At 32.6% G+C, this 143503-nt stretch overlaps 9 protein-coding genes, 1 long non-coding RNA gene and 1 other non-coding gene across 16 annotated transcripts; 7 read left to right on the top strand and 4 right to left on the bottom strand.

Moving 5' to 3' along the window:
* Positions 1-8892: 8892 nt before the first annotated feature.
* LOC126656726 (uncharacterized) lies at positions 8893-10224 on the bottom strand. Its single transcript, XM_050351330.1, has one exon. The coding sequence runs from the start codon at positions 10222-10224 to the stop codon at positions 8893-8895; it is 1332 nt and encodes a 443-aa protein (XP_050207287.1).
* Positions 10225-21480: 11256 nt separating this feature from the next.
* LOC126655790 (uncharacterized) lies at positions 21481-24177 on the top strand. 2 transcript variants are annotated; one of them, XM_050350090.1, is made up of 3 exons: positions 21481-21938; positions 22487-23238; positions 23313-24177. In XM_050350090.1, exons 1-3 carry the CDS (start codon positions 21651-21653, stop codon positions 23761-23763), a joined length of 1491 nt encoding a protein of 496 aa, XP_050206047.1. In that variant the 5' UTR covers positions 21481-21650; the 3' UTR covers positions 23764-24177. The 2 variants fall into 2 exon arrangements, with proteins under 2 accessions (XP_050206047.1, XP_050206048.1); XM_050350091.1 differs by having other exon boundaries at positions 23327-23547.
* A 1781-nt stretch (positions 24178-25958) lies between these two features.
* LOC126655789 (uncharacterized) lies at positions 25959-42592 on the bottom strand. Its single transcript, XM_050350089.1, has 4 exons — positions 42202-42592; positions 28365-28550; positions 26128-28062; positions 25959-26051 (listed from the first exon to the last, which is right to left on the bottom strand). The coding sequence occupies exon 3, from the start codon at positions 28039-28041 to the stop codon at positions 26356-26358; it is 1686 nt and encodes a 561-aa protein (XP_050206046.1). The 5' UTR covers positions 28042-28062; positions 28365-28550; positions 42202-42592; the 3' UTR covers positions 25959-26051; positions 26128-26355.
* A 1567-nt stretch (positions 42593-44159) lies between these two features.
* Positions 44160-44244, top strand: TRNAM-CAU (transfer RNA methionine (anticodon CAU)). The gene is given in 2 exon segments: positions 44160-44197; positions 44209-44244. It is a non-coding gene; the product is annotated as a tRNA-Met (tRNA).
* Positions 44245-55327: 11083 nt separating this feature from the next.
* LOC126656615 (uncharacterized) lies at positions 55328-57041 on the top strand. Its single transcript, XM_050351217.2, has one exon. The coding sequence runs from the start codon at positions 55498-55500 to the stop codon at positions 56824-56826; it is 1329 nt and encodes a 442-aa protein (XP_050207174.1). The 5' UTR covers positions 55328-55497; the 3' UTR covers positions 56827-57041.
* A 2558-nt stretch (positions 57042-59599) lies between these two features.
* Positions 59600-66536, bottom strand: LOC126655988 (very-long-chain aldehyde decarbonylase CER1-like). The gene is made up of 9 exons (XM_056103601.1): positions 66410-66536; positions 65893-66116; positions 64002-64234; positions 62979-63198; positions 61183-61561; positions 60861-60968; positions 60409-60609; positions 59953-60027; positions 59600-59851 (listed from the first exon to the last, which is right to left on the bottom strand). The coding sequence occupies exons 1-9, from the start codon at positions 66467-66469 to the stop codon at positions 59615-59617; spliced, it is 1737 nt and encodes a 578-aa protein (XP_055959576.1). The 5' UTR covers positions 66470-66536; the 3' UTR covers positions 59600-59614.
* A 7262-nt stretch (positions 66537-73798) lies between these two features.
* Positions 73799-84669, bottom strand: LOC126655987 (very-long-chain aldehyde decarbonylase CER1-like). Of its 2 annotated transcripts, XM_050350416.2 has the most exons (10): positions 84534-84668; positions 84023-84246; positions 80808-81040; positions 79575-79794; positions 77945-78323; positions 77617-77728; positions 76968-77164; positions 76002-76085; positions 75411-75584; positions 73799-74234 (listed from the first exon to the last, which is right to left on the bottom strand). In XM_050350416.2, the coding sequence occupies exons 1-10, from the start codon at positions 84591-84593 to the stop codon at positions 74070-74072; spliced, it is 1848 nt and encodes a 615-aa protein (XP_050206373.1). In that variant the 5' UTR covers positions 84594-84668; the 3' UTR covers positions 73799-74069. The 2 variants fall into 2 exon arrangements, with proteins under 2 accessions (XP_050206373.1, XP_050206374.1); XM_050350417.2 differs by lacking the exon at positions 76968-77164 and having other exon boundaries at positions 77621-77728; positions 84534-84669.
* A 27128-nt stretch (positions 84670-111797) lies between these two features.
* Positions 111798-116693, top strand: LOC126656115 (uncharacterized). Its single transcript, XM_050350600.2, has 4 exons — positions 111798-111948; positions 112484-113521; positions 114449-115319; positions 116295-116693. Exons 2-4 carry the CDS (start codon positions 112553-112555, stop codon positions 116339-116341), a joined length of 1887 nt encoding a protein of 628 aa, XP_050206557.1. The 5' UTR covers positions 111798-111948; positions 112484-112552; the 3' UTR covers positions 116342-116693.
* A 1722-nt stretch (positions 116694-118415) lies between these two features.
* LOC126656725 (uncharacterized) lies at positions 118416-119512 on the top strand. The gene is made up of 2 exons (XM_050351329.1): positions 118416-118589; positions 118913-119512. The coding sequence occupies exons 1-2, from the start codon at positions 118416-118418 to the stop codon at positions 119510-119512; spliced, it is 774 nt and encodes a 257-aa protein (XP_050207286.1).
* Positions 119513-127639: 8127 nt separating this feature from the next.
* On the top strand, positions 127640-128477 carry LOC126654755 (uncharacterized). The gene has a single exon (XM_050348731.2). The coding sequence runs from the start codon at positions 127744-127746 to the stop codon at positions 128350-128352; it is 609 nt and encodes a 202-aa protein (XP_050204688.1). The 5' UTR covers positions 127640-127743; the 3' UTR covers positions 128353-128477.
* A 1031-nt stretch (positions 128478-129508) lies between these two features.
* LOC126654756 (uncharacterized) lies at positions 129509-132556 on the top strand. Of its 4 annotated transcripts, none has more exons than XR_007632686.2 (8): positions 129509-129686; positions 129793-129838; positions 130623-130664; positions 130966-131025; positions 131111-131171; positions 131531-131619; positions 131986-132175; positions 132319-132556. It is a non-coding gene; the product is annotated as an uncharacterized LOC126654756 (long non-coding RNA). The 4 variants fall into 4 exon arrangements; XR_007632685.2 differs by having other exon boundaries at positions 129510-129686; positions 130627-130664; XR_007632688.2 differs by having other exon boundaries at positions 129512-129686; positions 130627-130664; positions 132039-132175.
* The last annotated feature ends 10947 nt before the right edge of the window (positions 132557-143503 follow it).

The following is a 143503-nucleotide window of genomic DNA, read 5'->3' as shown; positions in this document are numbered from 1 at the left end:
ATTCTCTCTCTCTCTCTCTCTCTCTCTCTCTCTCTCTCTCTCTCTCTCTCTCTCTCTCTCTCTCTCTCTCTCTCTCTCTCCCCCTCCGCCGCACATCGCTTTCTTCCATCTCGTTGCCCGCATTTTCCGGTAGATTTCTCGTCGTATTTTAAGTTGCGTTTTTTTCGTTGAATTTCTCATCACCGCGATTCTTCCATTGATTTTCTCGTCACTGCGTTTCTTCCGATGAATTTTTCAATATCGTTTTTAGATTTTTTATAATATTTAAATTTTTTGTGATTACTTGGATTTGTATAAAGAAATTATTGTACACTATTATTTTTTTATTTATTAAATTCTTTTATTGTGCCTATAATTACTTTGTTTTATCTTTTTCATAGATTTGTTCGTATACCAGAGAAAGAGTTCAAGTCTACATGGATGATCTAATTATAAAAAGAAAAAAAGATGAGAACTATGCCAAACACCTAGAGGAAACTTTCAAGATCCTAGGGATGAAGCTAAACCCTGACAAATGCGCGTTTGGAGCGAAAGGAGGAAGATTCCTTGGATTCATGATATCCCAAAGAGGAATCGAGGACAACCCTGAAAAGATCAAAGCAATGATGGATATGAAGCCGCCAATTAGCATAAACGAGATCCAAGAGCTCAATGGGCGAATCACCGCCCTCGGAAGATTTATGTCATGTTCTGTCCAAAGATGTCTACCATTTTTCAAAGCCTTTAAAGGCTCTCAAAAATTTCAAGTGGAATGAAGAATGTCAAGAGGCATACGAAGAATTGAAAAAGTTTTTTAACTTCCCCGCCACTTTTAAGTCGGCCATTGCCAGGAAATACTCTATACTTGTACATCTGTGTGAGAAAAGAGACAATCAAAACAGAAAAAACAATTTACTACATCAGTCGCGTGCTGAAAAGAGCCGAAACGAGATATCTCGAGATAGAAAAAAATGACGCTAGCTGTCGTATTCACGGCGAAAAAGCTAAAGTACTACTTCCAAAGCCACACCGTGGTTGTGAAGACAAATCAGTTGTTGTAAAAGGCGTTATAAAGACCATAAACCTCTACACGACTCATCCATTCGTCGGTCCAATTAAGTGAGCATGGCATCCGCTAAAAACCTAAACAAATGCTTAAGGAACAACTTCGTAGCATAAATAACTCGAGGGGAACAAGAAACCAAATCCAGATCTCCTCTGGGAATTACATGTGGATGGAACTCAATTGAAAAAGGGGCAGCAGTAAGAGTCATTCTGAAAGGTCTCGAAAAAATTAAAATCGAATACAAAGTACATGTTAAGTTTAAGACAAGCAATAACGTTGCCGAATACGAAGCTCTAATTGCGGGACTCGGCCTAGAATTGTAGGTAAAAACAAAAAGTCCTTAAAATCCATAGCGATTCACAGCTAGTGGTAAATCAAGTCAAGGGCGAATATCAAGCCAAAGAGGCAGGAATAAATAAATATCTGGCGGAAGTAAAAAAGATGCTCTAAAACCTAGAAGAACAAAGAGGATAGTGGGAGATTTGCCAAACCCCACGAGGGGAAAATATTGAGGCAGACGCCATAGCCAAGTCCGCCTTCGAAATCGAGGATATTTTCAGCAAAATGAAGCTAAAAGAAACCTTGGAAAATCCTAGTATTGATGAAGTGGAAGTAATGGCGATTGATGAAGCCGAAAATTGAATGATTGCAATAATAAAATACTTGGAAAATGAGGAATTACCCCAAGACGACACTGAAGCCATCTGAATCATTCGAAAATCGGCCAATTACTCATACTACGACAAGGTTCTTTACCGAACCTTGCTAACCCATCCATGGGCAAAATGCATGTCGACTGAAAATGGACGACCGATCTTGAAATAAATCCACGATGGAATATGTGGAGCTAACGAAGTATCTTGCACAATAACAAGAAAAACAATGCTACAAGGCTGCTACTAATCAACGATAAAAGAAGAAGCCAAAGCACTGGTGAAAAATGCGACAAATATCAAAGACATGACAACATCAGTCATAGACCAGCCACACAATAAGACTCCTTGAGAAATCCTTGGCCATTTTCTATGTGGGGGATGGACATAATATGACCCTTCCCAATGAGAAAAACCCAGAAAAAGTTCCTCATTGTCGCAATCGATCACTTTATAAAGTGAGCCGAAGTGGAGGTAGACTATAACAGCAGCAAAAATAGAGGAATTCTTCAAAACCGAGGTCATATGCAAATTTGGCATACCACATATGCTGGTTATAGATAATGGCAAACAATTTGACTGCGAACGATTTAAAAAGTTTTGCGCAGATCTAATGATTAATTTGAAATTCACATCGGTGGCACACCCTCAAACTAACAGAATTGTAGAAGTTACTAACTGAACCTTGGTACAAGAAATCAAGCGAAGGCTAGATGAAGTAAAAGGGAATTGGGTAAATGAACTTTATGGTGTATTATGGGCCTATAGAACTACGCCAAGAAAAGGAACTAAGGAAACACCCGTTAAGCTCGCCTATGGCACTAAAGCTGTGATACTAGTGGAAATTAGAATGCCGAGTGTAAGAGTAAATTACTTGGAAGAATAAAAAAATCAAGCCAAAATAGAGGAGAGAAAAAACTAAGCCGGAATAAGAGCCGAAACCTACAAAAAACAGGCCGCACGCTATCACAGTAAAGAAGTAAACCCAAAGGAATTCCAAGTGGGCGATCTAGTACTAAGGAACGCCGAAATCGAAATAGGAAACGCTGGAGTAAAATATTTGCAACCGAACTGGGAAGGGCCTTACTTAATTGAAGGACCATCTGTAAAAGGAGCCTATAAGCTGAAAACTTTGGGAGGATCTCTCGTCTCAAGATATTGGAACGTTGACCGTTTGAGAAAATACTACCAGTAGATATGAAAGATAATTTTTGTACCTTGTACGCATTTTATCGATAAAAATGAAAGTTGCTCTACAAACACATAAGCTTAATAAAGCCAAAACAAAAAGTGTCCCAAAAAACAGACAGACTCGCTAGAGTCCCAAAAAACAAACAGACTCGCTAGAGTCCCAGAAGCAAATAGACTCGCCTAAGTTTCAAAAAGCAAAAAACTGCGGTAGAAATTAACCTCCTCCTGTTTAAATTGACTCTTAAACGTAATGAATTATTATTTTAAGAACATAGAACTTTTGGGGATATTAAACTCTCTAGGTCACTAAGGTTACCTCGAATTACATAATGATCACTAAACTTTATTTTGTTACAAAATGGTCACTGAATTATACCTTTTGTTACAAATGGATGTCACCCATATAAAATGCAACATTTTTGCTTACGTGGCAAGCTATTATTACAAAAAGGGACATAGTTCAGTGATCTTTTTATAATAAAAAATATGACTCAGTGACGTTTTTATAATTCATGAAAAGTTCAGTGTTCTTTTTGTAACAACTTTAGTGTGAAAACGATGCGTTTTATATGGGTGACATCCCTTTGTAATTAAAGGTATAGTTCAGTGACCATTTTGTAACAAAATAAAATTGAGTGATCATTATGTAATTCGTGGTAACCCTAATGACCTAGAAAGTTTAATATCCGAACTTTTGGATTTTGTTGCTAGCTCTCGGTAATTTATGAGTATGAGAAGTTGAAGGAGTCAAGAAATAATAGACAAAAATATAGTGATGTTTGAGTAGCTCTTTTGTTCCGTCTTTATAAGAGTAGGCTCGCACTTAATGGTATCTAAGTCTTGTGAGTAGATTTTTACAATATCCTCGATTGTTTTGAAAACAAAAAATTGAGGATAAAGTAGAAAATTTTAAAAATTTCAAGAGCCAAAACTGATTTTTAGCAAATTATACTGAAAGATCTTGAAATTTAAAAGTTTGAGGACTGAAGTCTAAAAAATTAAAATATATAAGAACTTAACGGAAATTTGACAATGAATAAATGGGCTGAAAAAAGAATCAGGGACTTCAAAGAGACCATGCTAAAACCTAAGGGACACTAAGTGAAATTTACCCCATATTTTGCTTTTATCTCAAATAATACATTTTAAGCAATTATGTGAGGCGATGATTTACCATAATATAGAAATCAAATAAACCTATAGAATTTTGCCTATCAAAAATGACTTTAAAAAGAGAAGCTATGCAATTTTGGACCCATATGAAATAAAAGCAACATAATTACTTGTATTCATGGCATGTGTTCAACTTATTATAGAAATCAGATTTGATTACTAAACCCTTTTAAAACAACATGATTTGATTAGATTTTAGAAAAAAATATTCAAAATTATTGGATTTCCCACATTATAAGCTAATAATGCAAAAGAGAATTAATGCATGGCCTAATATAAATTTGCAAATCATTTCCTTTGTTAACCATTAACTTGCCATCAATTAATCCAGGATTTGCTAGATGCTCGTCACATGTACACATTTTATAATGCGCATTTATCAGTTAAAACTTTTTTTTTTGTAAGCCCATCCGGTTTCCAAGGCTTTGTCCTGACTAATCCGGATCCGACCCGCGTCGCGCACCTGGCATGGTGGGTGAGTCTGCCAGTGGGAATTTTCTGCATTCACAAGGACTCGAACCCGAGACCTTACTTAAGCGATATCAAGCCGCTTACCACTTGAACCAACTCCCATTGGTTCAGTTAAAACTTTTATGATTAGAGATACTGAAAAATTTGTCGATCAAATTAAGCCAAATAAACTACATCATAAAGTTTTGAGTAAAATTGAGTTCGATTTTGATTAGAGCTATTGAAAAGTTTGTTTACTTTATTTTTTTTGAGAGGAAAGATTGAACTTTATTGATTAGACAAACGAAATAACAAGTTCATTGACAGGGAAAGGAACATTCCCGTCAGAAATACAATCTTTTCCGATAAAAATACCCCACTTAGCTAAGGCGTGTGCAACCTGGTTACACTGTCGTTTAACGTGTCTGAACAGCACGTTACGAGATCTCGCCACCTCTAAGCAATCATCTACTATCAGTTGAATAGGGTCTATTGCACAAGCAGGGTGCTCCAATCTGTGAATAACATTGGACGCATCTGATTCGCATATCAGCCGGTCACAAGAAATCGTTGCAGCTACCTGAACTCCAAAAAGCACAGCTTGAGTCTCAGCATTTTCCACCTCAGTAATTCCATGTAACATCTTCACTCCCCAGCGAAGAACAGTACCTGAAGAGTTCCTGCAGACCGCGCTAACAACCGACGAGTGGTTTCTAGCAGAAATAGCTGCATCTGTATTTATCTTAATCACATTTTCCGGAGGGGGTTCCCACCGCAGTTGAGTTGCGGGCTGGAGAGAATGAGAGATCCGGTCAGAAGCTGAATCGTTGCAGTGCATGGGGATGATACATCTGAACAACATCTCAGCTGGCCTTCGAGGGTTACCAAAGACGAGATTATTTCGGTCTAACCATATCGTCCACAAACTCATAATGAAGAAACGAACCTCCTCTTCCTTAAGGGAACTGAACATCTGTGACAGCCATTCCCCCATATCATTAGAGCTAAACCTATCAGCCCGAATATTCAGTGGGGACAGCAACCAAAGCCCACGAACTTCCTCGCAATCCTTCAACGCATGTAACTGAGATTCCTCCCGTTCACCACACCTCGGACACATTTTGGACAACTCAGGGATTCGTCTCGCAAGCTTGGCGTTGCATGGAAGAGCTTCGTGCAATATTCTCCATAGAAAATGGCGAACCTTTGGCTGAACGGAGCATCGCCAGATCTTGGACCACAAATTGTGACCTGTCGAACTAGATGAAGAGGTAGCTACATTCCTGTTCACAATTTTACAGGCTTGGTAGTATCCTGTTTTAACAGAATAAAAGCCATGTTTATTGAAGCACCAATATAACTTATCCGGAGGTAAATTCCTATTGATAGGGATTTTAAGGATATTTGAGACGTCACATGGCTGAAAGCATTCTTGAAGTTTATCAGCGTTCCAGGAACCTTGGGCGTTCAGGAAAGAACTCACTTTACAGCCCTCCGAGACATTCACAACGCCAACCGGTTTCATGAAACTAGACGAAGAAATCCAATTATCCCCAACAACGTCAATTGACTCACCATTCCCTACTCTCCAAGCAAGCCCAGAGTCTAATACTTGCTTCCCCTCCATAATACTCTTCCACAAGAAGCTCGATCCACGTCTCTCCTTTGCCTGCAGAAAATCGAAGTTCGGATGGTACTTCGCCTTGAAGACTCTAGCACAAAGAGACTGCGGGTTTTGAATAAATTTCCAGGCTTGCTTTGCGAGCATCGCAAGATTGAATGCACGAAGGTTTCGAAAACCTAGACCACCCTCCTTTTTTGGCTTACATATTACGTTCCAACCAACCCAAGATATCTTTTTCTGATCGTCCGTACCGCTCCAGAAAAATTTGGAAATAATACTCCGCATATCATTACAAAATGATATCGGAAGGGCAAAACAACTCATTATGTAGGTGGGGATCGATTGAGCAATCGATTTGATGAGTACTTCCCTACCCGCTTTAGACAAGAACCTCTCTTTCCAACCCATAATTCTTTTATGAAGACGATCCCGCAAGAAAGCAAATATAGGTTTTTTTGAGCGACCAATCAACGTAGGCATTCCGAGGTATTTTTTGAAACAACCCACCACCCGATAGTTCAATACCCCGTGCAGTGCTCTTTTATTCTCCGGAGAGACGCCTGAACTGAAAAGCATTTCCGACTTATCTGAATTAATCATCTGACCGGAAGCCAACTCATAGGATCGAATGATATCCCTCAAGGCTTGCCCTTCCCTAGTCGTGGCTCGAATGAACAAAACACTGTCATCCGCGAAAAGAAGATGACTAATGCGAGGTCCGCCTCGACAAACTCTACCCCCCGAAATGGCTTTGTCGTGGATTCCTCTCCTAATAAGCGATGAAAAACCCTCTGAACAAAGTATAAAAAGATACGGCGAGAGGGGGTCACCTTGACGAAGCCCCCGCTGAGGGTATATAAGACCAAATGGCGAGCCATTAATCAAAAAGGTGAAGGACACAGACGAAATACATGCCATAATGAGTTTAATAAAGTGAATAGGGAACCCCATTTTCTCCATAACCCGCTCAATGAAACTCCACTCCACTCTGTCATATGCTTTGCTCATATCCAGTTTCAGCGCAACCGAGCCAGCTTTCCCCTGAAAGCGCTTAGCCATAGAATGAAAAACTTCAAATGCAATCATAGCATTGTCAGTTATTAATCTGCCCGGGACAAAGGCGCTTTGCGATTCGTCGATGAGGTCTGAGAGTACGCATTTAAGCCTGTTTGCAATAACTTTCGCCATGATCTTATAGATAACATTGCAAAGGCTAATAGGGCGGAGATCTTTCATAGTTTCAGGGGCAGCTACCTTTGGAATCAACGTTAGAAAAGTATGATTGACCCTGCAAGGCATAATTCCAGTAGAGAGAAATTCGAGAACACAGGAAATTACATCACGCCCAATAATGTGCCAATAAGAATTGTAAAATAGGGCCGGCATGCCATCAGGACCTGGCGCCTTAAGCGATCCCATTTGCTTCAACGCCGAAATAATCTCATCTTCTCGAAACGGACGTTGGAGATCAACAATCTGCTCGGCTGTTAAGACCGAATCAACGCACTCGATAACCCTTTCCTGCTCTGTGGGATTCGAAGAAGTAAACAGCTCCTTATAATATGACTCTATGACTGAATTAACAGCCATCCCATGCTTCCATTCTCCATTCTCGTCACGAATCCGCTGTATAAAATTGTTTTTCTTACGATTTGACGCTTTGTTGTGAAAGAACTTAGTGTTGCGATCCCCCTCTCGTAACCAATCCGCTCGGGAACGTTGTTTCCACATAATCTCCTCCTTAGCCAAAATATCATCCAGCTCAGCTGAAGTATCAGCCATCCGACCTCTGTCCTTAGCATAATCGCCACTGTTTTGCAAAAGCAGCAGTTCGGCCAGCTTCTCTTTTTTCTGTTTATTAACATAACCAAAATTGGAGTAGGCCCAAGATTTCAAATTAGCCCCACAAGCTGCCAATCGATCCATAAACTCAGCCTGCTCCCGTGCAACCCCGTTCCAAACTGAACCAACAACCCCATCAAACTGATCGTGGGTCATCCACATTTGCTCGAAACGGAAAATTTTGGCTCGTCTATTATTCTCTTGAACAGAAGGCAGGCCCGATGTGCTCAGAAGGATAGGGCAATGGTCCGATTTGTAGCGAGAGAGGTGTGACACAAGCCATCCCGGGTAGTCTTCCTGCCATTTCAGACTAGCCAAAAATCTGTCTAGTCTAATCTGAATGAGATTATCATTGCTTCGCCCGTTGGACCACGTGAATGTTCCTCCGGAATGACCCAAATCCTCTAACCCACAAACATCCATAGCTTCTCTGAATCTTTCCATTTCCCGCTGATCGCTATCTCGACCACCATCTTTTTCCTCCTGAGATAGATGGAGATTAAAATCTCCAAACAAGAGTAAGGATTGCGGAGAGGCACTACAAAATTGTTTAATAAGATCACAGGTCCGATTCTTATTCTGCGTTTCAGGCCATCCGTAAATACCCACGCCTTTCCAAGAGACATTAGCAGGCCCATCATTTACCATGAATGCAACATGATTAGTAGAAGAGTCTACGGTTGTGACATCCAGGTTTTTCCTCCAAAACAAAGCTAACCCTCCCTTTCTACCAACCGAATCAACAATAAAAAAATTAAAGGCATCAAAATTTCTAAAAAGACTACTAAATTCACTTTTAACTAACTTCGTTTCAATTAAGAAGAAAATGTCAGGGGAATTATTCTTAACAAATAATTTAAGCGCCCGCACCGTCCAAGGATTCCCCAATCCTTGGAGGTTCCAACTAAAAATTTTCATTGCATCCGGCGGGACTGAACGTCAGTCTCCGCCGATATCTCAATATTGTCGAACCGTTCTGACAACCCATCTCTAACTTTCTTTGAGAAAAGGTTATCAGAATCCTCTCCTTGGAGTAAACTCCGATTTCTTTTTGACATGCCTTTCTTGCTGGAGCTGCCAACCTCCGATTTTCCACCCATTCTACTAGTTTTAATCCGGGTCCAAGACCCCTCTTTCACCCCTTTTGCAGCCGGCTTCACATTGCCAACCAAATCAGGTAAATTAACCCCTGTGTTAGATGTGGTATTGGACTGAATTTGGTGAATGCATACATCCACAAGACCATCTAGCTGACCCCTTGTTTCTTCAGCCAACACATCTTGATTAATTGCGCTAGTAATCTCATGCAATTCTGCTTCTTCATGCAAACCTGCGTCATTCTGATGTACCAGTTCACCATCTCTGATCGCTACCCCAACTCCTGTTTTTGGGTTGAGATTCAGCACCCTTCTTGTCCCTGTGAAACTTCCACTATTCCCTGGGGACCCCGATCCAGGTATACCCTCTCCAACCCTGTTCTTCATGTTATAACCTAATTTGTTACCCATTAAGTTGCGTTTACGGGGGGTAGCTCGTAACGTTGGTCCATAGGGCCACTCAGACACCTCCGTTTCCTCCGGCTTCTCCTCACAGTCAGCTACCAAGTGATCCAGCAAGCCACACCAATAACAAAAGTTTTGAATTCTTTCGTATTTGAATGGGATCCAACATATATCTCCGAGCGGATTAATGACTTTCGTACCTCTAATGATCGGTTTTGATACGTCTAACTGAACCCTGACTCTCTCGTAGCGATTACTATCTCCCTTATCTCCATCCACCTCAAGAACTCTCCCCGCTTTTGTCCCAATCTTACTAATAGCAGCTTTGCCCCTGCAGTTCATGGGAAGGTTATAAATTCTAACCCAGACCTGACAGAGTTTTAAAATCATGTTGTTAGGCTGCATATTACCCGACATAGGTTCAAGCAATATCAATTGCTTATCAAAATTCCATGGACCATCAGCCATAATTCTGCACCTATCGTTCTTGGAAAAAAATTCACAAACAAAAAGTTCATCCCCAACATCTCTGATAATAACACCTTTCGTAAGTTTCCATGCGCTCAGCATCGCGTTCTTAAGATGGTTCAGATTATAAGGTTTTCTTGTCAACAACTTTCCAACCAGACTTAACTCCGCTTTCTCTTCCGCATAATCATCAACAACATCCTCAAGAGTTATGGTAATCTGCTCATCCTCGGTTAGGCGTAACTGGGAACATGCTTCGGCTAACCCTTCATCCATCTTCCTTTCACCCAGCAATTGTAAAGTATGTCTAAATCCAACACAAACGCACACAAGAGGCGTCCAGGAATCGAGAAACCGATAGAAAATCTTCAGAAAACGAAGAAAAAACCCTAACCCTAGAAAACCTAGAGTAGAGAGAGAAAACTCCACGTGAGACGGGAGAGATTTTGTTAACCAATTATTCTATAGTTTGTTTACTTTATTAGTTGTTTTAAAATATAATTCTTACTTCCATAGTGTTTGTACTTTATTTTTTTATTTTTCCTACAATAATATTAGAAGGAAAAAGTATTTTGCAGAACTTAAGAATCAAAACAGTGCTTATGATACTGAATAGTTTTACTACCAAAATATTCATGTCATGTTTTTGCAAAATCTGATATAATGATGATGGTATCGAATTTAATCAAATCAAATTAACTTTTTTTTATTTTTAATCAAATCAATTAAAATTTATAATTTAGTATGAACTTGTTTGCACTGACCCAAAAAGAGCTCATATGGGCTAATTCAGGTTTTTTGAGCCCAAAAGCCATCAACTATCCTTTTGTTCCTATCTTAGCTTAATAGTTATTTTTTTTAGTCATTATCTTATTTTTAGTCATTATCTTAATTATTTAATTTAGTATTATCTAAATAAGAGATTGTATCTCACTAGACTAGGTTTTCTATTTTAGGGTTTGTCCCCTATAAATAGCTAGCTTTAGGTTTGTATTAACCACAACTCAAATCAATCAAACAAATACAACTTCAAAGCCCTGTGCTTTTCTATCCTCAACCCCCGCGGTTGTTAACTTAGGAGTAGGAGTAGTTCAAACAATAATCTCGCCTGGGTTTCTTAACCTCCAGATTAATGTTTTAATTTAGATAAGTCAAACCCTGTTCAACTTTTCGAACCGAACCGGTTAAAGCATCGATCCACACAGTACCCATCTATAAATTCAAAGATTCGAGTTTGGAAATATTTTCCTGCGAACAGAACTATTAATTTAATAATAAAATCGATGGATGCCCATCCCAAAATATTGCCCACTAGATAGCAGTATTTTAAAAATCGAATCGACGGACGTACTATACCGATTTCTAATTCAACAGATTTAATAAATTATACCTAAAGATAAATTTTAAACATGGGTTAGGGTCTAACGGTTCAACCGCCAGTTCAAGCCGGACAATCATCGGTTCAAGCCGGTCAATCACCGGTTCTACCGCAGGTTCATCCAATTCTGCTCGGTTGAACTGAACTTTTGAATTTTAGTGTAAATAGAACTAGGCAGCTGGTTGATTTTGGTTCAACCAGTCGGTGCATCCATATTTTTAAATCATGGCTAATTAGTCTAGTGGGTTAGTGGAGAAGTAGGAAATTTTGTGCTTGCGATTTTTAGTCATAACACTCTTAAAAATACAAATAGTAGAAAATTGACCGAGTTTCGAAATTTTAGAATAGATCAGATTAGGTAGTTGATTAATTCTGATTCGACTAGTATAACCGGCCGGTCCAATTCGACTTCTAAATCACAACTAGACCGTCTAGTGGGTTAGTAAGAAAAGTATTGATTAGGAAAATTTAAATATTTGTGATTACAATATTTAGAAATAACACTCTTGGAAATACAATACTAGTAAAGAATTTGAAAAGGGCCTTGACATTGAGAAAGTGCAATAGAGACAAAGGGGCTGAGTGGGGCCTCATGTGTTTCTATAATGATGCTTGCTCTCTCTTCATCATGCCAATTTCCCTTATTGGCCCATAAAAATGGAATCATGGCAAATGAGTCAGCTTATATGAGAGCACATCATTCTTAGGTCCCACTCTATCTCCCTTGAGTTTAGGTCCTAATTTTCTAATGGTTGACAAAATAGCATAAATCGATTTTTAGCACCTATATTGTTTTTTCATGTGCTTTCGTATTGCTTTTAAAATAAGTTCAATACCACCATATTATAGTATAAAGTTTTACGTATTTTTTTTGTTTTAAGCACAAACTATAATTTGTCTCATTTATTAGCATAATCTTTTTAAACTATTCATTCTATAACCGTCATACATTTTATATAAAAATGATATCGTTTTTGGCTTCATGGATGATCAAAATGATGTCGTTTTAAACATTTATATGCCAAATAATGAAAGATTGTTCTATTAGCAATGTGACATTTTGTAGTTATGTGCTTAAATTGAAAAAAACGCGAAAATTTGTAGTATATGATGATATTAATCTTTTAAAATAAATATCTATTAATTATCGAAATAATTTCAATAATACTAGTTGATATTTTTTATTATAAAATAATGTCTGACTGTTTAAAAAACTGCAAAAATGATGCTACAGTTATATCGTGAATTATTTTTGCCGTTATCGGCCATCATCACCACCATTAAAACTTCCTTAAAAAGAGGTGCAGTTAAAAAATTAAATCCACAAAAATTTATATTTGTTTTCAATTTATTTTCGATTAATTTTGAATATTATAATTTACTAAAATGATGATGACAATAGCATTTTTGGCTTTGATTAGCAGTATCTATTAGCTTTGATTAGTAGCATTATTTTTGTTGGCTCTAATTTGTAAGTTTAATCATGAAGTTCAATCAATTTTTAAGAAATCATTTTAAGAAAATGTCAGCGATGGTAGCAAAGTAGAAACATCAACAACAGAAGTGGAAGAGCCGGCGTTAGGGTCTCTAGAAGAGGCGGCAATGAGTTAACTATGGTAGAGGCGGTGGCCACTATGAGGCGGTAAATGGATGGGTTTAGATGGTTATGAATGGGGTTAATATGGATAGAGTTATAAATAGGTAATATATCTTTTTATGACCTGTTTTAATTTTATATGAGTACTCATACCCTTATAATTCTATCTAACCCTAACCTCTCCACTAACCCATTTTTATATGTACAATGTTAAAATATTCATTTTTAAAAATTTAAATTTTATTAAATTTTAATTATATATTTTGTAGGAATTAATAAATTTTAGAGAGAAATTTTTAAAGATATTATGACAATTTTCCAAAAAAATAAATAAATTCCAACAAAAAAGTTTTCCGAAATTTTTTTCTTGGAATAAAATATTTTCCGAAAAAAGAATTCGAAAAAACAATTTTCCAAAAAACAATTTCTAGGAAAAACATTCTCTAAAAAAAATCTGAACAAATTATATTCTGGAAAAAATATTTAACAGAAAAAATTTATTTTATGGAAAAAAAAATTCTGGAAAATTTCTTTTCGGAAAAAAAAAATTAATACGACTTTAGAACATTGTTTTTAAAATTTAAAGTTTATTTGATATTTTAAAAAATTCAAATACTTTCAAATTGAAATGTCATTTAACCCAAAATTTGTCTACTGACTTATTATGGATAGAGTATGGGTACCCATGTCAAACCCTTTTATTATCCTTATCTTAATGGGTTGAAAGATTTTCATTTATTTATTACCCATTTAACAAATAACTATCCTTTTATGACTCATATCTTTTATATAATAGGTGGGTATGGGTGGTTATAGGTGGGTAAATGGGTATGGATGAAATTACCACTTTTGATTATGGTGGGATAATATACGAAATGTGATTTTCTAAGCATGTCATAAATGATTGTGAATGTAATAGACGATTTTGCGTTTACGATCAATGGTTCAAATTAGGGGGACAATCATATGGGTTTTGTAATTTTTTTTTTGAAATTCTTTTTATGTGAATGATTTGATGTAATTTTGAAGATACTTTTGAGCTACTGCTTCGCGAAAAACATTCTTCGACGAACTCATATAAAAAATAAAAAATATACAGTAAGGGGAGCTTATTATGTGTGTCAACAATTACTTCTATCTCACCATTAAGGTTGTCCTTTCTTGATTTCTATATTCGATCACACAAAAAATATATAGAAGATTGATGTGATGTTTATTGAGTTAATAAACTCTGATTCTCATTAAAAAGAATTATGACATACAAAGCTAGTATTTATACTAGTTACATTTGGAAGCTTAACACACAAGTTAAACATATACAGCTCATACTAACAGACTACAACTAACTAACTCCACCTCATCAATCCATGATATTCAGCAATACTCTAATGAGAAGAAGCCACATGTATTGTGGCAGGGTTTGAAAGAACAGAAGGAGGTGAGGATGGTAATTGTGTAGGTTGGTTTTGAATAAATGATACAGGTGTAGTAACAACATCATGATCAATATAAGAATCAGTTGCATTAAAATTTGAATTATGAACTAAATGAACAAGTTGATCAATGATTTGTATTGAAATTTGTTTAAAAGGAAATATGTTTTCATAAAACTTTACATGTCTGGAAATGAAAATGCATTTTGTTTGTAAATTGTAAAGTTTAAAACCTTTGATATAAGAGGGATATCCAATGAATACACATTGAATAGCTCTCGAATCAAATTTTGATCTTAAATCAGAAATAGTGGATAAACAGCCAAAGGTTTTTAGATTATCAAACTTTGGTGGATTTTGATAGAGTATTTCAAAGGGAGTTTTGTTATCAAGAAGAGGGGAAGGTATTTTATTTATAAGATGTAATGCATGAGTAACAAACTCAGACCAGAATGTAACTGGTAAATTGAACTGAAATTTCATAGATCTAGCCACATTCATGATGTGCTGGTGTTTCCTTTCAACTATACTATTCTGTTGTGGGGTATAAACACAAATCTTTTGGTGAATAATACTATATGTTTGATAAAAGACAGACATATTGAACTCCAAACCATTATTTGATCTCACACACTTAACTTGTACTCCAAATTGAGTATTAACAAAAACAATGAACTGCTGTAGAAAGGATTGAACCTCTGATTTGGATTTTAACAAAGATATCCAGGTAAACCTGCTTTTACCGTCTACAATAGAGACAAAATACCTATGACCATTATGAGAAACAGTTTTGGATGGTCCTCATATATCTACACTGATTACATCAAAAATGTTTTTGACAATTGTGTCACTAGTTGGAAAAGGCAACTTTCTTTGTTTAGCTAAGTGACATATTTCACAATGATCATTAACAGGTAAAGTACTGTTTGGATTAGAAGCTTGTAGCAACTTGAGTCTTCGAGTAGATGGATGTCCAAGTCTGAAGTGCCACATCTGAGAAGAATCAATAGGGGTTTTGAAGGTAGATGCAGCCATTTTTGTGGTTGCAGTGAATGGCTTGACTAAGTGATATAGTCCTTGTATTTTCTTAGCTAAACCAATCATCCTCGAGGTATGGAGATCCTGGATAAAGCAATTATTATAATGTAAGAGAACATAATATCTCTGAGAATTTGTTAACTGGCTAGTGGAAATAAGGTTGAATGAAAACTGAGGTATGTGTAAGGCTTTAGTAAGAATGAAAGAAAAGGAGAGGTGTACTGTTCCAATGTGTTCAACTGGGATTTTTTGACCATTTGGCAAATGCACAAAAACGTTGAAAACTCTTTTATAATTCAAAAAAAAATTTAAAGAACAAATTATATGATTGGTGGCTCCAGAGTCCACAATCCAAGTGTCTTTATGCAAATGAGAATATACTGAGCATGAGGAAGAGACTTTACCTTGATCATTTTGAACTGGATTAAAAGAAGTAGAATTGGTGTTAACATTAGATTGACTGTTGGCTTTCACGGAGAAATTCACTTGCTGCATTAATGCTGCATATTCCTCTGAGGTCATATGAATCATATTATCCTGCCCTTGTCCATGCTCATTATCTGCAATTCTCAGATTCTCCACATTTTGTGCTATTGTGCCCATCATAGTGTTATCTGACTTAATTAACTTGATTAGCATAGCTCTGGATTTGTTTTCCTTTAGACTTAAAGCCTGGTGGATAACCATGATTTTTATAGCAATTATCCACAGTATGGTTCGTCATACCACAGTAAGTACATTTGAGACCCTGTGTTCCTTGGTTGTAGAATTTCTTCTGTCCAAGATTGTATGCCTTCTTCTGATTACCAGCATCAAAAGTCATAGTGCTATTACCTGCAGCAAACTGACGTTTTGGCAACAATATATTCCCCATTTGTTTTTTGGCATAGAATACATTTGGTTCGATCATAGTAGCTGTAATATCCTGTATTTTTCCGCCATGGTTTTGTTGTGTTTCCGACTTAGTTTCGTATTATTAACGGTGTACTTAGCAAGTGTGAAACTTTAATTAGGGTTGGAGCTGTATCTTGTATGTGTCACATGTTTCGTGTGAGTTTTCACTAGCGATTTGATTTGTATCCGGATTATAATCGAGGTTGTGTTCGTGTGCCTTCTGAATCTGACATGTTTTGACAAAACATCCGTATCTCCCAATTTCACCGTTGGATCGGGCTCATTTTTGGATATGCTGTGAACGACAAAAAGTTGACCGTTAGATCAAAATTTGGGAGGCATCGGAGCAGTGTGCGAACGCACACGCAGAGTGCACGAACGTGCACTGTCCTTACGCGTTTTTTTTCAACTCTCTCTATATATATAATTCTGCTGCACGTTTTGCTCTTCTTCTAAACCTAATTTTCCCTAAACCCTAGCCGTCTCATCACCTTAAAACGCTATGAAAACTCTCATCCAAATCCTTCCCTTTCGCTTTGCGATTCCGGTAAGAGTTTAACGTCTTTTCCTTTGATATTCGTTACTTATCGTTTTCAGTTCGTGACTTGTCTTATGTTCGTTCTAGCATTGTCTAAGGCCATGTTTATCGTCCCAATCACTCATATCATCCCTGAAATCATCAGCTTTGTTATCTATGATCTGTACGTCAAATTCTTTGTTCTTATATTGTTGGAATCTTTGGGATATGCTTCTTGTTGTTATATTAATTATAGTATTGATTTGGTCTCTTTTGTCTTTGATCTTTAATAATTTATTGAAGTTTGTTAATATAGTTTGGAGTTGCTGTAAAGAATTTTTTGTCAAAATTCAAATTGATAACGATGACAGTGGGTGCAATTTGTTCTTTTAAATTGTTGAGCTTTTTCTTTATCATGGTGTTGGGTTTGTTAGGATCTTGTTAGATTGGTTTGTTATAGAATTATGAAGGTTGTTAGTTGAAAGTTTGATGGTTGGGAGTTTGAATTTCATGGTTTCTGTAATGAAGCTTTTGTTATGAGAATTGGATTCGGCAATGGTAATGAGTTGGCGGGGTTGTTTGTTTCAAATTGATGAGTTGGGCAAAAAGGTCAACTTGGCTTTTCATAAAATTGGTTTTTTGATAATTAATCCATTAAGTTAAATGTTAATTAATAACCTTTGTTTATTATTTGATTTTTATTTAACTTTGGTTTTGTTTCGATTTATAAATTGGTAAATTGAAAACGACATATATTTTATAACTTAAATTTATATAATTACTCGGGTAATTATATTTGATTTTAATATCAATTTGGCATGACATTTTGGCTAATTTATAATTTAGCCCCTAAACTTTCTAAAAGCTTATTCGAGGATAACTTTTAGATTTTTGTTTGATTTATAATTTAGTAAATTTAAAATGAGTAATTAAATTTGATTTCAAATATCAAATTGGCTAAATCCTCTGAGGTTTTTTTAAACTTATTTAAGCAAGTTTTGGTTTGTAACTTGGGTTACTTGAACTTTAAGCTATTGAGTTCCGTTATAATTTTGATTACTATTTTATCAAAATTGTTTTTATAATTATAAACTATGGTTTATAATTGGATATAAAGATATTTATTTTATCAAAGTTATTTTCGGGATTATAAACTCTGGTTTATAATTTGATAAAATAATTGGGTCAAGCTAGACTTGGGTCGCCCGACATGTGAGGTTAGTTTGGTGGTTATCGGTGACTCGGCTAACCCATTATTTTGAAAATTGGATCGCTTTATTATTTAATGTTATTTAAGTAATATTTTTCGAATTGGATTTTAAAGCGGGGACTCAATATGCTTGACTTGTTATGACTTAATTATCTGAGTATTGTGTTTACTCTAATTGGCTTTACCTTGACGTGTTGTTTGTGCTAGTCCTATGTGGTGTCTAGTACTCTCTAGAGTTAGGGTCCGTTTTAATAATGATTTATGTTTGTTTAGACTCGTCGAGCTTTCATGCTTTTGAGGGGAACCGAGTTTAGGTTGCTTGCCAGGAGTTATCACGTGGATTAGCAAGCTGTGAGTTTGTACTTACTATTTACCGCTTTATTAACTAAATTGTTATTTTAATATTAAATATATATACTGTACGTATATTGCGAGCTGTTTTTATATTATGACTCTTAGTTGGAACATGCTACCTAATGGGTATCATTAGGACTGCGTGCGCACCGGTAATGATCTGGGTAAGGTATATATGGAAATGTGGTAACTCGGTGTGAGCATAGCTCTCGGGACCAAATAGAGTAACTCGGTGTAGCACAGCTCTCGGGACTCTGAATATAGTAAAAGTGTAGTCAGTGGTAACTCGGTGTAGCTCAGCTCTCGGGACCAGGCCTGTTGGATTATGTTTATCATTTAGAATTATGGATTAGGGTTCCAACTATTATTCGTAATATCGTTATTAAATGTTTTAAATAGTTTTAAACGTTTTCCACTTGATAAATGTAAATAGTGGTATAAACTCATCTCAGTATATCTGACTCCGTTGTTTTCCCAATTTTTCCCAGGGTTATGATCTGAGCGAGTCAACTGCTCTCCGATTCTTTATTTTCTCGGAGGTTTTACTTTATTTTATAAAGTTTATTAAACTGATTTTATTCTTAGACTGCAGTAGTTGACTATACGTCTTTATTTTATTACAGTTGTTTGTCGAATTAGTCCGACTGGATCTATTGCTTTGGCATGTTTATATTGTTTACTCTGTTTGCTTTTATGCCATATTGGAGACTCGTAGTTGAACGAGTATTTATAATATCAATTATTGAATATTATAACTGCTAGAATTGGGCTGAAGTCTCGGTTGCCCCTGAGCATTGGTTTTCTTGCAGGTTTATTATAATTGTATGTTAACCGAAAGGCTAGCTACGGGTTTTGGTACTACATTACCCATACCCTAGCGTCGGTCACGATTCATGAAAATGGGTCGTGACAATAGCAACAGGAATACCAAACTGTCTTTCATATTGTATTGCCATTGAAAAAACTCCGTTAATCTTAGGCAAAGGTTCCATCATCAGGATCTGAGACTTGATTGTAATAAAGTTCTCATTTGATCCCTTCAAGAATCTGATGACATAATTACATTCTATGTAATCTTAAATAGTTACCAATGCACCACATTGACACTGTGGGTTGCATTTGCAGTGGGGAGTGGGTCTCAAATTTGACAATCCATTCCATAGTTCCATAAGGTGAGTATAATATTAATTCAACAACAAATAATGTGTTCTGTTTAAAAGTATATAATTCTTCCCGAATATCAGAAATTCTATAAGCATCACTTTCGGAAAATCGAGACTGTAGATCAAGGCATGCTTCCAAGGCACTGTCAATCCATTCAATGCTTTTATGAATTGCCGGACTCACTGAGTTGTAAATCCATGATAATACCAGATTGTTGCATCTCTCCCAAACATTAAACATAGAGTTGTCTCTGCTTGGTACAGCAAATGTTCCATCAATGAAACATTTCTTATTCTTCGCAATTAATGCCATTTTCATGCCTCTTGACCAAGAGTGATAGTTTGTTCCATTAGTATAGGTGAAACCAAGGAGATTGATGTGTTCTCACTTGGATGAACATAGTACGGACTAGAAGGACTCTCCTCCTATCTCCATACATTAGTTGTGTTAGTAGCAGCCATTGAAATGCTGGTTTTGATCTATCAAATCTTGTTGAAATCTATGATTGTACTATCGCAAGATAGAGAAATGTGAGAAGATTAAGAATCTGTAATTTATTTGCGGAAATATGAAAAGAATAGAGAGAAAGAATATGTTTGGCAGTTAAGAAAGTGATGAGAAAAGAAGAGAAAATTGACAGTTACTGCCGAGAAAAAGAACAAAAATGCTCTGATACCATATTGAGTTAATAAACTCGGATTCTCATTAAAAAGAATTATGAAGTACTAAGCTAGTATTTATACTAGTTACATTTGGAAGCTTAACACACAAGCTAAACATGTACAACTCATACTAACAGACTACAGCTAACTAACTCTAACTCGTCAATTCATGATATTCAGCAATACTCCAATGAGAAGAAGCTACGTGTGTAGAGGAGTAGAAGATGAAATATATATGTAATAATGTTTAAGGTTAAACATTTTTTTTGGCGGATTTTTCATACTGTCATTATGTGGTTCTAGGTCCTTTGACATAAATGTGTTTTGTGCAACTTATTTTGTTTAAGGTGTTGAGATAAGAAAAACAATCTCTAATACATGTCCTTATGAAGTGTGCTTGGGTTCAAGGGTTGTGGATATCTTCTCCACTCGGGCACTGAGTGAAGTATGTGGATGATTCTAAAACTCAATTAGGCTCTATTGTTCAGCCAGTTATACCTAAAAAGGATGTTGTCACCCTCTTTATTATGTTTAATGATAAATTTGGTTCTCAAGAAATCAGTTAGTCTATGAATAAAAAGCGGAGAAACTCGGTGAAATGTTGCGTCGATGTATGGTATTCTTGGCGAGAGAATGAGATACATTATTACGACAAACTAATGAATATTTGCCATATTGGAAACTGAATTCGGAAAGCTATTTTTTGGTGAAAAACTTCTGATTTGTAAAACTAAATTTGGTAACTGATTTTGCTAGTTTTAAAAGTTTGTGATAGTTCATGATTATTTTTGCAATGAATCCTTATTTTTACGACAAATTAATGAATATTTACCATATTGAAATATAAAATTGTTACTTTTTATTATAAAATATATGTAACTTGATTTATAAAAACGTCGAGACTTAAATAACAATTTTCCCCTCAACTTGAAAACACTAGGCAATTAGAATATAAATTAATTTTATGAAAAAATAAGTCTTAAATTTGGTGGTTATGGTCAATTAACTTCATTCTTTCAATTTGCTTTCTCAACTTTTAAGCTAATTGCCCTTTTAAATTGCCAATTTATTCCATAACTTATAAGCTAATTTTTAAAAATATAATTAATCAACTATAATCACCAACTTCAGACTGATTTGCCCATAAAATTAGTAAATATACTAATTATCCATTGCTTAAATCAAAACGTTGGAGAACACCATTACTATCAAAGTACAAATTTATACCAAATTTGCACCTTGGGTAGATTTTTTTTTAATAAATACATTTAAGACAACAAAAGTAAAATCCATAGTCACCCAATCAAAGACTTCAAATTTAAACCATCGCCAAATCACCAAACCTCACCCGTAAAACCTAAAAAACACAGAGTCCATTCCCCATCCAAGTCAACGTCACTTACAACCTCCCCAGTTCTCGGAACTAAAACAATCAACACAGACAGGATCTTCAAAATGAAACAAGAAACACTGACATTAGTTCTAGTAAATCTAGCAGGAATCATGGAAAAAGCTGACGAATCATTACTTCCAGGAGTTTATAACGAAGTGGGTGCTGCTTTACATATTGACCCAACTGGTCTTGGTTCACTAACTCTCTTTAGATCCATTGTTCAAACTCTGTGCTACCCATTAGCTGCTTATCTCGCTTCCCACCATAATCGAGCCCATGTTATTGCTGTTGGAGCTTTTCTCTGGGCTGCTGCCACTTTTCTTGTTGCTGTTTCTTCTACATTTTTGCAGGTTTTTCTCTTGTTTTTTTGGTCCATTTTGTTTGTTATGAAATTTATTGCAATACCCAGGTTGTAGATTCTTGTGGAGTTTATGTCTAAGCTGTTAAAAATTTACCATTTTTGGGTTATTTTTATGGTTTATTTGACTGCTTTATATGCTAATTCATGCTTGACCAATTATGGAGTGATTTACAACACTTTGTCTGAATTGCATAAAGGATTGGATCCCTATTTCAGATCGTAAATGTAGAGTTTCGGAATTTCTGAAGTCTTTTCGTAAACGAAATGTAGGACTTGATAAGTTTCCGTGCAAGATGGTTGGCTTTAAGAAGTTTTAAAGCAAGTGTTAAAGATTTACTTTTCTGTCTATATAAAATGCATATTTTTTTATGAGTAAGCATTTAAAATGTATGAGTTTACAATTTTAATAGATTGTTGTATGATCATTAAAGCAAAAAATAGTTACAATTGCATCTAGAATCTGCAGTGTTTTTCATTTTTTGGGTTCTATCTCCTGTATAGGTATCGCTGACAATGCTATCGCATTCGGTTAATTAGGTGGCGGTATCAAGAGGTTTAAATGGGATTGGACTAGCTATAGTTCTTCCTGCAATTCAGTCTCTTGTTGCTGATTCTACCGATGAAACCAATCGTGGTACGGCATTTGGATGGTTGCATCTAACTAGCAATCTCGGGTCGATTCTTGGAGGATTATGTTCTGTTCTTATAGCTTCAAAATCATTCATGGGTATCTCTGGCTGGAGAGTTTCTTTCCATTTGGTTGGACTACTAAGTGTAGTAGTTGGTATTCTGGTTCGACTATTCGCCAACGATCCATGTTTTTCTGATACGGATAAAAGATCGAAGGACCAAACCAACCTTCAGTCTTTTGTATCAGAAATGAAGGATTTGATCAAAGAAGCGAAAATGATTTTAAAGATACCATCTTTTCAAATACTCATAGCTCAAGGTGTGTCTGGATCATTTCCTTGGTTTGCTTTGTCATTTACAGCAATGTGGTTAGAACTTGTTGGCTTCTCTCATGAGAAAACTGCATTCCTCTTAACTCTTTTTCAAATTGGTAGTTCTATTGGCGGCCTATTCGGAGGAATGATGGGAGACATTCTTGCTAAACGCTTTCCGAATTCTGGCAGGATAAGCCTATCGCAGATTAGCTCTGGCTCGGCTATTCCTTTAGCTGCAATTCTGTTGTTGGTGTTGCCTGATGATCCGTCCTCAGCAGTTTCGCATGGTCTGGTGTTGTTCATCATGGGACTATGCATATCTTGGAATGGTGCCGCAACGAACAAGTAAGTATTTCATTTCAATTGTACCCGAATTGAAGAAATTGAGATTTCTGATGTTTTTCTAATGTGATGTACAGTCCAATATTTGCAGAAATAGTTCCAGAAAAGTCTCGAACAAGTATCTACGCATTGGATCGATCATTGGAATCGGTACTGGCTTCATTTGCTCCTCCTATAGTTGGAATTTTGGCTCAGCATGTTTATGGTTATAAAACTCCCAAAGCCTCATCAGAAACTATGAAAGTTGAAACAGATAGAGACAATGCTGCATCTCTTGCCAAGGCGCTTTATACAGCAATCGGCGTTCCGATGGCAATATGTTGTTCCATCTATTCTTTCCTTTACTGCACATATCCGAGAGACCGAGAGCGGGCGAGAATGAACGCCTTGATAGAGTCGGAGATGCAACAACTCGAGGCAGATTCGTCTATTCCGAGAGAAGAACATTCCTCGCTGCACATTTCGGAATTGAAAGAGGTTGAGATGGATGATAATGATGAAAAAGCTCTTCTTTCTCATCAGTTATGACATTTTCACATTTAGTAGGCTGATGAACTTGTCATGTAAAAGCACGGAAACATAAACGCTGAAACGGAAAATAGGCGAAACCATATGGTTTACACTACAACAAAACAGCTCTATGGGGGCGGTATTTTTTGCTTGTAGGGGCGGTTTTAACCGCCCCTACAGGTGATAGGTCCGTTTCGGGAGCCGCCCTTAAAACGCCGTTTTCCCGGGCGCCACTACAAAACAGGGACGGTTTTAACAACTGCCGGGGTAACTTTAAATTATAGGGGCGGGTTATAGGGGCGGTTTTAATCGCCCCTATTTACTTGCATGTGTAGGGGCGGTTTTAGAACCGCCCCAAACCATTTTTTAATATTGACATATCATTTATTTAGGTGCGGTTATAACCGCCCCAAAAGCATTTTTTTATAGTTATATTTCAACTGCCCCAAACGTTTTTTTGTTCTGATATATAAATTCTATTTAAATGACCAATAATTTTGATTACACCAATTATATACTACTTGAATAAACATATTTATAGATTAAAATGCTTTTCATTGAAATTGATAACCAAAATTTTCATAAATCATTCTAAACAATAATCCACTAATATGTCTTTCATTAAAACTAATAACCAAAATTCCAAAAATGATTCTCAACATTGTAATCAGTGCACTTCAAAATCAATCTTGTAAAAGAAAGCACAATGCTTGGTAATGGTATGATGCCCCTGAAATGAAAGGAGAAGTTGCCAACTAACTTGAAGAATGACCGTCCTACAAATATCAAATAAAATATATACTAATCAAAATCATAAATTCTATCAAAAAATTAATATGCACAGTATTTCAAACATACAATATCGGATAAAAGCACAAATTATTTCTTAACTGATAGGACGAACAGCTAGTGTAATCAAAGAAACTAGAGAACTACAAAAGTATAATCTGATGTTTTCATTATATAGCAGTCATTATTATCACGCAACATTTGACAACATATTATCACAAGATCACTCACAGAACTGCAGAATTTCAAACTGCAATTGCAAAATTTGACAACATATTATCATAGATGCTGCACAATAATTCATAATGCAAAGACAAGAAGCAAATACCTACTGATTCTCAGTTCTCAAAAATTATGCATCAACAATAGATTTATTTTCAGTTCATAAATGAGAAAGGAAAAAGATACAAAAAGAGAGGACAAATGAGAGGGATCTAGCTGATTCTCAGTTCTCTAAACATGTCATGTCAGAAACCATTCAAATTCTGCTAAACCACTTAAAGTATATATGTAATATGTAAATAATACCTGAGCTGTAGGCATCCATTGTTGTTCCGGAAATTGCCTTTTGATAAATGCAGATAAAGCCTCCACGGTTTTGGACATATTTTTGACTTGTTCCTTGAGATCTTTAACCTCTTCCGATTCACTTGAGTTTGTAGTATTGCGCCATTTTTCTCCAATATTATACCTAGTCGATCCAAAATACCTTGTAGGAGTGATTCCAGAACCCATACCACGTACTCTCCCATGATGCTCCGGACCCGTTAGTTCTTGAAAGATTTCTTCATTTATTTGTGCTAGATTCGTGCTAGAACCTTCACTACGTTCTGCTTGAAGAGTCTTAGCTTTCTCCTAATATATTTGCAACAAAAACAACTCAATAGTTAGTCTTTTACCAATAGAGAAAATGATATAAAAAATAAATCTGAAAATCAAATGAGAAAAAGAAAAAATCTGTATATTTATAAATCGCTCTGAAACTCCATTTTTATACAGAATATAAGACTGCTCTTCATGAGAGTATCTTGATCAAGATTCAAACACCAGTTCTTGATCATTATGAGAAAACAAGAACCTGTTTTACTAACTAAGATTCATTTTGTCTGTTCCTACTTACTTTTGTCTGTTCTTACTTACTTTTGGCCACCTAAATCAGACTAATCAGACCCATATCATTTGCTATTGTCATCAACATATCATTTGAAATAACAGACTAATTTCAAAAATAACGCAGTAATAGAAAGAAGTACGTACCATAAGCTCTTTGCTATTGTCATCAACATATGTGCCATCCTTCTTTCTATGGGTCGTTTCAAAAAAAGTAAGTCGATCAGGGGCCACTCCACTTTGTATTTCCTAAAAATACAAAAAATTTGTTAGAGAATTAAATTAAAATTTCATCGGTGTAAATACATAATTACCATTTCTTTTCTAAGTCTTGCATAACTTTTTCTTCCAGTAGTTTGCTTGTTTTTCTTCTTATTTGCATTGGCAGTATTTATCTGGCTCAATTTCTACAAAAAAAATAAATCAGTTATACAAATTATCATTTATAATAAACAATCACATAACATATGGCTAAATACAAACCTGACTTCTCTCAGTGTACCATCCATTGACCAAAATACGCCATTGAGTTATTTCAACCCCTTTCGGAACATTTGTTTTGACTTGTTCCTTAGGTTTATCTCGGCTGTAATACTGTAACTTCAGATCAGATTTGTAATCCCTCCATTTTTTACCGACTGATTCAAGAACCCAACTTTTTGTCTCGGGAGGAATCAAGAATTTCTCCTATCGCATCAAATAATATTCAGTTCAAGGAGTTTGCTTTTTTCTTTTCCCTTTCTTAGATTTGGACTGCTTTCCTAATTGCTCTAAACCAAATTGAAGATCATCTAATTGGTTTAAAACATCACCACTTGTAGCTCGTACAGGTGCCATGCCTAATTCTTGGGTTCCATCAAAAAGATGTTCCTTGAAGCGAAATGAATGATCATGTGGTAACCACCGGCGATGACCCATATAGCAATGTTTTCCACCCTTATATAACCATCTTGAATTTGTGAATTCAGCACAACATGGACAAGCAAACCTCCCTTTAGTACTCCAGCCTGATAAATAAGCATAAGCAGGGAAGTCATTAATAGTCCACATTAATGCACCTCTTAAGTTAAAAGTTTCACCCCCAAAAGCGTCGTAGGTTTCTACACCTTCCCATAACAGTTTCAGCTCTTCGATCAGAGGTTGCAAGTAGACATCAATGTCATTTCCAGGACCCTTTTTCCCTGGGATGATCATTGATAAAATAAAAGATGATTGCTTCATGCAAATCCAGGGTGACATGTTATATGGAATCAACATGACAGGCCAAGTACTATAATTAGTACTCATTGTTCTGAAAGGATTGAACCCGTCACTAGAAAGACCAAATCTAACATTTCGTGGATCGGACGAGAAATTTGGAAATTGGGCATCAAATGCTCTCCAAGCTTCCCCATCTGCAGGATGTCTGAGCATCCCATCTTTTATGCGACCCACAGCATGCCACCTCATGTCAGTCGAAGTCTTCTTTGAAATAAACAATCTTTGCAGCCTTGGTATTAATGGAAAGTAACGCAAAACTTTGACGGGCTTCTTTCTCTTAGCAACAGGCTTATTCACTGAATTATCATTGGAATTCACTTGCTCGTTCTTATTAACTACCCATCTTGATGTGCCACATTTACTGCAAACTTCATCACTTGATTTCTCACCCCAAAACAACATACAGTCATTTTCACAAGCATCGATCTTTTTATAATCAAGACCTAATGTTGTAATAATCTTCTTAGACTCATAATAAGTTTTAGGCAGTAAGGCACCCTCTGGAAGCAAATCAAGTAGAAACTCCAAGAGCATACTAACGGATTTCTCCGTCCATCCATTAAGATATTTCATGTGGTATATATGTAAAATGCAAGACAATTTAGAAAATGTCTTACACCCTGGATATACTTCTTTGTCAACATCGTCTAGTAGCTTCTGAAATTCACTAGACACCCCTGTGGTGGATACTCCTGGTTGTTCTATGTCTATCCCTACATTTTCGGAATCCACCTCCTCATCAACATCTAATGCTATGTTATCATTCACTTGCCTAACCACACCTATAGCATCACGCAATAACCCTACTATGTCATCAGGCTTTCGTAGATTTGGTTGCGCTTGGACATATTCTAATCCTCGTGAACTAGTACTTTCCGGAAAAGTGGATGATGTTGAAGCATTATTAGAGGATTCTCCATGACAAATCCATTTAGTATACCCCGGTAAAAACCCATCACACCTTAAATGCACTCTAGTTTCTTCCTTAGTTTGTAGATAGCGATTCACGCAACATCTACATGGACATAATATCTTCCCATCATGAGATGCATTACAAAATGCAAATTGAAGAAATTGTTCAACTCCGACTTTATATTCATCACTATTCCATGACTTAACCATCCAAGTTTTGTCCATTTTAAGATTTCCAATGTAAATCTAGCAATTTGAAAAAAAATATGAATGAAATAATAAATTAAGAATCTTATTTGAAATGAAAATGGTAAGCAGACAAATAGTCGTTCTGTCATTAAGGTTATAACAAAGATTATTGGACAAAGTAACATGAAGCTGTTATTCAGTTGTTTTCAAATTGGAGAATGCAGATAAGAAATTTCATGATAATTTGATTAAACAAACCATATATAAAGCTACAAAGATATAATTCAGATTATTTAGAAGTATGACACATTAAACACGCTAAAAATTAACATAAAAAGAATGAGGAATAAAGAACTTACCTAGAAGCAGGGAGCAGATTAGAAAAACGCTAGAACCAAAACAGACCAAGAAAAAGAGAGGAGAGTCCGAGATTTGTCCCAAAATTGAGCATACCCTGTTCCCAACAGCTAGGTGAGTTCCATCAAGCCTGTAGGTGATGTTTATACTCTCCCCACTAAGCTCTGTCTGCTGAGCAAATTTCCCACCTGCAGAAAACAAAAAGAGACTAATTTATCTTGTTTTTGTTTTATGAAAAATAATTGCACCATGAATAAAGACAATAGAGAAAAAAAGAGTTCCATGAAAGTATGCTCTGAAGTTCTTAAAGCTAGATGCTACACTTTACTCTTACACAATCTTACATGAATGAGCTTGTTTGTGACACTATTGAAAGTAATGGGAGAAGCAGAGTTGACATTAAAGATTAAACTTACATGTATGCTGTTGGTAAAAATACGCAAGCGTACGTATGCCAACTTGTAATACAGACTATGAAGTCCGGATATCGTACCCACAGAGAAAGCTCTAAAGACAACCAGTTAAGGAACTCGATTCGAATAGCCGAAAAGATAATTTTGTTTGTTGTGTAATTAAAAGACAAAAATTAACAATTGTAATTTAAAGTAACTAAAGCTGTAATTCAAACGGTGTTTTAATAATAATGGAAGAGGCAGGGATTATTAATCTTCGTTATGCTGTTTACTTGATTTGGGTTATGGATTGTATTGTTCTGATGAGGTTCGAACTAATCTAAAGCACCTAAAATTCTCTCTCGAGCAATTACAGGCAAAAACATTAAACTCACTAATACTAGATTAATTATTCACTCTCGCGCAATGATTAACCTATGTATAAATCAATTTAACGGTTGTTAAGCAAATTCAAGGAACCCGCACTCGTTAATTCACTCTCGCACAATTAACTCCTGCGTTCTTAATTATATTGTTCTATTCCAATTTTACTCTCTCGAGCTAAAACTAAAACAAAAGGCGTAGACTAAGTGATCAGTTTAGGCTAAGCGTTAAGCACAATAATTAAAACCCATTAAGAACAACAACCCATAAATTCAATTCAATTAGACAAGCATAATTACGATTAATAATCCCCAACGAAGGGTTTAGCTAGACATAACAATGAAATAACTAAAATCAATAATTGAAAGATTCATTCTACGATTTAATAAAATACTGAATATAAAATTAATATCAATCGTACCTTGTTCGAAGAAAGCTAACAGTAATCGAAAATAAGAAATAATGAAGAACTCAATAAAATCGATAATCCAACAAAATACTAATGAATAAAGAAGACTAAGGTTGCTAATCTATGTTCTAATCTCCGAAAAACAAAGTCGCGAACCCCGATACAATGATTAAGAAGTGTATTTATACTAGGGTTTCTTCTAATCTTCGAGCTTTGTGAAATTCCCAAAATACCCAGGTCTTTACGCGTCAATCGGGGGCCAAAACGTCATTTTCTGGGGTAGCAGTCGAAGGGGGCCCGACGTGCAGGAGCCAAGGGCACGTCGTGCCCTTCTTAATTCCACACCGCACGACGTGCACAGAAAGACCGCACGTCGTGCGGTTTCTTTTTCCAAAGGCACGTCGTGCCTTTCACCGTGCTGCTGACGTGCAAAACTCCTGGAACTTCAGGGGTGCCGTGCACTCAACGTGCACAAGGGTGCACGACGTGCACCTTTTACTTTTGTCCCGAAACTCGTCGTTTCTCGCTCCAAACGCTTCCCGGCTCCCTCGTAAGTCCATAATCGCTCTAATAAGCTCCGAAATCATCCGTTTTCATGCATATACCTGAAATGCTTGGACATAACAATAAGAACCACTAATAACATGAATTCGACATTAAATACGCATTAAAAAGACCTGAAAGTACCTAGACAATAGGAGTATTTCTACTCCTATCAAACATCCTCACACTTACCTTTTGATTGTCCTCAATCAAATAAAGAACAAAACCACATTACCAATCATCAACTTTGTCAAAATCCCAAAATTAAAGCACTTTCACAACCCCCTAAATAATGAATCAATCAAAAAGGACCTTTGAACTGAACAACAACCGAGAGAATAACATCAAATAACAAATCCTAGTGCCAAATCATGAAGCAATAACACCGAGACTACACAGATACACTTATTAAACATGATTTCAAAATCACATTGATCCTAAAGGCAATTCAATCAATTCAAAACCAACAACGAAATTTGAGCAAATGAGCAAAATCACAGGTCTGTATAATGAAATCACCAAGTAACTCCTCACAAGGTCGTCTCTCGCACACAAGTGTATAAGGTATAACAATTAAGCTCTCACATCAATACATGCAATCTAGCCATAAGCTTGCCTATAGTCCACAATTCCACTACTAAGTTAAGTCAAGCAATCTGAATCCAAATGGACTTTTTCGGGTTGTAATGGGGTCTAGGTTAGGGTGTGAAAAAGGTAAATAACATGGTGAAAATTGACTCGACAAACCAACAAACATGAACTAGAAACTAAACAAATAAACACTTTCAGCTCTTTCTCTATTTCAATCTCTTTTACTTTACTTTTCATGCCTTGAGCTCTTGTTTTCAGATTTACATCTTTTTTACGCTCAGCTTCTCTATTTTTATTTCTTTTTCTTTTGCTTTTCAAGCTTTCTTTTATTTTTCTCTCTTTTCCTGAATTTCAAAAGGCAACATTAATCATAACAAACAAGAGATAATCAATCTAATATCGTGAGCTGAGGATGTTAGACATCCTCACACTAGTCTCCTGTACATCCATCAATTTGTCAAGTCAAAATAAGGTGGAAAAGAGGAAGATAAGAAAGGGTAAAGTGTGTCACATGTGTGTAAAATAACAAAAATACGGCTAAGGCTCAAATGGGTTAAACTAAGGGAATGGGTAGGCTATTTAAAGTGGTCTAAAGAATGGGTTATCCTAATCGCCATTTATCACTTTCAAATTATTCAACCTACAATGCAATTTTACTGTGGACGCCAGGCAAGTTCTAGAAAATTAGCATGTATCGACTCACACCACAATAAAATGAGACATAAAAAGTATGCTCGATAAGGCTCAAAAATCTCACAAAGTTGGGTAAACACAAGGTGATTTATCATACAAACATGTTTAATTGCTCAAAATTTCAGAATTTACATTAATGTTCCTGTCAAGATTTCCATGCCAGAATTCACAATATTCAGAAGAAAGAACATGTTTTTCAGAGTGCAACTTTTCACCTCAGTCTTATTAATTCATGCTGGCTAACTAAGCAAATGTTATTTAACTGTCATTCTCACAATGTTGTTCACACACAAAGACAATAATTAACCAACTCATTAAATAGGGGGAACGAAAACACTAAAATTCTAGCATTTCTGACAAAGCATCAATCATGGCATAAGCGATACAATGACACAACAACACGGTAAGTAAAAGTAGTAACGCATCCAATATGTCCTAGCATAAAACACCCCACGGGTTCACCACAACAAGTAAACAAACAGACTCCTAAAACATTCCTAAAACATCCTACAGACAAAGATAAAAGAGAAAAATAAGTTTTCTCCCTACCCTCACACTGACTGATGCATTGTCCCCAATGCATCTAAACTGAACAAAACACACATAAAACAGAAAAGTACGATAAAAACATAAACAAAAAAAATAAAAAGGGAAAAGAAAACAGAACACTCTAGTAGTCCTCCGGCTCTGGTGATGGCGAATAGACAGGTGAAGGATAGTCACCCTGCGGGTGTGTAGCCCGCATGTGGGCTCTCTGCATGCGATGATGGTCCCGCTGCTCTCTAATCATCCGCCTTTGTCTAGCCTCCATGCGGCGCTGTCTGTCCTCTATGCGCTGTCTCCAATCAGTCTCAGAAGGTGGCTGTAACGGCTCCTCAAAAACCGGAGGATCCTCAGTAGCCTCAGTACCCTGTGCATTCTCTTGAACATGCTCTGTCTGCTGTCCCTCTGCACTCTCATCCTGATCAGCTTCCGCTTCTGGCTGTTCAACTGGTCCATACTTCTTCACCCATCCTGTCCTCTTATAAAAGGGAATAATTTCATTGTTGGCATCCACCACATTACACTTCTTCAAGTAGTCCATGTCAATGTATTTCAGTTTGGGCTGCTGTAGTGCTTCCCACTCCTCCTCTGTAGAATATGCCTGAAAACACTCAGCAAGAGCACTCACAATCAACCCCATACCCAGTGGACTCGCAGCCCGCTGCTGCTGCATCTTCAGAATCATCTCCAAAATGCGGTAAGCCATGTTGATCTTCAAGGTATCATCATCAGGATGCAGCAATGCATAAATCACAATCAAATCATTATGGCCAACCTTGTTGGCCTCATCAATTCCGCAAATATTGTACTTGTACCACTTGAAAGCTAGCAGTACAGACACATCCTTGATCAAATTTGCCTTGGAATCCTTCTGAAAAACAGGCTCGCCAGACAGCTCTCGCCACATCTGATCCCTCTGATACTCTGGTGGAATAATGCGTATACCACCACTGCGCATCTCACAATTGGTTCTCAACCACCTCATATCAAACGAGTGTCGGACCCCTCGCAGACGGAAACTATACTCAGATTCCACATTTTCCTTCCGCTTCAACGTGGTGAAGAACTCTCTGGTCAGCTCTGTGTAAGTGTGATGTGAAGTCGCACCAAACCACTGTAAACCCCAACGCCTCAAATGACTGTCAAAAGCCTCCTGCAAATTCAACTTAGCAAGAGTAGGACCATCTATATTTTTACAGCCTATCACTCTCCGCTTACGGATCACCTCATATCTGTCACCTTCCTCCAGTGAATAAATAGGAAAGGGACATTCATACCTCGCAGCCAAGTTTGGCCGCTGTCTGCTACTCGAGGGTGCTCTAACCGGTGGAGGAATCCTATCTGCAGCCGTTGTCCGTGAGCGTCCCCTGCGGAGTGGTGCCACTGATGGTTCAGGAGAACTCTGAGTTCTCACAATGCTCGAATCCTCATCCTCGGTATCGTGTTCCCCAAAATTCGGATTTTTGGACCTAAATGTCATGATTAGTGCAATTTAGTATGAACCCTTGAAGATTTGGAGTGCAAATCTGTTTTGAAGATAGTTTAGGTATAGGGAATGTTGGATTTTTGAAGAGTTTGAGGTGAAAAGAGTGAATTTGGGTAGGGTGTATGTTGGGGAATTTTCGGAATTGGGTTGGGAGAAAAGGGTTTTGTTTTGATTTTTTAGATTTTGGAACAGATGGTGCAAAATCGTGCTTTAAAGGCCTGCCACACCGATCGGCGCACGACGTGCGCTGGCTTCCTGCACGTCGTGCGGACGCACGTCGTGCGCTGTCCTGCCGCACGTCGTGCGGCGTCAAAATTTCCCCTGGGCAATTTTCTTTTTGCTCCTGGACCTGCAGATTAACACAAAAATACCCGGATCAATCTGAACTAACAAAAATTAAACACGAAAACATGAAATAGACAACTCAAAATAAACACAATTGAAATTAAAAAAAAAAAAAAAAAAAAAAAATTAAATCTAACTAATGCACAAAATAAATCCCAAATGCAATAAAACATAAATTATTCGGACTTGTTATCCAAATAACACTTGTTTTAGGTCGCTAGCGTTGACCGTGTAGTACCTGACTCAGTTTGGAGCGTCGAGAGTGTAGCACTCTCGTCCTTCATCCGTCAACGGACCTAAGTACGGCTTGCACCGCTGTCCATTTACTTTGAAAGTCTCTCCACTTGCATTTTCGAGCTCAATTGCTCCATGCTCAGCTACATGGCGCACCTTGAAAGGTCCGCTCCATCTCGACTTAAGCTTGCCAGGGAATAGACGCAAGCGAGAGTTGTACAGTAGCACATGACTGCCTTCTGTAAACTGCTTAGGCACGATATGAGCATCGTGCCATTTCTTGGTCTTTTCCTTGTACAACTTGGCATTCTCATATGCCGACAAGCGAAACTCATCAAGTTCATTCAGTTGCAGGAGGCGCTTCTGCTTCGAGAGTCGAGGGTCAAAATTTAACTCTTTGATGGCCCAATATGCGCGATGCTCTAGCTCCAAAGGTAAGTGACAAGCTTTCCCATAGACCAGTCTGTAAGGTGACATACCAGTTGGCGTTTTGAATGCCGTCCGATATGCCCACAACGCATCATCCAATTTCTGAGACCAGTCTTTGCGCGAGCTATTCACTGTCTTTTCAAGAATGCGCTTCAACTCTCTATTGGACACTTCAACCTGTCCACTAGTCTGAGGGTGGTATGGAGTCGCCACTCTGTGATAAACATGGTATTTCCTCATCAGGGCGGAAAATTGCTGATTACAAAAGTGTGACCCTCCATCACTGATGATCGCCCGTGGCACACCAAATCTATTGATCAACTTCTTCAGGAACTTCAGGACTACTTTTCCATCATTAGTGGGCAGAGCAGCTGCTTCCACCCATTTCGACACATAGTCGACGCACACCAAGATGTATAAATTCCCACACGACACAGGGAATGGTCCCATGAAGTCTATACCCCAGACATCAAAAATCTCAACCTCCTGAATAGAGGAAAGAGGCATCTCATCACGCCTTGAGATATTGCCAGTGCGCTGGCATCTGTCGCAGTGCTGCACAAAATCTCTCACATCCCTGTGCAGTGTAGGCCAGTAGAACCCACTCTCTAGGACTCGTGCTGCTGTCCTACCCGAAGCATAGTGACCCCCATAATCTGAAGAATGGCACTGAGTCATAATGGCCAACATTTCTTCCTCTGCAACACATCTCCGGATCATCTCATCTGCACACACTCGAAATAGATATGGCTCATCCCACAGATAGCGCTTAACATCAGAGAGGAACTTCTTACGCTGGTGACTGCTCATGTCAGGAGGCATAATGTCAGCTGATAGATAGTTGGCGAAGTCTGCATACCATGGATTCATCGTCTCCTTAATGAGCATGAGAGCCTCATCAGGAAACCTTTCGTTGATGACTTCGCCTTCTATCACTGGCTCGGGAACCTCTAACCGCGACAAGTGGTCTGCTACCACATTCTCCGTGCCCTTCTTGTCTCTGATCTCCAGATCAAACTCTTGCAGGAGCAAGACCCACCGAATCAACCTAGGCTTTGCATCTTGCTTGGCAAAAAGGTATCGCAGCGCAGCATGATCAGTATAAATGATAACCTTTGAGCCAAGTAGATACTGCCTAAATTTATCCAGTGAAAACACTACCGCTAGCATTTCCTTCTCCGTGGTAGTGTAGTTCAGCTGAGCTCCTGTTAAAGTGCGACTCGCATAATAGATGACATGCAGCTTCTTGTCCTTCCTCTGCCCCAGAATGCTTCCCAGCGCCTGATCGCTCGCATCGCACATGATCTCAAAGGGCAGATCCCAATCCGGACTAGAGATGACTGGGGCAGTGACCAGTGCTTCCTTTAACCTGAGAAAAGAAGCTAAACAGGCATCAGTAAACAAAAAGGGCGCGTCCTTGACAAGTAAGGTAGTCAAAGGACGCGCTATGGAAGAAAAATCCTTGATGAACCTGCGATAAAAACCTGCGTGCCCGAGGAAGGCACGGACTCCCTTCACTGTGATTGGAGGTGGAAGCTTCTCAATCACCTCTGTCTTTGCCCTGTCAACCTCGATACCCTCTCTGGATATCTTGTGCCCCAAAACAATGCCCTCCTCAACCATGAAGTGGCATTTTTCCCAGTTCAGCACTAGATTTGTCTCCTCGCATCTCTGCAGGACCCGGTCTAAATTACGAAGACAACACTCGAAGGAGTCTCCAAAGACTGAAAAATCGTCCATGAATACTTCCATGATGTCTTCGATCATATCATTAAAGATCGAAGTCATGCACCTCTGAAACGTAGCAGGCGCATTGCAAAGACCGAACGGCATGCGGCGGTAGGCGAAAGTGCCATATGGACAAGTAAAGGTAGTCTTCTCTTGGTCCTCTGGGAAGATAATGATCTGATTGTACCCAGAGTAACCATCCAAAAAACAGTAAAATGCATGTCCTGCCACTCGCTCTAGCATCTGATCAATAAAAGGAAGCGGGAAGTGATCCTTCCTAGTTTCGGCATTCAGCTTCCTGTAGTCAATGCACACTCGCCACCCAGTAACCGTGCGAGTAGAAATCTGTTCCCCTTTCTCATTCTCTACAACTGTCATCCCGCCTTTCTTCGGCACACACTGAATTGGGCTCACCCATGAACTATCAGAAATGGGATAGATGATGCCCGCATCAAGTAGCTTCACAATCTCCTTGTGAACCACCTCTTTCATGTTAGGGTTCAGCCGTCTCTGTCTCTGCGCAGATGCCTTAGACTCATCCTCCAAATGAATCTGATGCATCACTACTGAAGGGCTGATCCCCCTGATATCTGAAATCTGCCACCCAATAGCCAAGATACGTCCCTTGACTACCTCAATGACTCTCTGCTCTTGCTTCTTGGTGAGCTTGTTGCTGACGATAATGGGCAAAGTGCCATCCGCTCCCAAGAAGGCATATCGTAAGTGTGCAGGCAAAGTCTTGAGCTCCACTTTTGGTGGCTTCTCAGAGGAGGGAGGAGTGATGTGCTTGCTTTTCAACAGTGGTTCGAGGACTGGTTCCTCTAAGTACTCCTCCCTTTCATTCGGCATAGACTGCAGGATGGCATTGGTTTCTGCCAGTTGTTCTTCCACTAACTCATCCACCATGTCTACCCGCATGCATTCACCTCCAGAATTGGGATGGCGTGTGATCTTTCTCATGTCGAACTCAACTCTCTCATCCCCAATTCTCAGAGTCAGCTTTCCATCATGAACATCGATAAGAGCTCTGCCAGTGTTCATGAATGGTCGCCCCAATATCATCGGGCACTCCTTGTCCGCTGCGTAGTCAAGGACAACAAAATCCACAGGGAATATGAATTTGTTGACCTTCACTAGGACATCCTCCACAATCCCATGTGGCTTTTTCAGAGAGTGATCCGCTAGCTGCAACATCATCGGCGTAGCCTGTACCTGTTGATCACCAAACATACTACGAAAAAGGGATAAGGGCATCAAATTAATACTAGCACCTAAATCGCAAAGGCAATTAACAGACTGCATGTTACCGATAGTACAAGGGATAGTGAAACTTCCTGGATCCTTAAGCTTGGTCGGTAGACTGCTCAATATGATTGAGCTGCAGTTTTCTGTCATCGGTACTGGTCCCTCTGCATCCCAACTCCGCTTGTTGGTGATGATCTCCTTGAGAAACTTTGCATAGTGCGGCATCTCTCTCAATGCGTCTGCCAGACTGATGTTAATCTGTAGCTTCTTGAAAGTTTCAAGAAATTTGTGAAACTTCCAAGTGTCCTGCGGCTTCTTCACTCTGTGTGGGAATGGCACCTTTGGCACAAAAGGAGGTGGTGGAGGTGGTTTAGCAACTACCTTTTCAGGCTCGCCACCCTCACACTGTTCCTTTTCCGCCTCAACTGTAGCACGTCCTGCATATGGATCATCCAGTGCTTTCCCACTTCTCAACTCAATAGCCTTGAGATGCTCTCTGGGGTTTTCCTCAGTAGTGGATGGTAAACCCCCCTGACTTCTGCTTTGCAGTGCTTTAGCCATCTGCTGATTCTGCACCTCAAGGTTATGAATTGTAGCAGCATGATTTTTGAATGTTTGTTGCGTCTCGGCATCCTTCTTCATCATCATCTCCATCAATTTATCAAACTTGCTGTGGAGAGACTCGCCTTGCTCTCTTTGTTGGAAGCCAGGAGGATGCTGCGGTCGGTTATTCTGATGTTGGAAATTCCCTTGATTCTGAAAGTTCCCTTGATTCTGGTAGTTGCCCTGATTGTGTTGTGGCCTCTGTCCGCCCTGAAAGCTCGGACCTGCCTGATTGTTGGCATTACCCCCATTGTCCTTCCATGAGAAATTCGGGTGATTCCTCCATCCTGGGTTGTAAGTTGAAGCGTATGGATCATTGCCCTGTCTTTGCCCTCCCACAAAATTAACTTGTTCATTGTTAGGCTGACCCCATACAGAACATTCATTCGACATATGACCATGCTCCCCACATACCTCGCAGTTACTCTGAATGGCAGCTACACTGTTAATATTAACTCCTGCAGCCTGCCGTGTAAGAAAATCCACTTGATTTTGCAATGCTGCAGTCTTCGATTTTAAAGCCTCCATTGCAGACTCAGCAGTAACTGACATAACTCCTCTCTGCGCAGGTGCCTTCGCCCTTTCAGATGGCCAAAAACAGCCATTTACTGCCATCTCATCTAACAGATCGAATGCTTCATCCGCCGTTTTTCTCATCAGAGACCCTCCTGCGCCTGCGTCAATCGTGCTTCTCCCCAATTCAGTTGCTCCATTGTAAAAGGTTTGGATCAGATTCTCCCGAGTGATGTTATGATGCGGAACTTGCCTCTGCATCTCCTTATAGCGCTCCCACGCTTCATGAACTGATTCCCCATCAAGTTGCTGATAGAGCATAATATCCCTGGTCAGCTTTGCAGTCTTTGCCATGGAGAAATACTTGTGCAAGAACGCTTTCGCCAGATCGGACCAAGTATTAATGCCTGCGCTAGGTAGAGCGTGAAGCCATTGTTTTGCCTTATCCCTCAGAGAAAATGGGAACAGGCGAAGCCATACCTCGTCGTCAGTCATGTTGTTCATCTTGAATGTGCTACATACTTCCAAGAAGTTTGCAAGATGTGCGTTAGGATCTTCCCTAGGCAGCCCATAGAACTGGCAGTTATCCTTCAACAGCTGAATGACACTCGTCTTGATCTCATAATGGGTAGTCGGCACAGGATGTGCAAAATAGCCATGGGTGTTGTTTCCCACATTTGGCTGAAATATTTCCATCAGTGTTTTCACTCGAGGCCCTTCATTATTCTGTCCTTGAGCATTCTGCGGATTCTGCTGATTTTGATTCTGCGGGATCACTCGATTATCACCCGCATTGTTGAATCCAGGAGGAGCATCGTTTTCGTTCTCCATGTTGAGATTCCTTTGAGTTGAGTGTGTTGCTTTTCTGACACTTCGCTCAAAGGTAGTGAGGTCTTGTTGAAACGGTTCTAACGGTAGTCCTTTGCGTCGTGTATTATGCATACACTAAGAGAAGGGTACCTGAAACAACAAAATCAACAAACCCCACGCGTAAAACAAGAAAAATAAAGACTAAAACAAGCCAAGCAATCCCAACTTAGTTGTTAAAGAAAAACTTTCCCCGGCAACGGCGCCAAAAACTTGTTGGTAAAAATACGCAAGCGTACGTATGCCAACTTGTAATACAGACTATGAAGTCCGGATATCGTACCCACAGAGAAAGCTCTAAAGACAACCAGTTAAGGAACTCGATTCGAATAGCCGAAAAGATAATTTTGTTTGTTGTGTAATTAAAAGACAAAAATTAACAATTGTAATTTAAAGTAACTAAAGCTGTAATTCAAACGGTGTTTTAATAATAATGGAAGAGGCAGGGATTATTAATCTTCGTTATGCTGTTTACTTGATTTGGGTTATGGATTGTATTGTTCTGATGAGGTTCGAACTAATCTAAAGCACCTAAAATTCTCTCTCGAGCAATTACAGGCAAAAACATTAAACTCACTAATACTAGATTAATTATTCACTCTCGCGCAATGATTAACCTATGTATAAATCAATTTAACGGTTGTTAAGCAAATTCAAGGAACCCGCACTCGTTAATTCACTCTCGCACAATTAACTCCTGCGTTCTTAATTATATTGTTCTATTCCAATTTTACTCTCTCGAGCTAAAACTAAAACAAAAGGCGTAGACTAAGTGATCAGTTTAGGCTAAGCGTTAAGCACAATAATTAAAACCCATTAAGTACAAAAACCCATAAATTCAATTCAATTAGACAAGCATAATTACGATTAATAATCCCCAACGAAGGGTTTAGCTAGACATAACAATGAAATAACTAAAATCAATAATTGAAAGATTCATTCTACGATTTAATAAAATACTGAATATAAAATTAATATCAATCGTACCTTGTTCGAAGAAAGCTAACAGTAATCGAAAATAAGAAATAATGAAGAACTCAATAAAATCGATAATCCAACAAAATACTAATGAATAAAGAAGACTAAGGTTGCTAATCTATGTTCTAATCTCCGAAAAACAAAGTCGCGAACCCCGATACAATGATTAAGAAGTGTATTTATACTAGGGTTTCTTCTAATCTTCGAGCTTTGTGAAATTCCCAAAATACCCAGGTCTTTACGCGTCAATCGGGGGCCAAAACGTCATTTTCTGGGGTAGCAGTCGAAGGGGGCACGACGTGCAGGAGCCAAGGGCACGTCGTGCCCTTCTTAATTCCACACCGCACGACGTGCACAGAAAGACCGCACGTCGTGCGGTTTCTTTTTCCAAAGGCACGTCGTGCCTTTCACCGTGCTGCTGACGTGCAAAACTCCTGGAACTTCAGGGGTGCCGTGCACTCAACGTGCACAAGGGTGCACGACGTGCACCTTTTACTTTTGTCCCGAAACTCGTCGTTTCTCGCTCCAAACGCTTCCCGGCTCCCTCGTAAGTCCATAATCGCTCTAATAAGCTCCGAAATCATCCGTTTTCATGCATATACCTGAAATGCTTGGACATAACAATAAGAACCACTAATAACATGAATTCGACATTAAATACGCATTAAAAAGACCTGAAAGTACCTAGACAATAGGAGTATTTCTACTCCTATCATATGCTACATTTTATAACACTTCAGCTATCCATATCAAGAAGAAACACTAAACAAAAGAAGTAGAACCAAACCTAAAATTAAGTTTCTAACATTTTTAGCAATTAGAATAAAAAGAAAATAAATATGCAATAAAAATCAATAAAAACACAAAACTTGCAGCAGCTTTTAAAAGGGTTTGATTAATGCAGTGTGAGCAACAGAAATTCTGAAAATAAATATGCAAAATAATACAACTTACAGAGCAAAAAGAAAATAAAATTTCTGTAAGTTTTCTGGAGAAACAAACACAAAATTAAGGAGATGTGAAAGAAGGGATGTAAAAATAGGACCAGTTGGTGGTTTGATGTTATTCTGTCGTTTTGTCTTTCTTAGAAAGGTGGCATTTCCTTTATGCTTGTTCATTTACTGACATATTTTACTTCTACCAATTTCTAAGATCTAATGCTTATAAGAAAGTCATCCTATTCATCTTTATGGTACAAGCCTGACACAATGTTCAATATACTCAAGTCATATATAGTCTAATAACCAATAGACAATGTGTAGTCCAATTACTAATTAAATTCACAAAAACAACTCTATTAAGCAAAAGAAAACACATATATTAACACCACTACACAACTTCTGAATCAATTTTGGGACATACATGTGCAGATAATAATAGCTTCACACAAATAACACATTATTATAGCTAAATGTAGCCAAGGTTTCACACAAATAACACCTATTGCTCTTATACAATCTTACATCAGCTTTAGAAAAGAACCATAACTCAACAAAATTAATTTATTTATTTAATCAGATTAAAACTAGCAAATCAACGAATGACGATAATTCAACAAATTATTAGGACTAATTAGCAATCAAAACATGATGATACTTCAACCTGTAACTTGAAAATAGAAGAATGATTAATCTTCTTCAACACATTTACAAAGCACAAATTCAAATAGAACTAAAATCAAGATCACTAAACAGGTAATAAGCAAAAAACAAAAGACAAATTCATAATGATTAATCTTCTTCAACATTCTGAAAGAGTTCTTAAAACCCTCAATCACATTAACAACCTTATTTTTCTTAACCCTCTAATGGAAACAACAACAATAATTAACATACCCAAATAAGAAATGTACTAACCTGCGTTAACAAAACCCTAGCAAAAACAAACACCAGTCACCTTCTTCACAGCAAATATTGCAGTGATAATAAACCAGCAATAAACATCGATAATCCAGGTTCGCAAGGATGAGAGGCCGACGATTCCTAAGAGAGCGACTCAGCTGCTCGAGTGAAGTGAACAAATCAAAAATCTAAAAACCTAAGTGAAGTGAGAGATTTAGCTACTTGTTATAAAGGATTATAAGATCATCGATAATCCAGGTCCGCCATTGGAGTCAAGTGAATCAGCTGCTAGGTCACCCCCATTGCTACTGTGTTTGAGTTGAGAGAACGAGAGGACGACGAAAAAGAAGAGAGAGAAGAATTAAAAAAAATTATTTCTATTAGGGTTAGGTCTTTTTTAAAATTCCGCCCCACGGAACGGCTTAGTTTTTAAATGATAAAATATAGGGGCTTTTTATAGAACCGCCCCTACGAAACCGCCCCTGTATCTCTGTTTTGTTGTAGTGTTACCAGAGTAAATTATAAATATAAAATTTTGAAGAGTTCAAAATATTTCTAAAAACAGAAACGATTAAAGCACGAAAAGTTTTTGTTTAACATAGTTGATTGCCATTTTTTTTCTTATTTTCTAATACTCCAGCAATGGATTTAGGAATTTTTTATTTTTTTAGGAAATGTATTGCATCATTGCATTTATTTTTAACTCGGATGTCTGACATTTTTAGAACATAAGAAATATTGCTTATTTTCATACTGGATAGATTTTATTTTAAGGTATGTGGTATAGAATTTGATTTTTTATAATTTCTATTTAGTTAATTAAGTATTTAAGTATAAAATAAGATGTGTATTATTTACTTATAGTTAAGCGGAAAATTAATAAATATAATGTGATGAATTATAATTCCTAAATACACAACTACAACTTATACACAAATCTTTGCTCAAAACTCAATACTGACTTTAGCATCGGAGAGTTAATCGGACAACTACCGTCCGGTTAGTCTTTACCATGTTTTGCATGTCATATAACCGGATCAGAAGACAGACTCTGTCAATTAGAATTAGGAGAGTTTTCTAATAGTTAAAGTAAAGAATGTATGTAGATAATTTTAATCTACACGTAAGTGTTAGTTATTGATTAGGATTGTAAAATATTTTTAATTTAAATTTTATAAATTATGTAGAAGGTATTTTTGTCCATAAAACGGAAGTGTTCTCCGCTAATACACTTTTATATATGTTATAAATTGTTTTTCAAAATATAAACACTCAATTATCACTAAAATAATTAAATATTATATTTACCATCATTAATTATAGTAGAATGCATTGAAATAAAAATAAAAATTATTAAATGTACAATTTACTCATAATTTTTTTTATCGAGTATCCCTTTTGATATCGTTGGATTCGTAGACTCGATTGACCAACATCCAAATTTGACAGAAGGATTAAATCGTTAATAAAAATAAAAATAAGAGACCAATATTATTTGATTTTTAAATATGAGGTATTAAAATAAGAATTATAATAAATGTGGAGGTCTTATAGTAATTTGATCATTATTTTATAATTGCTCCAAAAATCACAAACTTTCGCGTGTTTTTGGTATTTGACACGAACTTTAATTTTGGCATATAAAAACACGAACTATCAATTTTTTGCATATATAACACGAGCATCGTTTTTGATATAAAACGACACCGTTTTTGACCTAAAACGGCAACGTTTTATACCTAAAACGACACCGTTTTTCACCTAAAACGGAAACTTGATCATATATGCAAAAAAATGGATAGTTCGTGTATTTATATTCCAAAATTAAAAGTTCGTGTCAAATACCAAAAACACGCGAAAGTTGGTGATTTTTTTTGTACATTTAACCCTTATTTTATCGTTGTCTAGCAACTTACCAAGGATCAGGAACATAATTAGATAAAATAAAGATTAAAATGAATCACAACACGAAAGGGGTGGTGGCGCAGTTGGCTAGCGCGTAGGTCTCATAGCTTCTGAGTTATCCTGAGGTCGAGAGTTCGAGCCTCTCTCACCCCAATTTTATTTTTTGTATCTTTTTAAAATCCTAATTAAAACAGTGACGCAATTCTGATGAGAAGAGTTGAAACAACACCGACACTAATTATAACAGCCATATCAATATCACCGCCAGCAAACCATTATTCCATGCTCTTTTGCATCGTAAACAAAAAACACTATTTCATTTAAAATTAATTATTATTATTTTTATGAGTTTAGATTCGATTCTTTTTTAATTTTAAAAATGTCATTTTTCTCCTCATATTTTATTTATCTTTAATTGAAACTCCATTTATAAAGGGATCCAAAAAAAAGTTATATAATTATGAAAATTAAGGGGTAAATAATAAAATTGAAAACAATTTAATCACTATTATGTCCATAAATTTATATTTTAATTTATTATTATAAAAAATTAATTTTATTCATTTAATTTTTAAGCATAACAATATTTTAGTTGCTTCATGAATCTAAAAAAGAAAATATGCACAATAATTGGGTGTTGAAGAAGACGAGGGAAGCATTTAGGCACATGGAAAGGGGCCCAAATATTGAAAGTAACTTTATTTTGATTGAAAGAAAGTAGTGTTATTTGATTTAGTGCATGACTTTTAGCATCCCATTTCACATTTGCTTCATGTGCATACCTTCACGAGTGATTATTTTACGTAATTGCTTGTAATATTATTTATACAATAAATTAATAAAATATTTAAAATATTCAATTTAACTATACAAGTGATTTTAGTGTATTTTTTAAACTTTTAATTTTTTTGTATAAGTAATATAATACAATATTACAATATTACATATGTTGAAGAGTATGAAAAAATGATTAGTTTTATTCTGAAATTTCCCTAAAATTCTGCAGAGATTCTAAAGAGTATTTTGAACAAAAAAATCTAAGCAGAGTTCCTAGCTTATTGCGAATGTGACTTGATTTTTTTGATTATTTTAGTACATTAAGATTCATGGAACTCTGTTTTTATTGAACAAAAGCACAAACAATCACCCAATACATTATTGCCTCTAAACTTTGTATATAAATAATATTAGCTCTAGATTTTGAAGTGTGTTTTTTTGCCGGAATGATAAGATTTTCATTGGAAATCAACTATGAAAGTCTCGAATCAAGCCAAACCAATTGGGCTAGATAATTATTTCAAAATAAAGGATCTCTAAGGGTTTTGTTGACTACAATGTCAGCCACCCAATGACAATTTCTTTTAACGAAATTAAACTTCCTATAACCATGCTTACCATAAAAAAACCTACTGTCTTAAATGATAACCTCACAATCCATTTACAGAGGAGAAGTGAAATTCATAACCTCGATAATGGCCTTAGCATCGCCTTCAAATAGACTGAAAATATTGAACTACGTGGCTCTAGACATTAAACAAAATACGACTTCTGAAGCAAGGATTGGAAGCCGTCACATCAAAAGCACTATTTGTCTATAAAGGGAAAATATCAACGAAGTCATTCAAAACTGAGTGAGTCTACATAATTGTTTAAGAAAATTAATAAAAACCATATCGCATGTAATATATTTATTATGCAGCCAGACAACTGATCCAGATAAAACCCTAATCCTCAATTTCCTAATAGACAAACTATAATATGAATCAAAATACACACTCCATAGTTTAATACATAATATATACCATAACAATGTTATTGAATCACAATTCTGTATTCGATATATGGACCGTGAACCATGTTATGGACGCCTCAGGGTTACACGTTAAGTCTAGGTCGTGACCTATCCATCGTCATTTGACTTATTCTTAACTCTATATTAATCACATGCTTATTCTAATATATCAGTATTGGTGATCACGCAGCCCTATTACCACTCGGTAGGAAGCTTGTTCCAATGGATTTATATCAGTTTCAAATCAATACATGCAGATGCAGTGCATTTTAAATAACATTTGTAGTTTTAAAACATTACATCATCAATACTCGAAAGTGAAATGCAAACTCACAAAAACGATATTCCCAAAAACAAAACTTGCAAATTCCACAATACACGTTACTCGTCTGGTCTGGTAGTTCGCTGGTCCGTCGGATCTAGTTAGAATTCAATTGTTAAACACAATTCAAAATAAAAATTCTAATTTTAAAGAGTAGACTTTATAAAGAAAACATAACATATACACTAATCCCGACTTAGAACAGATTGTTCTCGGTTTAAACTTATAGTCCTCTTTCCATTGACCACTTTGATTAATCCATAGTTTAATTAAAATGTCACATCGTTTTAATACCGACTATCTTTATATGTCTATGTTCTTTTTGACCTTTTGAACTCCCTAGTTCAAATTTAAAAGTTCGTTGCATCAACAATCGAGGGTACTACTCGAAACGGGACGAAAACGTCCAAACACAGTCAAGACGGTGTCGTTGTGCATTGATTTAGGGAATTTTTAATATGCTAGCATATTAAAATTGCTAATACTCCGTTTTGATTTTAATATGCTAGCATTGATTTTGTGTTCTTTTTTTAATTATTGTTTCCCACATGAAATAGTTAAGCATCATGAGCCAAAACACAGCCACCGACACACAACATTTGGGGTATGAATTTGAAGTAATAAATTCAGCAGAATCTCAAGGCTTCTGATGTAGCAACATTTAACAATATATGCCTCTTTAACAATTGTTTTAGCAAATCTCATTTAGTTTCATGTTCCCACCTCGGGAAACTGATTTAAAATATGTTTTTCACTTAAGACTTTGACGAATCTCAATAAAGTTTCAACCAATGTTCTTAAATTAAATTAGATAGCAGATCGAACCGATTTTATCAAGAGTTTATAGTTTGATTAGTTTAACCGGATTAACTCAAATTTTTTAATTTAAATAATTAATATAATTTTAATAATTGTAAATTATTAAAATTAAGAAATATAAAATATTATAAATAAAAATAATTATTAAATTTTATGATTTGAAAAATAATTATAAATAATTACTATTTAGTTAAAAATTAGAATATAATGTGTGAGAGAGTGTGTATTTGAATCTCATATTCTAAGAAATTCAAAAAAATTTGGAGGCACTAGCACGAGCGAAATGGTTGAAAATTATAATGTTTGAATGAGAGTAAAACGACTTAAAATCCCAGGAGTGTGTGTGAGATAGAAAGAAATTCAACAAAAAATTCCATAGATATTTATAGTTAATAAGAAAATTAAATTTTAAAATCATATTATATTTAATTAGTTGTTTTCTATCAAAATTATCATATTGTGTTAAATCTAATTTACTCATAGATATTCACATTGTTTCTCTCGTGTCATCAATGAACGTTAGTATAAGTTTTTCCATTCAAACGTAATTATTATTTATGTCTTACTTTTTTTGAATTGTTTATAAATTTAATGAATTTGACAACAATAATATGATATAAAACTTTTATTTTATTGAATTCATATAAAATAAAACATTCAGAAACCAATTTCAGTAGTTATTGAAGTTGCAATCAATAAAAGTAAAATAATTATTTTTTATTATTTAAACTTTACAATAGTAAGTTTAAAATAAAATATAAAAATGTTACATATTAAATATGTATATATAAGATAAGAAAAATATTCAGTTTCCTATATTTAAAATATATGCAGATTAAGAAGATATTTCTCAATGTCTATAAAATTCTTCCTCTTTTAAAAATATATTACATGACGCACACTTTAAAAAAATTACAAAATTTAGCAAAATGTATAAACATTTAATTTTCTCTAAGTACAATAATTAAAAGTAAATATATTTTTATTTTGTTAATTATATTTTTTCTTTTTAGGAAAAAGAATTAATAATAATTTTTATTTAGTTTATTAATACTAAAATGATGAATTAAATTGTTAAAGTAAGGCAAATTTATCCTAAGATCTCTGTATTTTTCATTTTTCAATACTCTATTTTTGTACATTTTTGTTTCTCTACTTGGTTTTTTATTTTTAATAATAATTTATGAACTCTTATTTTTTTTATTTGGTCATATATTTTTAAAAATATTTTTATTTGGTCCCTATATCAATGGAGAGTGCATTGCACTTCCGCATTTATGTTAATAAAATGATTTTATAAATTTGTTTTTAAAAATACAGAGACGAAGTAAAATAATAATAAAAGATATAAATACTTTAAGATAAGTTTTGTCTTAAAATAATTTAATTTTAAACAGCTTGCCTCTTTATTATAAATGAAAGGAGTCAGTATAATTTTTTTTGATACTATTTCCAATTATGTATCATTTTAAAGTGTTTGCAACCATTAGAATTCATTTTATTATAAAAAGATTGACAGGATTTTTTTTATTTTAGATAGACCTATTTTAAGTTAGTTGTTAGCGTCTAGCGGAAGTTACCTATAATTGTATTTTTAAAACGCGTAAAATGTAAATCGGAGGTGAGAGATGCGGAAAAAAAAAATAGAGAACTCCTAATCGTTGCGAAAAAGAAATGAGTAAAATTCAGGCATTAGCTACACTTGAATACTCTTTTGTATTTCTACTATAGTTTCTATTTACGTAGTTACTTATATAAAATGATTAGATTCAATTTGAGATATTTATTTTTGAAATTCTTTTGGAAGTTCAGTATAAGAATCCATTCCGTAATATGTGATTGTTTCTAAAGAATATTCACGGTCCCATGATCGGACGAAGCAGCTTAGCAGTGCCGAAGCAGCTTAGCAGTGCCGAAGCAGCCATGATTGTGGGACCTCCAACCTAGGATTCCCAAATTTTGGGTCCCACATATATCAAGATTTTATATAATTTCTTCAATTTTTCTGTCCGACGGTGATCTAAATTTCATTATTAATAATAAAAAGGGAAAAGGGTCATTCATGCCCCTAAAATTTAGGGTTTGGATCAAGTAAGCCTCAACGTCCGAAAAGGTTCATCCATGCCCCCAACGTTTATAAAAATAGACAATCAAGCCCCTCAGTTTAATGCTGTTTCATTGCTCCTAAAACTCCGTTAGTGTGGTCCTACGTGGCAAAGATAAAAGGATCATTTGTGCTCCTAAGGTTTGGATTCGGGATCAAATGAGCCCTTAATGTTTGAAAAAGGTTCACTTATGCCCCCAACGTTTGAAAAGGTTCACTTATGCCCTCAACATTTGAAAAATGAACAGTTAGGCCATCAGTTTAACACTGCCTCATTGCTTCCCATTCGTTAGTGTAATCCTACGTGGCTAATTTTTACCGTTAAATTTTTCTCTATGGTGACGGTCTTTCTCCCAGCAACAATACTTCGTCGTTGCAAATTAATTTTATTACATGACCGAGCTAAACCGATAAACTATCCTTCTCCAACAATCGAATAAAGAATTCTTTTCATTAATCGGTATCTTATTTGATGAAACTTGCAATGTCAGACGGAAAAAAAAAATGGTTGGTGAGGTTGAAGGAGGCAGTGCATGAGATGGAACACCAAATAAAAAAGAATATAATTTTTACCTTTTAGTTAATTTTTTTTATATAATTGTTGGATTTCTAATTTTTGGAGAAATGTAATTGTCGAATCGAAACACATGAAGAAGATGAATAAACTGATTTTTTATGAATTACATTTCATTATTAATTATGTTTAATCGTTTTCAATGATATCAGATAATTATTACCTATTAAATGTTCGATGTCGGTTGTCTATGGTTCGATTAATGGAAAACACTAAAAATTAGACATGTAGGATCACACTAATAGAGTTTGGGAAGTAATGATACAGTGTTAAACTGGAGGGCCTAATTGTTCATTTTTTTCAAACGTTGAGGGCATAAGTGAACCTTTTCAAACGTTAGGGGCATAAATGATTCTTTTTCAAATGTTGAGGGCTCATTTGATCCCGGACCCAAACCTTAGGGACATAAATGATCTTTTTGTCTCTACCACGTAGGATCATACTAACGGAGTCTTAGGAGCAACGGAACAACGTTAAACCGAGGGGCCTCATTGTCCATTTTTACAAACGTTAGAGGCATGGGTGAACTTTTCCGGACGTTGAGGGCTTATTTGATCCAGACCCCAGATCTTAGGGGCATGAATGACCATTTTCCCTAATAAAAATGTATCTTTTTACAGTTTGTTAGTTTGAAAGACCTACAAATTGAAAAAATAATGAACGAAGAATCACTTTACCCCTCAAACTTGGCACAAAGTATCAAAAACGTCCAAATTAGCAAAATAAGATCACTTTTACCCTGAACTTGTCAAAACTGGTACAAAACCCCCCTTCCCCACTCTCACCCAAGAGAGTGAGATACACTCTCCGGTTTTGATGGTGGTTTTTAATAAAAAAAAGTTTAAAATGGTCCTTATTATTTTTAAACATTTTAAATTAATACCTAATAATTTAAAGAAAATAAAAATTAATCCCTATAATTTAAAACTTTATATAACAAATTAAACCACAAATTTCATATATACAACAAATTAACCCTCAAATTTATATTTTTAATAAAAAAATTATTTTTTTTTAAATTTGTTTTAGAAAATTTATAGACCTAGGGGTCTGTTCTTCTTCCTCAAGAACAGACCCCATGGATTTGTTCTGAAGAACAGACGCCAAGACCCTGTGTCTGTTATAAAGAACAGACGACGGCAGTCTGTTCTTCGAAGAACAGACGACGGGGAGCTGCTGCTCCTCCGATTTATAAATTAATAAGGATTTAATGCTAAAAAGTAAATAAATATAGGGATACAAATTTATATTTTTCCAATAAAATCTCAATAAGTAGAATTATTTCGACTCATGAAAGTCAAATATTTTGGTCAACTTATCGCCATCTTGTCTCTCCATTCACACTATTTTGTCAACCTAAAGTAGTATGATGGATACATATAGTCCACCGGATAATTAAAAAAAACTTATTTTATAAGACAATAATTTAAAAAGTATATGAACACAAAATATCATAATAAAAATTAACTTTTTAATTTAATAAAAACAAATATCTTTGAAGAATACTCTTTTCGGGATATAATATTTGCCATATTTGACTATTTCACATAAATTAAAAAACTAATAAATATATCTTAATTTATATGTATTTTTATTAAATTGTCCATATTAATTAACACTAGTTTTATGTTTAACTATTTTTTAATTTTATTAAATTATTTATTATTATAAATAAATTTAAAAAAATAGCAGTTAATATTTTCTTAAAACTCTAGTGTGGCAAATATTATGGATCAAAAACAATTCTCAAAAGCGACAAATATTATACATCGAAAAAAATGTATGTTAACACAATTCAAATTAGTCACTCTAAATTAGTCAGATTTTATTTAAAAAGCCCTTATCTCTTTTTATCTCAAACTCCTTTCAATCTCAAAATTTTCTTCCTGTGCACATTTCATGGGAAGAGATTTTTTTGGCCATTTTTGGCAAAATTCACCTCCCCAGCCTTTAAATTATTCTGTTTTTAATAAATAAATAGTATGCATTTATTTATGTTTTAGCTTTTTTATTCTCTTCTGCTATATGGTATCATCTACCTTATATATATATATTTTTATTCATCCTAAATAGGTTGTTTTTCTTCAAATACAAAGCTTTATAAGGTATTTATTCTTGGTTTTTACATGAGATCTTAATATTTATACGAGTTTATGCATTCTTCGAAACCGCTTGAACAAGTGTGCCGGTAAATTTTTCGAGGAGTAGAAGATACCCGCATACATTGATGAAAACAATTAACTAAGCAACAAAAGATTTAACACTAACCAATCAAATAACAACTAAAAGCAATATTTCGGGGAGTAGATGATACCCATGGACATTGAAGAAAAAGGCTCTTCCCGTCCATTTAGTCGACTTAAACGAGTTTAATCAAATAGTTAAAAGCGTCTAGAAGCTGCTAAATCATGCCAAAACACAAAACTCAAGTAAGTGGGTCAAATAGTTTCATGACAAGCAGTTTGTGTGTTTTGCCTATGTTATAAGTGAATTAATTCATTGGCAATCATATAACAATCTAGAATACTCCTACCCTTCAAAAAAGTGTGTAGACTTTCTGAAACATTAAGAGAGAGTAAAGGAGATAAACGTAACAACAAAGCTTTAGATAAAAGGTTGTATAAACAATTCTCCAAGTTAATAGGACGGAAATTCTTGGTATTAAAAGAACCAGTCACCTTAGTAATCAACACCATGAATGAAGAATTAATTCCCTTTAGTAAAGAACACTACTGGAAAACAATAGATTAGCGACGGATATTGGCGACGGACACCAAATGCGTCGCTAATCATCAACATTTGTGACAGATTTGGCGACGGACATAGTATCCGTCGCAAAATGAAGCTAGCGACTGAAATCCATCCCTAGTCCATCACAAACTTAGCGGGAACATGGAGGGAAAGAATGGCGCTAGTTTTTTAGTGAAATTTAGCGACATATTTTGAGATCCGACGAAGTTATTATCTAATCCAATTAACTAAATTAAACAATAAACTAATAAAATTGTTATCTAATCTAAATTATGTTAAATACATAAATAAACTAATTAGCTTATTAACAATTAAACAACTTATAATATAATCATCAAATTAACCTAATTTAATCAACTAATAATTATAAAAATAATTAACAAGCTACTTTATTCAACTAATTAAACAATTAAATAAATTTACTTTTTACATAATTAAATAACTTATTAACTAAAAAATTTAAGTGTACATAAAAAATATTCAAATATCAAACTAACAATTAATCTAATTTAAATTAACAAATATTAAATAACTCTTTAAAAAAATATAATTTTACTAAAATCAATATATTTTATTATAACAATTCAACCTAATTCTAATATAATGTTTAAAACATAAAATTAACCATTACATTAACCTAAAACACAAAATTAACCCGAAGACTAAAATAACCTAATTTATAATTAACCTATAATTAATATAATAATTAACTTAAACATTATAATTTAACTTAATGAATCATCAAATTAATGAAAATGTCCCTAAAATTTAACAAAAAAGGTAGCGGAGCGGAGGCAGCGGAACTAGCAGAGGCTGTTTTTAAATTAATTTAATTTATATTAGTTTATATTTATAACTAAAATTATATATAAAAAAATAAAAACAAACAACTTACCTCGTCGGCGTAGCAGTACCGAACGACGGAAGAACTGCAGTTGGCAGCGGGGATGGAGAGGAAGGAAAACAGCGGCGGAGAGGGGGGAAGGGAAAATGGCGGGGGGGGGGGGGGGAGGGAAAATGGCGGAGGAGGGGGGGGGGGGGGGGAAGGGAAACGGCGGAGAGGTTAAGAGAAAGAAGAAAACGGCGGGAAAGAGGTCCAGAGAAAAAGGTAGGGCTGGTTAGTCAATAACTTAATCTCACCTTTAGCGACGGACAATTCAATTCGTCGCTAAAGGCGAGATTAAGTTAAACGGGGGAAAAATCCAATGACTTCAAAAGAATTGAACAAAGAGTCGTATGAGGTGAAAATCTCATGTACGGTTCTGTAAAGTGGCAGTAAGGATGATTTATCTGTCAACTTTTCCACTATCACGGCTATATAGTTAGCGACGGATTGTCCAATCCATCGCAAAAATTCATCGCTAACTAAATAGCTAAAACGCACCCTTTAACTAAATTTGTCCATTAGCGACGAATATTTTAATTCGTTGCAAATTTGATCCGAAAAATTTTGGCGCCTGGTATTCCCTCCAATTTAATATCCTCTAACATAAAGAAATAATATATTTAATATAAAATGAGAGTGTAAAATTAAAATTGTAAATAATAATTATTAATTTGTTTAAATAATAAATGTAGAACATTTTTCGAGTTAGATTAATTACAACAGAAAAAATATATTTAAATGTTGTAATTCTTTTTACCTACACTAAAATCATATTTTGTTCATAGTAGATGTTGAAAGAAAGAAAATCTACACTCTAATTGATTTAATTTCATGATATGAACTCATATGGTGAATTTTCTTTTAATATTAATAGAAGAAAGAATAATGACAAATAAATGACCAATGAAGTTATTCTTCCATACCTATTTTTACTATCACAAGTTAAAGATGTGATTGGACTATAATATAATTTTGTCCTATATAATAATATAAATGATTAATACTAATAAATTAACAAAACATTATTAGCATATATATTGAATAAAAGATCCATTCGGTTCATAAATTTATAATTCGAGATCATATATCCTACTCTCTATTAATTTGATCAACTAAAGATAATATTTTATGGGGTTAATACATTATAAAATCATAACTTTTACAACAACTTTTAAAAATAAATAAACTTCAAAACGTGTCAATCACAGGAACTACATTTTATTTATTTTTCAATTTCATTATGAACATATTTTTCGGTAAAAATTTGCTGAATTGGACACCCTATGGAGATGTCACGTGTCATGCCACGTCAGCAAAAATATCACTAAAAATCGCCGATGTTATTTTTAAAAATAAATGAAAGGTGTGATTGACACGTTTTAAATTTCATGTTATTCTTGAAATTTGGTGCAAAGGTCATGATTTTATTATATAATTAATTTTATTATATATTTTTAGAATAATTAAGTACGGTTGCACAATATGAACCATTTCATGACTCGAAAAGATCCAATTTATTCTTAATTAACTTCAAAATTAATATTACTCCCTCCGTCCCACTCTAATTGATAAAATATGAAGTTTTTGGTGTCCCATTCCAATTAACAAAACTAACATAACTATAATTTTATTCTTTAATTTTTCATCTTTACCCTCATTTAAAACCATGTCTTTTATGTAAAATTATGAGTATTTAATGAAAATTTGACTAATATACTAATAGCATTAATTAGCTCCACTATCAATATAAGGGTATATAAATAATTTTCTATATCATTTATTAGTTTGTCTTGGTTATTGAAATATAGTTATTTTGTCAATTAGAGTGAGACGGAGGGAGTATTATTTATAATTAACCTAAAAATAATATTGTCATTAACTAGTCAATATGACTGAAAATGAGTTATTTAATCTCGAGTTATAAATTTAACCAATTAATCCTTTGCTCATATATTATTGCGAGAAAGCATTAAAAAACCGCGTTATTTATTATAAGCCCTACTTGCTCCATGTGACCCATCTCATCTCATCTTCTCTACTACTTTCTCATTCAAAAACTCCATTCTTTCATGCTCTCTCCCACTCTCTAAATTTAACAAAGATTTGATTGGATCCAACATTTATAAATCCCTCTAATCAAGCTCCACATTTCATAAAAATGGCTCCACTATCCTCTTCAAGTAAGCTACTCTTGCTGTATCTTGTCTTATTTCTGCTTAGTTTTCTTCTTTTTTCCTCTGCTTCTTCAGATTCTTCCTCTCTTCAAAGCAAACATTTTCTAGGTTCAAGGAGATTCTTAGAAGTAAATGAAGAAGATGAAGTCCAATCACCATCACCCAAGAAGAAAATTTCCAATCTTTTAACTACCAAGAACCAAACCAAGCTTACCAAACCCAATCTTTCTGCTAAAAACCAAACCATCAAGCTTATTAAGGATACTAATTCATTACTCAAGACCAACAAAACCAAACTTTCTTCAAACTCAACCAAATTTGAACTCAAAAAACTCAACTCTACTTCTCATCAGCTTATCAAAAAGCTTAACTCCACTTCGAAATCTAATAACTCAGCCAGCAAATCCATCAAGAAAATGTCAGATCTACTCAAATCACCCTCACCCAGCAACAAAACAACCAAACCAATCTCCAACAAAGATACCCTAATCCTTAAAAACACTCAATTGTCTGAATCTCAAACCAAGAACCAGAAAACCAATGAGAAAAAACCCGATACCAATACGAAAACGCCACCGAAATCAACGAAACGGATTGATCCCGACATGGAAGATGACTTGGTAGCTGAGTTTAGGGATCTCCCATCGAAATTCCAGCAATCTTTAATACCTGATCTTGAGAGAATCTCAATAACTTCTCAAAAATACCTTACAAAAGCTAACAAAGAAATGACCAGAGGCTTTAAACCAATAGTTGGTACTAAATATGCATCCATTACAGCCACTGTTGTGTCCTTTGCTTTCATTACAATCCCACTTCTTTTAGTTTCTTTAGTATTTAACAGAATCAAAGCCTATTTTTCTGTCCAAAAGATTGTCATTTTTATCCAAGTTTACCTCTCAATTTACTTCTCAATACTGTGTGTTTCTTCACTGGTTACTGGGCTTGAGCCATTGAAGTTTTTCTATGCTACTTCACAGTCTACTTATGTTTGTTTAATGGTTTTGCAAACTTTAGGGTATGTTTTGTATCTTTTGTTGCTTTTGATGTATTTTATTCTTGTTTTCTCTACTGAATCTGGGCTGGGCTCTAAGTTGTTGGGCTTGGGCCAGATTGTTGTGGGCTTTGCTGTTGGGCTTCATTTCTACGTGGCGGTTTTCCATAGGGTGGTTTTGCATCAACCTCCTAAGACTAATTGGAAGGTTCATGGGATTTATGCCACTTGTTTTCTTGTGATTTGTTTGCTTTCTAAATTTGATAGGAGAAAGAAAGCTTACTTGGAAGAGGGTGGTGAAGAAGGGAAAAAGAATTAGTGTAATTTTTGTTTTTTTTTTTGTTTTTTGGACGGAATTTACCATAATGCCATTGGCAAAGGAACAATGGTTGATTATTTTAGAATCCAGGAAAGCTTAGTAGAGAATTTTTTTTTTTCAAGTGTATTCAAATTTATAGTCATTGTATGTCATCAAGATTAAAAATATGGAAAATTACAAAAATAAAATAAAATAGTAATGTTCTATATTCTCTACTTTTTATCTTAATTATTTTTCATGTAATTAGAGAAAGAAAAAATTCACATGTGAACCTCTAATTTATGAGATTGTTTTACCTACATTAATTTCATAAATCCCAATTCACAATTTACTTTAAAAGTAATGTATCATAAATAAATATAGACAAATAATTTCTCTTTCTAGAATAAGTAATTAATCATTTTAACTTTCATACTAACCAAAACATTAGTGGTATTTGCAAATAAAGTCTTATTTTGCACCTCTTTTAGATAGTTAAATATGTTTTTAAATTTGGCATTCCATATTGTGGTTTTTTTGATTTAAAAATATTTTTCTTCATCAAACAATATAATTTGTTTAACCGTTTTTTATAGATAAATGACACCAAATAATATCGTTGAACTGTAAAATATAGAAATTAAAAGATTGGAATATAAAGTGTCCAATTTTAAAAGATGTATTTTAAATAGTTAAAAAGGTAAAAGTTAGTACTTTTTTATACAAACACTCTTTATTTCTATATAGGGTTACTTCCATATAAAATCACTATCTTTACATGTTTTTTCATTTTAATCACGTCCTTTAAAAAGTGGCAAATAAAATCATAGCCTTTCATTTTTTTGCAAATCTATCACGAATGTGAAAATCCGGTGTACGTTTGTTAACTCGACAACTGGAATCAATAAAATAATAGTAAGAAGAATGTATTTTGTGTGTTAATAGGGCATTATTCATATTAAAATATTTATTTGTGAGGAAAAAAACATCAAATTTTACTCATCGGTGATAAATTTGTAAAAAAATGAAAGGTGGTGATTTTATTTAACACTTTTTAAAGGATGTGATTAAAATAAAAAAACGTATAAAGATGGTGATTTTAAAAGATGTATTTTAAATAGTTAAAAAGATAAAAGTTAGTACTTTTTTATACAAACACTCTTTACTGAGAGAGAGAGAGAGAGAGAGAGAGAGAGAGAGAGAGAGAGAGAGAGAGAGAGAGAGAGAGAGAGAGAGAGAGAGAGAGAGAGAGAGAGAGAGAGAGAGAGAGAGAGAGAGAGAGAGAGAGAGAGAGAGAGAGAGAGAGAGAGAGAGAGAGAGAGAGATCTTGACTAAATTTTGCTGGAAGACCAAATTAAATGCATATAAAATTAAAATTTGAAACATATATTAGGAGAAATTCTTAAATAGACTCAGTCCAACACGTCATTCATAGACTAAATCTATCACATTATAACACGTCATTAAAATAATGGCACTATCGTAATATTACTATTCAAAAGTATAAATAAGTAATAAACAAAATTACGATTGTGCTATTATTTTAATGGTGCAAATAAACTAGTTCACAGATGACGTGGTAGACTAAGTCTATCTAAGAATCTCTTCATATATTAGATTATTACTTAAACATCAATAAAAGCTCAATGTCTATATATATAAATATGAATAATTTTTTGGAGGGCTAAACAAATATTAAATAAATTATTTAATTTTGTTGGGGGACCAAATTAACATTTAGTATTTTTAAATTTTTAAAGGGGCCATGTCCTTATGAAGATCCGCCACTATATATATGGATGTATTTTTTAATAGTTTGTTGGATGTTAATGTTAAAAAAACATAACTACTGATCTGATGGAACATTAATTATATATTTTAGGGTTAGGGAAGTCATGTCGGTGGAGGGTTATGTAGGCAAAACTAATATTTTCAAATAAGAAATTAGAATACAAAGATTGAAAATGAAGACTAGTGAGAATGTTACATTATCTTTCAGCATTAGATGCAAGCCGTGGTTTTCCATCTGTAGTTGCAAGTAGCTTTCATAACAAATGAGTGTTTAGTACATGTTAGTGACTCTCAAAATTATGTTAACTTTAATTCATTTTAATTTCGACTTTTAAAATAATTTTTACTTACAGTTTTCTATTGGTCTTTCCTCTTCTATGGTAATTTTTTTATTCAATAACAAAATAGTTCTTAATTCTTTAAAAAATAGATATTTACATATTAAATCCCAACGTTTAGCGTTTCTAGCGATTTAATCCTAACGTTTAAAAACGTTACAAAACAAATGCTAACCCTTTTTTTTTTCATTTTGTAGCTCAAATCTGTTTTTCGACAATTTTATATGTACGTGACAGACCGAAGTGCCTCGTCAGATATATATATATTGACGTATTAAATTCCAATATTTTACACTTTTGCACTATGTACCCCAAAAATAATTAAATTGATAACTTATTTCGAAAAGATTAATCGCGACCTGAGTACTGTTCGAAACCGCGACCTCACTTAAGTCAGGAGAGCGCCTTATCAACTCATTTGCGCCTTAGGGTTTCACATTAATGTTTTTAAATGGTGCAAATAAATTTCCACTCTTGAAAAAAAAAATCACAAAAATAACTAAAAACACAAAAAGTTAAGTGGCTTTGTAAACTTTAATTTTTTTTTTTAGCTTTGTTAGCATTCTGATGATAAGAAAATAGATAAATACACTCATTTATAAAAAATTTAAAAGTTAAAATGCTGAAATGAAAATCAAAATTCAGACACCAAAATAGAAAACTTAAAACAAACACTAATGTTATAATTTATCCTTAATAAAATAATAAAACCAATTAGGAAATAACAAATGTAGTTCACTAACCTCACAGGAATCCAAATTCTGAAGAGAATGAGGAGTTAGCATGGCTGGTGTGACATGGTAGAAACAGTCTTTGCGAACTCTTTTAGGAGGAAACTGTGTGAAAGGTATAAACAATGTTCCTTTAGGAGCCTTTAATTGTTCATTTTCGGTTACATCATCTCCGATCAACCATATCTGCAACATATTAGATGCTCGCATTACATGCCTTTAATTGTTCATTTTTATTATTATCAATGAAAATTTTAACATTTGAAAAAAACAAAGCAGAATTATACCTTTTGCTCATATTGTTTTGATATGTCCACAAGTTCAGTTTGAAGTCTATGTTCCTCTTCATTTAACACAACAATCTACTAAGCAGAACACTTGATTAGTTTTATCCAAAATAAAAACCTTCTTATTTTCTAGAAACTGTACAAAAATCCTTTAAATTCTTTACAAAAAGCACATAGGTCCTTCTAGTTATTTTCTTATTATTTGGGCCTTTAACATTTTTAAATGATGTACAAAACCCCATGCTTGTATAAAACCCATAGAAAATTACTAACAACATGAGGAGCTAAGTGGCAAAGAAATAAATCAAAATGCATGGTCTCTGTGAATATTTTTTTGAAAAATTTAAACGGTTTTTTTGCACCGTTTAAAAAGGCTTAAATAGTAAAAAAAATATAACTAAAAAGATTTTGTACTTTTAGTTAATTATTGTTGGTCAAAAGAAGATTAATATGCACCTGGATGCCCTTGTTGCATAAAGCAGAAGCAACCGCTTTTGCAACTTTGGTTAATTTGCCTCCGATGAGTATTTGGGCGGTGCCTTTGGGAATACTATTGATGACAACAGCTGCAGCTAAGCTACTCCCATCCACCAATTTTAGCTTCAGCTTTGGATGTTTTTCCACAAACACTTCTCCATATCTATTCAGTTCTTCTCCCTACACTACCAAGCAAGTCATTTAAAGAAGGACTGGAAAATTCGTAAATATTAGAAAAAAAAAATTATAAATTTTAGTGATTAAAGCTTTAAAATGACACAATATACATTTGAGAATGAAAGAGGGGAAAACGCTTGTTAGAGGAATTGAATCCACGATCTTGTTAGAGGAATTGCTAATGCTTATACCATTTGAGTTACAACGCTATAACACTTGCCGTCAATTTATAAAGAAAATATATGTATACTTGCCTGATTTAGAAGCCCAAAGCTCAGCACTTTACAGCCCATTGCATCTGCTTCCAGTATAGCTTCTTCAATATATCGGTTGTTAACTCTGCTTTCCCGTTTTCGTAAGTACTACAAAATCAAATGAGATATTATTTATTTGTTAAATTTGTGTATATACAATATAATAATAACACATTTTATATAAGTATTCACTACTACGAATACTATAAGTGGCGTTAAGAATATTTACCGTTAAAAATATTAAAATTATTACATAAATGTATATTTATTAAATTGACATATTGCTGCTAATAAAACTTATATGAATGTGAAATTAAATAACCTGTGTTTTGTATCTTGGAATGATCCAAGTTTGTGATACAACATTGTTGAGGATGTTCCTCTCGGAGACGAAGACGCGGCCAAAGAAGCTTGCTAATACCATAAATAAGTAAGTAAACGGGCTCAAAATGGCGACATAGCTTGGAGTACAAGTTAACGGCCTCGAAGCGAAGGATGCAAACCCTAGCCGGAGATGGTAAATGGAGGCAGGAGTTGTGAAGTGGGTTAAATGAACAAGAGTTGGGAATTCTTGAGGCTTTTCAAGTGAAGTTTCATACAAAGAGTCGCTTGATTTGTCAATAGTATCGTAGATGTAGTCATAAAATGGCATGAATAATGAATAATTAGTCCGAAATTGTGTGTGATGCAGTGAATGATACCTGTTCACAACATTTACATTATACATGTGTTAGTGTGGATCTTAATGGTTTTATTTGTTGAAAGTAGTAACTAACGTTATTTAAAAATGACAATTCTAAAATGCTTTGGAGAAGAATTCTTATATCGGAGAGAAGCAACGTTTTCTTTTCAATGCAGCTGAAAGATTGGCTGGAGATGAATTTGTTGGGTACTTTCAACGGCAATGGAAAAAACGATTGGGTTTGCCTTTTCGGAGTTACATTGTGGAGTATTTGGAACTGGAGGAACCGAGTGATTTTTGACGAAAGCATTGTCCCGATTGCTACAGTTCTAAATGAGATTCAGAATAAGATGCAGTATATTTTAGTGGCGATGGATAGCAGGAAGAATCAAGGAGCTGTGCAAAGAGAGTATATGAACGTCTCTATTGGTTGGAGTTATCCGCCTACGGGATGGATCAAGATAAATACGGACGGCTCTTTTAATCACTCTAGTGGTGTTGCTAAAGCTGGAGGTCTAGCAAGGGATGAGACAGGTAAATGGCTTGGGAGTTTTGCGTTGTGTTGTGGAGTTGACTCTGTTATTGGGGCCGAGTTTAGAGGCGTTTATTATGGTCTGCTTCTAGGATGGAAGCTGGGAGCTGCTAAGGTGGTTTTGGAAGTCGATAACAAGCAGGTTGTGGAGAAGATCATTTCGGGTTCGGATGAAGCAGCGGGCTATTCTAATCTGCTTGCTGCCATAAAGGATCTGTTAAAAAGGAACTGGAAGGTTCAAATTTTCCATGTTTACAGGGAGGGGAATAGAGCAGCGGATCACCTAGCTTCTCTAATGTCGGATAACACAGTTGGTATTGATTGGCATAATGCCCCGCCTCCTAGTCTGCTGCAATGGCTTAATCATGATGCTCAAGGCATCTCGTATGATCGCAACGTGCCCAATTAGTGGCTGTTTGTTTTAGGCTTTTGCCTCTTCTTTTGTACCAAAAAAAAAATGACAAAATGAATTCTCCTTTTCGCCGTTACTCATGTTGAAGTGGAGAATATTGCGTGGCATACATATGATATTAATTCCAATTTATATATTTTTATAGTAATATTCAGTTTCCAAATCAAAATAAACCATTCATGTACTTATTTTATAAAATTTCACGTATGTGTCACCGCATGAGCAGAGATAATATTAAAAAAACTGTTAAAGAGTAATCCATATCATTATAGAAACTTGCGTTTCACTTTAAAATAAAACAAAATTATTAAGATTTAAGTTAAAAATTAAACTGAACATGAGAGTCGAAATTATACATTTGACCATTATTAAGACTAATGTCTAAATTCAAAAATATCACAATTTGTGAAACCACTTCAATTTTAATTAGAACTCAATTTAATATTATGAGCATAAAATAAAATAGTTAATGATGATATATATATGACTTACGAGGGTGTGTAGATGATGTATTTGAGAGGAGGAAATATAGAGAAGGTGAATTGTGGGATGATCTCAAAATTGCAATGTCCCATATTGTTCATAAAATCAACATAAAACAGGTAACCAAAAAGAGCTACCAGTGAGGCTCTTCCACTCAATATCGCAGCTGATGGTGGTATTGCAAAAAGCATTAAATACACCATCACTTCAGCGAATGGATGGATTACAGCTGAAACGCAAACATAGTATTAGTACATCAAAAAAAAATATGGTGCTTATGTGCGTTGTTTTAAAAATCGAATTGGTGGCTGAACCGATTATATTCTTTAGAAATAAAATCTAAATATAGATAAGAATTTAATCGGTCGAATCGTTGCCGATTCTATTGGGTCAATCACCTGTTCGACATATCCAACCCGATTCCATCGAACTTTTAGTTTTAAAATAAATCGAATCAATCTCTGGTGTTTTGATTGTATTGTCTTCGGTCCAATTTCTTAATGAACAAAGGATCACTTTACCCCCTCAACTTCGCACAAAGTATTAAAAACATCAAAATTAGTAAACAATAATCACTTTTACCTTAAATTTGGCAAAATCGGGTCAAAAACCCCCCCTCCTACTCTCACCCAAGAGAGTGAAGTGGTTTTTGATTGCAAAAAATTTAAAATGGTCCAAACTTTTTTTAACATTTTAAGTTAATTCATAATAATTAAAAAAAAGAAAAAACTATATATATCAAATTAATATTATATATATCAAATTAATATTAACTGAGAATATAGAGAATTTTTTTGTATTTTTTTAATATAGAGTTTTAATTATAAATTAAAAAAGTAAAAAATAATTTAACTCATAACACTCTAACTCAACACTATTTTCTGACCATCCTTTTTTGCAAGCCACCATATTTTCCGGCGACTAATTAAACAATAATTAAAAATATCCGAAATAAATTCCGTCTTGGTAAGTGCCCAGACGAGCAGTAGTCGGATCGATTTGTCGGTTTCAGTATAGAAAATTGACGCTTACATGTAATCGGCTGAGTGACAATAGAGGAATGATGATGAGAATGATAACGAGAATAGAGGTAATGGTGATGAAGAGCTCTATGGAACCAGTAATAGAGAAACTCGACAGGACCAGCATGAAGTAGCATTGTTAATACTATTCCATCTGTTCTCCATATTGGAATCTTTGATGACCATGGAACTAACATAATCCCACAATACGTCAGTATTCCGTACATTATTATCTGGTCATCCCTGTAAATTCACACAATTTATACTTGGTCTGCTATCTTTTAATTTATTTGAAAGAAGCATAGATTAATTGATAAAAATTAATGAACTCCATGGAACAAATTCAAAAACAAATTGATGTTTAAGTCCCCAAGAATTATACTCTAATATTCATTTCATTTCATGTTAAATTTTAAGCTAAAATTCAACCAAACAGTAAACCTACTTCAATTCGCCCAACTCGCTTAAACTTTATCTAATTTTTCGAAATTAGTTTAGTTATATGCTTTTATGATAATCGAATGTGCAACTGTTTTAAGGCGAAATATCTTTTTATATGCACAATTTTGATCATTTTATCAAATATATATCTAAAAATTGATTTGATCACTTTGATCTATCAATTTTCTAAATTAGACATATATTTGATAAATTGGACAAAATTGTGATATAAAATACCCTTGCCTTTTTTAAAAAAGGCTTAGTCACCAAAAAAATAACAAACTTTTACGGATTTTGTCAGTCATATCCAAACTTAATAATCAGCCCATTTAACCCGTTTTAGCATTTTTTGGTACCTTTTTAGCCATTGTTTTTTTTTTGAATCGAACAGAGTTTTTGACAACATGTCAACCACGTCTCTGCCAACTCAGCGAATTGCTGACGTGACAATTCTCATAATCCAACCAAATCACATGGCCAACCATAAAATAAATCCAGCCAAAATTAAATTCAATCTTTAAATCAAATCAACTAATTATATTAATATAAAATCTATATATATTATTATAAAATTAAGTTAACTTATTAAAACTAATTTAAAATCGTAATTAATTTAAATAAAGTTAAATTTAAATTAAATAAATTTTTAATATTAATTTAATTTTTTAATTAATTTTTATTTTATCTCGAGATTTTATTATTGCGAAATAAAATTCGTCCCAAAATTTGAGAATTTGCAATTTTTCACTCCCGCTACCGTCATCTCGCACTCTGACCACCATTCTAACTACTACTCTGCAATTCTTCACTCCGACTATCACGAAGAGAAGATTTGTTTTCTCCAAGCATGGAGAAGATGAATTTGCAGCAGATTTGTCTTGGAGAAGACGGATTTGCTCTTCGTGGTGTTCGGAGTGCGAGAGGATGGTAGCGGGAGTGAAGAATTGCAGAGTTTAAAAATTTGGGACGAGTTGTTTTTCAGAATAATAAAATCCCGAGATAAAATGTGAATTAATTAAAAAAAAATTAAATTAATATTATGAAGTTCATTAAAATAATTATTTAATTTAAATTTAGTTCTATTTAAGTTTTATTATGCTTTTTCAATTAGTTTTAATAAGTTAATTTGATTTTATAATCTCCGGAATAATCTCCCCCCATTTCCGTATCCATTGAGGCAATTGGTAGGAACTTTCCGTTCCATTAGGGGCGGGTTCCCATGGGATCGGAAAATCACCTCTCCATTGCCATCGATATGTGAATGTGAATGTGAACGTGAACGTGAAATCCGAGATGGTCTATAATTGAAGTTGATTAACAATTGATAGTATACTTTATATGGAAATAATAAAGTCCAACCACATATAAAAATAGAAACTAAAATATGGATATCATATAGTAGGTGGAAACTTAGGTAATTAACAAACCCTAAATAACTAGGTTGAGTTATATATACAAACCAGTTGGTTTCTCTGTCAACTTGGTGAAACTCAATGGGCTTATCAACGATCCTTTTGTTGCCTTTAGCAGTTTGATAACGAGAAACAGAAATCCAAATCTGGTTATGTAAGAATCTAAAAAGAATAGATGGGAATATGAGGAAGTTTGTGAAATCCCTCTCATTTTCACTTCTTACTATGAATGAGTATATGCTATGAACCACCCATGGAGCCAGAATCATATACTGCAAAAACAAAATCATTAATCTTTACATGCATTGCATATGAATAATCAATTGACGGATTACTATGGCGGAACTAGGATGGCGCAAAATGGGACAGCCGCCGCATTCCGATTTTAAAATATTTGATACCGACGTGTGCTGAATAATTCTTTAAAAATGACTGCATAACTTTTTCAAAACAATGGAGCCTAGTTTAGTCTAAATAATAGTCGAACAGCGTATAACTCGGAAAAAAAAAAACATTTGCCCATCTGAATAAATATTTTTTTCCCCTATACTTGGTGGATATATACCTTGAAGTTTCCAAGAGATTTCCATGGCCAGTCAGTGAGGACTCCTGGTTTTGTAGCCATAATGACTTATCTTTCTCTTTTATTTTATTTTTGATCAAAATCTCTTTCTTTCATGTGTGTGAGTTCATTTTGGGAGGGGCTTTACCTTATTTATATAGAAGACATGTTTTGGTTCTGGTTGCCCAATTTATTTTCATCGATTTTAGGTTTTTCTATTTCATATATTATTCGATGAATAATGATTTTTTTTTCATGAATGTGAATAATGATTACATTAAGAATAAATTATTTTGAATCTTCTCACATGTATTCTAATTTACACTTTCGTTCATTCGGTTTGAACATCAAACGATATGGTCTTCTTTTTCATCATGCGATTTAGTCTTCCCGTCTATTTTTGTTGTTAGTCAATTGAGTTTAAGAACATAACTAAAAATTTTAATTTTAATTTAATCATTAAACTTATTTTTGATACAAATATAAATAAAAAATTTAATTTTATGAAATTTAATAGCTTAATAAATTCAATTTGTTTAATACTTACTCTTTTTCATTAATTTTTTCTAATTTTTTTAACTTCATTTAATTTTTTAAACTAATAAAAATTTATAACTTAAATAAAATATTTTTTTCAAAAAATCAAAAGATAAATATATATTAAAAATTAAATATAAGTTGTGAACTTACAAAATCTCACAATAACATGATTTTTTTTAGATATATTAATAATATAAATTTAAAACTTAAATCAAATTTTTTTTTTGATTTAGTCCTTTGAATGAGTTGGCCTACACTAAAAATTGATGTAAGAACTTTGTTGACGAAAAAATAAATAAAAGACTATATTATTTGTTTTTCAAATAGAAGGGATGAAAGTGTAAATTATGACATAAGTGAGGTGCTTCAAAATAGTATGCTCTTATATTATATAGCTACAAAAGTTGTCAATCCTGTTTATTTTCAGGGCAAGAGCGCTCGAACAGTGAGCTATATATTACGCTCTCTTTTAGGGGTGGCTGTTCTAGGTAAACCTTTTGGTTCTCTCTGCACCACTACCTCCTTTATCACTGAGTGACCATTTAAGGACCTTAGCCGGTGATTCAGGCTGTTTCCCTTGCAACGATGAAACTTATTTCCTAACTGGCCGATCTTGACCCCTATTATTTGGAGGTTATATTTGGTATTTAGAGTTTGCCTCACACATTTATTGTTACAGTTTTGAGAAGAGAGATAAAATACAAAGTAAATCAATACAATTCGGATGTTTGAAAAATTCCAAAGCCGGGCAAGGAAAATAATTAATTGCAACTCTTGAAATAAAAAACCGCCTTTCAAAACAACTGAAAATAACTTTTTTTTATTTGAATTTTGTCGCTAATTTTTTTATTTCCGCTCTTATAAATTTCATAATAATAATAAACCATAAAATTTGTCAAAGGTTCGCATAAGCACATCCCAGAATGATATTAACTTAGCAACTTAAAAAAAATTGTCAAATGAACAAGACAATATCCAACGCAAATTAGGTTTCCAAAGCACGTCCCTGTAAAATCACAATGAATGAGTAAATGAGTTTGAATTTCCACCACATTGCGAAGATTATAAAGAGAATTATCAGTCATAATAATTAACCGATCGGCCAAAAAAATCAAGAGTATATGAATACTATTGTCCAAGGATGCCTGAAGGAAAAAAAGAACTTAACACATGGAGGAACAATAATATGCTAGCAAAAGGCTGGCCTGCCGCAGCTTCAAAATTGAATTGTCAGAAATTTCATTGAGGAAATTGCATAATTATTTTTTTAAATATGCTTTTTATATTTTTTTAATGGAATAGGTTGTTTTGTTTTTGAATAAATAATATATTAAGCACAACTGCAAACAGTACAAGGCTAAACGATCTAAAATCGGATCGATTGAAGTATTTTAACATAACAATCTAAACATCTAAATACATTATTTAAATGGTAGCATTGGGCTACAAGTTGTTAAGTAGTGGATTCAAATTCTCGCACAAATGTTCCCCTCCCTAGTTATAAAAAAATATATTGTTTTTTTTTTTGAATACGTGCTCTTAATAATCTATCAAAAATCTATTAAAAATGTTTTAAAAATATTACTATTAATCTACCAAAAGCGTATTCTGATAAAAAAAAATTATAAAATATTTAATAAGTATTTATCTATATATAATATATTTTCATAAAGCCTAATGTCTTAAAAACATCCGACCTTTTAGTCTCTTTTCAATCCTACTTGAAAACTGATCAATTTTACTATATTTTGCATTTTTTCATTTCAATTATATCTTTAAGCATTAAATTGACCTTTTTATATTTAAAAAAAGTTCAAAAAGTTCTTTAAATTTACCCTTTTTGTATTAAATTGACCTTTTTGAAAACTTTTTTGAACTTTATTCAAGTAAAAAAAATGTCAATTTATTGTTAAAGGGTACAATTAAAACGAGATAATACAAAATAGAGTAAAATTAATCAGTTTTTAACGTCAAAATATATGTTTGGAAGGGTATTCGGAGAAGCTGCTGTACCGACTCTTCGCAATGGTCGTTGTAGCTTGTCGAATATTAAGTTTAAAGTAAATAATCGCCTCTCAATCTCGTTTTGGTCTGATCGCTGGGTTGATAATGGTATTATGAAGGATCTTTTCCCTCGCCTCTTTAATCTGTCAAGACAAAAAGAAGCTTCTATCTCTGATATATTTAACAGTGAATAGAGTTGGCGTCGCAGGTTACGATTGAATGAAAAAAGAGAGCTCGATTCTATGCTCTCTCACCTGCGTTTGATTATTTTATCTCCAGAACAAGATTTGGTTTGCTGGATTAAACATGGTGGTGTGTATTCAGCTGGAAGTTTTTGCAAATTAACTAGGACTGCTAATTTGCAACTTCCATTATCTGCTACAATAATTAACAGATCTGTTACTTCACCTGTCACGTCTTCATTCTGCACAGCCTGGTCCTCCTTCTGTCCTCCAAGGATTCGTTTCTTTATCTGGTTAGCATTACATGATTGCGTCTCCTCTTTGATCTATCTTAATCACAGGAACATCGTCTCGGATGCAAACAGACTTTGCTCGCTGTGTAAGGAACCGGAAACCCAGAATCATATCCTTATGCATTGTTCCTTTGCCTCATCAGTTTGGAATAATATTTTGAGGAAGGTTGGTATTTCATCTGTTATGCCAAATAAGATTGATGAATTCCTTCTCCAATGGACTCTCTCATTCCTAGATGTTCGAGTCCAAAACTTTGGTATTCACTTTGGGACATTACTTTCTGGGTTTTCTAGGTTCATAACGCAGCGGAATTTCAAAAATTTATCTAAAAACCCAAACCAAGATCCATGTAATTCGAATTAACAGAATAAGTACTTACTTGTATGTCGAATTCAACAGCAATGTAGGAAGGAAGGAGGTGGTTCACTTTGGTGATACCTGGCCTCGGATCAGAAACGCCTCCAAAAGAACGCGTCCTCTACGAGTATCCACACGAACAGACCTTAGCCAAAACTAGTGCTTGTGTGCTAGCACTATTGCTTCACAAGCAATTTCGAATTTTAGTGATTTAGTGAATAATGAATTTCGTGATTCTCAAACCAATTGCTTAATGTGTATTTATAGTGATACAACAACATTAGGGTTTGAGACAAATTCGAATTTCAATCTCATTGCAATTCTACAAGTTTATGTTTATCAAAAACTCCTTTTTGATAATCATCCATATATATTAATTACTATATTTATTATCTTCAAAAAAAAATAATAAATTAAGGAAAACACTTATCCTTAAATTTCGAATTAATATATATATTTATTAATATATATATATATATATATATATATATATAATTAATCACTTAATCACATTGGGCTTGTACAACCCATAACTGTTTTTGGCCTGTTCTTAGTGTGCGATCCTGTAGGTTCATATAACGTTGACAGTAGACTCGAAATCTCTATTTCTGCCCACAAGTCATAAGTGGCCTCTAGCAAGACATTATGACTACCCAAATTATACGAATATCGATAATCTGATTTAACCTTTTACAATAATATTTTAATCCCTTTGTCTCTCGATATCCAGATTGAATATAAGGCATAGTTCTGTCATCCTTATAATATTCAATCATTAGTTTCTTGACTCTAAGTAGACTGAAAATGATAACTCTTTATCAATTCATTTAGCATGGCCATGCATTTCCTTTAGTCTATCTTCTTCAAGGGGCCCATAGATATTTTACTCAAATAAATGAGGGACAAATTCCTTCTCAGTCACTCACATTTCTCACATAGTTACTTTCATATTCAATGACAATCTATTCCATTATCCTGTTAAAGATAATGTAAGACTGTATCAAAATATTAAATAGTTATGTAGAAATCTATGATGATTTCAAGATCAAAGGATTATACTAATAGTACTGTAATGAGAAATACTTATGACAGTGATCTATGTAGTATTCTCACAGTGGGTCATCCAGTGCCTTATTTCTCAAATAGCACATATGATTTGACTTAATATCTCATATACATGATTAGTAAAACATAATCATCAGTCAACATCATACTAGTCTCAATGTTTTATTAAGATTAGGGATAGATGGTATATAATTCTTTTATTAAACCTAAGGGTTCTACTATCAAGTCACATACTTGATGACCTTAGAAAGAATTAACATTCAAGTATTTTAATCATTAATATAAAATGATAAAAACTGTCAATCAATAAATGACAAAATGATAAAGTCAAAACACGGTCAAACATGATTGACCTAGTGCATATCACTAATATTTGGGAGTTATGGAAAAGCAGAAACCGAAAATTTTTTGATCAAAAATCAACAGGCATTGAAGCTCTAGTGTTTAGAAACTTCATCTCAGCTTGTTTTTACGTTAGTTGTAATGTAACTAGCTTCCCATATTCGGGAATGGATTTCATTAGGAATCCGGATTGTATTCTTTTCCATTGATTGTTTTTCCTCTCTCGAGTCGTAGACTCTAGTGTGCCTCGTGTCAGTTTTGTGCGAAAACTCTTGTAGTTGGGAGCGTTTGCCACTTCTCGTGTTATTAAATTTTACATTCATCAAAAAAAAGATTAGATAAAGGCTAAAAAGTGGGGTGTTTTTAAGACATTAACCCTTTCATAAAAAAGTTCCAATTTTATCCTTATCTTGATATTCTTTAATTTTCGGTTACCAATTCAGACCTCTCTTTCAAAAAGGTGTCCTCTTTTAGCCGGTCGGTAGGCGTATCCGTCCTTTTTTATATCTACTAAAGTGAAGTTTGCCAATAATTGGAAAGACGTGTATCATAGCCACACTAAAAATACTTCACTATTTTTTTTAATTTGTACTATGAAGAAAATCTTTCAAAAGAAAATACTATAAAGAAAACATTAAATAATGTGCCAGATCTACAAATAGTTTTTACAAAGAAAATTAATGTGCCGGCAGTGTTGGTTACATTTTAATTGTCACACTTTTAATGTAGCTGGAAGAGCCACGTATATTGTTGTGGTAAAAAAAATCATTATTATTTAGCTAATAAACTAAAAAAAACTCTAATTTTTGTTTTGATTTTCAATTTCACCCTGACGTGTCATTTTTTTCAATTTATCCTATTTTGAATTTTTAGTTTTAAATTACATCCTGAATCATTAGATTGAACTTTTTTTATTTAAATAATATTCAAAATAGATCTTTTATATTTATCAATAATCTAAATATTCTTTAATGTTATAAATTATATAAATAACCATTTTCTCCATAGTCAAAAAAATTAATTAAATTCAATAATAATAATTAAAATATTTTTTTTAAATTTCTAGAAGAGCAACGACTTCTCACATGAGGAGCTGAGCTCCTCAACGAGATGTTGCTCCTCGTTAAGAAGCAGATTTGCTCCTCAATAGAGGAGCACATGCCAGCCTTAGGCATAGGCCACTAAGGCCTATGCCTAGGGCCACAAATTCTAAAGGGTCCCATATTTTTATGGGGGTCATTAAAAAATAGATATTATATTAAATTTTTTAAACATTTATTTAAAAATAATTAAATTTTATAAAAAAAATATAAAAAAAAAACTAAAAGGGTCCATATTTATATGAGGCCTCTAATTTCTATTTTAAAAATTAATTAGAGGCCTTAATAATAAGGAATATCATCAAAAATAGTAAATAATTACATATTTTAAACCGCTTAGAGATCGAGAATCTATCAAATAAAAAAAATTACATCAGATATATTTTTCTTAAAAAAAATTGATAAAAAATATTATTTTTAATTTTTGACAAAAATATATTTTATTTAATATATTTGTTTTTGCAAAAATACATTTTTTAAAAAATGTCAAAAAATATACCAAATATTTATCAAAAAATTTACCAACTATCTAAAAATGTATTAATAATCTAACAAAAGCGTACCTGAAAAAAAATGAAAAGAGAGTGCATTTTTGAGAGAGAGAAACGAATGCTTTAATAAAAGTGATTATTTTTATACGAAACATATAAAAATCGCCTAGAGGCTCATCTCTTCTAAGGTCGGCCCTGCTCCTCCGGCCTGAGGAGCACATCCGCTTCTCGTTGAGGAGCATCTGCTGCTGGATTGAGGAGCAGCAGCTCCTGAGGCGAGGAGCTGCCGGAGGAGCAGCTTGAAATTAAAAAAAAATATTTTCAATTAATTTAAATTTAATTGATTTTTTTATTTCAGGACTTATTTGATTTTTTAAAAGTTTAAGGGTTTGTTCAAATGAAAAAAAAAATATGAAATGATCCTCAAATGTAGTTGTTTTACATATTTTAATCCTTTTAATAATAAAATCATTTAATTTTTCTATTTAGGGTGAAATTGAAAACCAAAAATTCAAAATAGGCTAAAATTGAAAAAATTGCTATGCCGGGGTGGAATTGTAAACTAAAACAAAAGTTAGGGTTTTTTCGGTCTATTAACCTTATTTTTTGATAAATAATCATTAAATTATTTCAACCACAAATTAGTGGAAAGTAAAAGATAGTCAAAAATAAAAGAGCGAAAAAGAACTATTACAGAAAAAAAAGAAACACAACGCAAAACATCATTCCCAGAGTAAAAAATTCATAATTTCTTGCTTTGTAAAACTCCGCTGTTTTGCAAATACAAAACAATAAAACAAAAAATAAATATACACTGACTCGTCTTTAAAAACACATTCGTTTCTCGCCTTCCAAAGATGTTAAATACAAAAAAAACAGATGTTCAGAGGACCGGACAGCCAACATTGAGACTATAGCAAAATAGTTCATGACTGAACTAATTAATATTCCATTAATAAAAGGGTTGACAGTGTACAACTATTCAAAATTTAGAATAATATTATAAGAAAATGAACATTCAACATCTGAATATTTGTTCTTTATAGTCACTGATAATCCAAACAGAAAGTAATTTAAATGTAAATGATGTTTTCCATACAACAATTTATTATTTACTTGTAATGCAGTGTGTTTATATAGCAAACGACTAAAAGCTGATAATTGAGCGCTAAATGCTACTAAATAAATATTGGAGGACCTATACCGAACGAATCCCGATGACTGGGCAAGCTCTCGACTAGATCATGTTCGGCATAGAAATTCACGGCGTATTTAGAGCGGATATAAATTAATTGGGCAATGATAAAGGATAAAAGCCATGGTGAAGACTAGCTTCCCAAATTTTGTCCATGTTGAAAATGTAGCTTCCACATTCATGCACCTTCCAATCTTCCAAACTATGAATTATTCCAGCTACGCGCCAGGCGCTCATTGCCCTTCTTGGTATCCAATTCTATATAAATTTCGTATAAATAATTAGAGTAGAAGGTAAAAAAAATCCTTCAAATAATATAAAAGGAGCACACAAATCATTTTTGTTTTTTTTTAACACTTGAGTTTTATTATTTTTAAATGATGCGAATAAACCTCCACTCTTGAAAAGAAAAACCATAAAAATAACTAAAAACATGAGGCCTTAAGTGACAAAAAATTAAATTAAAATGGCTCAAGTGCTTTTTTCTGAAAAATTTAAAAGGTTGTTTTTGAAACGTTTTAAAAATGTTGAGGGCTTAAGTAAAAAATTATAGTAATAAACGCTTATATGCTTTTTTTGAAAAATTTAAAGGATTTATTTTATGTATTTTTGACTAATAGTTAACAAATCAATTATATCAAAGATGTTTGAATTTTTCCAAATCTTCATGAATTTATAATTTTATTCACATTAGTGTTTCAACTTTCTTAAAATATATCAAATAAGTTGTATTTTGATCACCGATATACTAAAAGACAAAAAATAACTCTTATTTTACTTAAACTTATGCGTCGTATTAGTAAAACACACTATTTTTATATGTGTAATGATTACAATTATATATAGAATTGAAATGGCAGATTATATAAGCAAATTTGAAAAAGATTAATATTATCAAAATTCATCAACTTTACACATTTTCTCAATTTTATCACACCTTAAAAATTTGTCATAAAAATACACAAATTTTCATTTTTTTTTTCAAATCCATACACGGTGCTTAGGTGACACTCGTTCATTGATGTAATTTGCTGAGGTGAAGGTCATTTTACACCAATAAACGAGTGCCACCTCAACATCGTGTATGAATTTAAGAAAAAAAATGAATGTTATTGTATTTTTATGATAAATTTTAAAACGCGTGATTAAAATGAAAAAACGTATAAAATTGGTGAACTTTTATCACATTGTCCAATTTAAAAATAATCATTAGTAAAAAAATTTAAAAAAAGTTTTACGTAGCTTTTTATGATTCCGAGCGGAAAATGGATAAAGCCACTAATTTAATACATTTTCAAAAAGTCAAAATACCAATATAAAAATCAACGTTCAGATACCGAAATAAAAAACTTGAAACAAGCACCAATGTTGTAATTTATCCTTGACAAGGTATTAATAAACCCAATTAAAAAATAACAAATATATTTCACTAACCTCACAGGAATCCAAATTCTGAAGAGAATTAGGAGTTAGCATGGCTGGTGTGACATGGTAGAAACAATCTTTGCGAACTCTTTTAGGAGGAAATTGTGTGAAAGGTATGAACAATGTTCCTTTAGGAGCCTTTAATTGTTCATTTTCTGTTATATCATCTCCAATCAACCATATCTGCAACCTTATATGTTAATATTATATGCCTTTAATTATTCATTTTTATTAGGGTTAATGTCATAAAAATTCACCAACTTTACATGTTTTCTCATTTTAATCACACAGTTTAAATTTTCTCATTTTCATGCATGAACTATCACTTTTTTTCAAATTCATGCACGGTGCTGAGGTGTTACGGCTCCATTGGTGTAATTCGCTGAGGTGGACGTCATTTTACACCAATAAATAAGTGCCAACTCAGCATCGTGCATGAATTTGAGAGAAAGTGATAGTTCGTGCATGGAAATGAGAAAATTTAAACTGCGTGATTAAAATGAAAAAATGTGTAAAATTTGTGATTTTTTTGACATTAACTCTTTTTATTATTATCAATAAAAAATTTAGCATTTGAAAAAAAACAAAGCAAAATTATACCTTTTGCTCATATCGTTTTGATATGTCCACATGTTCAGTTTGAAGTCCTGGAATTCCATGTTCCTCTTCATTTAACACAACAATCTACTAAGCAATAGACTTGATTAGTTTTATCCTAAAATAAAAATTTGAAAAAAAAAACACCTTCTTATTTGGTAGTACTAGGCAGAGATTGTAAAAAATCCTTTAAATTCTCTAGAAAAAACACATAGGTCCTTTTAGTTATTTTCTTGTCATTTGGGCCTTCAACATTTTTAAACAGTGCGCATAACCCCACGCTTGAAAAAAGTCACTGAAAAGGACTAAAGGTCTAAGTAGGGGTGTAACCGAGTCGAGCTGAATCGAGTACTGAGAAGATTGAGATTGACTCGTTTAATTTCGAGTCGAGTTTCGAGTTAATTTATCGAGTATTTATCGAAAGCTCGCGAGCTTAACGAGTTTAATCGAGTCTTATTATTATTTAATAAATTTCAATAAAAATTTATTAAATTTCAATAAAAAATAAAAATTTAATAAAAATTTAAATACTATATTTCTTTTTATATATAAATAAATTTATATGACCTATTTTATGCATATTTCTTAACGAAAGATATATGAATTAGATATTTAAGGTTCAAAATTAAAATAACATCATGTCAAATTAGCATAGAAATATATAAACGAGCTTACTCGTGAGCTTTCGAGTCGAGTATCACTGAGATTGAGATTGACTCGTTTATTAAACGAGCCTTAAAAATTCGAGTTCGAGTAAGCTTTATCGAGTCGGGTTTCGAGTAGCTCGCGAGCGAGATTGACTCAGTTACACCCCTAGGTCTAAGTGACAAAGAAATCAATTAAAAGGGATTATGTGTTTTTTTTTAAAAAATCTTAAACGGTCTTTTTGCACCGTTTAAAAATATTGAAGGCTCAAATAGTAGAAATATAATTAACTTTTAATATGATCTAAAGAAGATTAATATGCACCTGGATGCCCTTATGGCATAAAGCAGAAGCAACAGTTTTAGCAACTTTAGTTAATTTGCCTCCGATGAATATTTGGGTGGTGCCTTTGGGAATACTATTGATGATAACAGCTGCAGCTAAGCTACTCCCATCCACCAATTTCAGCTTCAGCTTTGGATGTTTTTCCACAAATACTTCTCCATATCTATTCAGTTCTTCTCCCTACACTACCAAGCAAATCATTGGTTGGTCTAACAATAATTCGTAAAATTTCGAATTTTTTTTTTATAAATTTTAGTGATTAAAAGCTTTAAAATGACACAATATACATTTGAGTATGAAAGAAGGGAAAGCGCTTGTGAGAAGAATTGAAAGCATTTGCTGTCCAACGCTTATACCATTTGAATTACAACTTGCTAGCTATAACACTTGCCGTCAATTTATAAAGCGAATATATATACTTGCCTAACAATAATTCGTAAAATTTAGAATTTTTTTTTATAAATTTTAGTGATTAAAAGCTTTAAAATGACACAATATACATTTGAGTATGAAAGAGGGAGCTTGTGAGAAGAATTGAAAGCGTTTGTTGCCCAACGTTTATACCATTTGAGTTGCAACTTGCTAACTATAATACTTCGCCATCAATTTATCGAGAAAATATATATACTTGCCTGATTTAGAAGCCCTAAGCTCAGCACTTTACAGCCCATTGCATCTGCTTCCAGTATAGCTTCTTCAATAAATCGGTTGATAGCTCTGCTTTCCCATTTTCGTAAGTACTACAAAATCAAATGAGATATTATTTATTTGTTAAATTTGTGTATATACAATATAATAATAACACATTTTAGTATTCACTACAACGAATACTATAAGTGGCATTAAGCATATATACCGCTAAAAATGTTAAATTATTACTTAAATGTATACTTATTAAATCATTAATTGACATATTGCTGCTAATAAAACGGCATATGTATATGAATTTAAATGACCTGTGTTTTGTATCTTGGAATGATCCAAGTTTGTGATACAACGTTGTTGACGATGTTCCTCTCGGAGACAAATACACGGCCAAACAAGCTTACTAATACCGTAAATAAGTAAGTAAACGGGCTCAAAATGGCGACATAGCTTGGAGTACAAGTTAACGGCCTCGAAGCGAAGGATGCAAACCCTAGCCGGAGATGGTAAATAGAGGCAGGAGTTGTGAAGTGGGTTAAATGAACAAGAGTTGGGAATTCTTGAGGCTTTTCAAGTGAAGTTTCATACAAAGAGTCGCTTGATTTGTCAATAGTATCGTAGATGTAGTCATAAAATGGCATGAATAATGAGTAATTCGTCCGAAATTGTGTGTGATGCAGTGAATGATACCTGTCCACAACAATTACATACATTATACTTGTGTTAGTTTTTTCTTTTTTGCAGAAGGTACAAAAATGCCCTTCACTTTTTCTAAAAAGAGCACAAATCATTCTAGTTATTTTCTTTCAATTTGGACCCTCAACAATTCTGAATAGTGCAAATCAGCCTCACGCTCGAAGGAAAAAAAAAACTAAAAACACTAAGAGACTAAGTGGTAAAAAAACAAACTGAAGGAGTTTATGTGATCCTTTTTAAACTTTAAAAGATCTTTTTTGCACCGTTTAAAAACATTGAGGGTCCAAATGACAAAAGAATAACTAAAAAGCTTATGCACGTATTAATTAATTGTGTTACTCTTAATATATTCGTAGACTATGTTTGGTTCATACAATTGATAAAAGATTAAAATAATTATTCTATATAAAATAATAATTTTATGTAAATTATTGGGATTAATAAGTTTTTGATATCTTAACCTTTTAAAAAAATGACAATATGGTGTTTTAACAAAAAATTATATAAAACCGGTAAGTGAACTTGTTAAATAATTACAAGTTAGTTTTTCCGGCCGGTTTATGTCAAGAAAAAGATGACATGGTGTATGACGTGGCTGAAATATAAAGGTGACTAATCGGTGTTTTTACCTGTTACCGAAACGAAACCGGCCGAAACAACTAATTTATAATTATTTGACAAGTTCAAACACCATATTAATATAATTTTTTGTCGAAACACCGTATTGATTTTTTAAAAAAAAATTCAGACACCATAAATTTATTAATCCCTAAATTATTATTATTTTATGTTTTTCTAAAAAACACAAGAATGTTTAATTTACTCTCTAAGAGTAAGTATTATATTTCATATGTACTCTATTAAGAATATATAGCTTTTATCAATAATAAAAGGCTAAATATACAATTTGAACCTTCATACTTGCCTTGTTTTTTAATGTGGGTCTCAATGATATTTTTTATTGAAAGTAATACCTAACGTTATTAAAAAAATGGTAAAAAGGGTCCTCTTTTAATACCTCCTCTGTCCCAATAGAATTGTCCATTATAAGAGTTTTGGGACAAAATAAACCTTAAAATCTCAAAAAAAAATTGTAGATATCAATTTATACATTTGACGACAGTTAAATTATACAAGACTAAAGTTTAAATTTAGAATCACTTAAATTTTAATAAAACTCAATTAAATATTATGAGCATAAAATAAAATAGTTGATGATGAGAGAAGATGATATATATGACTTACGAGGGTGTGTAGATGATGTATTTGAGAGGAGGAAATATAGAGAAGATGAATTTAGGAAGGATCTCAAAATTGCAATGTCCCATATTGTTCATAAAATCAACATAAAACATGTAACTATAAAGAGCTACCACTGAGGCTCTTCCACTCAATACCACAACTGCTGGTGGTATTGCAAAAAGCATTAAATACACCATTACTTCAGCGAATGGATGGATTACAGCTGGAACGAAAACATAATATTAGTACCAGTGTCTTAAAAATCAAACTGGTGGTCAAACCGATGAGACCACCGGCTTCTGGTTAACCGGTTGAATAAATTCAAAAAATTCTAGTTCAATGGGTCCAACCCGATTCAATCGAACTTTTAGTTTTCAAATAAATCGAATCAAATAGGTGGTCGATTTCAGATGTAATTGTTCGGCAAAGTCCGGTCCAATTTTTGTTTTTTGAGAGCCGGTCCAATTTCTTAATCATGGGTGATTATGCCAAAAAATATGTTCAGCTTTTTATAAATTTGTCTAAAAAAATTAAAATTTGTAAAACTATGATAATTTGATAATTTAGTTGGAAACATCTTTAATTAATTTAATTGTGTCAATCTTTCACCTAATATGATGCTCATTTTCTTTTTATATTAATTTCCAACAATATTTTTTTTTATTCGCTGAAATATAGAGAATTTTAAATCTGATTTTACAGGTGTTAATTTTTTTTAAAAAAAATTGAGCTAAGTTAAATTCTGCAATTTTGAAAAATGAATTTCACTAATTAAAGAAGCTATTATAGGTAACTAAAAAATGAATAATCAAATTGATTGGAAAACAATAAAATAGATTTCCGACTAAATTTTCAAGCTGAGATAGATTTGCAAATTTAAAAAGATATGAATAGATTTAAAAAAAAAGAATAAAAAAGTTTTTTTACTCTTTCTAGAACCATTAAGCCAATAATTTAATATGCTTACAAGTATCTAGGGATGCGCATTCAGTTCAACCGACTGAACCAAAAATTAGCGAAAGTGTAATTTTCAAATCTAACGAAGCGGATCGATTTGGTCGATTTTCGATTTGACTTATGTGAAACCTAATTAAAAACATTTTTAGGTAAAAAACGAACCAAACCGAACATTCAAATTTTTATTATCATTAGTAAATTCGAACCGACCTTGTTGGTTGGATTCGATTTGTCGGTTTCATTGCACACCCCTAATAAGTATAGAAAAATGGCGCTTACATGTAATCGGCTGAGTGACAAGAGAGGAATGATGATGAGAATGATAACGAGAATAGAGGTAATGGTGATGAAGAGCTCTATGAAACCAGTAATAGAGAAACTCTACAGGACCGGCATGAAGTAGCATTGTTAACACTACTCCATCTGTTCTCCATATTGGAAACTTTGATGCCCATGGAACTAACATACTTGCAAAATAGGACATTATTCCGTACATTATTATCTGGTCATCCCTGTAATTTCACAATAATTATATTTAAGTCATTTGAAAGGATTATAGATCAATTGATAAAAATTAATATGTTCCTGGAACAAATTCAGAAGAAAATTGACGTTTAAGTCCCCAAGAATTATACTCTAATGTTATTTATTCATTGCATTTCATATTAAAATTTAGAGCAAATTACTTAGAGGCCCCTGAGGTATATCATAAAAATAACAGTTTGGTACTCCTAGTTTCAAAAGTCTACTTAATGGTCCCTCAGTTTTAATTCCGTTAACTGAAAGATCCTTCTGTTAATTTGAGGGACCAAATCGTTTAACGGATTGAAACTCGGGTACTAAATCTTTTAAAAGTGAGGGACCAAATTTTTTTAATAAAATTAAAAGTGACGGATCAAATCGTTCATAAAATCAAAAGTGGGGTACCAAATCGTTTGAAAATAAGTGTCGAAATTAACGGAGTGACCTAATAGTTAACAGAATTAAAACTGAGAGATCATTAAATGGACTTTTGAAACAAGAGGTATCAAACTGTTAATTATGATATACTTCCGGGACCTTAGAGTAATTTGCTCTAAAATTTAAGCTAAAATCCAACCAAACTTTTCAAAAACAGTAACTTTATTTCAATTTGACAAATACGCTCAATTTTATTAAATTTTTTAAAATTGATTTAGTCATACGTACATAGTAATCGAATGTGTAATTTTTTAATTTAATAGTATGAAAAAACTAAACTTTTTCGATTTCTTGGAAATATATCTAAACCTTTTCAAAGTTGTAAATATATCTAAATTTGACAAATTCCTTATAAGGCTATCCATTTTATCAAAATTGATTCAATTACACCTACAACAGCAATTGAACGTGTGACGTTTTTTCATAATTAAAAAGAAAAAAGATTGTCAATTGGGATGACACCTTATTCGGATAAATCAATTTTGAAAATATTAAATCGAATTTTAAAAATTGAGCAGATTTCCAACGAATTAGCCAAATTGGAATAGATTTACAACTTAAAAAAAGTTTGAATATATTTTCAAAAAATTGAAAAGATTTATCTTTTTAATACCATTAGACCTAAAAAGATTTAAAGCGAAATGTCTTTTCATATCCACAACTTTCATCATTTATCAAATATATCTCTAAAAATTGACTTGATAATTTTGGTCCGTCAATTTTACAAACTATGACATTATATGCAATTTTAATTTTAAATTTATTTTACAACACATACTCTCAATTTAAACGCAATTAACTCTTTATAAATTAAAATAAAAGGTAATAATATAAAATAATTACTTGTAAAATCAAAAATTATAAAAATAAATTCTGAAATAGGTTTAAATTGATGGCTAGATATAGCTATTTCAATTTATAAAATTAGCATAACCAAAATATCAAAATTATCGTTTAGACATATATTTGATAAAATGTACAAAATTGTTATATAAAAAAGGCTTCATATCTTAAAAAAAAACACTAATCTTTTAACCTCTTTTCATTCCTAACTTGACGCTGAAAAGTGGTCAGTTTTACTTTATTTTGTATTTTTTTGTTTCAATTGTACCCTTAAATATTAAATTGTCCTTTTTTTAATTTGAAAAAAGTTCAAAAAAGTTTTTTATATTTAGCATATATTTAAAATAGCATTTGATGTTATAAAATAAAAAAACCATTCTTTTCCAAAAATTTAAATAACTTTTTAATATATAAGTTTAATATATGTATAATTAAATTTTTATTTTTAAAAGTCAAATTTATCAGGCGTTTTGAGGTCTGTGACCACCCTGCAACCGCCGAAACCGACTTATTTTCTCTATGGAAGACGAACCCAGATCCGGGTCCGTCTTTCCTGGAGAAGACAAACCAATGGGTCGTCTTCCCTGATGAAGACGAACTGTATGCGACTTTCTCATGGAAGAGGACCCACTGATTTGTCTTCCTCAAGAAAGACAAACCCAGTTGTTCGTCTTCTATGAGAAAGACAAATCCACTAGTTCATCTTTCCAAGAAAAGACGATCCGAAATTTGGATTCGTCTTACATGGAAAAAAACGAGTCGATTTTGGGTCGGGTTTGGGTCAGAGTCGGACGGTGGAGGAACCCTTAAATTTTCAGGCATTAAATGTGTATTATCAATAATTTTCATAAAAGGCAGTAAAATAATATTTTGAGGTTTTGGGATGAGTTTGACGTATTTTTATTTTAAAAAAAATTATGTAGGTATTAAATTAATTCAGATTTAGTCAAGTTAATTAAAAGTTTAAATTAATTTTAATTAGATTATGATTTCTTTGTAAGTTTATAAAGATGAAATTTTTTTTTATATTTTTTTTAAATGGAAAAAAATACAGTTTCATCTTTATACTTGGTTAATTGCATTATTTCATCCTTTAAGTAAATAAATTGTCAAAAATTGAAAAATTAGGGTACAACCGAATCGAGAAAATACAAAATAGGATAAAATTAACTACTTTTCGCGATGTCATGGTAGATTTTAAAAGAGGTTAAAAGGTCAAAAAGTTTCTTAAGGCATTAGACTTCTAAAAAAAAAACCCTTTTGCTTTATTTAAAAATATATAAACATATTTAGTTAACACATTAGAAATACAAATGATGACAGATATGAGCAAATTTAAACTCAAACTTTTAATTGATGTGAATGTGAACGTGACATCCGACATGGTCTATAATGGAAGTTGAATAACAATTAAAAAGATACTGTTTATGGAAATAAAATAGAGTCAAACCACATATAAAAATAGGAGCTAAAATATGGATATCAATATAGGAGATGAAACTTAAGTAACAAACCCAAAATAACTAGGTTGAGTTATACTTATAAATGCCCACGTGAGCCTAATTTAGATGCTATAATACCTCTAAATGCATTAAAAGATTGTGAATTCAAACCACAACTCCGTAACTAACAACTAACAATTTAAACTATAAAGAGTCGATTACCGACAAAAAAAAGTTATATATACAAACCAGTTGGTTTCTCTATCAACTTGATGGAACTCAATGGGCTTATCAACGATCTTTTTGTTGCCTTTAGCAGTTTGATAACGAGAAACAGAAATCCAAATCTGGCTATGTAAGTATCTAAAAATAATAGATGGGAATATGAGGAAGTTGGTGAAATCCCTCTCATTTTCACTTTTTACTGTGAATGAGTAAATGCTATGAACCACCCATGGAGCCAGAATCATATACTGCAAAAACAAAAACATTAAGCTTTACATGCATTGCATATGAATAATCGATTGGCGGATTACAATGGCGGAGCTAGGATGGGGCAAAATGGGACTCTGCCGCATTCCGGTTTTAAAATACTTCAAATCGATATGTGCTGAATAACTTTTTTAAAACAACGGAGCCAAACGATAATGTAGTTTAATCTAAATAATAGTCGAACGACGTATAATTTGAATAAAAGAACATTTGCCCCATCTGAATAAATATTTTAGTTTCCCCATTAGGTGGATATATAAATATATACCTTGAAGTTTCCAAGAGATTTCCATGGCCAGTCAGTGAGGACTCCTGGTTTTGTAGCCATAATGACCTATCTTTCTCTTTTATTTTATTTTTGATCAAAATCTCTTTCTTTCATGTGTGTGAGTTCATTTTGGGAGGGGCTTTACCTTATTTATACAGAAGAGATTTTTTGGTTCTGGTTGCCCAATTTATTTTAATCGATTTTAGGTTTTTCTATTCCATATATTTTTGAATGAATAATGGCTTTTTTATGAATGTGAATAATCATTATATTATTATCTTTGGCAAAAAAAAATCATTATATTAAGAGTTATAAATTATTTTGAATCCTCTCACATGTATTGCAATTTATATTTTTGTACAATCCGTTTGGATATTAAACTATACGGTCTTATATTTTTTTTCATCAACAATTTAGCCCCTCCGTCCATTTTTTTGTGTTAGTCAACTGAGTCAAACAATTTAACTAAAAAATTTAATTTAAATTTAGTCTTTAAATTTACTTTTGATATAAGTATAAATAAAAAATTTAATTTTATGAAATTTAATAGCTTAATAAATTCAATTTATTTAATATTTACTCTTTTTCATTAATTTTTTCTAAAAATTTTAACTTCATTAAATTTTTAGGCCTAATGTCTTAAAAAAATCCCGACCTTTTAGCCCCTTTTCAATCATACCTTAACGTTGAAAATTTGTCAATTTTACCCTATTTTGCATTTTTGCGTTTCAATTGTACCCTGAAAAATTAAATTAACGTCTTTTGCGTTTGGAAATTTGTTTAAAACATTCTCCATGTCTCGCATATATTGATTGTATATTTTTAAAATTTATTTAAATTTAGTTAAATTAATTAAAAATTTAAATTAGTGTTAATTTGATTATGGTTTTTAGTTAGTTTTTAAAAATAAAAGACTTATTTGTACTTTTTTGAATAAAAAAGAATTTAATTTCATGTTTAGATTTAATTAATTGAATGATTTCATCATTTAAGTAAAAAAAATTAACAAAAATTAAAATATTGGGGTACAATTGAAAACGGAAAATTCAAAAGTGGGTAAAATTGACAAATTTGCAACGTTGGGGTGGAATTGAAAAAAGTTTAAAGGTGAGGGATTTTTGAGTGATTAGGCCTAATTTTTAAAACTAAAACATTAAAAAATAAAAAATATTTTTTTCAAAAAATCAAAATATAAATATATACTAAAAATTAAATATAAGTTGTGAACTCACTGAATCCCATATTAACATTATTTTTTATTAGATATATTATTAATATAAATTTAAAGAATAAATTAAATATTTTTGATTTAGTCCTTTGGCTGAGTTGACCTACACTAAAAATGGTTGTAAGGACTTTGTTTACGAAAAGAAAAATAGAAAATCATATTGTTTGATTTACAAATAGGAGGGACGAAAATGTGAATTACGACATATGTGAAGTGCTTCAGAATAGTATGCTCTTATATTATACAGCTTCTAAAAGTGCCAAGCCCTGTTCATCTTCAGCGCAAGATCGCTCGACCAGTGAACTACTATACTCTCTTTCAAAGGTGGCTGTTCTAGGCAAACCTCTTAGCTGTCTCTGCATCCCTACCTCCTTTATTACTGAGCGGCCATTTAGGAGCCATAACTGATAATCCGGGCTGTTTTTCTCTCGACGATAAAACTTATCCCATATCGTCTAACTGGCCGACCTTAACCTTTGTTATTTGTAGGTCATATCTAGTATTCAGAGTTTGTCTCGTACACTTAATGTTACGGTTCTGATGAAAGAAATAAAATACAAAGCAAAAAGAAAAAATGCAGTCCATATGTTAGAAAAATTCCAATGCCGGATAAGGAAAATAATTAATTGCAACACTTGAAATTAAATACCGCCTTCCAAAACAACCGAAGATAATTTCTTTTATGTTTGAATTTTGTCGCTAATATTTTTTTTATTTCTACTCTACTAAATTTCACAATAAAAACAAACCATAAAATTTGTCAAAAGCTCCGCATAAGCACATCCCATAATGATATTAATTTAGCAACTTAACAAAAAAATTGCCAAATGAATAAGGCAATATCCAACGCAATTTCAATGTTTAAAGCACCCTATACTACATTTCTCTAGCAAAATCACAATAAATAAATAAATGAATAAATGATTTTGAATTTCCAGCGTATTGAAAATTATATGTCATGATAATTAATTAATTGGTCAAAATATCAAGTGTATGTGAATACTATTGTGCAAGGATGCCCGAAGGAAAGAAAAACTTAACACATGGAGGAACAATAACATGCTAGCAAAAGGCTGGCATGCTGCAACTTCAAAATTAAATTGTCACAAACTGTATTGAGGAAATTGCATTATTTTTATTTTTTAAAATATTTCTTTTTATATTTATTTAATAAAATATGTTGTTTTGTTTTTTTGAATAAATAATAATTTACTAAGCACAGTCAAAAAAAATGAAAGACAAAAACGATCTAAAATTGGATCGATTAAACTGTTTTAGCAAAACAACCTAAACCTCTAAATACATCATTTAAATGGTATAAGCGTTAGGCAGCAAACTTCCACAAACGGTATGTTGTTGTTGTTTTATTTTTTGTTTTTTTTCATAAAAGTACGCCTCTTAATAATTTATCGAAAATCTTAAAATGTTTTAAAAAAACTACTAATAATCTACCAAATGCGTATTCTAATTATAAAATATTAAATAAATATATTACTACAAACAATTTAACAAAATTATATATTTTCATAAAAAGATCCAATTTTATCCTTATCTTTATATTATTTAATTTTCGGTTACCAATTCAGAACTCTCTTCCAAAAAGGGTCCCCTTTTATTTTAGGCAGTCGGTAGGCGTATCCGTACTTTTTTTATATCTGCTAAAGGGAGGTTTGCCACAAAATTGAAAAGACGTGTAAGAATACTTCACTATTTTCTCTAATTTACTATGAAAAAACATTAAATGATGTGTCAGATCTACAAACAGTTTTTACAAAGAAAATTAATATGCGGCAGTGTTGGTTACATTTAATTGTCACACTTTTTAATGTAGCTCTCTATTTATAAAAAAAAAAAAATATAGCTCTATGTGCTGTGCTGGAAGACCCACGTTTAGGGATGGCAATGGGGAAGGGATTCTCCGTTCTCCGTGGGGACCCGTCCCTAATGGGGCGGGAATTCTCCACCAATTACCCCCATGGACATGGGGATGGGGGAAATCATTCCCCAACCACGGAGATGGGGAGGTGACGGGGAGTATAGTCCCCATCCCATGGGGATTCCCATCCCCGTCCCCATGGGATCCGATTTATATTTATGTATATTTATATTCTGTTATAAATTTTAGTATATTATTTATAATTTTAAATAATTTTTTTTATTAGTTTTTATTTAGTTTTAAATATATAATATTATAAAAGATAATAGTATTTTTTATAATGTTTTTTTTTTCAAATATCTTATGAAAATAATAAAATTATTTATAAATTATATTTAATTGTACGGGAAACGGGGATCCCCATGGGGATGGGGAATCCATGGAGACGGGGACGGGGATGATTTTATCCCCATTAATTAAATGGGGACGGGGATGGGGATTCCCCATAGACGCGGGGATGGGGATGGGGATGGCTTCCCCGTCCCCACCCCGCCCCGTTGCCATCCCTACCCACGTTTATGTTTGCGGTAAAATAAAATAAATTTTTTCTTTTTTTTGATAAATGTTCAGCGAATGATTTCAAACACAAAATAGTGGAAGGTAAAAGATAGTTAAAAACAAAAAAAAGTAACTAAAAGCTATTACAAAAAAATTTACTCAACGAAAAACATCATTTTCGGAGTAGGAAAATCCATGATTTTTGACTCTGTAAAACTCCATTGGTTTGAAAATACAAAAAAAAAAGGTTTAGTTCCATAAAAAATCACGATTTTTACACGAAATTTCATTTTAATCACGACCTTTAAAAGTTGTCATATAAAACCACGACCTTTCATTTTTTTTCAAATCTATCAACAAAGTAAAATTCGGTGTATTATTTTTAACGAAAAATTACTAATCCTACATACTCTAACCGAAAGATAATAATATTTGATGTCAATTTATAATTGGGGTTTTTAATTAATGGGTTAATGAAAAATTTAGTCAAAAAAATACACTAAAATGATATATTTGAAAAAAAATGAAAGATCATGGTTTTATATGACAACTTTTAAAGATCGTGATTAAAATGAAATTTCGTATAAAGATCGTGATTTTTTATGGAATTACCCAAAAAAAAAACAAAGAATAAATATCCATTGACTCGTCTTTAAAGACACATCTGTTTCTCGCCTTCCGAAAATGTCAAATACCAAAAAATTAGATGAGCTTTCAAATGTTACGGTCACTGCCATCCGATAAAGAAACTCAATGAATGAAAAAATTCTCAAGAGAAAGAGGAGCCACCCAACTTACATTACACTTAGATAAAATAGAGTACCAATATGTCCCAGCAAAGTGACAATGAAAAACTATATGAATATTGGAATCATCCTCTGAGCATAAAAGACAAGAAGAGAGATTAACATTAAGAACGTCTCTCTTGACCAAAGTGACATTCGAAGAGATACGATCCCGAGCTAATAGCCAGACAAAAAATCGAATCCGGAGTGGTATAATCTCCTTCCAAATTCGTGGCATCAAAAACGAAATATTAGAATGAGAATTTGTCTAAGAACTGTGCAAAACCTCCCTCAAAGAAGTTGTAGAAAACATTTTGTTGAATCTTCAAGCAGGTTTGTCCGGATATTGATGTAGGGACTGAAGAAGCGGTAGCTGCTGTAATAAGGAAGAAAGTTGTTGTTGTTCCCTCAACTTGAGTCGGCGAGACCAAAGAAAATTCACAAAATACTACTACTGCGAATCAAAAACCGAAGCAACCCTTGCCTCCTTGTTCCGGTAGAGGCTAAATAAATATAGGTATAAAATGTTCAGAGGAGCAGACAACCAACAATCCTTCTAGAATCGTATACGAGTACCGTTGCCCATAATCATTGAAACCGAACTAGAGAAGCAACTCCATATATCATTATTATTAATGCAAGCATAGAATATGCATTTCCATATGTGAGATTAATCCAAGAATCAAATGAAGAGTTGTTTGAGATTACAGGAAATCAAATCGAATTCCTATCACTTATCATCAACCTCCACATCCACTTCATTAATAAGCATTGATTCTTAATATGCAAGTATTAAGACCTCCAGACGAGAAAAGAACACAGACATCCGGGTAAGCCACCTGTCACGACCCAAATTATCGAGTCGAGACCGGCGCTAGGGAATGAGAGTGGTAGCTCTAAAACCCGTAGAAAGCCTAAAAACATTTTCGCGTTTTCTAATCATAAAAAAGTTTGCATCTGTTTTGCAGAAACACTTTAAAACCTTTAGTAAAAACGCGATTATAAAACCATGATTGTATTTTTTCTTTAAAACAGAGCGCAAACATCAATCTCCTATGACGTACCGATTCTGTTTCTAATACAATGCTAAAATGCTAAAAATGTAAAACTAGTGTAACACTTTAAACAACTGGTTAAAACATTTTAGATAAACTCGCAACTTTTCAAACGTATACATATATAGTAGTTCAATTAGAATTTATCAAAATATAGTGAACTACTGAAACAAAAGACAAACTTCCCGATACCCAACTACTTGCAGCTCTAGAGTTAAAGTTGACCTTGACTTTTGGAACTATTATAGAAGCCTGACCTCGTAACTTGATAACTTGAAAGGAAAAACATCTGGGGGGTCAGAAATAAATTTTTGAGTGAGTCTACACGTTTACAATTGAATATTAAAATCGCATAAAAGAATTCGGTTGTATATAAAAGTATTACCAAATAATCGATTCAGATAAAACCCTAATCTTCAATTTTCTTATTAGACAAATTATAGTATGAAAACAATACGCACTCCATAGTTTAATATAGAACTATCGTCACCTAAGGGTTCCCGTTATGTCTAGGCAGTCAACATTTCCATCGCCATATGACTTAACATGATCATACTTAACTCTATGACCATATCAAGCTTAATCTATAATCAGTCTGGTGATCACACAGTCATATTGACGTTCAATAGGAAATATGTTCCAATGGATCTTTATTGGCTCTATTTATATTCATGCGATTTATCATTTAAAACAATTTAAATATAGATATTCAAAAATAAAACAAAATAAACTCACAGAACCGATATCCCCCAAAATATTTGCTCCTAGTAGCCCATTAGTCAAACACCATGGTGTCTTGACTTGGTAGATCAACACTCGTCGTATCTAGTTGGAATTCAAACGTCAAAACAATATCAGACATCAAATTTCTAACTTTAGTGAAATCGTATAGACTTCTAATTCTTAGACTATTCCCGTTTATAAACGATTCTATAAACAAAACATATAAACTAATCTCGATTTTGAACTTCTCGATTTTGTATCATTAATCGATTTGATTAATGTATAGCTTTATTAAAACGTTACCTCATTTCAATAAACCATCTTTATATGTCTACGTTTTTTTAGCCTTTTAAACGTCCTAGTTTTCGTTTCGGAGTCCAATCGAATCAAAATCAAATATATTATTCAAAACTAGGTCGAACCGTCCAAGTTCCGACAAGTCCGTGTCACTGTGCGTCCGCAAAGTGGGGGCTGCAGTAATGTTATCAAAATAAAATATATCAAAATAAAATACATAACTAACTCATCATAATTTACGCATAATCTTCTTTTCCTATAAAAATAATACATCAACAAGATTATAAAGCTATTGGCTGGGTACATGAAGAATGTGGCAACTCAAGTATCTAATCTATCCAGTTATAAAAAGTGAGGGTGGTGGTTGTACCGGCCGTCAACAGTGTTCGATCTAAAAGAATTGAATCCTTTGAGTTACATGATCTCTTCTTCCTTTACCTTTTATCAGTTTATGTAAATTTATACATCTTTTTACATTATTGTAAATCACTTCTCGCATATTGTGATGGGATGATTAAGTAGGTAGCTAGTTAAGGTCTTGCATATTTGCAAGTTGAGGTCTTGCACTTTGGCAAGTTGAGATTTGATGTTCAGTAGTGCAGGGATTAGTTGATAGTAGATTGAATATAGTTGAATATATGGTGGAAGCAGAGCCTAAGATAAAAAGGGGGACTACTAGTGATGGGCTAGTGAAGTTGGATAATGGGCCTTATTTTCATGACTTAAATATGATTATAGACTCTAATAAATACCCAGTCAAAAGTTGTTACAAAAGCTGTTACATAATGTTATGGTTGAAATCATGGATATTCGAGAAGTCTTGAGTTGGCTTAAAGACTACCATAATGTGATTATGAAGTTGGATGCTTTATGCGGAAGAGTTCGATCCATTGATTATGGATAGTGTGGAATTAGTGAGACAATCTTCTAATTTTATTTTTGTTTATGCAAGGCGATCTGCGAATCAGACTGACATGTGTTAGCGTATTATGCCCGCTCCTTGTCAGGTCATTAGGAGTGATTTAACCATTATCCTAAATTTTGTACAACTGTTGTCGCTTCGGTTTTAATTTAATATAATCCATTTTTGTCCTAAAAAAAACTCATCATAGTTTAAAAATAGGCAGAAGGTACAAAAAAGCCCTCGAGTTTTTCTCAAAAGTACAGATCAGCCCTTTTACTTTATCTGAGCACAATTAAGCCTCCGTATTTTTAAAATTGAACAATTAAACTCTTATTATTTTAAAATTGGACAAATAAACCATTTTAGTTTACTTTTGGGACATTTACCCCCTCAAATTTTTGGTAAATATTTTAAATATTAAAATTATTTTTGAATTTTTTTCCTATATGATTATGAGAGACATTTCAGCCATTAACGAGTGTTTCTAATGATGTTGGATGAAAGGGGTTGTTTGTTCTATTTGAAAATAAAGAGGGCTTAATTATACTTCAAAAAGTAAAAGGGTTGATTTATACTTTTGTAAAAATTACGAGGGTTTTTTTTGTACCTTTTGCCTCAAAAATAATTTAGACAAAACACAATTAAAATAAATCAAAATAATATATTAAAAATGCATATTTAAATGAAACTGAAAAGTTCATCTTGGCATACTGCGGGCCTGCGGCTGTGCCAACTGATGTTTTTGGTCAAAAATATAAAACAATCCTTTAAATTTCCATTTAAAGAATTTCAAACATTTGAATAAAAATTGGGACTAAAAAAATTCTTAAACTATTAAAAGATAATTCATATAAATCCTTTAGCAAATAAATTTCAAAAGTATTGTCAATTGTTAATAGTTATGTGTTTTATGTACCATATATAAACCAACTATAATGAGACACATATCTAAATAGTAAACTGTAATGAATTTAATTTAAATTGTAAAAATATAAAATTAAAATGATCTCTTCCCATTCAATATCTTTTTAAAACTCAATCTCTTTGATTTAAAATAAATAAATAAATATTAAACAAAATAATAAATAATCACGTTGCGGTTGCTAGTATAACAATAAAAATTAACAAATCCATACTTAATGAAGTATATGCAATATATATATTTTTAACTTTTAAAGGAAACGAGCAATGCTTTCTCAAAAACTTTTTGGGGCCTAAAAATAAAAAATATAGGCACAACCAGTGTTTTAAAAACTGAACCGGTGACTGAACCGGTAAAGCCACCGATTGCCAGTTCAACCGGTTTAACCGCCCGTTCAACCGGTTGAGTAGATTATGCCTACAGAAAATTAAGTCACGTGTTCCTGATAATTTTATTACAAAATGGAGAGAATTAATTGGACTTGAAAGTGGTAGACTTATGAGGAAATTAGGCCCAGCACTACTAAAGGCCTATTTATTCTCAGACACACGGACGCGCTTCTTTCCTTGCCAAAATGCATCTTTCACTTTCGTTTTTTTGTTTTTTACGATTTAACTATATACTAATAATTTTTTTGGAAAACTGAATATGCCATAAGCGGATCAACAGCTCAATGAATGTACCTTTTGAAGAAACGAATTCGCTTAGCGGTGACTCCAAATTCCAAATCCCATAAAAATTGGAACACAAATATCGTCGTCGTCTTCACGTTGATTTCTTTTTGAATTTTGATTGAAGCTCACCAACAATGGCGTCGACAGAATTTATGCCATTGAATGACATTGTTGTTGTTTTTGATGTATAAGGTTAAGAGTGAGACGCCGATTGCTACTGCTAGCCATGTTGCGAGCGTTTTTGCTTTGTCTGATTGTGGAATTTCGAGAGCCATCGGTGGCGATGGCGGTGGCGGTAGGATCGGAGTAATTGAATTGCGGTTTAGGTGTTTGTGAAAAGTTCTGAGAGAAATGAAAATTACAAGAATATGTGGAAGAATCGAGAATATATGGAAGAATCGAGAACATAAGGAAGAAATTACGTTCTTGCTTCATAATTCTCACTGGCCAACGCCTGTAAGTTTGTTGGTAAATTGTACTCCATATCATTCGCTATTTAGGACTTTACAAACAGTTCATAAGGATGACTATCACAATCCCACTTTCACGGTAAGGTCTTAAAATTATCTATCTTTGTAGTTTCTTAGTCGTTGTTAAGTTTATTGATGTGTTGGTTGGAACTCTTAATTTTAAGTTCATGCTGTTATAGATAATGGTGGATGCATACTTCATTTAGAATAGTTTATTACTTAAGCATGGTAATGTTTCTGGCTGTCCGTGAACCATGGCATATATATTTATACATTATGCATATATATATATATATATTTCACAATTGATACAATTCATATGTTCTGTACATATGTTTTTTTTTGACTTATTTTCTTAATTTGCTACTAGTATAATTTCTAGTTTTATATTGAAAATAATCGATAGTAAACCGTTAATTAATTAATTTAATTTTAGTAATATCGTTAGTAAGCCTTGAGTTAACCATTGGTAAAGTTATAATTATTGTTTTATGATGCTCTTGATTTTTATATAATTTATTTTTTTCACTTGTGTATCTGTAATGATTTTGTTGGTGGTTAATCAATGATTTAGTAATGGTACACCAATAATTTTAGTAAATTAAGTAATAATATATTTTAACATTTTATAATTTAAAAATAAAAAATAGTAATTTGATTTTTAAGTAAACCGACAATAGACCATTAGTAAAATATATCATGATATTTTAAACTCACTCTTTGATGTAGGCAAAATTAAGGACATGAAGTCATAGCTCAATGAAGCTCTTCGTTCCAATGATGCTACAACAGAGAGATTCTAATCATAAGAAAAATAGAGTCTCCACCTGAAAGAGAAAAATCAAACCCATTATGTTTTGTGATTTGATTTTGTAATTTATGATTATAATGATTCTATTGTTGGTTTACCAATGATTTACTAATATTATACCAATAAATTTAATTTTAATAATACTACTAGTAACACTTGAGTTAACCGTTGGTAAATTTATAATTATTTTTTGATGAAGCTCTTAATCTTGTATATACTTTTTTTTCACTTGTGTATTTGTAATGATTTTGTTGTTGGTTATCTAATTGTTCATTAATGTAACACCAATAATTTTAATAAATTAAGTAATAATTCATTTTAATTTTAGTAAAATAAAAAATAGTAATTTGATTTTTAAGTAAACTGATAATAAACTGTTAGTAAATTTATTAGTAAAACTTGAGTTAACCGTTAGTAAACTTATAATTGTTTTTGATGATGCTCTTAATTTTTGGTGTAATTTTTTTTCCTTCACTTATATATATGTAATAGTTTTGTTGTTGGTTAACCAATTGTTTACTAATGTTACACCAATAATTTAGTAAATTAAGTAATAATTCATTTTAACATTTTACAATTTTAAAATGAAAAATAGTAATTTGATTTTTAAGTAACCGATGGTAAACTATTAGTAAATTGTTATTGAACGTCTGGTTCTATAGCAGAGATGAGTTTTGAAAAAAATATCAAAATGAGAACGAGTAACAGACTGAGTTAATGAATTGCCATTTTAGAGAGAGAAAGGATGAGCTAAGGTATGGTTTTAGAGAGAGAAAGGAGATATGAGGGTTTAATGGAGGAGCTCACATGCACAAGGTGAGTGATTGAACTGCAGCTCGTGACATTATAATTTATCGATGCTATTAAACACGTAGTGTGGTGGTAGTCTATGCTTCTTTAAGTCATGAATTGCATGTAAAGTTGGCGGCTGATAGTAAACTGTTAGTGAATAAACTTATCTTTTAGTAAAGTGGTAGTAAATTAATAGTAAATTTATTTTTATTGTAAAATAAAAGTATTAAAGTTTAAACTAGCTTAGTACATTTTTTACAGTATTGTTGGTAAACTAAAATAAAGTAAAATTCATTTTAACATTTTATGATTTAAAAATAAAAAATAGTTAATTTATTTTTAAGTAAATCGATAGTAAACCATTAGTAAACTGTTAGTGAACTTATAGGGGTTATTGATTCCAGAGGTCACTCTACTTTGCAGAACACTACAAAATGGTCACCGAACTAAAAAAACGCTACAAAATGATCACTCTACTTATAAAAATCTTACACAGGGAGGTCACTTAATGAAATCCGGCCAATTTTATCCTATGTGGAAGCCGGATTTTATTTACACCGTATATCATAAGCCACATCATTTGAAAAAAATTCATTTGCACCCTTCAATTTTGCATATAATTTTTAAAACAGAAATTAAACATTTTTTCACAATTCCACCATCTGGGTTCCCGTCCATCACCATGACCTTCTCCTCTTTACTTTTACCTCTTAAATTTCTCTGACTATTGCATCCACTTACAAATACCCAAATGGGCAAGAAATTGTCATTACTCAGAAGCTTACAACTGCATAAAACCTTATCAAATAACCATCTCAATGAATTTAAGTACACTACTTTGAATAAAGTAACTCAGACACACCCTCTAAAAACGAATCATAAAAATTTCAAATCCAAACCAAGCCTATTAACAGATCGGTGTTAAAATCCTTTATTAACACATCTGCATTTAGTAAAAAAAATAGATTAAAAAGAACGCTCATTGATAGTGACTCAGATTATTATAAAGAGATCAAATTTTATGTAAACACTTATATGTTTGGTTTGTTTGTGTATAATATCTTCTATTTTGTTGTTTCTTCCTTGGACGGTGGAATCTTCGACGGTGGAGGTAGTTGATGGAAAATGACGTCTGGATTTGAACCAGACGAAGCTCCTCTTCGTCTGGTTCAAACCCAGACGAAGAGTCTCCTGGGTTCCAGATGAAGCTCCTCTTCGTCTGATTCAAACTCAGATGAAGATTTGTTTGGGTTTGAACCAGACGAAGATCTATTCGTCTTGTTCAACCTAGATGAAGAGTGGGGGTTTCGGCTAAGCACGGCGGCGGCGGCTAAGCATGGCGGCGGGTAGAGGTGGCGGCAGCTGGTGGTGCGAGATGGAGGTGGTAGGAGATATGTAGAAGATGATGAAGATGTAGATAAAATTATTAACTTTTATTTTGAAAATTATTTACAAAGATGAGGGATGAATTAAGCATTTTTTTAAGGTGATGTGGCTTAGGGGGCTCGACGGGTCCGCTGTCCACATAAGCAAAATAGGACGGAAACATGCTAGTGACTTTCCTGAGTAACAAAATACATAGTTTAATGATCATTTTGTAGCGTTTTTTAGTTGAGTGACCATTTTGATAAATTGGGTAAGTTGAGTGACCTCCAAAATCAATTACCCGAACTTATAGCAAACAGATGTTTCGTAAACCGTTAGTAAATTGTTAGTCAAGTGCCAAAAATTGCATTTTATTCATGAAAGAAGCACAGCTAATAAAAGAGTTGCGGTAGTTTTTAATGTTTTTCTCGTCGTATTACAACCTACATTTAAATTTCCTATGATTAATTTTAAATTGTGCAAAAAAAAAATTAATGCTATCTGTTCAATTTTGTGTTTTGTAATAGCAACTTTTTTTAATTAAAAATTGGTGGCTTTATGCAATTTTTAGTTCATAAACAAATAGTTTTATGTTGAAGATAATCGATAGTAAACTGTTAGTAAATTGTTAGTAAACTAACTTATATTTTAGCAAACTGATATCAAACTATTAGCAAACTAGCTTATCTTTTAGTAAACCGAAAATTAAATAGCAATGATAATTTATATAGAAGATTATGTCTTTAACAATTTTAAATCCAGAATCACCAAAAACCTTTTGCCACATAAATTTTAAAAGTTCAATCAACAAAACACTTGATGAGCATGTACTATATTTTCACATTTTGCATCAAATAAACAATAGTAAATTATTTTTAAGTAAACTGATAGTGAACCGTTGGTAAACTTATATTTAATAAACCGATATAAACCATAAATTTAATATTTTATAATTTTTAAAAATAAACGATAGTAAATTGCTTTTTACGTAAACTGATAGTCAACCGTTGGTAAACTTATATTTAGTAAACCGATATAAACATAAGTCTAATGTTTTATAATTTTTTTTAAAAATAAACAATAAAATATGAATTGTTTTTAAGTTTGGCAACTTCAACGCATCCGCTACCTAAATTGATATACTATTTTTATTGCACATGCCAACCCATTTCTCTCTTTATCTCTATCCTAATATCTTCTTTGCCTTGCAAAATAAAGTGGCCAAATTGAATATAAGTTTCAACACAATAGATACCTAATGCTAGTACCAAATTGATGGAATTTGTTTGCTTCAAACACAATAGACCAGCGCTGCCTTTTTGAACTTTTTAACTTCCATCATCTACCCTTTGTGCATTTCTGTTTTCTATCAAGTTTAGAAAAATAAAGGTGCTATGAAACTATAAATTAATATAGACAAAGCATTATCAAAGGAATTTAACCAGAAACAATGAAGAGTAAATTAGAGTTAAATTCAAATTTTGTCAAACAAAATAGTAAAGATGGCAACTTATAGAAACATCAAACCATACAGAGAGAGGGAGTAGGAAAGCTTCACTTCATAAAGCATGATATCAAAACTTACAATCACTTCATCAAGCAATTCATAAACAAGCACAAAGTTTTTCCGCAGCAGTTCTTCATTAAGGGTCCCAAAGACGGGTGGCGCCGCCTCCATTCATTGAATTCAAAAATCAGCACACTCATTTTCTCTGTTCACGCCCACAAAACCGGCACACCCATTTTCTCTATTCACACCCACAAACGAATTGCTATTTTTTTCTTCAAAAATCAACAAAATCGGTGAGATCGGAAACTCTTGGTATCGCCCACCTCTTCCTTTCTCCGACCACCATCGCAACAACAACCACAACAATCACCGCCAAATCCATTTTTTCAAAACTCATATTGGTTCTCTTACTGGAAACCAAATCCAAAATCCATCCCAAAATTGTCTCCTGGATTAAATCAGAAGGGGAAGTGTTTTCCAAAGGGGAAAACCAATTTAAGATGGAAACATGAGGAATCGTATTTTTGCAATAAATTTTTAGTCAAACTGTATATTTCAATAGTTTTTAGTCAACTGGTGCCGTTGATATTATTTTATCATTTTAAGGTATTTGTCTAAAAGCTCTAGACTTATTAGTGATGGGCTTGTAAGTGATGGGCTTATAAGTCTTGAGTTACACACTAACTCTGAAGGCTTCTTTAGATAAGTACCCTACATGACTATATTTAATTAGATTTTTACTGTTGACCAAAAAAAAGTTGATGACATACTTTTTAAGTTTCTAAATTGCACAAATAATTTTATGATATTTGAGGATTACTGTCAACTATAAAAAAGGAAGGAAGTGGTTACAAGAATCAAAATCTCCTACAAAATCTCAAAGCATAAATATATAGCAATTAATATTCAAGAATCTTTAATAATCCTTAATTATAGCAACTGATAATTTGAATTATATGCCATAAACGGTAAAAGGGAAATCAAAAAATTAAAATGATTAAAAAAATGAAAACAACAAGCATTTAAGAAACAAAAAAAATCCAGCAAAACAAGAAATTCAAATGTAATTCCCATATATAATGGCAAATACATGATTATTCAAATACATGATTCTTAAAAAACAAATAACAATTTTTTTAAACCAGCTGTAATTATTTTTTCAACAAAAAAACGATTTGATTTTTTTTTAAATAATAAAATTTTACTAATAGTTACCTAATGGTTAACTAATATGAAAATTAACAAATTTTTTATTTTATAAATGCAAGAATGACAACATTGAAAGTTCCGATATGACGGAGTATGGAAGAAAGATCTTTATGTAGACATTGGTTTTACTTTTCAGTTAACTAATAGTATACTACGAATCATTAAAAAATATCAATTTGTTCTTAATAACTTAACATTAGGTTGAAAAATAAAGTTAATATGAAATTAACATCCAGTTAACTAATAGTATGACATTACTCATTAAATATGCATTGTTAGTTAACTATTGAACAAAGGATCACTTTACCCCCTCATCTTGGCACAAAGTATCAAAAACGTCCAAATTGAGAAAACCGGATCACTTTTACCCTGAACTTGTCAAAACCGGTACAAAAACACCCCTTATGCTGACGTGGCACTTAATTGGAGAGTGGGTTACTAATTAAATCTAATTCACTCTAATTAATCACTTTTAAACACTAATTAATAACAATTAAATTCTAATTAATCTAAGGGCCTTTTTAAACTTTTTTCAACTTCTTTTTTTAATTTTTTTTTATTCCGGCGAGCCTCCTCGCCGGAAAACAGGAGATGCTGCTCCTCTTCTCAGAGGAGCAACAGCTCCTCAGAAATTTGCTCTGCTCCTCGAGGAGCGGATATGACCCATCTGGGTCTGTTCATCTTCTTCAACGAAAAAGATGAACAGACACAGATGGGTCTGTTCATAACTTCCATTAGGAAGTGAAGAGGAAGAGACTCATCTGGGTCTCTTTCGTCAAAGTGACGAAGAGACCCAGATGGGTCTCTTTATCACTTTCTAATGGAAGTGGACACTTCCATTAGGAAGTGATGAAGAGAACCAGATCTGGTTGTCTTCGTCACTTCCTAATGGAAGTGAATTCCACTTCCATTAGGAAGTGATGAAGAGACCCAGATGGGTCTCTTCTTCACTTCCATTAAGGAAGTGAAGAAATCCTTCACTTCCTTAATGGAAGTGATGAACAGATCCACGGGTCGTCAAGAACAGACCCGTGGGTCTGTTCTTTAATTTTTTTTAATTAAATTATAAAAAGTTAAGGGTTAATTTGTTATATATGTATAGTTTAAAGGGTTAATTTGTTATTTTAAGTTCTTGATTAGAGGGACTAAATTGTTTTTTTTAATTATTAGGTATTAATTTAAAATGGTTTAAAAAGAATTAGGACCATTTTAAACCTTTTTATATCAAAAACCACCTTAAGAAACCGAAAACCACTTTGAAAACCGGAGAGTGTATCTTACTCTCTTAAGTGAGAGTGGGGAGGGGGATTTTTGTACCAAATTTGACAAGTTCAGGATAAAAGTGACTCCATTTTGCTAATTTTGACGTTTTTGATACTTTGCGCCAAGTTCAGGGGGTAAAGTGATCCTTTGTTCGTTAACTATTAGTCACATATTAGTTAACTGTAATTAAAAAAAGTAATTATCAATATATATTCATATTTTATATAAAAAATCATTCAAAGTTAGTTAATTATTAAATAACCATTAAAAAACATATAGTTAACCTTAATTATTTTTACATCATTGCTAATATTCCAATTACAATAAAAAAGACAACAGTTGCTAGCCACCGCGCCTTCGTTCATCATTCGCTTTCGTTCATCGTTCGCTTATCTTCGTCCCACTTCAACGACTGTTTTCTTCGTTCAACTCAAACCGCCTTCGTTCATCGTTTTTTTATCAGTTTGACAGAAAAAAAACTGCAATATAAAAAATAACAAAGACGATTCAAAAACTTTAGAAATGCTTGCAGAATTAAAGTTTCTGTTATAAATTAACTAATAGTATACTAATAGTTACCTAATGAACTCTAAAAGCAATAACATATAAGGAGTTTTTAGAACAATTACCTTGACATCAACGGATTTCTTGACGTTTCTGTCGTCTTCTCCATGGCTTCATACCTGCGATTTTTGGACGTACGGCGGCAGCTTGGCAGCGGCGGGCTTGAGACAAATAGTGGCTGACGGCTGCAACAAAAGACGAACTCCATGGCGACCGCGATGGCGGAGGGCTTGCGTCGGAGGCGGGCTGAGAGAGATGAAGATATTTTTCGGTTGGAGGTGGTTTTTTGGCAGCCCTTGTTTTCGTCATTTTCAGAAGATATTCAACCTAATTTCTAAACAAAATGGGGAATATTTTGTTAATTATAGGAGTTACAGATTGAAGGCAAGAATCTAGGGAAAATATATGAGGAAAAGGAAAGTGCATAAAAATTGTGGGTGTTACTAGAAATAACAGCTATGTATTTGTCAAATTTCAAAATCTTATTTGTGAGATAAATAACTTGTTAAATCAAAAAAAAAGTTCCCAACCGTAAAAAACTAAATTGAATTTGCTGCCAGTATAAAACTAGTTATTTTGACCCAAAATAGTATATGGGCTCATTTTCTCAACTCTGAATTGTAGCTTTTATAATTTAGGGTTTTATCTTTTCAATTTGTGCAACTCTTTTTCTTTTTTCTCAACTGAAGAACTAATCTCCGCCTCCTTTTTATTTCGCAGCTTCTATATCCATGGCTTTTCTTCAATTTTCTTTTTCTTCCTCATTCTTTTTCCTTTTCCACTTTCTTTAATTTCACTTTTTTTTTTGTACAATCTAGAAACAATGATATTATTTAATATAAAAATAAAATCTTTACTATTTCTATTAAATTCCATTATTTGTTCAATTTTTTTATCTCCTTCTTCTCTCTTTTATATAAATATATAAGAGTTTAATCTTATTTTTTGAAAGAAAAATAAACTATTCACGTAAGATATATTAAATAATGGATTAGTTATTGTCGAAATTGTTGTTGAACTTGAAACCAATAAATCAGTATATACAGATCTACTTCAACAGTAAAGAAAAAGATAACCGGCCCGTTTTTCCGGTTCAACTGATTTAATTATTGTCCGGTTTTCCGGTTTTTTTCCAGTTTAAAAAGGTTCAACCGAAAATCCGGTTTTAAGACAGAATTAAACCGGCCAGAGCTCCGGTCTCCGGTTGAACCGGCCGGTCCGGACCGGTTTTTAAAACACTGGGCACAACAATGTATAATTCTATTTTAAAAAGGTTTTTTTTTATATAATTTTTATACTACCCCTTAAAGATTTTTACATTTCATGTTCTTTTTTAATTTTTATACGACTAACACTCAAAAGGTTGTCGTTTTGAAGCACCTAACTCCACATGTAAAAGGTGAGTTTCACAAGTGGAGTCTCACGTGTCATGTCACGTATGATTCCGGTATTCCAGTCAGCAAAAATATACTGGATATTTATTCAGTGATGAATTTGAAAAAAAAGAGATTGTGATTTTATATGCCAACTTTTAAAAATCGTGTTTAAAATAAAACTAAGTGCAAAAGTTGTGACTTTTTTTTTATAAAATTAATCCTATTTAATATTGAAATATGAAGCAATTAATTTATTTGAGAATAATTATATTTTATTATAGGTAAATAAATCTTTAAATCTTTAAATTATTTATCAAAATTAAAGGTGTCTTGTAATTTGAGACGCCAAAAATAATGAAATGAACTTATCATTTTGGGTAAGATGGAGAAAATGGCAATAAAAATAACTTAGTTGGAAGTAATGTTTTGAAATAAAACTGCAGTGGCCACCAGTTCTCAGTTCAATTGATTCAATCGCCGATTGAATTAATTGAGTAATTTTAAAAATAAAAATAAAAATTAGACTCAATCTATGTTCCAATCGCTGGTTCGACTAGTTTAGTCACTAGTTAAGCCATTGTTCAGTTCAGGTTGTCCATTTCAATAGAGGTGAGTGTAAAAACCAGCTGATCGAATTAGCTATTCAAACCGATTAATTTTGGTCGGTTCGGTTTGGTTAAAACGGTTTCGGTCAGTTCCGATTTAATTTAAAAATTTGGTTTTTCGGTTATCTTTTTAGTTTGAATTTTAAATTATCCAAATTAACCGAACCGACCAAATTAACCTAAATTTTTTTTAATTTTTTTTTTACTTTTTTTAATTTTTTTCTCATAATCTTGTCTGTCTTTATCGAACCGACTGAAATAACCAACCTATTTGGTCGGTTCGGTTTTAATTTTTTTTTATCTTATTCAGTCGGTTCAGGTTTTTTTTATTCGGTTGATTTGGTTGTAGTTATTCAATCGAACAGTTAACTCAGTTAAGGGATTGTCGGTTTGGTTACGACCGAACTGACCAAACGCTCACCCCTACATTTCAATATGTTCAAATCGGATATTTCCCTTCTTAAATGGGACTCAAGCTAATGAAATAGTTCATAAAATTTTAAAGATTTAAACAGTTAAATAATAAAAAGTTAATAAAAATAGCTATTTTAATCTCTATTGTTTACTTTTATGTAAATTCGACTTTGCTTATAGACAAAAGTAGTGTACATATAAAACAATTTTTAGTATTTATAATAATTTTTGCTATCATAGTTGTGCTACTTGTTCATTTTCTTTAGACATCTAGCTGTTGTGGTACATGATGTGCTTTTAAATTAAAATGTAACTATTATTATAAGTTTAATAATTATTATTTAATTAATAACATAAATATTCTTATTTATACAGCCATTCAATAAAAATACAATATTTTTATAAAAAATAATAATAACTAAAATTATTTATTTTCTTAAATTAATCATTCACTTCTTTTGTATTAATTTTAGAATAAATAACTGATAAAACATATAATTTTTTTAACAGTAGACTGATTTTTAATTTGATAAAAGAATCAACTAAATGTTAACCTTTACATTTTAATATGTTCAAATCGGATATGTCTCTTTCTAAATGAGACTCAAGTTAAAGAAGTAATTAATAAGAATTTTAAATTTTTAAAAATCTTAACAATTAAATAATAAAAAATTAATAAAAATTACTACTTTAATCTCTATTGTTTAATTTTTATGCAAATTCAACTTTGCTTATAGATAGAAGTAGTGTACATATAAAACAATTTTTAGTATTTATATTAACTTTGCTATCATAGTTGTGCTACTTGTTCATTTTATTTAAAGATCTAGCTAGTCTGGTACACGATGTGCTTTTGAATTAAAATATAACTATTACTATAAGTTTAATAATAATTTTTTAATTAATTAATATTGTTATTAATATGGCCATTCAATAAAAATAAAATCTTTTTATAAAATATAATAATAATTATGAATATCTATTTTCTTAAATTAAGCATTCACTTCTTTATATTAATTTTTGATTAGATAACTAATAAAATATATAATTTTTTTAACAATTGACTGATTTCTATTTAGGTTAATTGCAAATTAAATTGCGAACTTTATCCTAATTTGTAATTACAACACGAACTTTAAAACTTGGCAGTGTTAGTAACCAACTTTCATTTTTTTGGCAAATTGGTACACCGATCTAAAAAAACACTGGCATGGACATTGTAAGTACCGCCACATGTCGTTGCATGATTGGTCGGTATATCAATTTGCCAAAAAATAAAAATTGGTTACTGACATTTCCAACTTTTAAAATTTGTGTTGTAATTGTAAATTAAAGTAAAGTTCGTTATTTAATTTGCAATTAATCCTTTTCATTTTAAATGTCTCAAATTAAAGGCTAAAATTAGTTTTAGAAGTTGTGAATCAAGTAAATATTCTGATTGAGTTAATAGTATATTTCTGAGAAAAAAAATTAATAGTATTCAATTAAATTTTATCGATTAATAAATTTGATTATATAAATTTCAAGAGGCTTTTGGAGTTAGTTGTATAACAAGAATACATTGATATTTTAATGTCTCATTTATTTAATAAGAATATCAAAAGTAGTTAATATAATTTTAATTAAAGAAATTAAATTTTGTTAGTTTGTATAAATTAAAAAAGTTTATAAATCTGAGACGGGTGAGAAAATAGCACATATTGACAAATTAGAAGAAACTGAGAGACAAAGTTATGATATCAAACATTTGGTCAATTGATAAAAAAAAAAAGCTTAATCTATCTATAATCTATCTATCTATCTATCTATAACTATTTTATATGTGGGAAGGGGGGAAGGGAGGAAACAGGCAAAATTACGCTAATAGACTTCATTAAGTATTGAATTTATATTTAAAAAAAAGATTAAAAAGAGTTTTAACTAAACTATTTACGAAGTTAAAAAAAAATATAATTCTAATAAAGAAGTTAAGTATAAATATAACTCTAATAAATTATAAACAGTTTGACTTGAACACACATATTAATATATAGATAAACGCTGCGTGGTGCAAACTTATGCACGAGTCTAAAAAATTTTCAAGCTAAAATAAGCTTATTAGATTGAAATTCAAAGCTTCAAAATGAATTTGTGGTGTCGTACTTTGAAGCCACTAGGCAATGTATATACCTGTTAGCAAATTAGAATATGTATTCTGACTAGATGAACTGAAGACAAAAGTAGGATATGTGATTGTTATGATTCTTTTAAGGCTCTTTTAATGAAGATGTTTGAGAGGAGTAAAATAATAGCCACTGGCTTGAATTTAATTAATATTACATAATGTGATTAATATAGATTTACTTTAATTTTTTTTTCTGTAATATAATTCTGTAATTATCACTAAAATATAAACGCTTGCAGAACGATATTGCAGACTATAACATTATAAGAACTTTTACTGAGAGAATGTATCCTTCTTTACGGGTTTTATCGAGCCGAGTAGAATTTAATTACTACGAAAAAAATATTAAAAATAATGTGTTAAAAAATAATATGTATGTATGTATGTATGTATGTATGTATATCTATACTATATATAAAAGCACGGAGGATAGGGGGGGGACAGACAAATTTACTGAATAATCCTTTTCAGTTTATTACTAAATAAAGGTTTTATAGTCATTAACTAATTAGTTATTTAATTAATCATTATTATAATTAAAATGCTAATTAGAATAGGTAGTTAAATTATCTCCAATTTAGTTTTTAGTATGTAAAAAATAACTAAATTGTCTCCAAATTAGTAGGAATATCTATCTTTTAGTTTGATTGAACTACAAAATTTTAAATTTCTATCTTATTATTTTTAAATTTTCAAAGATATTATTAATAAAATTGTATTAATTATTTAATTATGTTTATTATAAAACCAAAAGAAGAATAAATTCAGTATGGAAAAAAATTTAATAAATTTAATAACCGAATATATTATATTTATTTTTACAAAAATTCTTAACTAAATTAATATTAATTATAAAAAAATTGATATAATTATAATAAATTTACTAATATATACATCGACGAATTACGTTACGAGCCACGTGCATAGCACGTAATGCGAAACTAGTATATATTTAATTATTGTAATAATATATAATACATGCAACGGGTCATGTAAATGTCGCTCACGTGCGTAGCACGTAGCGAAACGCTAGTAACTATCTTATATGTGGGAAGAGGGGGGGACAGACAAAATTACGATATTATATTTTATTAAATGTATAATTACAATTAAAAATAAATATTGAAAGCAAATAATCCGAACAAAAGGATGGAGTTTGAAGTTGAGTAGGAATAGAAGTGAGGAGTAGAATTAGAAGATTAGCATGATTAAAATAGGACTGATTAGAGTTTAGGTACTACACAACAAAAATAAAACTTGATCACAGCTTTTATATATAATGGAAATTCGGAAATATAAACACAATTAATTAGTAATGTATCATGTAGCCAATGAATGCATTCATCACACTCTTAGTTGGCTCTAATTATCAGTTATTTTTTTATAATTATATTATTAATTTAAAAATTAAAATAAATTAGCATACGTAATTAACAGCTTTTCTAAGCAATGTAATTATTGATTAGTAGAATCAAAGATATATAGGAGTCTGCTTCTAAAGATACATATTAGTAAGAAGATAGTAAGAGTTTAAATCTAATTGTAAGATTTATAAATTAGCTTAATTATCAATTTCTAAATTGACTATAATTATCAATTAGCTTTTTATAGTTACTAGTTTTTTTGGCCACGTGCTACGCACGTTAACGATATCTATATGACCCGTTATTTAATATTATAATTGTATATTTCTTTAATAATATATTATTATTTAAATTTTATTAGACTTGTATTTTTTATTTGTTTTTTTTAATTATTTTATAAAATTTTAATTTCTTTTATTGGAAATGTTAAAAAGTTAGAATTAAGTAATAGATTTAATTTTTGATATTGTCGTTATTAAAAATTGATAATATGATTGAAGCAAATTTTTATTATTTTTCATTGTAAATAAATAATAAATATAAAAAATATCAGAGTTTTAATTAAAAAATGATAATATGATTGAAACAAATTTATATTATTTTTCATTGTAAATAACTAATAAATATAAAAAATATCAAAATTTTAACACAAATATTGTAATATGATTATTTAATATTAATAAAACTCGTCATATTCTTTTATATATAGTGATATATCTTCGCAATTTCTATTAGAATTAGGAATTTAACACATAATGATAGTTATTGCACAATTTCTTTTAGGATTAGGAATTTAATACATAATGGTAGCTACTGCGATAATTATTTTTAATATGTTTTCTTTATGAATTAGGAATGTCATTTTTGTATTTGTTAAGCACAAATATGTAAAGGGTATTTTTGTCCGTAAATGGAAGTGTTCCCCCCGCGAATACACTTTTATATTTGTTATAGATAAATAAATTATACGATAACACCTTTTAATTTATACTAGTTTTTTTGGCCACGTGCTACGCACGTTAACGATATCTATATGACCCGTTATTTAATATTATAATTGTATATTTTTTAATAATATATTATTATTATTTAAATTTTATTAAACTTGTATTTTAATTTGTTTTGTTTAATTATTTTATAAAATTTTAATTTCTTTTATTGGAAATGTTAAAAAGTTAGAGTTAAGCAATAGATTTAATTTTTGATATTGTTGTTATTAAAAGATGATAATATGATTGAAATAAATTTATATTATTTTTCATTGTATATAACTAATAAATATAATAAATATCAAAGTGTTAACACAAATATTATAATATAATTATTTAATGTTAATGAAACTCGCCATATTCTTTTATATATATATATATATAGTGATATTTACGTGCTATTCCTATTAAAATTAGGAATTTATCACATAATGATAGTTGTTGCACAATTTCTTTTAGGATTAGGAATTTAATATATAATGGTAGTTACTGCGATAATTATTTTAATATGTTTTCTTTCTGGATTAGGAATGCCATCTTTCTATTTGTTAAACACAAATATTTTTATATGTCAAAATATGTAAAGGGTATTTTTGTCCGTGAATGGAAGTGTTCGCCCCGCGAATACACTTTTATATTTGTTATAGATATATTTGTACATTCTAAATTTATTGTTAATAAACTTATTAGTTGGGTAATATAGAGTTAATTAGAACTCTTCTTCTTTCATTTTATTTACTGTCACTCTAAATTTTTCTATTCTCTACTTTTAATAATTATTGATTAAATTATTAAATTTAATATTTTAATTTTAATAAGTTATTATTATTTGATATAACAGGTCAAATTAAACTACTATCTTATTTATTAATGGATCGTACTAAATTAATATGTAATATATTAATGGGTAATATTGAATTAATATTTAATATATTATCCGGTCATACTAAATTACTATTTAATATATTAACGGGTCATGTAAATGCCGCTCACGTACGTAGCACGTGCGAAACGCTAGTACTATATATAAAATCACGGATGGGTGGGGGGGGGGGGGGGGGGGGAGACGGGAAAATTTACTGAATAATCATTTTCAGTTTATTACTAAATAAAGGTTTTATAGTCATTAACTAATTAATTATTTAATTAATCACTATTGTAATTAAAGTTCTAATTAGAATAGGTAGCTAAATTATCTCCAATTTAATTTTTAGTATGTAAAATATAACTAAATTGTCTACAAATTAGTAGAAAATACCTATCTTTTAGTTTGATTGAACTACAAAATTAAAATACTGTATTTGGTCAATATAATATTATTTAAATTTCTATCTTATTATTTTTAATGATATTATTAATAATATTAAGTTTTAATTATGGTTATTATAAAACTAAAAGAAGAATAAATTCAGTATGGAAAAAATTTCGAATATATTATATTTACTTTTATAATTTTTTTTAACTAATTTAATATTAATTATAAATAAAAAATTAATATAATTATAATAAATTTATTAATATATTCATTGACGAGTTACGTTACGAGCCACGTGCATAGCACGTAATGCGAAACTAGTTATTTAAAAACTATCCACGCTGAAATTTCTTTTATTTATATCCTAATATAAAAAAACTTTTAATTGTATTCTTATTTGAATTTTTATGTTTCAACTCTACTCCAAATTAAAAATAATTTACAATTTAATCAATTTAAAGATGAAAACATTAAAAACAATTAAATAAAAGGGTTATATCATATTGTTTTCTATTTAGAATAATACAAACTTGTCCTTCAACTTCAAAAAACGTTCAAATAATTTCTAATAATTAATTTTTTAATTTTTATTAAAAAATTAAATTAATTAAAAAACGTTTTCGCCCGTTCATCATCGTACTCCTCCAATTTATAAATCCGCTGCCGTCCACGGAAAAATCGCCGCCGCCCAAACTCACTACGTCCGAAAAGTGAATAGATCCAGATCTGGGTCTGTTAAGAAGATATCTTTTGAGATTAAAATACCCAGCAGGGGAATTTGGAAAAGAAGCAAACTTTCAAATCTTGAAGCACAGAAGAATGGTGGCTGAAGCTTGGATTTTAAAGGTGAACAGACCCATTGAAAAAGAAGCAAACTTTCAGATCTTGGAGTAGAGAAGAAATGGTGGCTGAAGCTTGGATTTTAAAGATGAACAGATCCAGGGCGGTGGTGAGTTTTGGACGGCGACGATTTTTCTGGTATACGGCAGCATGTTCATAAATCGGCGGAGTATGGTGGACGGGCGGAAGCGTTTTTTAATTTATTTATTTTTTTAATAAAATTTAAAATTAATTAATTATTAGGATTTGTTTGAACACTTTTTAAAGTTAAAGGACTTGCTTCTATTTTTTTAAATAGAAAAAATATGAATATAATCCTTCTATTTAATTGTTTTTAATGTTTTTATCTTTAAATTAATTAAATCATCAATTTTTTAAAAATTGGGATAGACATAAAACATGAAAACCCAAATAAGAGTATAATTGTAAGTTTTTCTATATTAGGGTATAAATAAAAAAAAATTCAACATGAATGATTGTTAAATACTTAAGCCTAAAAAAAACATTTGGCCAAGTTTGCAATAGCCTTCATGGTGGGTGGAAGAATCAGCCCATCAGTGGTAGTTCCCTCATTTTTTGCATAAAATTTATTAAGTTTTGATGTGCTATAATTGTTTTTTCTTGGACAAGACAACTGTGTCATAAAATACTTAAGGGACTTTTAATTCATCTTGTATTCTTGTTTATATAATTAGCAACAAAAATTGTGTTTTTTTTAGGGATTTTTATATAATTTGTGACTGATTTTTTTGTGTGATAATATAAATTTTTATTTAGAGATAATTAAAATTTGATCTAAATGTAGTTAGTTTTTTTTTTTTTTTATAAAAATGTAGTTAGTTAGGGAAAAGATAAAGTGTAGAAAAACGTAAAATATTGAAAGTAAATATCATAGTGAATAAGATTTAAAAAGATTAATGATAGTATAAAAAATAATATTTTATTTCATTTATTTCCTATTTTGATAGTATTTAAAAACGGTAACGAAGAGCGCTTGTAGAAACAAAAAAACACACGCGGTAAGGACATGGGGCCAGTTATCACTTTCCTAACTCTGCTTTTATTTTCGCCATCACAAGACCCATTTCATTTTCCATGTTTATTTACCTACGCGCTCTCACTCTATCCTACACACCACGCTCCACACAATTGGATCCCTCAACACCATTTACGCGCGTGGAGCAGTAACCAGAGTGGGGAAATACATCTGCTTTTGCTAGCTATTACATGAGTGTCTTCTCGGTCTGCTGTCTGTATCAGTACAAATCCATTAAAACAAATCACACTCCTGCTCCACTTTGCTTCTCTTTAAACGGTGCCGTTTAAAGACTGCAGCAAACAACTGACACTGAGAAAATTATTTCTTCTTGTTCTTGGTGGGTTTTATTCTCTGGTTTCAAAGGTTCGTCTCAATTCTGTTTTTTTTTTCTTCTAATAGTATTAGTTTTTGGTTTTGCTTTGATGTTTTGAAGTATAAAATTATTTGCTTGTCATGTGTTTTCTTAATTAATCAGTGGTATTTAGTTCTGTTTCGGTTTTTTTGTTGATGTAAGGGTTGAAGGGGTCATGGGTTTCGGATCTTTTATCCATTGAAGAATTGGGTTGGCTTTTTTTTGTTAATCAACTTGCATAAAGTTCACATTTTTAGATCTAATTGTCTGCATAATGTGCTTGTTTCTTGTGATTTAGGTAGCACAGACACTTTATTCAATCAAATAAGTCCCGTTTCGGAAGCATTTCGGACACCAAACTTCATGTTTTGCATAAAAAACCTTAAAATAACACTATTTCGCGGTGTCTGTGTCCAAGTGTCCCGTTTTCCCGTATCCGTATTTGCCTAGGTTGTGATCATAGGCTGTGATGTTATTAGTTTAGTAGAGTTCTTTGTTTCAGCAGCCATTATTGTTTTTATTAATTGAGGTGCTATTATTGTGTAGTGCTGAAAGTTTCACCCAGTCGATGAAGAATTGACTTGTGGAGTGTGAATTCGGTCGAGTTCTTTGAGTATGGATAAAGTGTCAGCAGATTGTCCGTACCCGGGATGTTTTTTCTGTGTCATGAAAGAAGGAAATCCAAGCAAACGTAGAGCGAGTATATTGAAATTTTTCAGAGAACTTCCTTCACAAGATGATGATGGTCAGGTTCTGCCTATTAGTGGTCTTTGGAACACTGCCATGGCACATCCTAATGATCCTGAGTTCATTGAGTTAGGAATTTTTGAATGTATGGCCGCTCTTATATGGAAGGGCTTAAAGAATAGACGGTGGCTTTCTCATGATCAAAACATATATATTCCGTACTATGCTGCTCATATAATCGGATCTTACACTATGAATATGGAAGAATTTGCTGAGAGTGCTGTCCATGCTGGTGTAATTCCTCCGCTGGTTGAGCTTTTGAGGGGGAGGCTGACATGGGTAGAACAAAGAGTTGCAGTACGCGCTCTAGGTCACTTGGCTACATACGCCAGCACTTTTCCTGCTGTGGCAAGTCAAGGGGAAATCCTTGAGCTTTCCATTCAACTTGGGATAAGTTCGTTAGAAATCGTTTACTCGCATTTTTACCAGTATGTGGATAGAAGGCTGAGCTATCATTGTGATTTGCTTACTCGTGGCATGGGAGGTGTCGAGATGGAGTCCAGAAAAGCCGAGGAATGGGCAAGTCAGTTGCAATGCTGGTCACTTCAGCTCATTAATTGCTTTGCTTTCAAACCTGAGTTTCTTCCCACCATATGCAAGCCTGAATTCTTAGTAAAATTGCCCGGCATGTGGGGTGGACTTGTCAATGAAAATTCACCTGCTGGTATTGGTTTATTAAGAACAATCTGTCATCACAAACTTGGTAGGGGACCTGTTGCTAGCTGTCCTGGTATAATTGAGGCACTGTGCAATATTGCTCATTCATCGGATGATTGGCAGTATATGGCTATAGATTGTCTACTATGGTTGCTTCAAGATCCAAGTACATGCCATAAGGTACATCGCATATACACTATTGTTTTTATCTACTTTCGTTAACATATGAAGTGCTTTTTCTTACCCAGTGTAATTGCAGGGACTTGATTTTTCATATTTTGATGGTACTTGAGTTTATTTCATTTATCTAGATTACTGCTTACTTAAACAATAGTTTATTGAACTTATATTTCTGTTGTTCTATACATTTTCATATTTGAAGTATGGATAAATAGGAGCATTTGTTTTCATAACTTTTCTCGAGTTCATTTACGTTATTGAGGACCCAATACTGATGTTTGATGCTCCATCTTGGTTATTTTGGAGATCAAAGATGGAGCTTACTTCTATATACTCTTTTGACATTTCATTACTTATACCAATCTTTTGAATCAGACTGTTTAGGCACAAATCATGTAAAGAACAATGTAGAAACACATCTTCACGTGGTTGATTGCTAAGGCCATGAGCACAGTTTATCAGATGAAACACTCAAACATAGAATTTGACAAACCCCTAATGCAAAGTGTGCATGCGCATGCATGTACGCATGTTTATTTGAAGAAAGAAAATATCATGCGAGCAACTCTGATTCTCAGAATGTATTGAACTATATGCGCAACAGTGATATGTTTTCACATTGTAAAATGCAGATAATGTAATTATTTACATTTTGTCCAAGCCATGCAACGTTGCTAATTATCCTAATTTGAAGATAGTAGTATTCAGCTACTTATTCAATACAAGTGAGATAACGATGGCATTTTCTTTGAGTGGCAAATAATTTAACTAGTCTTTCTTTGTATTGTTTTAAAGAGTCTGCAATCATCCAATTTGAAAAGTAGTAACCATGTCTGAATGAAGTTCTTCATATAATTTGCGAGCAAGCCAGTTGCTAAATGCTTGAAATATCTCTAACATTGCATATCTGTACTTGGCATGTTTTAGGTAATCGATAAAGCAGTACCTGCCTTAATTGACCTTGCAGACATCTCAGTTCTGGGTGATCACAAAAAGCTTGGGGATACCATTGTTAGTGTTCTTCAGGATTGTATTCAATCACAAGGAACAGGTCGTAACTCTATGAGTAATCGGACAAAAGAACAGATTGAGGAGCTTTTAAATTCAAAACAAAGATTAAAATGGGAAAAGAATATGCCAAAAGAAGATCTACATATTAAACAGGCAGCAGCATTAGTGGTCAAGCTCGAAGGAAATTCCCTATTTTCATCAGGTAATATTTCAGGAGCTGCGTCAAAGTATTCTGAAGCATTGTCGTTGTGTCCAATGAGATCCAAAAAAGAGAGAGTTGTTCTGTACAGTAATCGATCTCAGTGTCATCTTCTATTACAACAACCCTTGGCTGCTATTAGTGATGCTACACGTGCGCTTTGTCTCCACAACCCTCTTAACCGTCATGCAAAAAGCCTTTGGAGAAGAGCTCAGGCTTATGACATGCTGGGTTTAGCTAAAGAGAGCTTGTTGGATGCTATTCTTTTTATTAATGAATGTTCTCAGTCAAATGATCCTGACCTGTGTTTGAGGCAGAATAAAGTTCCTGACTATGCTGAGCGCCTAGTAAAGAAGCAGATGCGAGCGGCCTGGTTATTTAGAGAGGCAGCTATTAAACATGGAGGTGTCCATGGTGAGGGTGAGGGTGAAATCTATGGCCAGGACAGTGATGATTCAGAATGGGAAACAGCAAGTGAAAGTGATATAGGAAATGATGGACGAGATGAAATGAGCGATGATGACGATGATAGTGAATGGAAGAACGAGGATGAGAGGAAAGATAAATATGATAAACCATCATTAAAAGGTATTATTCTACATTTTTAAGTTATTTTATCTGACTTATTTACCTGATTATGTACCATGAAAAGATTTTAGTAGTGAGATATATTGAGTGATTTAATTACTAGATTGATTAGTTACATCTTTACAAATGGCTACAAACCAAAAAATTTAGATTGGTTCATTTTTGACATTATAAAAAGATATTGGTTTTTCAGTTTGGTTCGGTTTTGAAAGGAAAATATTTCAGTTTATTTAAGTACAAACCAAACCAAAAAAACTGATCCGAACCAGATGCACACCCCAATTAAAGCTAATATGCAACAAGAAGATAAACTAGGCTGCTGTCAAATAGTGATTGTAAAGCTTTACAAAATTACTGTAAATTGACATAATATTGATGTGTGCTATGCTGGGTTTTCTAAAAATAATCTACTTCATATCTAAAATTTAAGGGAGAATCTTGTGAAAGTTCAATGTGTATTTTCCTGAGGATCACATTGTAGCATAGATTAATGCTAGCTGCATCTTGGTTCGCATTCACGATTGCAGAACAAAATTATTCAATGCACCCGGTGGGGCTAGTTGTTTGTTAGGAAGAGACATAATTGTACCTGTGTATGTAATAATTGAACTGCTGACGATAGATAGGGCCCAATGTGAGTGGTGTCTATTTATCTTGTGTCATGATCATCGTCTCGTAACTTTCCACCCTTGTAAATTAGGATCGGTACGTAGTAATGCAAAGATTATTTTATGGGTAGTCCTCATTCTTTGATAAACTAATCCTTGAGCGAGGTCTACTAGAATTCAAAGAGATCGTGGACCCATCATCTTATGCGGCATGCAGAAAATGTATTTATTTTCGAATGGGCAATATCAATTTTTCTTTAAAGCCTGTGCTCAATAATGCAATTGTCTACTTAATGCTTGATGTCTGGTGTATGTTTTATGCCCATTAAAGTCTCACGCGTTAACTTGGCGTCTTGATTTGGTGCAGACATAAAGCATGGTTACAAAGTGCAGCTCGAGGAAGACGAGTCTTGAGACCGGAAGAGAGATAGGTGAATTATGAAATGCCTTACAACACCTTCAGAATGATCACTGCATCTTGCTCCATTTCTTGAAAAGTTCAATAGAAATTTGTGAGTCGTCGGTGTTTAGAGTCTATAGAGTATAAAAAACAACTGTTCCATATTGAATTATTTCTTTTAATTTTGCAAGTCTTCTTTGTTTCTTTCAACTGTAGAAAATGGAAAAAAGGTTTTGAGTGTAGAGAACAATTGCAGCCTAGAGGATGTGAAGTTTCAGATTTTGATTATTTTGAGTGATTAAAAGAGTTGTGTATATAAAAATACCTTTGAGTTTTTCAACTGTTGATGCTAAAATTATTACAGTAGTCTGCCAGTGCCAGGTTGTGCTTTGCTAATTTTACTGAGTTCATGTGACGACTATAGTCATAATAACTGCAGGGTTGAATTTTCTTTGACAAATATATATAATTTTAAATTTTTTTGAAAGTGTAGGGACTTAATATTTGACAAATAAAAGTATAGGAACTAATACTAAAAAAAATATGAACAAATTACTCTAAGGCTCTCCATATATATCATAAATCATAGTTTGGTACCTCTTTTTTAAAAATCAAATGATTTGGTACCTCATTTTCAATTATTTAAGCGATTTGATACCTCATTTTTAATTACGTTAACGAATTGGTACTCATATTTAATAGAAGGTTGTAATTGTTTGAAAATTAAAAAAGAGGTGCCAAATCGTTTGATTTTCAAATAAGAGGTACCAACATGTTAATTATGACACATGTGGCGGGCTTCACAGTAATTTGCACAAAAATTATTGATGATGGTTTCTATTTGAGTGTTTTTGACCAAATGACTGAAAGAGGCCAAACTTTTCATGAAAGTTTTACAAAAGTCAAAAATTTTCAATTTTATCCAATTTGTCTTGAAACGCATGATTTCGTTTCAATTTTGTCCAATTATGTAATTTTGCTCATGTGGCATGGCGCCATATAAGCAAAATTGTGTAGTTGGACAAAATTGAAACAAAATCATGCGTTTCAGAAAAAATTGGATAAAATCGGAAGATTTGAACTTTTGTGAAACTTTCATGAAAGATTTGACTTTTTTAGTCATTTGACCTATTTTTTTAACATGTCTAATTTCTTAATGTGTTTTCTTGATGTAGGGTTTTTGACTAACCATTCACATTTCATTGATGCCATACATTTTTTTTTGAACTTATTATTTAGGTTAATTAATATTATCCCAGAGTTTATGTTAAAATTATTATTTTTTCTTTAATATTGAAAATTCACTAAATTTCTCTATGGTATGCCATAGAGAGAAGGTGAGGGAGAATATTGGTAACCATATCAAAACATTCATAGACAATGACCTGAAAGAAGGAAAAGGACCAGGACGGAAATCTTTCCGAATTCGTGTAAGGATTGATGTTCGAAAACCACTACAAAGACGCATGAACCTTAGAAGAAGAGGTGGAAATTGGAGTTGGATCAATTTTCAATACGAAAGACTACCCATGTTCTACTTTAGTTGTGGAATTATCGACCATTATGAAAAGTTCTGTAGCAAGTATTATGCAAATCCAGTTCCTCAAGAGTTTTTACCGATAATTCTAAAATGAGAGCTAACTTACGGAGGACTATTGTTAACACTATAGATAAATGGCTGCAGCCGGCGAACCTAACTAGGTTTTCTGGGTAGAAGGAGAAGATGACTTGGAAGGTTTGAATACAAAGATTTGTGAAAAATTTGTGCTTACCATAAATAATAATAATTCAAATTTGCAAAATGGTTTAGGTGGAAGGCATGAATATCTATTGATAAAAGGATATCAGCAGAATCTAAGGGAATTTCCTAAATATAAGAGTCTTAATTCTAAAACTATAAAGTGAGCTGATTCTAGATGCAAAGAGGAAAAGACATCAGGCTAATGTGTTTAATGGATCAAAAGAAAGTGAATTAGATTTTCTAGGTGAATCTACGATTATCGATCCAAATTGTTCGAGTCCGGTGGTGGGCCATAGAATCCAAACCCGCCATCAATAGTGAGTCTTTTAGCTTGGAATTTTCGTGGTATGGACAACCCACGGGCAATTCGTTTATTGAAGAATATGGACAAAACAAAGAAATCAAACTTAATTTTCTTAAGTGAAAGTTTTGTAACATCTATACGTGTGGAAGCGTTGAGAGTGGCTCTTGAGTATGAGGGGTGTTTTGTAGGGAACTGTAAAAAGCGGAAAGGAGGACTTGTGAGTTTCTAGAATGGTTTGCATCATGTGAAGACTAGCCGTTATTCGGCTAATTTTGTGGCCATTACTATTTCGGAGAAAGATAGCCAACAATGGTGAGTTACGAGTTTTTATATCTGGAAAGGCATAGAAGAAGAGACTCTTGGAAACTTTTGAGAGATTTAAGTATTTTTTTTATTTTATTCATTGGTGTATCCTTGAAGACTTTAATGACCTTTTAGCTCAAGAGGAGAACTAGGGGAGTTCGAGACAACCGTGGTGGATGCTTAAGGGCTTTAGGGAAGCTATGATTGATTGTGAAATATTGGATCTTGGTGCAAAAGGTGGTCAGTATATGTGGGAAAGGGACGACTGTTTTGGTGGAGGAAAGACTGGACATGGCCTTATGTTTATATTCTTGGGTAGAGATGTTTAAAAGCATTGAATTTTATAACCTAGATGTTACAACTTCCGACTACAAACCTATTATTGTAAAGTACCGGTCAGGGGAGAGTAGGAAGTCGGTGAAACAGTTTCGATTCGAAAATATTTGGGTGGCTAAGGAGGATTGTCGAAGTGTAATTAACAGTAGTTGGAGAAGTGCATGTGTCATGGGTATAATGCAAAGAGTTGCTAATGTCCAAGTAGAGTTAGAGGGATGGAGCAGGAATATTAGACCTAAGTTTGGCTCGCTGATTTTTAAGAAGGAGGAGGAGCTTTCGTTGCTGCAAAATAGAACTGACATGCCAGGAGATATGAGGCTTAAGATGTGTTTGAAGGAATTACATGGGTTGCTGGAAAAGGGGGAAATGTACTGGAAGCAAAGAGCCAAAAAATTTTGGCTAAAGGAAATGGACTTTAATACAAAATATTTCAACAACTCAGCTACGAGAAGAAAGCGGAACAGCAGAATTTTGAGACTAAAAAGTGATACATGTGACTAGCAATATAATGAGCAGTCCATAGCTGCAGTTATTTGGAGATACTTTAGTAACATATTCACTGCTCCAAATAGTGTTATTATGGCTGGAAATGTGGAAGTGCAGCAAAAGGTTTCAGAGGAGCAGAATGTCGACTTGCTCCGGCATGTTTCTTTAGAGAAAGTGAAGGAAGTGGTGTTTAGCATGCACAGTGATAAGTCGCCGGACCCGGATGGGCTAAGTCCGACTTTTTTTTTTAAACACCACTGGTCTATGGCAGGACATGACCTGCTGGATATGTGTCAATTTTTTTTACGTAGTGGCAAGTTGGAGGCGGATATGAATAATACAGCCTTAGTTCTAATACCATATGAGAAAGATCATGATTTTGTAATTGATCTTCGCCCTATTTCTCTTTGCAATGTTATGTACACGATCATTGCAAAAGTTCTTGCCAATAGAATGAAGCATTTGATACCTTTGCACATTTCAGAAATCAAAGTGCGTTTGTGGAAAATAGGCTAATCACTGATAATTTGTTTGATAGCCTTTGAGATAAGGCACTACTTGAGGAGAAAATCTAGAGGGAGGACTAGTTACGCCGCCTTAAAGATCGATATGAATAAGGCGTACAACAGAGTTGATTGGGCGTTTGTGGAGAATATGATGGAGCATATGGGGTTTGCAAAAGAATGGGTGGATCTTATTATCGAATGCATTTCAACAATGAGATATACTAGCGTCGGAGATACATATAATGAAAATTGTTCCTATTCGTGGTCTAAGGCAAGGGGACCCTCTATCCCCAAATTTATTTATCATTTGTGTGAAGGGATTGAGTTGTCTATTATTTGAAAAGGAAAGGTCTACGACCATTCACAATGTTAATATTTACAAAGGAGCACCTGCAATTAGTCATCTGTTTTTTTGCAGATGATAATTATCTGTTTTTTTTCAGGCATTCGAAGAGGAGGCATCATGAGGGTGAAAACTACTCTGAATTTATTTGAGGCTATCTCTGGCTAGAAGGTAAATTTGATATGAAAGATATAGGAGAAGCTAATATAATCCTTGGGATAAAGATTACTAGGTCTGAAAAGGGAATTTATTTAGATCAATCTCACTATGTTGAGAACTCCTAAAGAAATATAATTACTTTCTCTGTAAACCTGCATGTACACCATATGATCCAAGTGTAAATTTTTTTAAGAACACTGGTGATAGTGTACGATAGTCTGATTATGCGAGCATCATTGGCAGCCTTATGCCACTTATTGTACTAGACCCGACATTACATATGTCGTTAGATTAATGTGCAGTTTTATTAGTAGACCTAGAATCGAGCATTGACATGCTATTGAAAGGGTTATGAGATACCTTAAAAGAACTATGAATCTTAGATTACATTATTAAAAGCATCCTGATATACTTGAAGGATACAATGATGCAGATTGGAATACATTGTCAGATGATTCCAAAGCTACGAGCGGCTATATATTTAGTATAGCCGGTGGAGCTGCTTCTTGGAAATCAAAAAATAAATAGACGATTCTTGCTCAATCTATGATGGAGTCGAAAATGATAGCACTAGCACCTGTTAGTGAAGAAGCATGATGGCTAAAAAGCCTGCTAGCTGAGCTTCCTTTAAGTGAAAGACGGATACCAGTTGTGTTATCCATTGCGATAGTATTGCGGCTATTTCAAAAATTGAGAACCGTTAATATAACGGTAAAAAACGACAGATACGTCGTAAGCACATCACTGTTAGAGAATTCATCTCAACAAGGGCTATTAGAGTGGATCATGCATGCACTAATGATAACTTAGCAGATCATTTGACGAAAGAATTAGCTAGATGGGAAAAGGGTCATTTATGCCCTTAAGGTTTGCCTCCAGGATCAAGCAAGCCCTCAATGTCCAGAAAGGTTCAAATATGCCCCCAACGTCTTGAAAAATGAACAATCAGACCCTCTAATTTTGACAATCAGACCCCCAACGTTTCATTTATAAGTCAAAATGGGGGCCTGGTTGTTCACTTTTTAAGACGCTGGGGGCATATTTGAACCTTTCTAAACGTTGAGGGCTTGCTTGATCCTTGAGGCAAACGTTAGGGGCATAAATGATCCTTTTCCCTAGCTAGATAGACACAAAACTTCCCATGGAATGAGAATATTGCCTATACAATGAATCATTCATAATGGTAATCCGACCTAACTGAATGGAGATCCCAAGAAATAGGTTCAATGGGTAATAACAAGTAATGAATTATATGAGCCAAAATATGCAATTTTGAAGCATGATTTCTGAAACAATGTAAAGTTGTAATTATTTTGGCGAAACATCTATTTAGGGAAATTAGCACCAGTATTATTTGATAAGCTAGATCTACTCTTATATTTAGTATTCAGTTAATATATAATATTACTAACAAATAATATTTGAAGAATCAATTTTCTTTCAAATAATTAATACTTTTTCCGTTTTTTTAATTGTTCATTTAGTCAGTTTTATTTATCTATAAGTGCTTGTCCATTTAAAAATTAAATGCGATATTAGCTACTTATCTTTCAAGTTTATTCTCTTTAAAAAATTATGATAATACAATAGCTCAATTTCTTAAAAAATCCTCACCTTGCATTTTTTTTCCGTTTATACCCTGACCTTATAAAAACACCATTAATACCCAATTTTGAGTTTTTATGTTTCATCTCTACCCAAAAACATTAACTTGTACTCTTTTCATTTGAAAAAGAGTTTAAAACAATCCTTCATTTTTAACATATATACTAATTATATATTAATGTTATTAATAGTACAAAAATGCCATCTTCTATAAAAAATTAAAAAAAATAATAAATATTTTTAATTTTTTTAAAATTATTTCAGAAACTGCCGCCGCTCCTTCTCCATGAAGAAGGAGCAGCGGTCGCTTCTTCTCCACGGAGAAGGAGTAGCCGCTCCTCAGTTCGCTCCTCGTTGGTTCCAGATTTTTTTAAATTTTTTTAATTTTTTTATTATTTTATAAAATTAAAAAAGATATATTAATTATTTGGATGTATTTGATTATTTTAAGTTTACAAATTTGTTTGTACTTTTTAAAATAGACAAAGTATGTTTTAAACTCTTTTTTAAATAAAAATAGTACAATTTAATGCTTTTGGATAGGGATGAAACATAAAAACCCAAAATTAGATACAAATAAAGTTTTCACAAGGTGAGGTATAAACGAAGAAAAAGTGTAAGGTGGAGTTTTTTTTAAAGAATTAAGCCTAGTACAATTTACAAAGTCAAAGATTTTTCTTTTTCTGATTTTTTTTGTTTATTGAACCACATTGAATGAGATTCATGTTTGTTATTCTTTATATAAATAAAAATATTTACTCCTTTTATTTTTTTAATATTTTTTGTGCCTTCATAATTGAATTTCATGTAAATAACGAAACAAAACATTAATGATAGACTAATAATTAATAAGTAGGGTTAAATCATTCTTTATTTCTATAAATTAAGACAAGAAAAATATTTTTTTAATTTATGTATTTTTGGCTAAATGGACAATTAAAAAAGAACAGAAAGATTAATTGACAATGATATTTATAATAATTAATTATAGAAAAAAAAATATTTTATCAGGTACAAGAGACTTAATTTTCATTTGGGGAATTTTCTTATTAAATTGTTTTTAGAATATATAATGTTATTTGAATAATCAAAAGTAACTGTTTTTGATTAATTTAGTAATTTGTTGATTTTAAAAATATACATGCAATTATATTTGATATATCTGATTTTATTTCACAAAAATATAAAATAGCAATTCAATGAAATTATCATTTCATGAACTAAACTACTCACAAAACCATGTATAGGCACCAGTGGCGGATCTTGACTGTAATTTTTGAAAGGACCAAATTAAATACATACAAATCAAATGTTTAAAAATTTAAAAATATTCGATATTTTATTAATGCTAAATTAATATATCTAGTTATTTTTAAAAAAATTCGAAAGTCGAAAGGTTAAAAAATAAAAGTAGTATTTGGTAATTTTTTAAAATTTGGGGGGGGGGGGGGGGGGGGGGCATTACCCCTGCATGTCTCCATGAAGATCCGTCTATGGAAATAGCAGTTTCATGGAGTTATCATTTCATGAACTAAAGTGCAGAATAATTATTCAATATGGAAAAGCTATTTTATTCCAGACTTATTACATAAAACTAACATAATCTAAATATATATTATAGTTAAAATAGAGAATATATATAATAGTTATAATAGAGATTAGAGATGGGTGTACACTAGTTGATTATTTAAATTTTAATCAAATGTTTCACAATATTTTTTTGTTAATATTTAAAAAGAAAAAGCGTTTGTGAAATAAATTTAATCTACGATCTAACAAATTGCTATCTAATTTATAAGTCAGTGATGATCTTCACAGTTGATAAGAATGTTATAACTTTATCAATTTCATGTTTGAAACCTATCAGTTGGAACCACTTTCTTTTCAATTTAATAATAAAAAGTTAGATTTGTTCTCAAAGAAAAGATTTCACAACGAATTTTCTCCTTGGTCAAGGAAGTGTCCATCTTTCCTAACTTAAAAACGGAGTGGGAACATAAAAATTAAAATATGAACCTTCTTTAAATTTATGTATTTATTTAAATTGTTTAACTAATAATTATTAAGAATAATTAAATGTATAAAAAGTTTTATTACAATAACGTATGTAAGAAAATAGTGAGGCAGACAAAATTGTAATATCAATGAATAATATTTTTAAAAACTTTTCGAAAAAAATATTTATAAAAATATTAAAAAATATACATCAAAAAGCACTAAAACATACATTAAAACATCAAAAACACCTAAAACACATTAAGAAAAACAACCAATTAAACACTAAAAATATATTGATAAAATATTGAAATTACACAATAGAACAAAAACACCAAAAACACACTTATGATAACCTAAAAACATTTAAAAAACACTCATTCATTGAAGCCAACAAAAATCAAAACTCTACTTAGTTAACGTTGCACATAACACGTATTGACTATGCTATTGACCATTGTTGATTGAGATGTAAACCACTATTGACCGCACCGTTGACTGTTATCGGCCGAAAAATAATTCTGCTAAATTTCGGCGATCAGAAAATTTTGGACGAGATTCTAGCAGTATTTTTCTGATGTGTTTCAGGTTTTTTAAATGTAATATTTTTGTAAATGTTTTATCTTTACATTCGTGGATTTCAGTATGATCTTTATTCGTCTAGTACGGTTCCACCATCCCTATGTTAATGGAATTCTGCCTAGTCTCAAATACGTTTGGGTATTGCTAAATTATCCTTACCCTTATGAGATCTGGTCTGATTTTCAGTTACTTCTGCCATCGTTAGTCCATATTTATCATGTACTAAATGTTTAAATATATTTTATAATTGGCTTAATGGTAAAAAAAACTCAAACCTTTACAACTTGTTGTAATTTTATTCAAACTTTTAAATTTTTGCAATAATATTCAAATTGTATTATTTTGTTACAATAATAGTCAAATTGCACTTTTTATGTGATTTTTTTGAATTTTTGGCCATTTCTTGAGACTTTTACTATATTATTATACATCAATAAATAATAATAGTCTAATATCTTAATTGAAAACAACAAGTTTAGCCATCAATTTGGCTATTATTGCAATAAAAAAATACAATTTGGATATTATTGCAACAAAAAATTACAGTTTGGATATTATTACAAAAAATAAAAAGTTTGGATAAAATTGCTATAAGTCGTAAAGATTTGGATTTTTTTACCATAGGCCTTTATAATTTATTTGATAAAACCTTCATACTTTATCATATTTTATTTTGAATTTGTTTGGTATAATAATATAAGTTAAATAAATGTTATTTTAGTATTTAAATAGAGCAAATTAGTATGAAGAATCCAACATATGTCATAATTCACACTTTTTTCCCTCCTGTTTAAAAATCAAATGATATGGTTTCTCATTTTTTTTGTTACCGTTTTAGTCCTTCAGTTCATTTTTTGTGTTAGTCAACCGAATTCAAAAAAAAAACTAATTTCAAAAAAACGATGTGATCCCTCACTTTTGTTTCTGTCAATAATTTTGTCACTCATGTTTAAAAATTAACTTACCCAGTTGACTAACACCAAAAATAGATGAAGTTATTAGACTGTTGACGGAAATAAAAATGAAAGACCATATCGTTTGTTTTTTCCAACAAGAGAAATTAAAGTGTGAATTATAATTATAATAGATATGAGCGATGTCCGAGTAATTTGCTCATTAAATAATATAGGGTTAATTGCAAATTTATACACGAACTTTATCCTAATTTTCAATTACAACATAAACTTTGAAACTTGACAATGTTAGTAACCAACTTTACACTTTTGGCAAATCGATACACCAAATACGAAAAACACTAACGTGTACATTGTAATATACCGCCATGTGTCGTTGCATGATTGGTCAGTGTACCAATTTTCCAAAAAATGAAAGTTTGTTACTAACATTGCCAAGTTTCAAAGTTTATGTTGTAATTGCAAATTAGGGTAAAGTTCGTGTATGCATTTGCAATTAACCCAATAATATATTAGTGAAATAATTTTAAAATAAAATTAGTTGATTTTTTAAAAAAGAATTATGTCAACAACTAGAAAAAAAATAAAGAAAAAGTAAAAGTAAATGAAGTGATAAAGATCAACCTTGGTGGTGTGAGTTGTATATATCTTGAAGATGTGGAGAGCAAAATATATATTTAAAAAATTTATAACACAGAATCATAAAAAGAATACCACAAAATCACAGATCGACTTTACTTTACAACTCTTCAAATCTGAGTTTCCTATATGTATCCTTTGGAGATTTTGAAAGGATATGCCTTTTTAAAGTATTATATAAATAAACATTGTTCATTTGATAAGGAAAACTTATCTTAAACCATATAACTAAATACACTTATCATATTTATATATATGTATATGTATGTATTAAACTCAACTATAATTTAAATAGCAGTCTTAACTAAAAAAAAAAAAACTTCTAAAAGAACTTTCAATTAAAAAAATTGCTCAAATAAAAATCAAGTCTCTTTTTTCTAATAATTTCTTTTTTACAATTAACTAAAAGATTAATCTTTAACGCGGCGCTTATGTAGCCTAACATAACGCAATAGTTCCAGTGTGACATGTCACCATAGTATGCTTGGCAAGCCATCATACAATTGTCAAAATAAAAAAGGATGAAAGCGCTAAATCGCTAAATATTTGGTATTTTTTTTAAAATTAACCCTTTTGTTTTATACTGTCATATATCTAAGCTGTCTACTCAAAACCATACTTAGATTAATGTAGATCTAATTTATCAAATACTTAATGTGACCCAATACCATATATTTCAACTAGCAAGGGTCATTTTATAACATATCTATCCAGCTCTTCAAGATTCTCAAGGGCTTATTTTAATTCAACAAAATCATTCCCCACATCGTAGCATCTTATTTTTTTGGCAATAATAAATATGTTGCTTGGTGGGTGACTATAATTTACACTTAGTGCACATTATTTTATATTAAAAAGCAAATATTGCTCCCACTTTCCTACATATATTTGTATCCACATGAAATACTCATATACTAAGAAGCATGGAAACTTCGACAAAGTTGCGTTTCCCGTTTCGAAAACGTTTCGGAAACCGGAAACTCTTGGACACCCGTACGAAACGTTTCAGGCCGTTTCCGTAAATAATAAAAATTAAAAATTTGTAAACAAATTTAAAATTATTACCCACAAATAAAAAAATCTAACTAGTTACCCATAAATTTTACATTCGCATTACCCACAGTACATCAAATATATTTATTTGTGTTGAATTATATTATATTTTTTATATATTTATAAAATTTTAAATATTTAGTATATTAAAATGAATTATATTGTTAATTATGATAAATATTTAAATAATATTTTTATAAATATATCCCTACATTTTTGTTATTTACACGTTTCCCCCACGTTTCGTGTCCTTCATTTTGAAAAACTTTCGTTTCCCCGTGTCCGTTTCGTATCGTTTCCGTTTCCCGTTTCCGTTTCCGTGCTACTTAGCTCATATATATAGAATGCCATAACTCACAACTTTTCTTCACCAAAGAATCCCAATCAAAACCCTAAATTTCTTTCCTTGACACCCAAGAAAACATCAATTTTGCTCTCCTTTTCTTGAAAATGGGAGTTACTACTACTCAATCTCTTAGCTGTGAGATAAATATAGTTCAAGCCAAGAATTTAAACCTAAAATCGCATGGTAATCTTTTTGTTAGATACTATCTTTCTTCAGGAAACAACAAAAGAATCCAACTAAATACCCAAGAAATCTCCTCAAAATCTAACCTAATTTGGAATGAATCTTTTTCTTTAGAGTGTTTAGGAACTCAGGATTCTATCAACAATTTGAAGCAAGAAACTGTGGTGTTTGAGCTAAGATGGAGAAACACAAAGCCAATTCTTGGAAAAATTGGAGGGTCAAAACTTGTGGGTAGAGCTGAAATTCCATGGAAAACAGTTGTTGAATCGCCAAGAATGGAAATCGAAAAGTGGGTCATGATGATTTCAGAAAAGAATTGCAAAAATGATGATTATTTTGAGGCTCCTTCAGTGGAAATACAAATGAAAGTTAGAGTTCAAGAAATTGTAGTAATGGAGAAGATGAAGAAGAGAAATGGAAAATTGAGGGATTGGAAAAATGATGATCAGTGTGGATGCTGCAAAGATAGTGGATGCAAATGCCAAGATTATGAGATTTTTGCATTAGTGGCTGCTTTTGAAGCACTATAGACACAGAATTAGAACAGTTTTTATGTTAGTGTTAATTTCATTCGTTTTAGGAATTGAGTTGTGAATTACAATTATTGTATAGGAATTTTCAAATGAAGAGTTGCTGATAAATTGTTCTTGAAATATGCTATTACTTTCACTATTGTTAATTTTGTTAGTTTAACTATGAGATGGACGCGTAACAACTATGAGACATATCTTTAAACCTTACACGTCCAGAATAATTATCACTCGAACCAGATAAGTCTTTTGCGGAACGCAAAACTCTAATCTTAAATTTTAAATTAATGCACTATAATCAAAAAATTAAGTTTGATCAAGATTTTGTGCTAAAATGTAACCAAAACAGTTGACTTGAAATTAAGCAGGATTTTGTGCTAAAATGACACTTTACTTTTTATCCCGAACGATGATGATATGCCTTGTTCAACTCTTTATGTTAGGCCGATTAAAGCAATCTATGGGCAACAAATTGTGAGTTCGTTTAGATCAAAGCTTTCTGGTTGGAAAGACCACATTTTATCTTGGGCTGGTAGGTTGGTCCTTGTTCAATCAATTCTATGCAGTCTTTCGGTTTATTTTATGAGTTCTTTAATTGGTGGTTCCTTCTTCTATTATAAAGACTAGATCGATATATCCTGAATTTTTTAAGGAAAGTTTAGCATGCGCATTCAATTTCTCATATATCACTACTACATAAGTCACATTCAGCAACACTAACATATCAACACTATCAATACTGTTGCAATAGTACATATAAGGCAACAGAAAGGTTACGGTTAAAAACCGTTACACAGAAATTAACAAAACTCTAAAATTTACAAGATATGGCAACATATATGGAAAACGGTTGCATTAGTTTAAAAATATACAACAGTTTGACTGAATCTAGCAACACTTTTAAACTGTTGCTTTTTATTACGTTATATCAAATTATATGTTTAACTTTATGAAAAAATCATTTTGCAAATCTAATTCAAATGTTAATTTGAATAATCTTTAATCAAGTGGAATATAATGTGTTGATGGATTTTGTTATATAGTATTGAGTTGGACTGGTCACTCAACACATAATTAATTGTTAATTTGTTAATTAACTACTGTAAATGTGCCAAAATGAATGTTAAAAAAGCAACAAACTCAAAAATAATAAAATTGTCAAAAGAACTTCCAATCATTTAGGCCTATTTCATTTTCAGTTTCAGATGAAATTCTCTCGCCGTTTAGGCCAAATAGTTTATGTTTTTCAATTTCATTTTCAGGTGAAAGTTTTTCTCGCCGTTTCTCTTCGCCATAGTCATTTCTTCGCCGTCTCTCTTCTCCATTAATCTCAGGTAATCTCCACCGCCACCTCTTCGCCGATTCTCTTCGTCATAGCCATCTCTTAACCAATTTTAATTTTAATTATCTCTTATTTTCGTTGCTCTTTTCAATTTTTAGGGTTTACTGATAATTTGAAGATCTCTTCAATATCTTCACATGCTAAGTAAGTATAATTTCAACTATAGTTTGTATATATGTTAGGGTTTACTGTTTTGAATAATTTTGCTATGTTTATGTGATTAGATTTTGTTATGAAATTTTGAATAATTTTGTTATGTTCATGTGGTTAGATTTTGATATGGAGTTTGTGTGGTTAAGACTAAAATATAACAACTAAATAAGATAGTACTTCTCTGACTTTAAAATGGAAACCTTATATTTTCTTGTTCTTCATTTTCTTACTTTACAAAATCCTTTAGTATTATTACATAGTTAAATTTTATCACTCAAATTTGGTTGTGATTCTGTTTTTTTTTGTTTCTGATGTGTAATGTCATGATGAGAAAAACAGTAAGCCATGGAAATAATTGGCTAGAAAGAGGAAAGACCAGAGAATTAGCAATGGAAGTGTCAATTTTTACCTATTTAAATTATGAAATTAGTTTAATTATTCAGCTAATAGATAATTAAAAAATATCAAATCATATTATATGGTTAAACACATATTTTTTGTCTTCATAAAATTTTAGAAAACTGACTGCCTCACATTTGTTTTCTGTATTTACTTATATGTGAATTTGTTTGAACACCTAATTTTTTTTACTCATTTGATCTTTTAGTTACATTTGATAGTCCTGAAGGTATCAATTTCAGTTCTGTTCATGATTTTTAATCTGCAACATTAGCTATATGTATGTATATTGTTCCTTTTTTTATTTGTTTACTTTTTTAACTATCTATCTAGACTTATGTACTAACAGCCAATTCACTTCTTATGCATGATTAAGTTAGAGATGCTTTCCGTGCATTTGTTTCAGGAAACTTTACAGGTAAAAGATGATCTTATAATTTTCTTTACTTCGTCTTTGATACATTTAACAAATTTAATCTTCTCTCTTGTGGCTCTACTAATTTCAAACCTTCATGTTTCTAGTAGCATCTAGACACCAACTAATTATAACACTAGAAATCTTTCTTGGTATTTAAATAATTATTCTGAATGTGATCTTAGGTTGTAACTTTTCACCATTATTGTCCTCTGTTTTTATGCCGGTCACATCTAGGGAAGAAATGTTTTTCCCTGAATTGTGTTTATAAGTGTATTAATTTTGTTTGCCTAATAAAATGCAGGAGATGGACTCACAGATTCTTTGCAAGGGTTGCCAAGCACTGAGGTCTATCAGATTTAAGGTTGTGCGTCAACTTGAATCATTTTATTGGAAAATTCATGTTGTACTTCTTTTTATTTTTTCTGACATTGTGGTTTGCTGAATAGGTATTTAATAAATGAAACTGCGATTGTCAGAATTATCAAGTAAGTTGCGGAGAGTATTGCAGTAAGTTTGATAAATTTGGCCTAAGGTTAATATTATGAGATAGACGATGGGTCTAATGTTTGGACTTTAATATAAAAAAACTTTGTTTGATAGCCAGTCTCATTAAACACGGGCTTGCTGCTAGTAATTTCCCATGTGCCTAATTTGTATTGTTATTTTTGTTTTGTCTAGGACACACATCGGAGTGCGGACATGTTTCTAAATTTATATAGTCCTTCAATTCTTGTTCAAGATTATTAGAGTAATAATATTAAATTCCATGAAATTTTTGAGCAATTTAAATCAAATAAATCATAGTTTTGTCATAGAAATATTGTAAAGCTTGAAGAATGCGACTAACATTATAGTTATATATGCAGGTAGCATCACCCTTTGGACTTTTTCTCTAATGTGAAAGACAATCTTTTGTAAGTTGCCGGTGGAGAAGTTTCTCTACCATTTTTGCAAGGTTAGTCATCTAGTTTTCCATTTTCTTCGTGATTTGTAATGTCAAGTGTCTCTGTGTCCTTGACTAACTACCCACAGGGCGGATAATTTTTCAGAATTCCATTGGGTCACTGGTATGGTCTTAATCTGATCTATTAAACATGTGGTATTGAAATGAAATGTCATTATACTTTTTGTCACATTTTTACCATGATTGCCAAATTTGTTATTTTTTTATCAATTGATAAGAAGTTGATCATAACAAGGATACTTTCTATTGTAAAATCATATGGTTCTTCTCATGTATGATAGTAAAAATGAAGTTTACACCATATCATTAATAGAGTTTGGAATTCTCCGGGTCATTAAATATTTTATTGCATGGCAGTAGACCACAATGCCCTCTGGTTTTTTATGTGGAAGGACAATATTGTCATGTAGGATTTTGATGCAACCTGCATCACTTGGCGACTAGGCGTGTTTAATACAAAACACGGGTTTAGCTATTTGTACTGTTGGAGTGGACATATCTCAGAGCTAATGTGATTTTTTTATAAGTTCCCATGTTAAGCAAGATTGTAAGTTTCTCGTCTATAGCTCTATTTTTGCAATTAGAAATTGTTGCTACTCTACTTTTGTTGAATTTTATGTTATATCCAATTAGTGGTTTATTAATTCTTATCGTTTTTCATACTAATTTCTGGTGCACTCCAAATTACAGGAGCTCCAAAACAGTGGAAGTGATGCCTTTTCCACTGTTATAGGTGAGAGGGTCCCGGTCGTGCACTTGTTTATGGAAGAGGGGTTACGAGAAGCAAACAGAGAAGGAAGCAGTTCTTCAATAATTTTGATGGAATATTTTCCGTTTTCTAATTTTAGTGAATATTTTTTGTTTGTGATGTAATAAATGAAATATTTTCGTGATGTAATAGATGAATGGAGTATTTTCGTGATGTAATGCATGGAATATTTTTCATTATGTGATGTAATGGATGTAATATTTTCCGATTTTGAATTTAATAAATATTTTCCGTTTTTCGAATTTTAGTGACTATCTTATGTTTTCAATTTTAGTGAATGTTTTCTGGTTCTAAATTTAGCGAATAATCCAGTTTTTAATTTCGGTTCCTCAAATAAAAACTGTTGTCTTTTCTATATAAACTGTTGCTTAAAGTTTTAGTCAAACCATTGCAAATAGTATATATAAGTGTTGCATAAAGTACTATATAAACCGTTGCTTTATAAAAAAGACTGTTGCCTAAACTACATTATTCAACTGTTACAGAAGAGGTTTAAAACTGCTGTCTTTGTTATTAAATGCAACGGTTTTATTTCTATTACTATAGATTAATAAACCTGTTGCAATAGCTATTAAAACCTATTGTAGCGGCCGCAAATGTAGCTGATTTAAAACTGTTGCAGTAGACTTACGGCAACGGTTTTTGTACATTATGCAACATTTATCTACTGTTGCCGAAAATGACTTATGTGGTAGTGTATGGAGGGAGATTATTCAAACTTGTACGTGTTAAACATTAGACCTGGGATTTTTTTCCAGTTCTAATATCTGTTTCAAACTCGGCAATGGTTCTTTAATTTGGTTCTGGCATGACTGATGGCTCGGGGATGTTCCATTGGCTGTTTGTTAAAGATAATCCCACATTGTTTATAAAGAGTTTTGTGGAATGAATTTTCCTTAATATTCAAATTGGCCAAACCCAGTATTTATACAAGCTACTGCTGCTATCTTTTCTTGTACAACAAGAACTTTACATGAATAGAAAAATTAAACTAGGAAAGACATAAGCTAAGATAGGAAAATATATTCATAAGAATATTTACAAAGATATTCCTCTAATTAAGATAGTAATAAGAATATAATTCCTCTAATAGTTTAGAAGACAAATATAAATGAGTTTATAAGTGTGAATGTTCAACCACCTATTAACTAGTTCTAGTTATTAGGTCATGTTTAAATCTAAACACATCTCGTAAGCATGTGGGTTGTTACATTCTCACCAATTTATAATCAATTACTCCTACCAATTAATCAAAATAATATCTCTAATAATACTGTTAAGTTTGGTGATCTTTTTAAATTTCTTTGAACCCCAATGGTGTGGTCATCGACATGTTTGACGTTAGCCGCAGTGCTTGGTCTCAGTTTTATTGGCAGAGACGTCTTTGTGTGGGTGAGCAGCAGTCTTTTGCCTAGCTAGTTGCAGAACAGCTTGACAATAGTTATGATTTTAAAAAGAGGTATTTGCAAAACAAATCCCAACATTTCACTTTCAATGTTCATAACGTTACGAAACAAATCTCAACTTTTTTTATTTGTGCAATTTGTAGCACAAACCGTATTCCGGCAACTTTATGCATACGTGACAACCATATTAGATGCATGTATTGACATATTAAATCTCAACGTTTTAAACTAATTTTAAATAAAATCCTAGCCTTTCGTGTTTTTGCACTTTATATCCTAAAAAAAGAGACGAAACTATCGGAAAACTGATTAGGGCTACAAATTGCAAAAGTAAGAAAGGTTGGGAGTTGGGACTTGCTTCTTAACGTTTTAAACGTTGGAATTCAATCGGTACAAAAATGAAATGTTGAGATTAGTTTTGCCAATATTCTGTTTAAAAATTGGTTGTGAAAAAATTTATTGGCATGATAGTGCAGCTGGTACTCTCCTCAGTCTTATACCAGGAATTTCAGTGGCAGATTGTTATAATCTGACTGGAACTTTCAATTCATTTGGCAAGCTTGTGTGCCGCCGCGAATTGACTTCTTCTCTTGGCTTCTTGTCCGTAATAGAATTGCATCGATTCGGTTCCTTTCCGGAGAGGTATCATCCGCGAAGATGGTTTGAATTGCCTGTTTTCTTTCAATTTAGAAACTATAAAACACATCTCTATTCACTGTGATTTTGCTTGGTGTTATCAGAGCATTTTGTTTTAGAGGTGTGGTGTTTTGTGGGTGGCTCCTTTTTTTTCGGTTGATCAATTTTTGCTTCAATGAAGATCTATTTACTGTATGAATTATGGTTGTTCATTTGGCTTTACTCGGTTTATAAAAATTTGGAATGCTCAAACAGAAGACTTTTCAAGCATGAAACATCTATTATTGAAGCTCTTGTCTCGGTTTCTTTCAAATCATTTCTTGTGGCTTTGGTTCTTAATAAAATCTCCTATTTATATTTTAGTAACAATACTGATTAATATTTGATGAATTAAATGAGTTTATATTTTATAAATTATAAAAATAAATTGACGCATTTAATTTATTTCTTTTAGGAATGATTATTTAAAAACAATCTAAAGCCAAACAAAAAATCGTTTGATATAAAAAAATTAAAAATAATAGTCAAATGACATATTATTTGGTTTAAAAAATAGAATTAAACGACATATCATGCGACTAAACAAAAAAATTGCCCTTCTTAAAAGTACTAGGATCGGGGACTAGTCACAACATGCATATATAATTGTCAAAATAAGGCAAAAGATTCAAGCATTAAACGTGGGTACATTTTGCAATTGATCATTTTTTTGAATACTACACACTATATAAGCTATCTACACAAAATCTTACTAGATAATCCAATACCATATATTTCAACTTGCAAAGTCAATTTATAACAGCTCTTCAGGATTCCCAAGGGCTTATTAAAATTCAACAAAATCATTCCCCACATTGTAGCATCGTATTTTTTGACAATAATAAATATGTTGATTGGTGGGTGACTATAGTTTACACTTAATGCATATTATTTCATACTAAAAAAAGAAATTGCTCCCACTTTCCTGCATATACTTGTATCCACACATGAATAACTTATATATATATATATATATATATATATATATATATATATATATATATATATATATATATATATATATATATATATATATATATATATATATATATATATATAATGCCATAATAACACACAACTTCTCATGCCGTCATGCGATCATCACCGAAGAATCCCAATCAAAACCCTAAATTTCTTTCCTTGACACCCAAGAAAACATCAATTTTGCTGCTTTTCTTGAAAATGGGAGTTACTACGTACTAGTTAATCTCTTATCTGTGAAATAAGGAAAATTCTTACCTAAACCTGATCCATGAATTTTCCATGCACATATCCAATAAGGTGTTAGAAAATCAAACTCAATTTTCTCTTTCTTCTCATTTCTCTAACACCTCATTTGATGGGTATATGAATTTTTCATACACCGGGTCTAGATAAGAACTTCCCGTGAAATAAATATAGTTCAAGTGAAGAATTTAAACCGAAAATCGCATGGTAATCTTTTTGTTAGATACTATCTTTCTTCAGGAATCCAACTAAATACCCAAGAAATCTCCTCAAAATCAATCTTTTTCGAATAAAGGGCCAATGCACCCCCTATTAAGAAAGTGAAAGAGAATCTTTATTGATATTAAAATCCTTGAAAATACAAAGATGAATTCTGATCTGCTTTTATACTACAAGCAGACAGATAACAGAAAAATAACTGTTAACAGAATATGCTTATTCTGTTAACTACAGCTAACAATTTAACAGAAACTGCTAACTGCTCAGCTAGTAACTAACTCCTGATTTGTAGGGATAAAACTCATGCTGAGCTCATGTGACTGCATGCTCTTCTTGCTGATTTCTGAGTTTACTTCAAGCTGAAGTAATGATCTGCTGACACAGCAAACCACAGATTGCTGAGCTGGAGAAACTGCCTTGGATTGCTGAGCTGGATCTGAGTGTGAAACTGAACAAGCTGCATTATCCTCCCTTAAGCTTGCAGCATAGATGTTAAACATGCCAAGTTTAGAAATAGCCAAGTTAAAACCATGAGGAGCTAATGGTTTAGTGAAGCAGTCAGCTAATTGAAGAGCAGATGGTACAGGCAGCAAATGGATGATCCCAGCAGCAATCTTTTCTCTAATGAGGTGGCAATCTATCTCAATATGTTTTGTCCTCTCATGATATACTGGATTATGAGCCAGTTGTATTGCAGATTGGCTATCACTATAGATCAAAGCTGGCTGAGAATGCAGAACTTTGAAATCAGTCAGCAAATACAGTAACCATTGTATTTCACAAGTGATGGAAGCTAAAGCTCTATACTCAGCCTCTGCGCTTGATCTGGACACTGTGTTTTGCTTCTTAGAACGCCAGGAAACAAGTGAATCTCCAAGAAAAACACACATACCAGAAATGGATTTTCTGCTATCTTTGCAAGTGGCCCAGTCTGAGTCTGTAAATCCTTTCAACTGTAAAGAAGAAGTGGATGGGAAGAATAAACCTTTCCCTGGAGCAGATTTAATGTATTTGAGGACTCTATATGCAGCACTGAGATGAGACTGAGTTGGTTTATCCAGAAACTGAGAAAGCTGTTGAACAGCAAAGGACAAATCAGGCCTAGTATTACATAGGTACAGAATTTTGCCAACAAGCTGTCTGTAAAAAGTATTGTCTGCCAGAGGATCACCATCATCAGCACATAATCTGATAGATTTTATCATTGGAGTAGGAGCAGGCTTAGCTTCAAGATAACCAAATTCTTTCAGAAGATCAATGGAATATTTCCTTTGACATAAACTGATGCCAGAAGTGGATCTAGCTACTTCAAATCCCAGAAAATATTTGAGAACCCCCAAGTCTTTGATTGAAAACTTATCATGAAGAAAAGCTTTAATAGTTGCAACAGCAGGCAAATCATTGCTTGCAATGATTACATCATCTACATAGATAAGTAAGGCCAAGAAACTGGTACCTTCATGTTTGATGAAAAGAGATGGATCTGCTGAAGCTGGACAGAACCCTTGACCAATAAGTGCCTGTGTTAGCTTCTCATTCCATTTTCTGCTGGCTTGTTTCAAGCCATAGAGTGACTTTTGGAGTCTGCAGACTTGGTTAGGCTTAGAAGTTTGAAAACCAGGTGGCAATTTCATATATACCTCTTCTTGCAAATCACCATGGAGAAAGGCATTGTTTATATCCAGTTGAAACAAGTGCCATTTGTGAACTGAAGCTAAAGCAAGAAGAGTTCTAATGGTTGTCATTTTTGCCACTGGAGAGAAGGTTTCTAAGTAATCAATACCCTCTTGTTGAGTGAAACCTTTTGCCACTAATCTTGCCTTGCACCTCTCTATACTGCCATCTGCCTTGAATTTGAGTTTATAAACCCACTTACACCCAATTGCATGCTTATTAGGAGGCAAATCAGTAACTTTCCAAGTCTGGTTTGAATGTAAAGCATTAATCTCAGCCTGCATTGCTTCTTGCCAGCATACATGTTTTATGGCTTCATTATAGTTAACTGGTTCCTTCATAGTAGTAATTGCAGTGGTGAATGCATGATGAGATGTGGATAGATGGTCATATGATATGACAGAACTGAGAGTGTGGGGGTGGTGGTATTTAGAGTATAATCCTTGAGATGAGATGGTAAATTTCTGACTCTGGTAGATCTTCTAAGTAAAGGAAAATCTGCTTCTTGAAATACTGAGTTAGAGGATTGTATAGGAGGAGAAGAATTGTGGACAGAAGAAGGAGAAGAAGTCCAAGGATTATTCATTGAAGGTGTTTGTGTAACAGGAACTATTGAAGATAGGAAAGGATTGAGAAAATTGAGAGAAGAGTCTTGAGATAGTGTAGTAGAATTATGAGTTGTATCATTTTTAATCTGTGCAAAAGGAAAATCATTTTCTTAGAACTGAACATCCCTAGACATAAAGATTTGTTGAGTAACCAAATTCAGGAGTTTGTAACCTTTAACCCCTGTTTGAAAACCTAAGAATGCAGATTTAACTGCTCTAGGATCAAATTTAGATTTATGAGATAGGGTGTTTGTTGCAAAGGCAAGGCATCCAAACACTCTGAGGTGAGCATAAGAAGAATTTTTCTTGTGCAGAAGAAAGAAAGGAGTATTATTTGACAAAATTGGAGTTGCAGTTCTATTAATGAGATAGACAGAATGCAGAATGCATTCTGGCCAGAAATGAATAGGAATGGAAGATTGAAAAAATAATGCTCTAGCAATATTTAAGATATGTTGGTGCTTCCTCTCAACAACACTGTTTTGTTGAGGGGTATGAACACATGATTTTTGGTGTAAAATTCCCTGAGTTTGAAAGAAATATGGCATATCAAATTCAAGACCATTGTCTGATCTAATAGTTTTAATGGAAGTTTGAAACTGAGTTTTGACAAAAGCACAGAAGTTAATTATGTGTCCTCTTGCTTCAGATTTTGCTTTTAGCATAAAAATCCATGTGTATCTACTGTAATCATCTACAATAGTTAAGAAATATCTAAAACCTTTTAAAGAGATGCTTTGACATGGACCCCATAAGTCCATATGCACAAGATCAAAAGATGCTGTGGAAACAGATTCACTAATAGGAAAAGGTAAGCGTTTTTGCTTAGAAAGATGACAAGCATCACAAACATCACATGAAGTACAAGAGATTACTGGATCAATCTGTTGCAAGAGTTTTAATCTAGAGCTAGAAAGATGACCTAGTCTCAAATGCCATAATTTTGAAGACACAGATTGAGTATTTGACACAGCATTACAAAAAGGAAATTTGCACAATTCTAAATGATACAATCCATTTTTCTTTCTAGCTATCCCAATCATCCTCCATTTGAGTAGTTCCTGAATGTAACAAGTGTTTGAATGAAACAGAAAGAAAATTTGAGGTTGGTCAGTGAGTTTGCTGACAGATATGAGATTAAAACTGAATAAAGGCACATACAAGACATCATGCAAAGTGAAGGAATCAGTGAGATTAATTGTGCCAATATGAGTCACAGAAACTTGTTGACCATTTGGCAAATTGACTTTGACTCCAGTTACAGGTTTGTAACTGGAAAACATGTCAATGGAGCAAGTGATATGGTCAGTAGCACCAGTATCAATTATCCAGTCATGAGTCAAAGACTTTACAGATTGCAGACAAGTATGCAGAAGCTTACCTGTATGGTAGTCAGGTTTGAAGCTTGCAGATAAAGTGTTGACATGAGAAGTTGATGAGCTTCCATTATCTCCAGGTTGAATTATAGCCATAATCTTGGCATATTGATCAGCTGTGAAAGGGAAAGATACCTGATTCTGATTCTGCATAATCTTGTTTGTATCTCCTCCATAAACTGCAGAGGGATTAGAATAGTTCTGATTTTTTCCATAACCAGAATTGTCTGCCATCTGATTGTAGGAGTTATCTTCTTGGCTAACAAAGTTACTTTGTTTGTTCCTGAATTGAAATCCAGGAGGATAACCATGCTTTTTGTAGCATGAATCAATAGTGTGGTTGGTTAGTCCACAATGAGAACACTGATGCTGCTTCTTTTGATTATAATAACCAAATTTCTTGTATTGACTTGGTCCACCTCCAAGTATTCCTTTTCCCTTAACCATGAGAGCATTAGCATCCACATTTGTCTGTCCATCATTTGTACTATAACAGTCAAAATCTCCTGCAGAATTGCCCTTGGCAAGAAAAGCATTGGATTCTGTATTCCCAGAATGTCCAAGCTGTCTTTCAAACTGAATTACCAGAGAGAAAACTTTGTTCATTGTAGGCAAAGGTTCCATCATAGTAACCTGTGATCTGATCTGAGTAAAGGCATCATTTAAGCCTTTCAAGAACTTGATAACATGATCATTTTCCTGATACTTTCTCATTTTTTCTGTAATACCACAAGTGCATTGAGGTAAACAGGAACAATTAGGTATAGGTCTCGTATTGGTTAACTCATCCCACAAGGTCTTTAACAAAGTGAAATACTCTGTAACACTCAAATTGTTTTGCTTCAAAGCATAAATTTCTTCATAGAGATCACAAATTCTTGTTACATCTCCCTGTGAATATCTTTCCTTAAGCTCATTCCAAATATCTAGTGCATTATCAAGACAAGAGAAACTTTGAGCAATGGTTGGTGACACAGACCTGGTTAACCATGAGACTACCATTGTATTGCAGCGCTCCCAAGCTTCATACATTGGATCCATGGGATTTGGAACAGGTATCGCTCCATTAACGAACTTGTACTTGTTCTTTGAGAGTAAGACATTTCTCATAGATCTAAACCAAATATAATAATTGCTTCCAATCAGTGGATTAACAACTAAAATCAAAGAAGGATTTTCTCCAGGATGAAGAAAATATGGACTAGAAAGAGTTTCCTCTGGTCTCTGCTCACGAGTAACAAAATTCGCCATTAATGAGTGATTTGAAGCTTTTAGCCAAGAAGATCAGAGATGAAGAAGATGAAGGATTTTAAGCGGAAGAATAGAGACTTTGCTCTGATACCATATTAAGAAAGTGAAAGAGAATCTTTATTGATATTAAAATCCTTGAAAATACAAAGATGAATTTTGATCTGCTTTTATACTACAAGCAGACAGATAACAGAAAAATAATTGTTAACAGAATATGCTTATTCTGTTAACTACAGCTAACAATTTAACAGAAACTGCTAACTGCTCAGCTAGTAACTAACTCCTGATTTGTAGGGATAAAACTCATGCTGAGCTCATGTGACTGCATGCTCTTCTTGCTGATTTCTGAGTTTACTTCAAGCTGAAGTAATGATCTGCTGACACAGCAAACCACAGATTGCTGAGCTGGAGAAACTGCCTTGGATTGCTGAGCTGGATCTGAGTGTGAAACTGAACAAGCTGCATTACCCCTGATTTCTATTTCACATTTCTCACCTTCGATTTATATTTTACGCGTTTTTAAAATATAATTATGGGGTATATGACCCAAAAATGAAGAGTTTTGGGGTTAGTTGGTCAAACAAGTAAAAACTGGGGTAAATGACCATGTGTCACAAGTTCAGGAGGTGCGTTGACCCTTTGTTCAATCTTTTTCTTTAGAGTGTTTAGGCACTCAAGATTCCCTTAACATAGAGGTGGCCACGGTTCATAACCCGGCGGTTTTGATTCGGAACCGCCGGGTCACGGTTCAAGAAAAAGTGGAACCGGCCCGGAACCGTCTAAGAGACGGTTCCATGACGGTTCGGAACCGGACGGATCCGGTTTTGGTTCTGGTTTAGAACGGTTTAAAAAAAATTAAAATAAAATTAAAATTTAATTACTAAAAAATATAATTTAACAATAAAATAACTCACGGAGATAGTATTACAAGAAATTAAAGATTTTTTTTTAAATTAAAATATTAACCAAAAATTTAACTAAAACAAATATAACATATATTTTATTGCAAAAGTAAGTATATTATATGTTAAAGATATAGTATATATTTTAAATATATAATATATATTTTTTATCAACGGGTTCGACCCTTAAACCGCCGGTTCCAATCCGGAACCGCCGGTTCACGGTTCAACAAATATGGAACCGACCCGGAACCACCCTTTGTACGGTTCCAGGCGGTTTTAGTCCGGTTTCGGGTTTGACCGGTTCCGGGCCGGGTTTGACCGGACCGGTTCCGAGCCGGTTCACGGGCTGACCCGGCCCATGGCCACCTCTACCTTAACAACTTGAAACTGTGGTGTTTGAGCTAAGATGGTGAAACACAAAACCAATTCTTGGAATAATTGGAGGGTCAAAACTTGTGGGTAGAGCGGAAATTCCATGGAAAACAGTCGTTGAATCGCTAAGAATGGAAATCGAAAAGTGGGTTATGATGGTCTCAGGAAAAAAATTGCAGAGGTGTTATTAATGATTATGAATTTGGTAAGAAATATTTTGTTTCGTTCGATTTTTGGTTTGAAAATTTAGTTCGGTTCGGTTGGAACTTTTCGGTGTTTTTGATTTTTGGTTTGGAAAATTTCCAAACCAACCCAAAATTTTAATTTGGAGGTAAAAAATGGAACCATACCGAACCAAATTTTTTGGTTCGGTTCGGTTGAAACCAAGTTTGATTACTTTTTATTTTTTATACTTTTATATTAAAATTAATTCAAATAATTAATAATTAGAGTCTAATAAACTTTCATATATGTTTAAATAACAATTGTTAATTCATATATCATCAATAATTAAGATATAAAGATAAAAAATATATAAAAATAAGTATATATGTATATTAATTTTTTTAAATTATATATTTTATATTAAACTTCGGTTCATTCGGTTTTTCTGGTTTTTTTAAAACACCCAAACCAAACTGAACACCGAACACAAAACTTTAGGAACCGAGCGAAACCGTTTTCACCGAAAAACTGAACCAAACAACGAAGTTCGTTTGGTTCGGTTGATTTTTCATTCTGGTTCGATCTTGCTCAGCCCTAATTACGATTAATATATAAATTATAAAATATATTTCTTTTGTTTATGTAATATTAAAAATTTAGAATTTATTAATTAAATTGAAAAGAAGATTTTATGATAAAAAAATATTATTATAGCATCATTTTAATTTTTTATTGAATTATATTAATATATATATATATATATATATATAATTTTGTATTTTTGTTTTTCAATCCAATATAGTTCAGTACGGACTTCGGTATGAAGATTACATATTAGATTTTCAATTCAGTAATTCAGTTAAAAAAATCAATGTTCAACGATAATTTTTGCTCGATTTTCATCCGGATATGGAGTATGTCAAGGACTTGATACAATCCTAATTAGTAGTATATCTTCTTTTTTCTTGATAGTTGGAAAATAAAAATGTTTGTAAAGGAAATTAAATTCACGATCTTAACGGAATGTTGCCCAATGTTTATACCGTTTAAACTATAACTCATTGGTATTGGTTATCCTAGAGAGCCCAAGATCATTATCCAAGTACTTCTTTAAACGGAATCAAAATCTTATGCAATTTCTTTTTCTTTTTTATTCAAGTTAATTTAATTTTTATATATATTTATATAATAATAACATTAGACTTTTTAATGATATAACAATTGCAAT

Source organism: Mercurialis annua, linkage group LG7, assembly GCF_937616625.2.
Source record: "Mercurialis annua linkage group LG7, ddMerAnnu1.2, whole genome shotgun sequence".
Classification (NCBI taxonomy): Eukaryota; Viridiplantae; Streptophyta; class Magnoliopsida; order Malpighiales; family Euphorbiaceae; genus Mercurialis; species Mercurialis annua.
The sequence above is the reverse complement of the archived record's forward strand: the minus strand, read 5'-3'. Positions and strand labels throughout refer to the sequence as shown.

Excerpts from the sequence above, each read along its gene's own strand:
- LOC126656726 (XM_050351330.1), bottom strand. The coding sequence starts at position 10,224 with ATGGATGAAGGGTTAGCCGAAGCATGTTCCCAGTTACGCCTAACCGAG.
- LOC126655790 (XM_050350090.1), top strand. The coding sequence starts at position 21,651 with ATGAAACAAGAAACACTGACATTAGTTCTAGTAAATCTAGCAGGAATC. Across the intron at positions 21,939-22,486 it reads TTTCTTCTACATTTTTGCAG|GTGGCGGTATCAAGAGGTTT; the intron begins GTTTTTCTCTTG and ends TCGGTTAATTAG. Across the intron at positions 23,239-23,312 it reads AATGGTGCCGCAACGAACAA|TCCAATATTTGCAGAAATAG; the intron begins GTAAGTATTTCA and ends TGTGATGTACAG.
- LOC126655789 (XM_050350089.1), bottom strand. The coding sequence starts at position 28,041 with ATGGACAAAACTTGGATGGTTAAGTCATGGAATAGTGATGAATATAAA.
- LOC126656615 (XM_050351217.2), top strand. The coding sequence starts at position 55,498 with ATGGCTCCACTATCCTCTTCAAGTAAGCTACTCTTGCTGTATCTTGTC.
- LOC126655988 (XM_056103601.1), bottom strand. The coding sequence starts at position 66,469 with ATGGCTACAAAACCAGGAGTCCTCACTGACTGGCCATGGAAATCTCTT. Across the intron at positions 60,610-60,860 it reads GCTTTGGGCTTCTAAATCAG|GGAGAAGAACTGAATAGATA; the intron begins GCAAGTATACAT and ends TTGGTAGTGTAG. Across the intron at positions 59,852-59,952 it reads CAAAACAATATGAGCAAAAG|ATATGGTTGATCGGAGATGA; the intron begins GTATAATTCTGC and ends AATATGTTGCAG.
- LOC126655987 (XM_050350416.2), bottom strand. The coding sequence starts at position 84,593 with ATGGCTACAAAACCAGGAGTCCTCACTGACTGGCCATGGAAATCTCTT. Across the intron at positions 84,247-84,533 it reads AATCTCTTGGAAACTTCAAG|TATATGATTCTGGCTCCATG; the intron begins GTATATATTTAT and ends TTGTTTTTGCAG. Across the intron at positions 79,795-80,807 it reads TGTCACTCAGCCGATTACAT|CTGTAATCCATCCATTCGCT; the intron begins GTAAGCGCCATT and ends TTTTCGTTCCAG.
- LOC126656115 (XM_050350600.2), top strand. The coding sequence starts at position 112,553 with ATGGATAAAGTGTCAGCAGATTGTCCGTACCCGGGATGTTTTTTCTGT. Across the intron at positions 113,522-114,448 it reads ATCCAAGTACATGCCATAAG|GTAATCGATAAAGCAGTACC; the intron begins GTACATCGCATA and ends GGCATGTTTTAG. Across the intron at positions 115,320-116,294 it reads TGATAAACCATCATTAAAAG|ACATAAAGCATGGTTACAAA; the intron begins GTATTATTCTAC and ends GATTTGGTGCAG.
- LOC126656725 (XM_050351329.1), top strand. The coding sequence starts at position 118,416 with ATGGACAACCCACGGGCAATTCGTTTATTGAAGAATATGGACAAAACA. Across the intron at positions 118,590-118,912 it reads AAAAGCGGAAAGGAGGACTT|GTGGTCAGTATATGTGGGAA; the intron begins GTGAGTTTCTAG and ends TTGGTGCAAAAG.
- LOC126654755 (XM_050348731.2), top strand. The coding sequence starts at position 127,744 with ATGGGAGTTACTACTACTCAATCTCTTAGCTGTGAGATAAATATAGTT.